The 144179-nt window shown below is 41.5% G+C and overlaps 1 protein-coding gene and 1 long non-coding RNA gene across 2 annotated transcripts; both read left to right on the forward strand.

Moving 5' to 3' along the window:
* Positions 1–1281: 1281 nt before the first annotated feature.
* On the forward strand, positions 1282–94037 carry LOC134586577 (uncharacterized). Its single transcript, XR_010086579.1, has 3 exons — positions 1282–1332; positions 74622–74844; positions 93936–94037. It is a non-coding gene; the product is annotated as an uncharacterized LOC134586577 (long non-coding RNA).
* A 7-nt stretch (positions 94038–94044) lies between these two features.
* On the forward strand, positions 94045–113129 carry CD80 (CD80 molecule). The gene is made up of 7 exons (XM_063442167.1): positions 94045–94088; positions 100495–100541; positions 102512–102859; positions 104299–104595; positions 110394–110555; positions 111890–111944; positions 112937–113129. Exons 1-7 carry the CDS (start codon positions 94075–94077, stop codon positions 112947–112949), a joined length of 936 nt encoding a protein of 311 aa, XP_063298237.1. The 5' UTR covers positions 94045–94074; the 3' UTR covers positions 112950–113129.
* Positions 113130–144179: the final 31050 nt, after the last annotated feature.

The raw sequence follows: 144179 nt of genomic DNA on the forward strand, positions 1-144179 counted from the left end.
TTTTGAAATCATACTGCATTGCTGCAGGAGTCCTTAACAATCAACTCAGTTTTAAACTCAGTTTAAACAAGTTGAAAAAATGCGGTAAAGTAAGGTGTTTGAAAAAATAAAAATGTTAATTGTTTTTTTGATTTTTTTTAATCAATGAAAAAATAGAAAGAGAGTAAACAGAAGAGCAATCCTAAATCAAATCAATAAGTGGTGTAACCACCCTCTGCCTTTAAAATAGTATAAATTCCTTGCAGTAGCTTTACACAATGTGAGAAGATGGTATCAGACTGTATCGACTAGCAGAGTCGGACTATGGCTCAGGGGTTGCTGTCAGCCCATCTGCAGAATTGTATCTAGGAAGAGAATTCATATTCACATGATTGAATATGCTTTATAGTTACTCCATAACTCGATCGTATCTATTGTGCTGGAAACTCCCCTCTGAGATTTGGGGTTTAACATTTCTTAACATTAACATAATATGACTTCAGTGCTGCGGATTGTAGAACATATGAAATAATGAGCTATGGCTGCCTCGCTGTAGATATAAAGCCGTATTGTTTTCTACAACTCCCACTCCTTGCCCATCTATTGCAGAAAAACTATTTTGGGAATTGTAGTCCATGAACATCTTTGGGGGGGGGGGGGGGTTTGACAATTTGACAGCTGTCATGCCCAGTGACGGCAATGCCTTGGATGTAGAGCATGCTACATTACTTTCTATGAACTAATGATGTTCGGGTGTAAGTCCCATCAATCTCAGGCAGGCTGGGACATGCACTGCAGTGTTTATTGCATGGTATTATATCACCGACTGCAGTACAAGATTAAAAGTAAAAAAAAATACACATAATTCTGATTTTGTTGAAGACCAGAGCAGACTGTATCCGCTGGCCACCATCGTGCAGTCTCAGTATAGAATGTGTCTAAGCTGGCTGTTGTTGTTGTACCACAATTAATCAGCAGTGTCATTCGGTTATGTCAGGGTATACTGTATCAAGACTGCGACATGGAGGGATATGTTTACCTAAGGCCTTCAAGTAGGTAAAAAAAAATACACAAAAAGCATTCAAGGAATTTGTGACATGTGACTGTGGGAAACTCCACGGGTGTCATGTGATACAAATAAAAGTATGTCACAGAGCTAGATGATGAAAGAAAATTGCAGAATTAATTAGCATAAGCCGAACAGAAAGCAGGAATCTCATTGGAAGTAAAAAAAAAAAAAAAAAAAAAAAAAAGTTGAGTTTATAAATGAGCAAGCAGGTTCCATGAAAGACAGACAGAGACTTTCTAAGTCATCACACGGGTTATTCCTACCTGACGGACAACTTGGTAAAGGTAATGTCATTTACCCTGTTTGCAGGTTTTTGTTTTTTTATCTGTTTTCTACAGGACTGTAGTTTGCAAAGTATTTATTGTTCGACCTCCAACCGACATTGCTACAGCAAACTTTACAAAATTCACTGGAATTTCCAGTTACTGATGATTGCACGGACTTACGAATAATCTTGAAATGTTTAGCTTGTGTGTATAATACATGTAAAGATTGCACCTTTTTGAATTTTCTTTCCTAATGTAACTACGTTCTCATAGTTTTCAAATTGGATGCTTTATTCAGTTGTGGTGAACGGCCAAAGGGCTGGCGACATTTGCATATTTACATGTTGACTCATTTGGGACTTTTCCGTCACACTGTCTATTTTTTACATTAGGTTTGCAGGCTGACTGCCAATCTACTATTGATGGAAGTAAAAAAAACTTTCCTGTGCTCATTCAACATCATCACAACATTGTAGAATAGCTATACTTGTTCAGGTTATAAGACTTGCAGAGTTATATACTAAAGTGAGAATTTAGGTTGAATTTCATATGTAAAGTATCTTTTAAATGTTTAATTTTGGAGATAAATATATTTTATTCTGTTTGGGGCCACCTTACTGGGCTGACTCGTATGTCAAATGGAATACTCTCTTCCTGGCTGGAGCTGTGAGTGTTGAGCAACTTTGCCTCTGTCGTCAGCACACACAGAATATTAACTTCAGACTCACTGAACAGGAGTTATGCAATCATTGGCAAAGCTCTTGCTGCCCAGCCCTCATGTAACTCATTAACTCCCTGATTAGTGGCGTCTAGTGACATTTCAAGTTGGTGAGGCGCCAGACTGGACACGTGGATTTAACTAAATTTGACTAAATGATTTTAATCATAAATAGGAATATGTCTATATGGCTCTATTACGGTCCCTATGTTGATGCCATATATCTAAATAATGTATTTAGACAGATTCCTATTAATTAGTTTAATAAGTTGGTTGTTTTGAGGCTAAATTCAAATTACAACGTAATAAAAAATTTAGCCACAAGATGTCGCCAAAGCATTATTTTTAAAATCATTATTAAAGTAAAATGCTAGATAGTATTTTAATTATACAATATTTCCCTGAGGTGATAACTCAGAAGAAAATGTTTTATAAAAAAAATAAAATGAGCAGTTTGTCCAGTGGCCGGGCTGCGTCAGTGAAAGTCTCCCGATGTTACAGTGGTGCCTGTCACTATGTGGCTGGGGGGCTTCTAACACTATAGGGTCAGAGAAGCAGATCAGTGCATGCCATGACAGGGGCTGGTGTCCCAAAATTAGTTTTAGATGCTGCCATGGTTAGCCTGTCTCCAAGGCAGAGGCTGGCAGTGGCAGGGTCCTAGGGGGGCTCGGTGGGGAGGAGCTGGAGCTGAGCTCGGGGAATGAAGGAGGCAGCATACACAGCCTGTTACCATTTAGGATATCATCCAACAATCTGATTAGGCTTTTTTTTTGTTACTCTGCCTATCGAGGCAGTCACCCTGCTAGAAACCCTGCCCATGCGAGCCATGTGATCATGATGACATTGCGATTACATGACTGGATCGGCAGTGAACATCATCGAGAAAGCTTCTTTAATGGCTGGCTGGGATACGGCCACTAGAGGCAATCGTAAATCTACAATGTAAATATTGCAGTTTCTATAATTGCAGGATTAATGGGGCAGGGACAGTTCTCCTAGTCCACTTCAAAGTGCACTCTAAGGGCCTAACTACCAATAGTGTCCCTTTAAATGCGTTTTTTTTTTTTGCAACAATTAATTATATGCATTAGAGATGTGCATCCTCTGTCCAGCTGCTATTGACATCTGAGGTATGGGATATTTAGAATCCTGGTTGTTCCAGGTGAAGAATCTGTGCCCACTAGAAGAATAGAACCCGCCTCGGTGGTGACTGACTGTCAGCTGCCTTCTTCAGAACTCTGACAAAAAAGTGATTTCATATTCTCTTGACCATGTTTTATGATTGCACCATAATGTGATCATTTCCTTTGCCCTGGGAAACTTCCCTCCACCCTTACCCTTCGGCTGTACACTATGCCACATGATGTCCAAAGACTTCATTGCTGTGGATATATAGAGCACGGGGTTGAGGTAGTTTGGCTGTCTCACTGTGGATGTAGAGTTTGTCATCTCATTGTCTATGGTGGATATAGCGCATGCCAAACTAGTGTTTCTAGGGGGTCTTTGTGGATCTGCATTGTACCAAATCATGTCCTATGATGCCTGTCAGGTCTGCGGATGATCTGTACTGTGTATAGAGCATGCAATTATGTCCAGTTCTGTTAACACTATGGGTGCAAATCATGCCAAATGTCCTGTGACATCATTACTGAGTGGTACCCAAACTAGTCCCCACGCCCCCTACCAGTTCTCACGCCCCCCTCCCAGTCTTCACGCCCCCCCCTCCCAGTCTAGGATTTAGGGATTACCCAGTTGGTTCTAAGGTGTTTTTAGAAAAAAACAAAAAACACCTTAGACACGACTGGGTAATCCCTAAATCCTGGACAGGTGGAAGGTGGGTGTGTGTGTGGGGGGAGACGGGTTTGGGAACTCTAGAGCTTGCTATCAGATTCCTGTGTTATCAGCACTCCAGACATAAGTTAGGTTTAATGGCATTAACCCACGGATGCAGTGTGTGACACCTTGATTGCAACTCCCTCGACTCTCAGGCAGGATGGGATATACAATCCTTTTTTTTGCACCGTGTGACATTACCCACAATGCAGTACAGGAATTTAAATTATTACACACACTCTCTGGTGACCAGCATTGCATAGTGTCTATATATAGCGAGGCTTGGTGTTGCAGCACCACAATTAATCATCAAACCTTTCTTCAGTCATGTGAGGATATATCTATTGCAAAGCAAGGAATCTGTGTAACACTGGCATTAAAGGGACTCTATAGATTAATGTAGTTGTTCTGGTGTTTAAAGCATGCCCCTGCAGGTTTTTTTAATGTAAACATTACCTTTTCAGAGAAAAGGCAACTTTTACATTATTGCTTAGGAACATCTCTAGTCGAAGTCACTCAGACAGGTGCTTCCTGGGTCTCACCTACGTTCAGTGCCTCCATGCTCTGCATGGAAACGCTGAGATGCAAGGGTTCATGATGCGTAGCCTCCCTATGCTATAATATGGGAAAGCATTGGATTGGCTGAGATCATCACGGGGGCTAAATAGTGTAATTGCAACTATAGATTCAGTAATACAGGTTTGTACACCTGGCACTATAGTGTTCCTTTAAAGCTGGCAAGGAATTGCTGACGTATGTCACTGTGGGGAAACTCCAAGTGCCTCGTGATACAAATAAAACGAAATGACAGAATGAACTGATCAGTGCACTGAGTGCAGAATTCATTGTCGTGCAAGTAAAAGAGAGCTAGAATCATGAACAGGTTTAAAGGCTAACCGTCTGACACATAAATTAGGGGAAAAAGAGGTTTTAATGAAAAGCGCGTCATATAACCTGTTTGCAGGTTATTATGTATCTGTTTTCTTATTACAGTCCTCCTGATCGATGCACTCTAGGTTGGTAAGCGTTTATAGTACAGCCATGAACGCACACAGGTAAAACAAACAATACAGGCATTGACAGTTGTTTCCATTTGCCGATCATGTCAATCAGCACACGTCACTGTTTAGTAAATAACCTATTTTGATTAACTCCAGAATCAAAGAAAAAGGTTTTTATTGCTATCATTCTTTGCAGAAAGAGATGCAGTCCAAAAAGCTTTACTCATCCTCATTCACACTCTAGGAATGATTACTGGTCTGTCGCTGACAAACACAGCCGGTGCAAAGATTTTTGACTATACAGGCAAAGATACATTTTGCTATCCCCCTTCCAAAAAATGAGTTTTCACAAGCACCCTTTTGAATTTCCTAACACTTTGAGCATTTTTTGTTTCTTTTCCCCTCTTTTGAATGGCTTACCCAATATAGTGCACCTTCTGTGTCTTTTACTTATCCCTCAGCCTCCTTGTTTGGTTCTCCACCCCAGCCCCTTTGTGTGTCCCTTTACTCTCTACAGCCCCTTTGTGCGTGCCTTCCCCTCTCCACCCAATTTGTGAGTCCCTTTCTGCCATCTCATCTCCTTTCTGTGTCCCTTTAGCTCTCACAGTCCCTTTTTGTGTCTCTTTCTCCCTCTCCAGCCTCTGTGTGTGTTGCTCTCACTGTGGATGTAGAGTTTGTCATCTCATTGTCTATGGTGGATATAGCGCATGCCAAACTAGTGTTTCTAGGGGGTCTTTGTGGATCTGCATTGTACCAAATCATGTCCTATGATGCCTGTCAGGTCTGCGGATGATCTGTACTGTGTATAGAGCATGCAATTATGTCCAGTTCTGTTAACACTATGGGTGTTAACTTTCCTCCCATACAAAAGCCGGAAAACCATACATGCACAAATACACAAACATACAAAACACACAAACAATCATACAGGAACACAGACATAGTTATTCAGGCATACAGTTACAAAGATATACAGACAGACAAACCGAAAAGGCACACAAACAAAAACAGTCATACAGACACACAGTCATACACTCTACACATGCAGGTACACTGGCATACAGACACAGGAATACAGTCATACATACAGTCACGATTACATACTCAGTCACAATTACATACCTACTCAGGCCTGAGCATGCATGTCTTGCTCTGTGGAGTCCCAATCCTGCAGCCCAGCCCCATTACTAGGGTGCCGACACACCAGCCACACTGTGCTTTACAACTGACGTGATTCATATTCCGTTTCCCCTCCACACAGCCTCCAGCAAGCCCCAGAGTGTTTGGCCGGAGGGGAGCGCTGTGTGCTCCCAGAGCCGGTCACCCGGTCTTTGCACGCAGGGGTCAGTGCACCCTAAGCACACAGCATATAGCAAATAGCACTATAGTGTATAGCAAATATGTTGTGATTGACCAGCGCTTCCTAACCAGACACCAGGTTAAAAAATAAATAAATAATAATAATAAATTAATTAAAACCCTATGGAGGTCAGTACGACGTGCATAATACCATAAGGGAGGTTTAAAGCCTTCCCATACAGCAGGTGAGGACATCTCTACTAAACTTTTAAAACCAGGAGATGGGGATGGTTAAATAACTGTGGGTGGGCATTAGGTGGGGGACTTTAAAATGAATAATGACAGTTATCTTTTCAAATAGTTTTTATTGAAAAAAAAAATTTTTTTTTGTAAGATTACAACAAATTATAAAAACATTGTAATAAGGGTTGGGAAGGGGAGGGAAACTTGGAAGAGGGAAGGGGAGATCCATCCAATGTGACGGTTAATTTAGTAATATATAAGGCATACAATTTGAGTGATACATTGCAACAATAGGACAAATTGTTACAGATTATAGGCTTTTTAAATTTCGTTTTCCCACATATCCCAATCATACTTCAATTGTGCAAAGAGGTGCGAGTTACTTCTATGTGATAGTTCGTGCGCTTTATTTTCCAGGAGTAGGTTCAGTACTTCTCTAAGTGATGGCAAATAATGACAGTGATCTGTCCGCCTTCCTTGTCTCCACCTCAGATAATGAGATTTCTAATGTACTGTCATTCTCCATTCATTACTTCTAATATCCCGGTATCAGGAATCGATGAACTATTTTACATTTTAGTAATACAAGTTACATTTTACTATAGAACCACATTTACTCTGGAATATTCACTACAACCTACCCTTCTTTTCTCAGTTTTGAATTATCTCCAATTCGGGGGTTTAGGGAATAAAAGCTGTGATTTAGATTCTAGCCTGAAACTTGCATCATATGATACTATCCGTGTGAAGATTCGAATCTGATATTTCACCAGGAAAAAGGCGAGTTTGTGACGACGAGTAACCCTGAAGCTTCTGCTCGACACTTCAGATTTGATGGATACAGGAATGATTTATCCACCAAATACTGTATTATTGCAAACAGAAATCAAAATATCGAAACATATAATCTGGTGTTTGTGAATAAACTTGAAATTCAGCTCAAGAAGACTCTACCATGCCCGCCCTTGCTGTGAATGTAGAACATGCTAAATATGTTCTATGACCCAGTGACAGTCTATGGCCAGGTTGTGCTAATTGATTTCTATGAAGTATGTCAGCACTGCTGATGGAGATGTGTCCTAATGTGTTCACCTGATAGCAGAGAATTTACCTGTAGGTGGGTTCTCCTGTCCTGCTATGCAATTTATTTGTTGGCAAACGGGTCTGTGCCATCGGCATTCTACCATATGAGAAAGGACCATAATTTAATTAGATATATTTATTCAATGTATTGTTTTGCAGGCAATTCTGTAAGCACTATGTAGAGATGAAGTTTAATGGTGTTTTAATATAACCTAGCACGCTTTAGCAGATATTAAGTTAGTCAGTGGTGTAGAACTACAACTCCCATGATGCTTTGCATGCCTTTAGAACATCTGGGATCTACCTCTTGGGCGCCCCTGTAGTAAATAGTTATTTTATTTGTTTAGCCAGCAGGTGGCACTGTATAATAATTGAGAGAACTGGTCAGTGCCATAAATCATTCTTACATTTTTGTTTGTTTTGGGATTATGGTGTGTTTGTCATGCAACAATGTGATTGCACTTTTACAGTTATTCCTTTCATTTGTTAAACTGTGTTTACAGCATCTATCAAATCTATTATTACAGTGTAATCTTTATGTAAACATTTCAGACTGTATGACTGTATGATCTCGGCCTAAATATACAAGGATATTGTATATTTCAAACCAAAATTGCTCTATTACCTGGAAATTATACTCTATTAATCAGTGTAAAGCAGGGGTAGTCAACCTTCTAATACCTACTGCCCACTTTTGTATCTTTGTTGATGGTAAAATTTCCTTACCGTCCACCAGTGCCGCAGTAACTTCACTTTTTTTTTTTAAAAAATGTACTACAATTTATCATTTTTTCCTCCTTTTTTTTCTATTTTCTATTCTACATTATTTTCTATGTGTGTTTGAGTGTGAGGGGGGCAGTCTGTGTCTGACAGGGGCAATCTGCGTGTGAGGGGATCAGCCTGTGTCTGAGAGGGGCAATCTGTGTGTGAGGGGATCAGTCTGTGTGTGAGGGGATCAGTCTGTGTGAGGGTGGCCGTCTGTGTGTGAGGGGATCAGTCTGTGTGAGGGTGGCAGTCTGTGTATGAGGGGATCAGTCTGTGTGTGAGGGTGGCAGTCTGTGTGTGAGGGGATCAGTCTGTGGAGGGTGGCAGTCTGTGTGAGGGGATCAGTCTGTGTGTGAGGGTGGCAGTCTGTGTGTGAGGGTGGCAGTCTGTGTGTGAGGGTGGCAGTCTGTGTGTGAGGGGATCAGTCTGTGTGTGAAGGGATCAGTCTGTGTGTGAGGGTGGCAGTCTGTGTGTGAGGGTGGCAGTCTGTGTGTGAGGGGATCAGTCTGTGTGTGAGGGTGGCAGTCTGTGTTTGAGGGTGGCAGTCTGTGTGTGAGGGGATCAGTCTGTGTGTGAGGGGATCAGTCTGTGTGTGAGGGGATCAGTCTGTGTGAGGGTGGCAGTCTGTGTGTGAGGGGATCAGTCTGTGTGTGAGGGTGGCAGTCTGTGTGTGAGGGTGGCAGTCTGTGTGTGAGGGGATCAGTCTGTGTGTGAGGGGATCAGTCTGTGTGTGAGGGGATCAGTCTGTGTGTGAGGGGATCAGTCTGTGTGTGAGGGGATCAGTCTGTGTGTGAGGGTGGCAGTCTGTGTGTGAGGGGATCAGTCTGTGTGTGAGGGGATCAGTCTGTGTGTGAGGGTGGCAGTCTGTGTGTGAGGGTGGCAGTCTGTGTGTGAGGGGATCAGTCTGTGTGTGAGGGTGGCAGTCTGTGTGTGAGGGGATCAGTCTGTGTGTGAGGGTGGCAGTCTGTGTGTGAGGGGATCAGTCTGTGTGTGAGGGTGGCAGTCTGTGTGTGAGGGGATCAGTCTGTGTGTGAGGGGATCAGTCTGTGTGTGAGGGGATCAGTCTGTGTGTGAGGGTGGCAGTCTGTGTGTGAGGGGATCAGTCTGTGTGTGAGGGTGGCAGTCTGTGTGTGAGGGGATCAGTCTGTGTGTGAGGGGATCAGTCTGTGTGTGAGGGTGGCAGTCTGTGTGTGAGGGGATCAGTCTGTGTGTGAGGGGATCAGCCTGTGTCTGAGAGGGGCAATCTGTGTGATAGGTCAGTGTTAATTTTGACAGTAAAGTTTAATTAAGCTTTTACTTAAAAAGCCATTTTAGTTTTAGTCGTATTTTAATCATCTAAATTGTTTTAGTTTTAGTCTAGTTTTAGTCGACTAAATCTCCAGTAGATTTTAGTCGACACAACTAAAATCTAATGGGTTTTTGGTTAAATCCTATCTGTCTTTTTTGCCCCTTCCCCAGCCTCTTTGTGTCCCCCAATCCACCAGCCCCCCCATGTGTCTCATTTCCTCTCCTCCCCCATTTGTGTTACCCGCCAGTGTTAATTTTTGCGGCAAAAATCTATTTAGTTTTTGTCATAGTCTTTTGACTAAAAAGACATTTTAATTTCAGTCGTATTTTAGTAATCTGAATTGTTTTAGTTTTAGTTGTATTTTAGTTTCCTAAATCTCTGAAATCTTGGTCGACTATATCTGATGAAAATTGTTAGTCGACGAAATTAACACTGAGATCTATGAGAGATTTATAGACGCTGACCTCATTTGGTGGATGTCAAGTAAATTAAATTACATTCAGCTCCTTTCTGGATTATGGTAACAAGACTGACATTGGTTTCTGTTTTACCCATGAATGTAAAACACGACCCAATGCATTCTTGGATTTAAAAATCTCTGTGGGCCAAAAGGACAGTTTACAAACTTGAAAATAATAAGAATTTTTATAGAAATGGCCTTTTTGGATGCAAGGATTGAACATCATAAAATGTGTATAAATAATATAGCAAAATGTCAGGGTATGAGGTTAAAAAGTAACTGTCTTCAGAATTGAGAATTTAGAATTAAAATTGAATCTACCAACAACTAGATTTTCAAGAAAAAAAACTGCTTAGTAAAATAAGGAAGGAAGTGTGGGAGATGGACAGAGGAAATATGATACACATTGTGATAAAAAGTCTGGTAAACTATATAAATTACCCAATATTTGTCACCACACATAATGCAGCATCTCCCCTCAATACGAAACAAATCATAAACAAACACTGGCCAATGCTCAAAATAGAACAATCAAAATCATACTTGAGGATACATACTTCCAGGCTCACAGATTTGTAAATATTAGTCAATCAAGTCACGTATTGTACTTTGTTTATTATTCTAGCCCCCTCTTTTATAAAGACTGTTTTATTTGGCAATATGTGCGGTCCTCTTTCAACCAAACCGCTAGTAAATTTCGCTTGCTTTGGGCTTGCTTGTTTTTGCTTTTTGCTAAAAGTAACAATTTGACTATTTGTATTCACTTTATTATATAAATTGTGAATTGAAACATTTACATTTTTTAAGTTTTGTTATATAGAATATTTGGAAAAGTGCTGTTTCTTTAACTGTTATCGTTAAGGAGTGGATTAAGATATATACAAATCACAAGCTGTCTGGAACAGTTACCTATGTAATAGGAAAAAAGTTAAAACAGTGGTTAATTGTATAAATAATGAGTCACGTGACGCGCATTAAGTCCGTCCACGTGGTGTATGGGGGCGTGATCGGGGAGGACAAACTGACTGATCGCGTCATGCGATCAGTCAGGTGCCGTCAGCCATATTGTGGCTGGCGGCAGGGGAGGATGGAGTCAACCACGTCCGCGTGGTTAATGGGGGCGTGGCGGGGGAGGTCAGAATGACTGATCGTGTCATGCAATCAGTCAGAGTGCCGCCGGCCATGATGCGGCTGGCGGCAGGGGAAAAGGGAAGGGGCCAACCACGTACTGGCCATGCGTGGTTGGCGGGAATTAATTAAATAAAGAATAAGTAAAGGATAAATAAAATATAAAAGATAAATAGAAGAGTATACAGAAATGCCGATGCTTAATATAAAGGATATCGGCATTTGGATATTTAAAGGGGAATAAACTATGGATGAGCTTTAATACATAAATACACAGAGATAAATATTTAAAGATACAGAAATAAGAGTACATAAAATACATAAATGAGATATGTATAGAGAGGTGGAGAGTAGGTAAATATAATCCCAGGCATAATTAATAAAAGCATGTTTGTAAGGGTTATATTATACCAAAGGTTAAGAGTCTATATATACAGGTTAGATAAAGTTAAACAGGTCAAAATCAACATTTAAGCCAGATGGGGTAAGAGTTTTTAAATTAAAAACCCATTCCATCTCAGCTTTACCAAGTATATTCTTAATGTTACCACCTCTCCATGGTATTATAAATTTTTTATACCGATACATTTGAGGAGTCTTGTGTCGTAGAAATATCAAAAAAGGCTACCTTAATCACTCAGTCTCCAAACACTTCTGCACACATAATAACGACACAAGACTCCTCAAATGTATCGGTATAAAAAAATGGATAATACCAATGGATAATACCATGGAGAGGTGGTAACATTAAGAATATACTTGGTAAAGCTGAGATGGAATGGGTTTTTAATTTAAAAACTCTTACCCCATCTGGCTTAAATGTTGATTTTGACCTGTTTAACTTTATCTAACCTGTATATATAGACTCTTAACCTTTGGTATAATATAACCCTTACAAACATGCTTTTATTAATTTTATTAATTATGCCTGGGATTATATTTACCTACTCTCCACCTCTCTATACATATCTCATTTATGTATTTTATGTACTCTTATTTCTGTATCTTTAAATATTTATCTCTGTGTATTTATGTACTAAAGCTTATCCATAGCTTATTCCCCTTCAAATATCCAAATGCCGATATCCTTTATATTAAGGATCGGCATTTCTATGTATACTCTTCTATTTATGTTTTATATTTTATTTATCCTTTACTTATTTTGTATTTAATTAATTCCCGCCAACCACGCATGCCCAGTACGTGGTTGGCCCCTTCCCTTTTCCCCTGCCGCCAGCCGCATCATGGCCGGCGGCACTCTGACGGATCACATGACGCGATCAGTCATTCTGACCTCCCCAGCCACGCCCCCATTAACCACGCGGACGTGGTTGGCTCCATCCTCCCCTGCCGCTAGCCGCAATATGGCCGACGGCACCTGACTGATCGCATGACGCGATCAGTCAGTTTGTCCTCCCCGATCACGCCCCCATACACCAAGTGGACGGACTTAATGCGCGTCACGTGACTCATTATTTATACAATTAACCACTGTTCTAACCTTCGTTTTAACATCTAAATAATTTATAAAGACTTATAATACTTATATTATCACCCACACATCTGAAAATTTACTTTTAATTGTTAATTCAATATGGTCATTTAATTTTGTATTTTACTGTGTATTTTAGAACAATAAACGTTTTTTGGCTACTTTACTGTACCAATCCTCTTTTTATTGCACTCTCTATGCACTTTAAACTTTTTTTACTTATTCCTGGCATTTTAACCTTTCCTGGTTACTTTTACTTCCACTGGCAATTTTACTGTTCCAGTACTCCAAGAAATCCCAGGTGGGGATAATACCACCAACGCCTATACATAGAGCAGTACATCTGCTCTCTTTGTGAGTATTATTTTATCTTCTATTTTACTCTCTTAACTTATCACAATTGAGAGCACTATCGTTGCTTTTTATCTTTCTATCTTGGAGCCTTGGATTACCAGACAGTGTTGACGGACGTATTGCTGCTACATATCCCATAAGCGGGGATTATACCGCTGTACGCTATCCACACCAGAGCTGGCCATAGCTCCCTCAAATGTGAGTTCTTTACCTTTCTTTACCTATTGCACACTGAACCACATCAAAATTGAGAGCACTATTGTTGCTTTCTACTTTCTTTTCCGAGTTTTGGACTACCAGACGGTGCTGACGGAGACCCCCTCCCTACATATCCCATAAGCGGGGATTATACCGCTGTACGCATTCCACACCAGAGCTGGCCATAGCTCTCGTAAATGTGAGTTCTCTACCTTTTATTATCTACTGCACCCTGAACGTTACTGTCACGTCTAAACATTTGTTATGAAGGAACACAACTGCAGATTTCGTATAGTTTGAATATTTATTAAAGAAAGTAAAAGGTAATGACTTTAATTCCAATTTACAGGTACTGTTGTTTTAAGTAATAAACGATAACAGAAGTCCACAATTATAAGCACTGTAGCTTTAAGTAGTAAATGATAACTGAAGTCCACAATTACAGGCACTGTAGCTTTAAGTAGTAAATGATAACTGAAGTCCACAGTTACAGGCACTGTAGCTTTAAGTAGTAAACGATAATAAATTGCAGACACTGAATCAATAAGGAGTCTCTTAGTAGAGTTAACGGTTTAGGTGATAAGTAATTACAATAGCTGTTCCATACTTTAACTGAAGCAAGACAGATGCAGATAACTGATATGAAGTATGAGTTGAAGTTAGCTGTAACGGGATTGTTTTTACCGAAGGACTTTTGGAGACAGGTAATAACAGCTTTTAGATGAAACTCTTATCACATTGGTTTTACTTAGCTTCCGGCACATAGAACACTGGTTTCCCGAGATCTCCTCAGAGGCGTATGAAGAGTGTTTAATCTTTAGTCGTGGATGAGGAGAGGTGAAGGGAACTTTGCAGAGTCTTTCAGTCCGGTCTGGTAGCAGAGGCTTTCACAACGAAGTTGTAGCCGGGTTGTGAGTAAGGAACGTAGTTCAATAATCCAGCCCTGATCAGCTGGTGCAGTCAGATTAAATAGGCAGACCGTGTCATACAGGGGTGTGGCTAGGCTCCGTGGAACCAGGAAGTAAGAGGATACCATAGTTAAGGCATTACAGTACCCCCTCTCTAATGAGCAACCTCTGGGTGCTATTGAGTTGGCTTAGAAGGGTTATGCTTGTGAAATTTGGAAATCAATTTATTAGCATGAACAACAGAGGAGTTTTCCCATGTATCTTCATCAACACCATATCCTTTCCATCTGATGAGATATTGTAAGGAGCCACGATGGATCCTTGAATCCAGTATACTTTGAATTTCGTATTCTTCTTCACCCTGGACCAATATGGGATCAGGAGAAGTAGTGACATTTCTTTGGAAAGGGTCAGGATGATAAGGCTTTAGCAATGACACATGTTTGGATCTTTGGCATACAGAACAGGAATTGACATAAGATTCAATAGTTTGGTCTTGACGAGGCCACCAATAGTATCTTTTAGACAATTCAAGGGTCTTTTTCATACCTGGATGACCTGCCAGAGGAGAATCATGAATAATTTCAAGTACTTTAATTCTGAAAGAGGGAGGTACATAAATCCGGTCTTTAAAATAGTAGAGACCGTTTTTCTTGGATAATTTACTTGATTTAGGAAGTTCAAGAGCGTCTTCACTGAGACCTTTAACGTCGTCGATAAGAGAAGATAGGATTCCAATGACTGTAGGAGGAGGAGACTCCAGTTCGGTGTCAGAACAACATGAGGTTTTAGCTGGTTCTTTCGTAGACTGGAGAATTGGAATACGTTGCAAGTATGTTTTCTTGCAATAATCAGAATCAAATGCAAGAGAGAAGGGAAACCATGAGATTTGAGGGTTGTGGTTCCTTAACCAGTTGATCCCTAATATAATAGGAAATAATGGTGATGAGATGACATCAAATATAAGACTTTCCGTATGAGTATGATTGATGGTTACTTTTAGAGGGATGGATTCATGAAGTATTGGTCCCGATGAGATGAGGGACCCGTCAATCACTTTAACAGGTACAGAAGTTCTTTTACGAACACAAGGAATTTTATTCTTTGTTACAAAGGCTGAGTCGATGAATACTCCATTTGCACCGGAATCGATAACAGCCTTGGTTATAATTCTTTTATTGTCCCACTGTAATACAAGAACGATAGGGGACATTTGAGTATTTGCTGTAGAGGGAAGTACACTTAGGATGGAAGAGGCGTGAGACTGCCTTCTGCCTTTTATCCGTTTCAATGAAGGACAATCAGAGACTAAATGAACTTGAGAGGCACAATACATGCATAGGTTTAATTGACGTCTTCGATTTTTCTCTTCAGGAGTGAGGGGACTTCTTATTATCCCTATTTCCATAGGTTCACTTGGTATGGAAGTCTTATCTGGAGCTTTTGAGGGAGTGAAAGGTTTGCGGTCTTTTGAATGTGAAAGGGCTTTTTCGGCATTTCTCTCTCTTAATCTTCTGTCAATGCTGATTGATAGGCGAATTAGAGCGTTCAAATTAGTAGGGAGTTCTGTTCTAGATAATTCATCTTTTACAGCTTCCGATAAACCAATTCGAAATTGGTTGCGCAATGTGATGTCATTCCATTGCGTTTCTATAGCCCATCTTTTGAATTCAGCAATGTAATCTTCAACGGGTCTATTTCTTTGCTGTAGTGTTCTGATTGTTAAATCAGCTGTAGCTTGTTTGTTAGGATCTTCATAGAGAAGAGACATGGCTTCAAAAAATTCATCCAGTGAATCTAAAATGGGGTCATCGTTTTCCAGAAAGGAATGAGCCCATGACATAGGTTCACCTCTTAGAAAGGAAATAACCGAACAAACTTTAGTTCTTTCTGTAGGATAGGATCTAGGTTTCAAAGCAATTAAAAGTTTGCAAGAGTTGAGGAACTCCCTGTATCTGGAACGATCTCCATAGAACTTTTCAGGGTTACACACAGCAGGATCACTAGCCGAGTGCAGAGTAGTATGAGGAGTATGAGTTTGTAAATCTCTGATATAAGTGAGAAGTCTTTCATTAGTAACTTGCAGGTCTTGCACACTTTGGGCTAGTGCATTAACTCTTTGATTCAGCGTAGCTATAGTAGAATCGAAATCTGCTGGATCCATTACAATGGCTGGATTATTCTGTCACGTCTAAACATTTGTTATGAAGGAACACAACTGCAGATTTCGTATAGTTTGAATATTTATTAAAGAAAGTAAAAGGTAATGACTTTAATTCCAATTTACAGGTACTGTTGTTTTAAGTAATAAACGATAACAGAAGTCCACAATTATAAGCACTGTAGCTTTAAGTAGTAAATGATAACTGAAGTCCACAATTACAGGCACTGTAGCTTTAAGTAGTAAATGATAACTGAAGTCCACAATTACAGGCACTGTAGCTTTAAGTAGTAAATGATAACTGAAGTCCACAGTTACAGGCACTGTAGCTTTAAGTAGTAAACGATAATAAATTGCAGACACTGAATCAATAAGGAGTCTCTTAGTAGAGTTAACGGTTTAGGTGATAAGTAATTACAATAGCTGTTCCATACTTTAACTGAAGCAAGACAGATGCAGATAACTGATATGAAGTATGAGTTGAAGTTAGCTGTAACGGAATTGTTTTTACCGAAGGACTTTTGGAGACAGGTAATAACAGCTTTTAGATGAAACTCTTATCACATTGGTTTTACTTAGCTTCCGGCATATAGAACACTGGTTCCCGAGATCTCCTCAGAGGCGTATGAAGAGTGTTTAATCTTTAGTCGTGGATGAGGAGAGGTGAAGGGAACTTTGCAGAGTCTTTCAGTCCGGTCTGGTAGCAGAGGCTTTCACAACGAAGTTGTAGCCGGGTTGTGAGTAAGGAACGTAGTTCAATAATCCAGCCCTGATCAGCTGGTGCAGTCAGATTAAATAGGCAGACCGTGTCATACAGGGGTGTGGCTAGGCTCCGTGGAACCAGGAAGTAAGAGGATACCATAGTTAAGGCATTACAGTTACATACTATACCATTGGTCGCCTCTACCTCTCTTGTATTTACATATACGGAACGGTCAACACCAGACGCATCCACCTTCACGAAGAAACTCTATCAAGTATCCCAGATCATCTAGTGATACCCTAGCAATACTTTTCTGGACTAATCTACCCTCTCTTGGCGCAGCCCTTTCATCTCTTTCTCTCCAACACAGAGAGAGGAGTCTGAAGAAGAGGAGTCAGAGGAGGAAGGTGGCTTTGAGGAGGTGGAAGACCAAACACAGCAGGCGTCCCAGGGGGCTTGTTGTCACCTTTCGGGGACCCTTGGTGTTGTACGTGGCTGGGTGGAGGAAGAGACCTTCAATGACATCAGTGAGGACAAGGAACGGGACCATAGGCGTGCGCAGCCTATTGCATTAGGGTGTGCACCCTCAAGCACAAGCACACGCGGCGTGTATATATATATATATATATATATATATATATATATGTATATATGTATATGTATGTATATATATATACACATATATACACACACACACAAAGCTGTGTGTGTGCTGTGTGAGGGTGCTGTTAGTGTGATGTGTGTGTGCTGGTAGTGTACTATGTGGGTGAGGGTGTTTGTGTGTGCGTGCTTGTGAGGGTGCTGTGAATGTACTGTGTGTCAGGGTGCTGTTTGTGTGTGTGTGTGTGTGTGCACTTGTGAGGGTGCTGTAAATGTACTGTGTGTCAGGGTGCTGTTTGTGTGTGAGGGTACTGGTAGTGTTTTGTGTGTGTGTGTTTGTTAGGGTCCTGTTTGTGTTTGTGAGGGTGCTGTGTGTGTGGGTGCTGTATGTGTGTGTGGGTGCTGTATGTGTGTGTGGGTGCTGTATGTGTGTGGGTGCTGTATGTGTGTAGGTGCTGTGTATGTCTGTGGGTGCTGTGTATGTCTGTGGGTGCTGTGTATGTCTGTGGGTGTGCTGTGTATGTGTGTGGGTGCTGTGTATGTGTGTGGGTGCTGTGTATGTGTGTGGGTGCTGTGTATGTGTGTGGGTGCTGTGTATGTCTGTGGGTGTGCTGTGTATGTCTGTGGGTGTGCTGTGTATGTCTGTGGGTGTGCTGTGTATGTCTGTGGGTGTGCTGTGTATGTGTATGTGTGTGGGTGCTGTGTATGTGTGTGGGTGCTGTGTATGTCTGTGGGTGCTGTGTATGTCTGTGGGTGCTGTGTGTGGGTGCTGTGGATGTCTGTGGGTGCTGTGGATGTCTGTGGGTGCTGTGTGTGCCTGCTGTGTATGTCTGTGGGTGCTGTGTATGTCTGTGGGTGCTGTGTATGTGTGTGTGGGTGCTGTGTATGTGTGTATGTGTGTGGGTGATTGTGGGGGTACATTACTAAATATCCCCCCTCCCTTCTTACTTTATGTGGGGAGGGGGGATTCTTGTTCCTTGTCCCTGGTGGTCCAGTGGAGGTGGAGGCAGATCAGTTATCCCCCCTCCCTTCTTACCTTATGCCTGGGAGGGGGGATCCTGCTGCTGCTGCCATCCCTGGTGGTCCAGAGGAGAGTGAACTCTAGCCCCGCAGGGCTAGAGTTCACTCACGCGAGATCTGAGCGTTGCCGCGGCAACGCTCAGATCTCGCGAGAGGAACCCGGCGGAGCTGCTGGCAATAGCTCCCCGGGTCCTCTCCTGCTTTCCTCACTGCCTGTGAGCCGGTGAGGGGAGGCTGAGAGCAGAGCCGGCGCTCGGATAGCGCCGGCTCTGCATGAGCCGACAGGGGAGATCCTGAGATCTCCCCTGCCGGTCTCAATGCATAGGCGTGCCGCGGGGATTAGGGTGTGCCCAGGCACACCCGGCACACCCCGTGCGCACGCCTATGAACGGGACATGGCTAGCTTGGTATCCAACCTTGTGCAAATGGACTGTTTGCGGTTGTTAAACAAGGAGTTTGGTCTGTCACTGTGAAGCGGGCGTAACCCTTACAGTACCTGATCGATACAACATAATACCTGATGTTTTAAAGCACGTTATTCCAAACAATTTAGGAATGTTAGGTGATTTATGCCCTTTATGGATTAAAACCAGACTCTGCATCAACTATGTAATTTTCCATGGGAGTTTTGCCATAGATCCCCCTCCGGCATGCCACAGTCCAGGTGTTAGTCCCCTTGAAACAACTTTTCCATCACTATTGTGGCCAGAAAGAGTCCCTGTGGGTTTTAAAATTCGCCTGCCTATTGAAGTCTATGGCGGTTCGCCCGGTTCACACGTTCGCGAACATTTGCGGAAATTCGCATTCGCCGTTCGTGAACGGAAAGTTTTATGTTCGCGACATCTCTATCTGTGTCATATTCACGCCAGTTCCTTAGAGATTAAGCAGGAAATAGTATATCAAATTTCAGAGACTTTTATTGGCAAAAATCTGAGAAAAACATGAGCGTCTTTTCTAAATCTGACAGTCTGAATCAGAACCTGCTTTTGACAACAGAAAGCAACATAGAAAGATTCATTAGCCAATTAGTAGCAGGAAAACAACATTCGTAGCAGATTGTTCACATGCAAGAAAGTAACAGAAAATTGGGATTTACCCAAATCTTGAGACAAGTCACTGATTCCTGCAGAAAGCAATTCCCATATGGAAAGAACAATTATAGAGGCTGCAAAACTGTCTGGCTCTAGCCGAGTGCAACAAAGAGAGTTCATTTAGCTTCCAGCAGCTGATTTCAAAATACTTGAATTCTAATGAAGAAATGCTGCAAACAAGGTGAGTATAATTTGTAGATTCTGCAGAAATCCCCAGAAATCGGTTCTGAGTTGACCTGTAGATTCTGAGACATAAAAAAATGGTTAGTAGAAACATGCAAGGCACAGAAGCATGATAGGCTGGTGTCAGCTCATTAAGAGTGCAGAGGTTCACAGACAAGGCAAGCCTTAAATAGGCTGTTATTGTCAGTGGACCTGTGGGGAAAGAATATAATTATTTAAAGAGACAATACCATAAAAATACATGTTCCTTACAATGTGTCAGTGTTTTAGGCTGAGGATTCCATCTAGGAATTTCATCATCATTTTCAAAACCTCAGTGATAGACACTGAAAAAAAAATAAAAATAAACATAAATAAAACTAAAGCTTCAGTGAATATGTGATTAGACAATTTCTAAAATGACACTTGATGCTGCATAGACATTTTTTGACGATAGAAAAGAAACAAAAACAAAAAGCAAATTAACTTAACAAGTGAAACTTTGACAGTCTACGGTTGTTGTGGAATAGATAACGTTCTTTTTATTTATAGTTCTCCTGTATGGTTTCAAGATACTGATTATTTAGATGCGGTTTTATGTTATTTGATCTCTTTCCAATTTCTTGGGAAAAAAAAAGGCAAAAAAATAAATACGTAGTCACATTTGAGAAACTACATCATGATGCCTGAATTGTTCTCTAAATTTCTATTTAATGCTGGTAAGTGTTCTGCTCAGTTCCTGCTTTCCATTTACAGTAAGGTGTTTGCCCTCTAGTAACCTTGGTTGTTGGTTTGTAGTTACCTCATTCTCGAAAACAGGTGTCACAGAAAAATGGGAGAGATGTCAATTCTAAAAAACTCTTCATTTCGCTGTAAATGGATATAATAATGGGATATGTAAATATAATTTTATTTACACCTATGAAAATTATTTTCTTTACATTTTTTTTTATTAAAAAAAACTTTCAAATGTTTAAAGCCCATTTGCTTGCTGAAGATTTTTCGAAATTAAGATCCTGCCTTATTTTATAAGAGTGATTTGAAGAGAAATCTGCACCCTTTGGTGCCACCTCTTGACTGTGAGTGCTTCTCATAGAAAGAATCGCTGGTGTATTAGAATGATTGCCGCACATGTGCCTTGTGCCACAATGTTTCTCTATGAAAAAGTGATGGGTTGAGAGATCATCACTAGTGACATTGTGGCGTTGGTAGGGGAGAGTGGAACTATGGCGAGAAAAAAAATCTTAGAAGTAAGTAACTTTCTCTGTGCTGACTTGTAAACTTTCTCTGTGCAGGGCTCATAACAGCCATTAACAAGGAACTAAGATGGGAGGCCCAGTTTACAGGATAGTGAGGTGCTGATTTTTACGTTTTATTTTACTTTTCGCACCTCACAAATGATGCCTTAAATACAATGAATAAGTAAGCATATGATTTCAAATACTGGGAAATTAAAATTCCCCTTTAATAATATGTAGCTCAATTTTATCCTAAGGAATCCAATCTATAACGACTTTTCATATGATGCACTATTGACACTTGCATCTTTCCAAACTGTAAACAGCATTAAGGGTTTTCTTGTTAATACAGCCATTCAAACATTACATCATGTTCCAACAGATTTCTACTTTCATTTAGCTTCTGCCGAGATGCTAGATTGGAGCTTGTCCTTGTGATTGCTGCCTTTTTAATATAACATAGACACACAGGATAATATATTTAAAGTAGTTCTGTCACCTTTTTGCAATGACCCACAATGGTGACATCGCTGATCAGTGTGCAGTGGCATAGGAATGCAGCAGTTTTCAGTAATAATTAAAGGGACAGTGTAGTCACTATAACCATTTCATCTCATTTAATTGGTTATAGTGCATGTAGTCCCCTGGCACTGTCCCTCCATTCAGTGTTAAACCATTTTAGAGCAGTTTACCACTAAATAAAGGCCCCTAGCCACCCACAATCCAGCCTCTTCTCGAGGTGTGGCTAAGGCAGAGATTACACACTTGTTTGTAGTCATACCCATTGATACGGTCAGTTGGAGCTCTGATAGGCTAAAAGCAATCAGCTGACACTCTCAGATCAGCTGACACTCTCAATCACAGATGCCCATTGCAGCTCGAGCCAAAACGTCCACAATAGCCAAAGCAGCACACAGGGAATGGACAGCCAGGGACTCTCATTTAGCATTAAAACATAAAGACATTAAAGATGACACCAGGGGACTCCAGACACTATAACCAGTTTAATGAGACGAAGTGGACACATTGCCTACAGTGTCCCTTTGAAAATAGAAGCACCTGCAGGGGGCAGCATCATTTAATCTTCAGCGCGTCATCCACCAAGAGCCCATGTCAGTGCTATATTCTTGCACATGTTTAAGAGTTTAACACTGATGTATATGGGAGGATCCAGCAACACTGCAGAAGCCTTCATAGACATTGTCTTTCAATGAGTGAGACAATACCTTATAACCTAGTGTTTGCTTGGGGGAATTGATAGAACTTTGTGATAGGTCCACCTTTTGAAATTTTGTGTAATGTAATACAATGTAGTCTCTACTTTTGTCTTTTGATATCTTTTGACTGCATTGGAATTTCAATTAGAACGCATGACTTTGAAATACCATTATCAAGGGGGTATAAAGATGTGTCTGTTTATGACTTTGGGGGCTATAGAATCGTTGAGTTGTTGCACTGGCATGTTGAACTGACGGCCAGATTACATCAACGCCAGCTGTCAGTCATCATATCCATGCATGTGTTTAACTGTGAAATGGGCCAAGTGTGGGAATCCTTGAGTATGGGATCAGCACAAGCTTCCCTTGAGATCCTATGCCGCTAAGGACTGGTTCATTTTATATCATGGCATGCTTGATAGATCATTCAGTTTTACATAAATTAAAGGGACACTGCAGGCACCCAGACCACTTCTGCCTATTGGAGTGGTCTGGGTGCCAACTCCCACTACTCCTAACCCTGCAAGTGTAATTATTGCAGTTTTTTATAAACTGCAATAATTACTGTAACGGATCACCTGGCACCCCGACTTGGTACCTCCGTTAATGGATGCTCCTAGTGCTTCCTGAGGACTCCAAGCACTCTGGCAGACACCACAATCACCGAATCCGAGAAACCTTTAAATTCTCCCAAGCATATGAATGCTGTAGACCATTGAATAGGAACCATACGAATAGGCTTGTACTCCTAGCAGTCAACTGGAACAGCATGCAATAAATCCTTCCCCCAATAATGAGACGACACATCACTTTGAGGGTAAAACAGGAACTCTGGACTGGCTCATCCAGCCTGGCTTTTATTTCCAACTCACACATACAGGCCACACCCAGGGGGAGGCATAAAAGAACCAATTACATAGATGTTACCTCCCACACATCCCCTCCCCTTAGTGTGACACATAATCCCATTATGCATACAGTGTAAAATATACTTTTACACAACTTTCATAACTTTAAAACCATACATCACATTCACATAAAAATACATATCCACAATCAATCCATTCAGGGGAACAACATATTAAAAAATGGCATGAATCCGACCAGGGGTTCAAAAGTTACTAAAAGTATCTTTTGTCCCTCCTGGCTAGCAGAAAAACATCCCCACAATGCACCCTGGTTTCCTCCCTTCTGCCCTGGAGTTAATTGGAGAAGTAATCCAATTATCCAGGACTAGAGGCAGACTCCATTAACCACATGGTTGCAAAACGACATAAAACACTTTAAAATACATAAAGTCACATTTACACATAACACACAGACATTTCACATATCCCCAGATAGCTGGGATCTGCGCGCACAAAACTACCGAATAGCGCGCAGATCCTACTCACACAGTTCACTCGCCACGGAGCCGAAGTCTTTAACTACACGAATGGGCTCCATGGCATAACTATCTGGGTTAACACATTCACATAAGGTCTGGTCCATAGTCCAAAGGCAAGAGGCGGGCAAGCTGCCCCCTCCAAGGACACGTGGCGAGTTCGGTTTCGCCACAATTACCTTGCAGGGTTAACTCCACCTATAGTGGCTGTCTACTAGACAGACACTAGAGGTCACTTCCTGCTCTATAGCACAGGAAACCTGTGCTAGAGCGTCGCTGGACGTCCTCACGCTGTGTGAGGACCTCCAGCGTCGCTCAAATACCCATATGAAAGCATTGAAATTATTTTTCAATGCTTTCCTATGGGGAGCGCTAATGCGCATGCGCATTAGGTCTCCTCGGTTGCCGCGCATGCGCATTAGGTCTCCTCGGCCGGTGGGCAGGATCAGTCTCACCCACCGGCCGACGCAATGGAGAGGAGGAGCGTCGCGGAGGAGGAGACAGCGACGCTGCCTCAGGTAAGTGATTGAAGGGGTTTTCACCCCTTCAGTACCTGGGGATTGGTGGGTGGGAGGGAGAGGGACCCTCCAGTGCCAGCAAAACGGATCGTTTTCCTGGCACTGGAGATTCCCTTTAAATCCTAATCTAAATCTTGATGATGTCATTTCAATAACATTTTTACAGATCATTTTCATTTTAGAAAGATGGATAAATAAATTATATTTCTTGTAATCTTTATACTTGTCATTAATAATAATGCACTATTTATGACCTTTCATGGCAGGAAGTGGTTATGTAAGAGTGACATGCTAATGTGGAGAAATTAATAGGGACACTATTTGCTTTCCATGATGAATGATAGACAATACTTTCCTCTCAATCGAACCACTTCCTGATTACGACACTCCCGCCACTTTATTTTCTCCTATTATTTATACATTTTAAAGGTAATTAAGGGTGGCATCGCCTGGGTTCAAAGATAACTGGTACCCATGTATCCTAAGAACATTGTCATTCATTTTATATTTATATATAAAAAGTATTTTCAGCTCTGCCCTCCTACTAATTTAGTGAATAAGTACCTGGTGCTCAGCAACACAAAATGTAATCAGACAGAAATACCAGCACTCTTAGGATTCCAATGATTCTTCTATACTTAAAATAATCCAAGCATGTCAACGCTTCAGTTCACTGTGTAAACTTTCATCAGGACAACATTGCTTCAGACCTGAGGAAGAGGGGAAAACTCTCAAAGCTTGTCTTTTAAATACTAAGTTAGTCCAATGAAAAAGATATCATTGCATACTGCAATACTCTGGCATTTTGGCATCTTGTCTACTGGACTAATACGGCTAATCCAATCTACACTATATATATATATGTAAAAAACAGATAAAATCTGTATCTTGTAATACAAGATATTGGACTAACAGAATTTTTCAATGTCAAGATTTCGGGAGAACCTCCCTTTCTCAAGTCTGAAGCATTTCTGAGCAAGACGACACATAGAATTCAAAGTTGAGTTGTGATACAGGGGTTCAAGCGACATGAGTGCAGATAAGACAGGTTTGATAGAACATAGACACCGTTTAATTACTAAACTGGGCATTCTAGGGAAATCAATAGGGAATTGTAAATTTATGTCAAAATAGCAGAATTTAAAGAAATAGAAAAAACAAACTTAATCTCACCTAGTTTCCAGCTCAGTTTCTGCGACCTAAATTTTGCAATTCCATTGTCATTTCCTTATAATATAATTAGGGAATAAACTCAACGTCATTTGCCAATCCAAAGCCACGTTACTGTGACTGGATAAATGTATTTTTAAGTAATTATTTGTCTGCCGGATTATCATTTGAGAAAAAAATAAGAGGGGCATAATCCTGCAATGGAAAAAAAAAATGAAACGTTAAAATAAACAAAAAAATTCTATTTAATAACCTTCAACGTTAGGTGGTCCCATGCCTATCTACACAGAGCGGGCTGGTTTGGTGTGAAAAGGGTTAGTTTCTTTCTCCCACCAGCGTTCTCATCTGTCTGTTGGGCCATGTTTATTGGCCCCAGACTTTTCGATGATCTGCTTGCAAGCAGCTCTTTAAATGGGCATTTAAATGACTATGAAAATATTGTCATGTGAGCAGGGTTAAATCCAGACATTCTACAATAATTTTTTTCTTTTAAATTTCCTTATAGGTCTCTCATCTAATTGTACCTTTACGTTCATATTTTACCATCATCGTATCAGAATGTGGTTTATATACGCCTTTTCAATAGATACATTTTTTAAAATGGTATTTGTCACTGTTGCTCTCTTCCTTTTAATTTTTCCTTTCTCTGCCCCTTATGCTATGTTACAGATTAAAGGACCACTATAGTGCCAGGAAAACATACTCGTTTTCCTGGCACTATAGTGCCCTGAGGGTGCCCCAACCCTCAGGGTCCCCCTCCCGCCCGGCTCTGGGGAGAAGAAAGGGTTAAAATTTACCTTTTTCCAGCGCCGGGCGGGGAGCTCTCCTCCTCCTCTCCGCCTCCGATACTCCCTTTCGGCTGAATGCGCATGCGCGGCAAGAGCTGCACGCGCATTCAGCCGGTCGCATAGGGAAGCATTAACAAAGCTTTCCTATGGACGCTTGCGTGCTCTCACTGTGATTTTCACAGTGAGAATCATGCAAGCGCCTCTAGCGGCTGTCAATGAGACAGCCACTAGAGGATTTGGAGGCTGGCTTAACCCTTATATAAACATAGCAGTTTCTCTGAAACTGCTATGTTTATATAAAAAAGGGTTAAACCTAGAGGGACCTGGCACCCAGACCACTTCATTAAGCTGAAGTGGTCTGGGTGCCTAGAGTGGTCCTTTAAATCAAAGATTACAAATAACAATAGAAAATAATAAAATGGTAAATGACACCAGATTCTGTAAGGTAACTGGCGTGTTTGCAGAACATTCTTTCTGAACTTGGTGTGAGAATATCAGTGCTCTAAGGTACTTACCAACTTTATTGGAATCCTTTAACCCTTGCAAAGAGTATGTTCCCTATAAATTTTAGTTTCTCCAACCGATGCTCATAAATCATACATATTTAGGGGGACTTACCAATGTAAGTGTAAGTGTAATCAGAATGTATTTCTGTTTAATTTCTCTTTTCTTTGCAGAGAACAAAAATAACTGTTACATTTTGCTGATTCTCTTAAAAAACCCACCACCAACAACAACAAAACCTGTTACCTTCCTTCCGCTTTACTGCATCCAATTAACCCCCTGCCTATTCCTTTTAAATACTTTCATATTGGCTGTTTGCAGTAAAATATAAATCTGTTTACAGATATTCCGGCTAAATCAATGCATTCTAATTTCACTACATTTCTAAGATTCTAAGATGAGCATACAAGAACTTGTGGAGCCAGGACATAAATGAGGCACGTGGGCGGCGGGACAGGATTGTGGTATGGCTGTGACACTGGTGACGTGGCCAACCGTAAAGGAGGTGTGTCATTCTGGTGGGCACGTGGCATGTGTTCTTGGATGGAACATGGATAAGAAGATAGGGCTTCAGAATGAGTGGAGTGGGCTATTTGTAGATACATGTTTTTTTGTTTTGTTTTTTGCTGTGGATAATAGTACAGACTTGCAAAGCCACAACAGCCACTGCAAACATTCATAAGACATAGAAAAACAATTTCAAGGCATTTCGACAATACTGTACTGTATTTTTTTTATAGTAAAACGGAGAGAAGCTAGATATACATATCTAGACACTAGCTGGGACTGTAGCTTTTACTCAGAGTAAGGCTTCTATATATGGAGAGTGGTGTATTGTTATTATTTTAATATTTATATAGCGCCATTACATTCCGTAGCGCTGTACAATAGGTGGACTAACAGACATGTAATTGTACCCAGACAACTGGACACACAGGAACAGAGAGGTGGAGGGCCCTGCTCAATGAGCTTACATTCTAGAGGGAGTGGCGTATAGTGACACAAAGGGTAAAAGTAGGGGTACGAAGTACGTTGTTAGAAAAGTATTCACTGAGAGCTTAGTAGGTCATTTTGACAGTTGCAGGAGAGGAATCATGGAGGGTGGGGGATGAAAACCTGCTAACAGTTTAGTATTTAGAATATTATATTAAAGTTAAGATTGCGAACACAGTGCTAGGCTTAGTGACTGAGGTAAAACGAAGCAGGCTCATATTGATGGTGTTAACAACCTAGAAATGTCAAAGTGGGTGGATAGACATCCCCACTTACTGTTTTACGTGATATATAATTGTTTACGCTCCATGAGAATAGGCCCGCACATCTTGTGGTCACACGCTCGAGATGTCACTACTAAAGCTCCAACTCCCCCCGCCCCCACACTCTAGCATCCACAATAGAGTTACAATCCGTCCAGAGATATTAGTTCCTGGAGGGGACGACACCCTGGTGCGCCTAAGCCTCGCCGCGCCAATATTTAACCACATTGAGATTTACTTTTGTGTGAGGGATTGCATCGCTGAACCGCATTTGTTAAAATATCTTGTTTTTAAAATACAAAATACTCTTCATGTTACCATGACCAAGCCAATGTCTATACTGTGTTCATTGTATGCCTACTTAGCACAGTGATAGCCCACTTATTATATTACTTGTGTGCAGAGTAAAAAAGTTAAGAATTTTAAAAAAATTATAAAAATGAAGCAGGCTAGTCGCAGGCCACCGAGTGACTAGTTTAAGCCAGATTAATTGAAGATAAGTGTTTTATGTCCTGTGATCAGATTTAAAATAAACAATCAAATAACTAAATAGTGGTTATCAAAGGTTATCTTAGGTTTGAGTTCAATAGACAATTGGACTGCAAATGGAAGTGCAACTTTGGTTGAAATAATCACATTTACCTTTTATGAATAGCCGAATATTTTAAGACCAATGGAAGCTTGTCCATAGGGACACCTAGGTCAGGGCCCAACCAGATGTGCAAATGCCATCCTCACATTTAAGGTAGCTATATCATTTTGTACGTTTTGTCTTTAAATGATCCCTTTTCTGTTTCTCTATTTCACATTGTTTTTATATTTTTTTTTTTTAAAAGTTCACTTTTTTTTAGCTATACATAAGTAAAACTAGAGACTACTCTCTTTTACGAGGCATGTGATCTTTGGCAGTTTTTGGAAACGGACGGAACTTAAGAAAAAGTTCAGTTTAATTTTCTAAACTCATTTACCTACAATCTATCAACAACAAATATTCTCACAGAACGGCCAACTGTAGACATCATGGACAGCGGAGAACACAATGGAGGCACCCATGTACTGAGATCCAGTGCAAGGAAGAAAATAGTATAAATATAAAGAGGCAATAGGGAATATAAACATTAAAGGGACACGCAAGGCCTCTGTTTTCAATGCAATATATAGGTCTAGGGTAGGCACCCTTTGGCACTCAAGGTGATGTGGACTGCATCTCTCCTAATGCCTTGCCAACATTCTGGCTGTGAGAGCATTATGGGACATGTAGTCACATAATCTTCAGTACTAAATGATGCCGAATAAAATATATTAAAATTTGTAAAAAGAAAAAACAAAAACAACATTAAAATATTGATAAAATAAATATAAATGTACCTTCTGACTGCCCATATTTTGCTGCAAATCATTAAATTTCTGTAGTGTCGTGTTCAAGCCTCAGTCAGCAATGATGTACCCATTGTTGATAATAGAAGCATTAAAAAAAACAAAAAAAAAAACGACTTGCACGGAGACAGGGACAGGGGCCCTTCTGGTCCCATAAACTGTGCAGAGAGCCCAGGCTAGTATGGTGCACCATTGGTGCTACACACGGGCATTGTTAGGTTACAAAATGACCAGGGGCTTCAGTCCAAGGGAACATTTTATGACACCTCCTGCTAACCCATATCATATATGGGTATAAGGTAATGTGTTCTATAAATCAAATTGTGATACTAACAGGGTTATTCTCTAAAGGGAGAAGTCATGGTGAATTCAAAGTTCATTTCAAATTTAAGCTCATAATAGCCAAACTTGGAAAAAAAAATGTATGCCTTCTATTCAAATTTAATCCCAATGTGTCCTAATAACTATGTAGATATCTGGGCCCCCACGTGAAGTAAAAGCAGATTTACTTACCTTTGAACCCTCGCCAATCTCCGTGGCTACAATGATCAAGATTGATGATTTCAGCCAATACAGTGGGAGGCTAGTGCTCATGCATTCAAAGTGCATCACTGAGCCAATCAAATGCTCTCTATGATAACTGAGTGTAACTCACAAGGAAAGCGCCTCTATTGGCTGTCAGGAAGACAGCAAAGTTTTAAATGCTTTTGTTTTAAATGACAATGTTTTACACTGCAGGGTTAAAAATTAGGTAGTCTAGGTGCCTTTAGTACCCCTTTAAATTGGAAATTGACTTTGACTCACTTCAGTAAATAGAAGTTAGTAGTAAACCTTTGATTGAATTCAGAGTATTAAATTAACTTATATCTATAAACTCCACAACTGCGGTATTAAAGGGACACTCCACTGTTCAAATACAAAATAAACAAAAATCAGTGTTTAGTAGATATACCGCAGATTAAAACATATATGCATTTAATTATGCATTTTTTTTTCATTGAGGGTATATCTAAAAACACTCTTGTTTGATGTATTTGCAAGCCCTCCCTTTCTAGACCCGCCCAGACTTTTTTGTGGCTGTCCAATCACAGACTTCCCAATGCAGCTCAATGAGAAGTCTTTGCAAGGCAGGTCCTCTGGGTAATTCCTGCCTCTTGAGTTTAGCTCCACTGATCTAAACAAACCAGGAGGAAACAGTACTGATGTCTGATTGACAGTCACGGGGTGTGACCAGATTAATTTATAAAAGTGCCAATTTTTAAATCTGCACTCTTTGTAAAATGAAAAAAAAAAAAGAGGATGCACTATTCACATAAAGCACTTTAGCTAGCTACTGGAGTGTCTCTTTAATCCCAAGCCATGTGGTTTAACCCGTCATCTGATCTATCCAGTCTTCATTGACATGTTGATGGAGCCAGCCGTGAAAGCCTGGCAAACTTTCTAATTTTTCAATCTATGACAATTCCACTGTAAAATATTTTAGCTTAATTATTATTATTATTATTATTGCCATTTATATAGCAGCGACAGATTCCGTAGCGCTTTACAATATTATGAGGGGGGGGGGGGGAGGGGGAAGGATTTAACTATAAATAGGACAATTACAAGAAAACTTACAGGAACGATAGGGTGAAGAGGACCCCGCTCAAACGAGCTTACAGTCTATTAATGAAGCAGTTTTTGTGTATAGATCATGCCTCTGAAATGTCACTGCTCAATTCACTGCTAATGACATTACCTTTGTTTCTGTCTATGTAGCCCTAGCCACATTTCCCCTGGCAGCCTGCATGAAAACAAAATGGTTTCACTTTCAATCAGATGTAACTTACTTCCGAAGTTTTTATCTCCTGATCTGTAAATGGAACTTTAATTACACCCAGGAAACATAGAAACATAGAATGTGACGGCAGATAAGAACCATTCAGTCCATCTAGTCTGCCCAACTTTCTAAATACTTTCATTAGTCCCTGGCCTTGTCTTATAGTTAGGATAGCCTTATGCCTATCCCACGCATGCTTAAACTCCTTTACTGTGTTAACCTCTACCACTTCAGCTGGAAGGCTATTCCATGCATCCACTACCCTCTCAGTAAAGTAATACTTCCTGATATTATTATTAAACCTTTGCCCCTCTAATTTAAGACTATGTCCTCTTGTTGTGGTAGTTTTTCTTCTTTTAAATATAGTTTCCTCCTTTACTGTGTTGATTCCCTTTATGTATTTAAATGTTTCTATCATATCCCCCCTGTCTCGTCTTTCCTCCAAGCTATACATGTTAAGATCCTTTAACCTTTCCTGGTAAGTTTTATCCTGCAATCCATGAACCAGTTTAGTAGCCCTTCTCTGAACTCTCTCCAAAGTATTAATATCCTTCTGAAGATATGGTCTCCAGTACTGCGTACAATACTCCAAGTGAGGTCTCACCAGTATTCTGTACAATGGCATGAGCACTTCCCTCTTTCTACTGCTAATACCTCTCCCTATGCAACCAAGCATTCTGCTAGCATTTCCTGCTGCTCTATTACATTGTCTGCCTACCTTTAAGTCATCAGAAATAATCAAATCCCAAATCCCTTTTCTCAGATGTTGAGGTTAGGACTCTATCAAATATTCTGTACTCTGCCCATGGGTTGTTAAGTCCAATATGCATTATCTTGCACTTATCCACATTAAATGTCAGTTGCCACAACTCTGACCATTTTTCTAGTTTACCTAAATCATTTGTAATTGGATTATCTCTCCTGGAACATCAACCCTGTTATATATCTTGGTATCATCAGCAAAAAGACATACCTTACCATCAAGACCTTCTGCAATATCACTAATAAAAATATTAAAGAGAAGGGGTCCAAGTACAGATCCCTGAGGTACCCCACTGGTGACAAGCCCAAGCTTCGAATATACTCCATTGACTACAACCCTCTGTTGCCTGTCACTCAGCCACTGCCTTACCCATTCAACAATATTGGAATCCAAACTTAAATACTGCAGTTTATTGATAAGCCTTCTATGTGCAACAGTGTCAAAAGCCATACTGAAATCTAGGTAAGCAATGTCTACTGCACCACCCTGATCTATTATTTTAGTTACCCAATCAAAAAAAATCAATAAGATTAGTTTGGCATGATCTCCCTGAAGTAAACCCATGTTGTCTCTGATCCTGCCTGGTCTAGCAGGCTATTAACAGAGCACGAGACAAGAAATTCTAATTTAAACATCTTGTGCAATAAAGCACGTTTAAAGGGACACTATAGGCACCCAGACAATTTCAGCTCATTGAAGTGGTTTGGGTGCTGTTTCCGTGTCAGTTTAAACCTGCAATTGTAATGATTGCAGTTATGGATAAACCTCAGGTGGATGTCTGCATGAGGACATCCTGCATCAGCTAAAACCAAGTAGAAAAGCATTGATTGAGTAGTTCAAATGCGATGTTTGTCCCTAATGTAGAACGTTTACAAACTTCCTCTATTGTGGTGATGGATGACGCAAAACATACATTTATTCCTTCCCAGCCATTAAACAATGTGCAAGGGACGCAATCTTCAGACTGAGTCACGTGCTTACTCTTTTAAACGTTAAGTTAAATCTATAAAAAATAAATAAATAAAATAAAGTGGCAGTTAAAAACTCCCCTGTAATTCCATAACATTAAAAAAAAAAAACTAAACAATTTCAGTAATTACTCAAATTACCCTTACTGAATATATATATATATATATATATATATATATATTAATTTACATTCCACTTTGCAATTCCATCACAGTATAAAAGGATTCAATCTTTATCAAGGAGTGCAGCTTGTCATTCTGGGACAATGTGGTGAACTAGGGGCAGGTAGTTACCATGGAAACCAAACAAATGTATTTCAAAATATAGCACTGAACACCATACCAGCACCTGCTTTGCTGCTTTGACACATTTGGCTCAAAAATAATGTGCTGTGAAAAAAGGCTTCAGGGACATGTGCGTTTCTTTGTATCAAAACCCTTCGGCCATCTGATTTTGTGGTTTTGTTTTCTTCGAGTGAACTTTTAATAACTTTATTGTAAGAGCATGTTCTGCTTTAGAGTTTGAGGAAGTCGTCCGAAAAAAATACCATTCTGTTTATGCCAGTGTTGTGTAGGAGGTTTGGACCTGGATGAATGGGGGGCTTGCCATTCCTGGAATATCCCTGAAATATACCCATTTAAGTTACATGTTACAAACGGTATTTAGGCAGACTTATTCACTAAAATGAGAATTCCAAGTGACTTTCCAATTTAAGACCTAAATAGCTGAAATGAAAAGATTCTCCAATTCAGCTGTGCTTTCAGCTACTCTGGCCTTTTTAGTTAAAATTCAGGTTAAATACTCACTTTCTTAAATACCCCATTCATTTATTTTTTTCCGTTAACTAGAAAATGTCTCCTAACATGCGTTTGATATTATGCAGACTTGGTTTTATATAGGCACATTATCAGGGGCGGACTGACCACTCGGGCAGATCGGTCATGGACCGAGGGCCCGAGGCAGTCAGGGGCCCGGCTGCCTTAACAGTCATACTCTCTCTGGCTGGGGAGTTCAGAGATCTCCGCAGCCAGAGAGGCACAATTTAACATGATGTGTGTTCCCCCTCACCTACTGAGACCTGGCAGCAATCCTGCTCTTGCCAGATCTCCTCCATCCTCTCTGCGCGGAGCTCCGTGTGAGGGGAAGAGGCGGAGCCCAGGAGAGGGGAAGTGACATCACTTCCTGCCTCCTCCTCTCCTCTCTTCCTGCAGAATATACTGAGTGAGCAGCCTGGCAGAGTCAGCAGGTATGTAAATCAACCATCTCCCCCTCCACCTCAGCACCCATCTCCCTCAGCCCCATGCCCCCTCCACCCACCTCAGCACCCACTTCATCTCCCATGCCCCCTCCACCCACCTCAGCACCCACTTCATCTCCCATGCCCCCTCCACCCACCTCAGCACCCACTTCATTTCCCATGCCCCCTCCACCCACCTCAGCACCCACTTCATCTCCCATGCCCCCTCCACCCACCTCAGCACCCACTTCATCTCCCATGCCCCCTCCACCTCAGCCCCATGCCCCCTCCACCCACCTCAGCACCCACTTCATCTCCCATGCCCCCTCCACCTCAGCCCCATGCCCCCTCCACCTCAGCACCCACTTCATCTCCCATGCCCCCTCCACCTCAGCCCCATGCCCCCTCCACCCACCTCAGCACCCACTTCATTTCCCATGCCCCCTCCACCCACCTCAGCACCCACTTCATCTCCCATGCCCCCTCCACCTCAGCCCCATGCCCCCTCCACCCACCTCAGCACCCACTTCATCTCCCATGCCCCCTCCACCTCAGCCCCATGCCCCCTCCACCTCAGCACCCACTTCATCTCCCATGCCCCCTCCACCTCAGCCCCATGCCCCCTCCACCCACCTCAGCACCCACTTCATTTCCCATGCCCCCTCCACCCACCTCAGCACCCACTTCATCTCCCATGCCCCCTCCACCTCAGCCCCATGCCCCCTCCACCCACCTCAGCACCCACTTCATTTCCCATGCCCCCTCCACCCACCTCAGCACCCACTTCATCTCCCATGCCCCCTCCACCCACCTCAGCACCCACTTCATCTCCCATGCCCCCTCCACCTCAGCCCCATGCCCCCTCCACCTCAGCACCCACTTCATCTCCCATGCCCCCTCCACCTCAGCCCCATGCCCCCTCCACCCACCTCAGCACCCACTTCATCTCCCATGCCCCCTCCACCTCAGCCCCATGCCCCCTCCACCTCAGCACCCACTTCAGCCCTATGCCCCTCTCCAACTCAGCACCCACCTTAGCCCCATGCCCCCTCCACCCACTTCAGCACCCATCTCCTGCTTCACTCACCTCATCTCATCTCCCATGCCCCCTCTACCTCAGCACCCATTCCCCTCCACCTTCACTCACCTCTGCCCCATCTACCCCAGCACCCACTTCATCTCCAATGCCCCCCTCCACCTCAGCACCCACCTCAGCCCCATGTCCCGCTCCACCTCAGCACCAATCTCCCTTAGGTCCCACCTGGGCCCCATGCCCACCTCAGCACCCATCTCCCCCATCACCCACCTCAGCCCTAATGCCCTGTTCACCCATCTCAACCCCTATCCATCCCTACACCCATCACAGCCCTCACTGGACCCACTACAGCCCCTATACCTTCCTGCACCCAGTATACCACCTATCACTCTTCCATTCTCTACAGTCACGATCTCCCCATGCACCTACTACGGTCCCTATGCCCCATTGCACCTACTAGAGCCCATATCCCCACACGCACACACTGCAGCTACTATCCACACACACAGCCTTAAACGGACACTCCAGGCACCCAGACCACTTCTGCCCATTGGAGTGGTCTGGTTGCCAACTCCCACTACCCTTAACCCTGCAAGTGTAATTATTGCAGTTTTCATAATCTGCAATATTTACCTTGAAGGGTTAAGTCCTCAGCCACTAGAGGACACTTCCGTGTTCATAGAACACGAAAAGTGTGCTATAACATAGCTGGACGTCCTCACGCTATGTGAGGACCTCCAGCGTTGCTGAAATCCCCATTTGAAAGCTTTCCTATGAGGAGGTCTAATGTGCGTGCGCGGCATTGCCGCGCATGCGCATTAGGTCTCCCTGGCCGTGCATGCTCAATAGGAGCGTGGGCAGATCCTGACCAGGAGCCGAGGGACATCGGCGCTGGATACAGGTAAGTCATTGAAGGGGTTTTAACCCCTTCAGCAACATGGGATGGGGGGTGGGAGGGAGAGGGGACCTGCAGTGCCAGGAAATCGGTTTGTTTTCTTGGCACTGGAGAGTCCCTTTAACCCCTTAAATCCGGAGGACGTACTATTACGCCCTGCAGGAACCGGCTCTAAACGCCGGCGGGCGTAATAGTACGTCCTCGCCATAATGGCCGCCCACGTGGCCGGCGCTAATCGCCCGCTGCAGATCGCGGTCGGGGGGGATGCCTGGCCCCCCAGGCAACCCCCCCTGTGGCCGGTGACCGCGATCTGCAGTCTCTGATCGCAGTGACAGGCTGTCACTGCGACCAGTATTAAGCATGTGTCAGCCGATTTCAAATCGGCTGACACATGCGGCCGGCGGCTTTCCCCTTCTGCAGATCGCGGTCGGGGGACTTACCTGGCCCCCCAGGCAGTCCCCCTGGGGTCAGTGACCGCGATCTGCTAGGTCTGAGATCGCAGTGACAGGCTGTCACTGCGATCTCAGAGCGCTCTGATCGCAGTGACAGCCTGTCACTGCGATCAGTGTTACATGTGTCAGCCTATTGGCTGACACATGTAACTGGCACAGTGATCCCCCTGCAGATTGGAAGGGGGGAGTGCTTGTACCACCCAGGCACTCCCCCCTGTGGTCAATTACCCAATCTGCAGGAGGTGATCACAGTGACAGGCAGTCACTGTGATCACTGATCCTGTGTGTCAGCCAGTGATGTGACATCACTGGCTGACACTGTCTCTGCCCCCTGTCCTGTAAAAAAAATAAAATATTAGTTAAAAAAATAAATAAAAAAAATGACAGTTACAAATAAAATATACTTAGATCATATATATTATATATATATGATCTAAGTATATATATATATATATATACACATACACACACATTTACACATACACGACGTGTATTTAAATATTAATATATATATATATATATATATATTAATATCAAATTACACGTAGACTGATACTGATTAAATATATATATAATTATTGTTATATATATATTTATAAATAATATAAAAAAAATAAATATGTAAATACGTAAAAAAATAAAATAAAATAAATAATTAAAAATAAAATATTAAAAAATATATAGATGTGTTTTATTTCGTTCTAACTGTATTGTGATATTAATATATATATATTTATATCAAAATACACGTAGAACGAAATAATATATATATCTATATACATAAATATATACGTATATATCACTATATATATACCTATATATAAATAAAAATATTAAAAAAAATATATATATATATATACGTATATATACACATATGTATATATATATACATATATTAATTCTACACATATATTTATGTAATAATTTTACATAATTAGGTATCCTAATTAATTACAATTAGCGGGACCTGCCTGACCACCCATGCCGAAAGTATAGGGAATTTAATTTGCTAGCACTATATTTAACCCTATAACTTTCCAAGACACCATAAAACCTGTACATGGGGGGTACTGTTTTACTCGGGAGACTTCGCTGAACACAAATATTAGTGTTTCAAAACAGTAAAATGTATTACAACCATGATATCGCCAGTAAAAGTGACGTTTTTTGCATTTTTCACGCACAAACAGCACTTACAGGGACGATATTATTGCTGCAATACTTTTTACTGTTTTGAAACACAAATATTTGTGTTCAGCGAAGTCTCCTGAGTACAACAGTACCCCTCATGTACAGGTTTTATGGTGTTTTCAAAAATTACAGCGTCAAATATAATGCTTGTGTTTAATTTTTTTCACATTAAAATTCGCCAGATTGCTTACGTTGCCTTTATGACCCTATGGTAGCCCAAGAATGAAAATTACCCCTATGATGGCATACCATTTGCAATAGTAGACAACCAAAGGTATTGCAAATGGGGTATGTCCAGTCTTTTTTAGTAGCCACTTAGTCACAAACACTGGCCAAAATTGGCGTTTTTTGCATTTTTCACACACAAACAAATACGAACGCTAACTTTGGCCAGTGTTTGTGACCAAATGGCTACTAAAAAAGACTGGACATCGCTTATTTGCAATACCTTGGGTCGTCTACTATTGCAAATGGTATGCCATTATGGGTGTAAATTTATTTCCTGGGCTACTATACAGTCTCAAAGGCAACGTAACCAATCTGGCGAATTTCAATTTCAAATGTAACACGCTATATTTGACCCTGTAACTTCCCAAAACACCATAAAACCTGTACATAGGGGGTACTGTTTTACACGTGAGACTTTGCTGAATACAAATATGTGTATTTTATTGCAGTAAAAGCAAACAGTATTATGACATTAACAGTTAAAATGTCATGTAGAACGAAAAAAATCAAAAAAAATCTTATTTTCTCCCATTTTTTTCATATTAAATTATGTTTCATAGCTAAATATTTGATATTAAATGAAAGCCCTGTTTCCCCTGAATAAAATGATATATAATAAGGGGGGGTGCATTTAATATGAAAGAGGTGAATTACGGTTGGACAGACATATAGCGCAAATGCCAGGTTTTGTTTACGTTTTGTTTCGTTCACAACTTGTACATTTGGCTGCGGTGTTAAGGGGTTAATATCTATTATCCATACAAACACACATTACAGCCCTAGTAAACCCCAGACGCCTACTACAGCCCCTACCACACACACTGCAACACAACCAGCTGTCTCAACTCACATACTGCACTGCAAACAGACTCATTCACACACTTAAAATCACCAAAAGCCTCACTGTATGCACACAATCCCACAAGCAGCATCCCCACACATGGAAAACAACATGCAGCCTCCCTACACAAAGCCTCCCTACAGTTATTACAAGCAGCATTCCTACTATTGCAATACTGCATACAGCCTCCTTACACACTCACACACACACACCATAATTACAACCATCTATATAGCACAAACATATTCTGCAGTGCAGTACAATAGGTAAAAGGCAAAACATTTTACACAACACGTTGACATACAGGAACACATCACAAGCAGCATCCCACACACTGAACCCCACAAGTCACCTACAAACGTTTGCAGGCTACTTGTATGGACTTGTATGACTGAAAACAAATGTGGGGGATGCTGCTTGTGATGTCACCAGCAAACACAGGGGGAAAAAACTTTGCACCAGAACAGGGCCCTTGGTCTCCTATTGCCCGAGGGCCCTGTGAGTTGTCAGTCCGCCCCTGCACATTATTCATTATTGTTATTATGCAGTTTTATATAGGCATTGAATACCTGCTTCAGTTGATTACATTTATTTTGAGGGCATGAGTGTCCATGCACCATCTTAACTTCAAGGGATAAACCATTTTCTAACCCCAACGTTTTTCTCCTGAGCCTGACGCATGTGACTCACGTGCATTTCTTTCATTGGACGTTGTGACAAAATGGCTTTTGTCTCTGGGTCTGCATGTGACAAACTGCCCTGCCCCCCTATCTCTTGGAGGAGCCGGATTGCTAGCCTCTTACCCTGGGATGCTGGCCCGTTAAGTCATGGGGTCTTAAGGCACTTGGGACAGAGCCCTCTGTCTCTGGATCACATAATTCGCCTTACTTGCTTGGATTGTACATTTCCCCTGTTACACTCGTATGTGGGTTTGTGCAGTTTAACTTCCATTACAGCTGGTGAACTTAAACTTTACTCGACGTTATTGAGAACTGTGTTCGTGGGATCTGAGCGCTATTCGCCTATAATATGCGCTCAGATCCAAGCTATCTGGGGGTGTGTGGAACATGGGCACTTCGTTCAGCGAAACATGAGTTATTGATTTTAATACAGTTTTGTTAAAAGGTAAAAAGCACATGTTTCTCTCTGCCCGGAGATAATTAGGTTCTCTGCAACCACTTAAGTTAATTATCTCCAGGATAGAGAGGAGGGATAAGTTAATTATCTCCAGGATACAGAGGAGGGGTTACACTCTTCCTGTGGGTGTGTATAAGAATTGTACTGTATACTGATTGGTTCTGCATATTTTGTTACAGTCTTCCACAAGGTCCCTTGCTGGGAGACCATCATAAAAGGGCTGATTTTGGCCATCAATAAACACATTCGTTTTACCCCTTCATGAAGTCTCGACTCATGTTTGGGGAATTGGGAGCTATAATCACTACTTCACTCTTTCCAGCTTGGATTTCGGGAGACGCTACAAGGATCAGCGCTGCACGGATAGCAGGATCCTTTACAGTGGTGGCAGCGGTGGGATGGCGTCCTAGTGCGAGGAGAAGCAGCTCGGACACACAGTTCGTTTGGAATTGCAATTTGAGGGCAACGCTAGTATTCGTACAGCGCCCCTATTCACAGCAAACATGACTTATCGCTTTGAGGGCGAGGCTTACAGGAAGGAGGTAGAGAGGCGGTTAACCAGGTATGGCCCGAATATTTCGGTAGAGACGCTCCTGGCCACCGTGCACAAGTTGGATGAGGAGAATCGAGCGGCATGGGAATTGGAGCTCCGATTTCGGAGATTGGGGCTGTGGCCAATCGGTCTCTCCTCCCTGCAGCAACCAGCATCCCAGGGAGAGGAGATTATCGGTCCCTCGTCCCTGCAGCAACCTGCGTCCCAGGGAGAGGAGATTGTTGGTCCCTCGTCCCTGCAGCAACCAGCATCACAGGGAGCCGAAGGTGCCGTCCTTCCTCCCCAGCGGCAGTGTGTACCCCAGAGAGCAGAAGGTGTCGTCCTTCCTCTCCAGCGGCAGTGTGAGTTCCATGGAGCTGACGGTGCCATCCTTCCTCCCCAGCGGCAGTGTGAGTCCCAGAGAGCAGAAGGTGTCGTCCTTCCTCTCCAGCGGCAGTGTGAGTTCCAGGGAGCTAAAGGTGTCGTCCTTCCTCCCCAGTGGCAGTGTGAGTCCCAGAGAGCAGAAGGTGTCGTCCTTCCTCTCCAGCGGCAGTGTGAGTCCCAGAGAACAGAAGGTGTCGTCCTTCCTCTCCAGCGGCAATGTGAGTTTCAGGGAGCCGAAGGTGCTGTCCTTCCTCCCCAGCGGCAGTGTGAGTTCCAGGGAGCCGAAGGTTCCATCCTTCCTCCCCAGCGGCAGTGTGTACCCCAGAGAGCAGAAGGTGTCGTCCTTCCTCTCCAGCGGCAGTGTGAGTTCCAAGGAGCCGAAGGTGCCGTCCTTCCTCCCCAGCGGCAGTGTGAGTCCCAGAGAGCAGAAGGTGTCGTCCTTCCTCTCCAGCGGCAGTGTGAGTTCAAGGGAGCTGAAGGTGTCATCCTTCCTCCCCAGCAGCAGTGTGAGTCCCAGAGAGCAGAAGGTGTAGTTCTTCCTCCCCAGCGGCAGTGTGGGTCCCAGAGAGCAGAGGGTGTCGTCCTTCCTCTCCAGCAGCAGAGCTGTATAGAAAAAGGGGAGACAGCCGGTCTCCAGCAGCAGAGCTGTGCAGCTAAAGGGGAGACAGTCGGTCTCCAGCAACCAGGCTTCAACCAGACTACTCCCGTAGTAGTGCTGGTACCAGGGCAGAGTACCGCTGGTCTCTGCCCACTCAGCCACCCACCCCGGCAGCCTACCAGTCCCACACACAGCCGTGGTGAGGCACCTGGACATGGACAAGTTTTTCCCTCACTCAGGTGTAGAAACCAGTTATTGTGGGGGGGCTGTACTGCTGTTTGTTTTGTGGGTGGGCTGCTGGACTAACAAGGGCACTGACCAGCAGGAGGTCAGATACCCTGTTAGTCCGTTTGGAAAAGGGGAGATGTGTGACAAAATGGCTTTTGTCACTGGGTCTGCATGTGACAAACTGCCCTGCCTCCCTATCTCTTGGAGGAGCCGGATTGCTAGCCTCTTACCCTGGGATGCTGGCCCGTTAAGTCATGGGGTCTTAAGGCACTTGGGACAGAGCCCTCTGTCTCTGGATCACATAATTCGCCTTACTTACTTGGATTGTACATTTCCCCTGTTACACTCGTATGTGGGTTTGTGCAGTTTAACTTCCATTACAGCTGGTGAACATAAACTTTACTCGACGTTATTGAGAACTGTGTTCGTGGGATCTCAGCGCTATTCGCCTATAATATGCGCTCAGATCCAAGCTATCTGGGGGTGTGTGGAACATGGGGACTTCGTTCAGCGAAACATGAGTTATTGATTTTAATACAGTTTTGTTAAAAGGTAAAAAGCACGTTTCTCTCTGCCCGGAGATAATTAGGTTCTCTGCAACCACTTAAGTTAATTATCTCCAGGATAGAGAGGAGGGATAAGTTAATTATCTCCAGGATACAGAGGAGGGGTTACACTCTTCCTGTGGGTGTGTATAAGAATTGTACTGTATACTGATTGGTTCTGCATATTTTGTTACAGTCTTCCACAAGGTCCCTTGCTGGGAGACTATCATAAAAGGGCTGATTTTGGCCATCAATAAACACATTCATTTTACCCCTTCATGAAGTCTCGACTCATGTTTGGGGGATTGGAGAACTACACTCTGGGGATTGCTATAATCACTATACTCCCCAGGGTATAATCGCTGAGCTCTACTAAGAGCTTGTTCCTGTTCCAGCTCTCTGGATTTCGGAGAGGTCCACCTACTGGAAGCTGGACCCTGGTCTTGGGTCCAGAGTGGGTGGAGTCGGCGAGACCCCAACCAAGCTGCGGCGGTTCGTGGGGTCTGCAGTGGTTATGGTGTCAGGCAGAGTGCTTGGAGACCTCGGAAAGCACTAGGAGCATCCGTCAGCGGAGGGTACCCGGTCGGGGTGCCAGGCGATCCGTTACAGACGTCCAGTAGTAGATTGAGAGTGTCCACTGATGATCTCAGCCTATCCCTGTCCGTTCTGAAAATGTTCCTCGTACTGCAGCACCCAACAAGAATGAAGTGAGGAAACAGAGGTGTCAGGGGCGGGGGGACAACATCAAGGTTCAAAAGTGTATTCCCTGAAGGTAAGATGGTGCCAGGAAATTCTGCCTCAATAAAATCACCAATGGCGAGGGAGGGCGGTATATTTTAATTCACTAAACCAAGAATTGTGGAGAATTTCAAATTGCAAGTCAAAATTAAACTATTTTCCACCTCTTATAGTTTGGCCTAAATTTTGCTGCCTCATATCCCTTATTCACTATATTACAAAGTAGCTAGTATTCATAATAAAGTTAGACATGATGCATTGATAGTCTATGACATGCATAGGCAGCCTTCGGCACCCCTGATGTTTTAGACTACACCTCCCATGATGCTTTGCCAGCATTATGTGGGATGTAGTCCACAACATCTGGAGTGCTGGAGGTTGCCTATCCCTGGTCTATGACATGCACCTTTATCTTGCTTTCACATTGCCAGAGTTGGTATATGTTGATATGTTGAGCAAAATGGGTGAGGAACTGGCCTCAATTAATAGATTCTACAAGTTGGGTTGAACCATACAGGCGGATAATATGTGCTACCTAGTTAATATTTGTATGTTCTCAATATTACTAATAGGATTAATTACTAAGGTGGGAATTCAGAGGGAATGCAAAGTGATTTTCAAATTACTCCAACCTTTTTGACGAGGGACCTTTAGCACAGAGCTAAGATCCATGCACATTACGGACACACTGACAGCATTGTTTCATGCACAGGAAGGACACACTGTCTTAGAATTAAAGAAATGATGATGTGACAACCCTTATGTTGGAGTACACTCCTTATTTGGTTGGTGGTAATATTGTTTTGGTGAATACTTATGAAGAATTCTGTTGGGTTTATGTAGAGTCCACATATTGACCTCAATAATTCTATGGAAATGTTTTCTGTTTTTAAATAAGGAACTATTAAAATGCTAGAGGGACAATCTTGAACTTAAGAACCCACAACTATTTGACGTGGTAGTAAATGTGCTTTACAGTACAAGTGGTACTTATTTTTAAGGTTTACATTGTTTTAACCCCTTCAGGACCGGCCTGTTTTTGCGATGTTTGTACGTTAAGGACCAGAGCAGTTTTAACACTTTTGTGGTGTTTGTGTTTAGCTGTAATTTTCCGCTCTCTCATTTACGGTTCCCATACAAGTTATATATTGTTTTTTTCAAGACAAGAAGGGCTTTCTTTACATACCAGTATTTATATTATGTCATATATTGTATTTAAAAAAAATAATGAAATATGGTGAAAAAAAAAAAAAAAAAACATGTTTTTGGACTTTTACTTGAAAAATCTTTTACTTATCTACAAAAGCTAATGAAAAAAAACTGCTAAATAGATTAAAAATTTTGTCCCGAGTTTAAAAACACCCAGTGTTTACATGCTTTATTGCTTTTTTTTGCAAGTTATAGGCCTATAAATACAAGTAGGAAATTGCTGTTTCAATATATATATATATTTTAAATGTATCAATAGTGACATTGTTACACCGTTATCTGTCATAAATCCCCGAAACACACCTAACATGTACATATTTTTTAAAGTAGACAACCCAGGGTATTTAAAATGGGGTATGTCCAGTCTTTTTTAGTAGCCACCTAGTCACAAACACTGGCCAAAGTTAGCATTTATATTTGTTTGTGTGTTAAAAATGCAAAAACCGCTAACTTTGGCCGGTGTTTGTGACTAAGTGGCTACTAAAAAAGGCTGAACATACCCCATTTGCAATACCTTGGGTTGTCTTCTTTTGTAAATGGTATGCCATCATGGGGCTAATTCTCATTCCTTGGCTACCATACGCTGTCAAAGGCAACCTAACCAATCTGACAAATTTCAATAAAAAAAATCAAGCCTTATATTTGACCCTGTAACTTTCACAAACACTATAAAACCTCTACATGTGGGGTACTGTTATACTCAGGAGACTTCGCTGAACACAAATATTAGTGTATCAGAACAGTAAAATATATCACAGCAATAATATCCTCAGTGAAAGAGCTGTTTGTGTGTGAAAAATGCAAAAAACTTCACTTTCACTGACAATATCATCGCTGTGATATGTTTTACTGTTTTGAAACACTAATATTTGTGTTCAGCGAAGTCTCCCGAGTAAAACAGTACCCCCATGTACAGGATTTAGGGTGTCATAGAAAGTTACAGGGTTAAGCACAGTGCTAGCAAATTAAATTATCTGGACTTTTGGCCTGGGTTGGCAGGCAGGTCCCTCAAATTGCAATCATTAAAATTACTTAATTAGGTAAAAATATTACATAAATATGCACGTAGAATTTTAATATATATACATATTTATATATTTGACGTCTACGTGTATATTTATGAAATTATTAATGTAATTTTGTATGTGGACATATGTATATTTCGTATTATTTTTATTTATTTATTTATACATAGATATATATATCATTACATTCTAAGTGTATTTTGATATAAATATATATATATCAATATCAAAATACTGTTAGAATAAAATTGAATATATATATATAATTTTTTTTTAATTATTAAAAATTATTTTTATTTTTTGTTATTTATTTTTATTAACATATTATTTGTATTTTATAATAATATATATATACCATATATATAGTTATTATATATATTGTATATATTCGTGTGTAATTTAAATATAAGTGTATTTTTATATTAATATACGTATATATAAATATAAAAATACACTTAGTGTGACATTATATATATGATACATATACATATATTATATATATAGATATAATACATGTATATATATCATATATATATATACACATATTATAATTTTTTTTACACTGATTGTTTTTTTTTTTAACTTTATTTTATGATTTTACACTTGCAGGGAGACTGCCTGTCAGCACAGACAGTCCCCCTGCAGGCAGATACAAAGACCCCTATTGCGGTCATGTGATCGAGTGATCACATGGCCGTGGGGTCCTGATCTGCCGAGGGGGGACTGCCCGGGCAGACAGGCAGTCCCCCTGGACCGGGAGGAGAGTTGATCGCCGCCGTGGGACCGACGGCGATCAGGTAAGTAGCCCAAAACCGTTATGACGGTTCAGGACCGTCAGCGGTCCAAACGCACGTTTTACCGCTGACGGTCCTGAACCGTCAGCGGTCCTGAAGGGGTTAAGTAATTAAAATACAATCAACACTGTGTTTATCACAATAATGGTCAGAAGAAAATCACTACAAACCATAAAATGAAATGAAATAAATGTTCTGACAATCCCATATTCCCCTTCACTCCCCTCACAGCCTGACAAGGACTATTTGTAGTTTTAAAATATATCACATGAAATAGAGCAAATAAACACAATTCATTTGATAAAAAAATGAGTATAATCCCTTAATCTGACTAGATCATAAAAATTAAAGTTGAAGCAATTAATACTCGAAGGGACAATATAGGCATCAAAACAGCTTTAGCTTAATGAAGCAGTTTTGGTGTATATAATATATCCCTGCAGTCTCACTGCTTAATTCTCTGCCATTTAGAACTTAAATTAATTTTGTTTCAGCAGCACCACCCACTCATCCATTGGCAATGACCTGCATAAAAATAATACAGTAGTTTCATTCCAATCAGATGTTAACTTGCTTAAACAAGTTTTTATCTCCTGCTCTGTAAATTGCACTTTAACCACACACAGGAGGCTCCTGCGGGGTCTAGCAGGCTATTACAAGAGCAGTAGGTAAGACATTCTAAATTAAACAGACTGTGTAATACAAGACGTTTAGAAACTAGATCTCTCTTTTACTCTATAAACAAAGCTATTTAGCTTCCAAATGGCAGGAAATGTAGCAGTGAGATTGCAGGTGCATGACCTATACAGCAAAACTGTTTAATTTAATTTCATATAATTTAAAAAATTATATTAAACAAATATCCCAGCAATGGGAAGGGAACTGTCACCAAACACTTTTTAACACTTTAATACATTTCATTAGATTCAACCTTTCCTCCAATTACAAATTATCAGCAAAAATGATGTAACATACAAATTATCTAGTAACTATTTTCAATGCAATGCTGTTGTGATCTAATAGTATTTAAAAATACATTTAAAAAATCTAAATAGAAAGAGGCAAGGGTAACCATAGACAAAACAAAAAAGCAGACAAAAAATGAATTGCAAATAGTGATGTCCCGAACTGTTCGCTGGCGAATAGATCCTGGCGAACATAGCTTGTTTGCGTTCGCCACGGATGGCGAACATATGCGATGTTCGGTCCGCCCCCTATGCGTCATCATTGAGTAAACTTTGACCCTGTACCTCACAATCAGCAGACACATTCCAGCCAATCAGCAGCAGATCCTCCCTCCCAGACCCTCCCACCTCCTAGACAGCATACAATTTAGATTAATTCTGAGGCTGCATTCTTTTTTTTTTTTTTATTCTTTTTTTTTTTTTTTTTTTAGACAGAAGTGTGTTACATTTGAGCCTGCTAGGCTGAACGTGCGTATATCATGGCTAGTTGAACTGAGGGTATGAGTATATAGTAGTACATTGTTGTGAAAGATGGCTGTCATGTTTAGGGTGTAGCTTGCACGTTATCAACTGTGTATTTATATCAGCAGCTCCACCACTAGTTATAAATCAAGTGTGATTCGCCCCATGAGATGAGACTAGTGAATAACATAATACATGAACGGTTAAGGTAAAGGCATGTAAGGAACTACGACAATAAACTCTTTAGGAGGTGAAATAATGACATGTTTAAACGCTTGCTACTTTACGATTAGTTAATGTGCAGAGAGCAGTTCATGTGATCAAAGGCATGGTGTGGAGGATCGGCTATAGTGGGACATGCTTGGCAGGCTGCTGTTTACTGCTTGTGTTCATCCGATCCCTTCTGGGTGCCAGGTGCAGACCCTGGGAGTCCCTGATACCTGGAACAACAAAGGCAAGTCTCTGGCTGAGTGCCGGGTTCGTGGCTTGAGGTGGTGGAAGCTTGTTTTGGTCGGATGTGTCCCGGTGGTGCTTCACGTACGGTAGGGGATTGTGGTGGCTTAAGGTGGAGGCGAGTGCTTGACGCGGGGCAGGCTCTGCATTTCTGTTTGTGCCTCCGGTCCCATCTTCGATGCCTTTTGCGTTGGTGGATTTTAATGGGGACTGCTTCGCTTAGCTGTGGTGGAGCTTGTTGAGACTTCCTGCTTGTTATTTGCTTCCAAAATTGATTAAAGAGTCTGTCCAGCTTAGACTCAATATCCTGCCATGCTTTGCTGGTACCAGGAGGACACGCGGCTGCCGCCATATTGGGAGAGTCGCAGATGAGTATGTCAGCCTGGGCGGCTGTGCTCTGTGCATCCATTAGCTCCAGACAGCCTCTCAGGGGTGGACCGGGATAACCCCCACCGGTCCAAGGGGAGGGGTAACGGAATTCCTGCCGGGAAGTAGCTGCTCCTGGGCATCCCAGGATCAGGAGATCGTCCGCCTCTCCCGCCCGGTGAGCACCAGGCCACACTTGCCACGCGGAGGTTAGTAAGACTCTGTCGAGTTGCTGACCGCTATTTAGCATGTCGGGTCGGTCAGGTAGGAGCAACATTGCTGGGTCATCCCCTTCTGGGGTGAAATTCGCTTGTTGATAGCTGCTTAAAGTGAGATATTGAGGGAGCTCACACGAAGTGCATCTTTCCTCCATGACAGCTAGGCCCCGCCCCCCGGAAGCTGCATTCTTAGTGAGATGAGGGACAGTGTAGCTGCTGCTGATTTAATAGGAAAATCGATACCTAGGCTAGTGTATTCAGTGTACACTACAGTCCTGAAGGACTCATCTGATCTCTGTTGTAAGGACAGCACCCCAAAAAGCCCTTTTTAGGGCTAGAACATCAGTCTGCTTTTTTTTTTTTCCCTGTGTAATCTTATTGCAGTTGCCTGCCTGCCAGCGTGTGTCAGGCTCACAGCATATACTGTGCCCACTTGCCCAGTGCCACCACTCATATCTGGTGTCACAATAGCTTGCATTTAAAAAAAAAATTAAAAATGTTTGACTGTAATATAATAGCAGTCAGTTTCCTTCACACGTGTTCGTTTCAGGGCCTGCCAGGGCACAGTGTCACACCAGTGCAACTCATATCTGGTGTAACAGTAGTGTACATTAAAAAAAAAAACTAGAAATTTGACTGTGAAATAATAGCAGTCAGTTTCCTTCACATGTGTGCGTTTCAGGGCCTGCCAGGGCACAGTGTCACACAAGTGCAACTCATATCTGGTGTAACAGTAGTGTACATTTAAAAAAAAAAATACAGGGGGCTTGTTGTCACCTTTCGGGGACCCTTGGTGTTGTACGTGGCTGGGTGGAGGAAGAGACCTTCAATGACATCAGCGAGGACAAGGAACGGGACATGGCTAGCTTGGTATCCAACCTTGTGCAAATGGGGAGTTTGCGGTTGTGCAAATGGACTGTTTGCGGTTGTTTGCGGTGCGTTAAACGGGGAGTTTGGTCTGTCACTGTGAAGCTTTCGTAACCCTTACACTACCTGATTGATACAACATCATAACTGATGTTTTAAAGCACGTTATTCCAAACAATTTAGGAATGTTAGGTGATTTATGCCCTTTATGGATTAAAACCAGACTCTGCATAAACTATGTAATTTTCCATGGGAGTTTTGCCATGGATCCCCCTCCGGCATGCCACAGTCCAGGTGTTAGTCCCCTTGAAACAACTTTTCCATCACTATTGTGGCCAGAAAATTTTATGTTCGCGACATCACTAATTGCAAAATACAGGTGCTGCTCTCCCACCTCACTGTGGCACCAAACAAAGTGTAAGGATAAGGAGGGAAGCACAACCAAAGACTTGTGTAACAAGTGCATTGAGAAAGGGTTATGCCCGAAATGTTTGCTCTTCAATAAATTGCTTGTTGCACAAGTCTTTGGTTTCATTTCCATCCTTGTTCTTCTACTTTGATTGCTATATTTAAATATATAGTAACAATCCTACAAACGATGCCTAACATCTAATCAAATAAATCCAAAAACAGAAATAAAAATGAATGAGGGCCGATTGTCTAAATGGGGCTTAACAATATTTCTATATAGATATACTAATCATCACCCTAATGCAAGAACCAGGTGTGACGGATCCATCTGTATAGACTAGTATTGCTGGTTCGTCTGTTTGCCTTTATTTTCGCTGGATTTCCTGTCCGTATGCCCCTGTTTGTGTGATTCTGGAATACTGATTGAAACTACCGAACACACGGCCACCCAGGAGAGGAGTGTGCTGCTGGTTAACCTCTTGGCCCCAATTAGAACGTTGTGGTTAACCGCAGACACCACTCCATTCCATTCGTAAGGGTGGTCGTCGTTCGTATGCCGACCATGAGGCGGCGGCCATTTTGGGACACGAGGAAGATCAGCGGTTTTCAGTGTGAATCCTATGGAACTAAAAACGGACACTTTATCTACCGAACACCGCTGGAAGCTGCCGCCCGCCTTCTATTTCGTCGAGGCGTACAAACACCGGTCAGTTCGGGAGTTTTATAACATTCGTATGGACTTTACCCAGATAGCCGTCCCATGGAGTCGTTCGTATACCGAAGGACTTGTGAAAGACTTTGACTCCATGGCGATTGAACTAGGTACATCGGATCTGAGCGCTATTCGGTGGAAATATGCACTCAGATTCAGGCTATCTGGGGATACGTTACACGAACCATATGTATTCGGTATTTCTTCATTTATGTATTTTACAGTATTTTTCTTACTGTATTTTAAAATGGCGATTGTCTATATCCTTGGAGATAATTAGGTTTCTTCTCAATTAACTCCGGGATAGAGAAGAAGGATTTATGGGTAAGATGGGAAGGGCTTATGTTGAAGCCACTGTGATTGGCTACTGTCCAATATGTTTTACAGTCTTCTACAAGGTCCCCTAGGGGAGTGTCCACCTTGTGGAAACCTGCATAAATACCGGGCAGGTAGCCCCCATTAAACACATTCCTGTTTGACCCTCAAGACGGAGCTTGGTCTCGTTTGTGGGGGAATTATTATTGGGACAGCGTTTTCGTTATTTCTAGCTGTGGAAGGAGTTCGACTGATTTGCTGATCGGGAGTTTCCCCGTTCGTATTCTCCGTTCGGGAGTTTGACGATCGGCTGGATGAAATCTGCATTTCTGGAGAAGGGGATTATTTACTAAACGGCGGCTTCACCTACCTGGCGGTGAGTGTCGTAACATCAGGTATAACATATGTATGTGTTCATACTGCTAAACCTTCAACTCGATAGGAAGAATACCAGAATACCGATGAAATGAAATAAACATGAGTGTGCGAAGGAAAATAAACATAAAGGATATAAAGCTAATGAAGTCAGCATACAATTATTAGTGAACAGCTAAACAGACAATATATTCTAATCACCTATTTAATACAACATATTATGCCTGAGTTTTGTATATAAATAGCAAAGAAATAGAGGTAGCAAGGATTATAGTTTGAAGCTAAGATTCAATTAAAGTAGCCAGCTATTCAAAGGTGATAGTGTTACTCCACAATTGTTGGAATTTATATTAACCCATAACTACTTTTTGTTTGATGGCAAGTTTTATTTGCAAACTTGTGGCACAACTATGGGAACATTCTGTGCCCCTAGTTAAGCTAATCTATTAGCCAAATTGTTTTTTTTTTTTTTTGTGATATATAAATACAATAATTTACTTCCCACATTTTAATGTGGATTTGATGAATCTTTAAGCTCTACCTGCCTGCCTTTGACTACCATTATTAATTATCATGATCTTTGACAACCTAAAAAATATTATTGAAGGAATTAACAGCATATCCACCATTTTATTTCAAAAAGTCATGGCAACGAATAGCTCATTAAATCCATCCTTATACGTTGAAAAAGAGGGTTCCCTTTAGCCAGTATCTGAGAGCGAGGCCCAATTGTTCTAAAGATTATGATTTTAAATTAGAGGCGGAAAACTTAAGATCCCACTTTAAACAACAAGGATATCCCGATAAACTTCTTAAGAAAGCATAGTAAAGGGCAGTGGGACTGAGTAAGGAGGAGAGGTTATAGAATACTTGTCCTAAAAGAAATGATTCTCAATAAAATGCATTGATATTTTTACTGATAGTTGTAATTGGGTCAGAGCATTAGGTCAGAGCAGATTTTCATATTTCTAGATACCCGCCAATCTTAAAACATGACCATATTTTGGATGCAGTTTTGACTGACTATCAATATGAGGGGAAGAAAGAGACAGTATATAGTGCACACCATTATTCAAAAACTGCCCAATTTATTGAACAGAATGCCCTTACAAAATATGTAAAAACATAAAGCACAGGAACACATCTTGCCAGTACCCCATGTCTTGATGATGATGCACCAAAGACTTCATCAGGAAACATCCAAATTCAGCATGCATAAAACAAAATAAATATCCAAACCCTCCCAAACAACAATATTTTGAATCCTTGTTCAAACCGACAGATATACTGTATTTTGTAAGTGCATTGTTTTCATTAAATTGTGTTGTTGTTTTTTAATGGTGTGCACTAAATACTGTCAATTTCATCTCCTCATATTGACCACTTTGAGGAATTTGGAAGGTAGATGAGGAAGATTCCTACCCATATCTGGGAGATAAGCCTTTTATTATGTACTTTTGTGAGTGCAATGCCTTACTCCTATCCGTCTATGTTTGTATGCTGACTTCTACATTATTTTATGTGTGCTGGGTGTAGTGGAGTGCAAGTCCTGACAATGACTTTTCTTCCGATCGATCCGTAAAGTCAGGAACAAGGCGCTGAAATGTGACTAGCTCCATTCCTCCACAGTAACTGGACGACACACAGTTCTGGGAGTACAACTGATTTATTCAACACAACCTTTTATGCACAGACACCCAGCATGGGGTCTCAATTCAAAAGTACACAAGCCCCTCCCAGGTGTCCTATTGTCTGAGAGAAAATTGAGTCAAAAACTGAGTAACTCAATTAGCCCTCAGTTACAGGAAAATACATGAACATACGTAAAACACTCCAAAAACATATTTTACAGGAACCCCACAACTCTTATATCCAATAATACAATAATTAGTACATCTATCATATATTTGGGATATTTTGTAATATAAGTGTTTTTTTTTATGTGAATTTAAAATATATATATTTTTTTTAATTCTTTATTTTTGTAGTGCGTACGATGGTAACAAATGCTTAAGAGGTACCCCAAAGGCATTCCTCTAGCGTAGTATACACAGTTAAAACATAAGGGTAAACAGTAGATCTTGCACATTTTTTGGTAAGAAAGTTGACAGGATAGGTTTACGTTGTTTAGGTTCAAGAAGCAGCATAGGTTCCCTTTATATAAGACAATAAGTAGTATCGAGATTTTCATTGCGAATTTTAGCAGTTTAAACAGTAACATTTTTGTTCAGCCCCTGGATAAAGACTGGTTATGAGACCTCGCTAGTTTGCTATAAACATGCTAGACTAGTTAGCTATATGGATACGTTATCTACATTTAAGTTTGTAGCTTGGTATTAAACAATTTAAGAAGTGCTGCACTTTTTTGTTTTAAATGAAATCAAGAGTAAACAGAGCCAGGCTTATCAAAATAAAGAAATCTGACATGCTATACATGGTGCTTAGGACTCTTTAGCATTGAGATAGTACTGCTGGGTTTGGTCTTGTAATGAAAGTGAACAAAAAACAGAAAGCATTACTCAACTTTTTTTTTTTTTTTTTTTAAAGTAAGACTAGCAGTATAATCAACCTGTCTCATGACTGTAGTATTTAAGGAGAAGCTTGTTTGGCAGGGCGATTAGTAGGTCGATATAGATAAGCTAGAGAAGTACAGTGCCAGTGGGTTAACCGTGTGAAGCATGAGGTGAATGCACAGATTTGAAAAGGAAAAGTAAAACCACCCAGCTACTTTAGCATCTTAGCTTAATATGCGGACCTCAATTTTGGCTATGGGTGATGGGATTGTGAAAATGAAAAACACTGAATTGGAGGTAGGCTGAACATGAGATGAGAAGTAAGAGCATAGTGTCAGCAGTTCAGGTAGGGTTTGCTGCATGTCAGTTAAACAAAATAAAATGCGTAAAATAAAGCAGTAACTGAAATACTGAAAAGTTCACCCTATCCCCAGTTTCGTCTTCCATCCTCCTTGGCTGGTGAATGTCCCAGTGATCCATAACTTGACACTCTGTATGCTCCAGGCTTCATTGGGAACCCGGTTCAAGCTTGGCAGGCTGCGTGTATCTCCGATACCGGTATGTCGATGCGGTTTGGTGTTTGCTGGGACTTGAGGTTTCTCCCTCCGTAGGTGTGCTATGTGCTTTGGGGAACACCCCCTTGATGCTCTCAGCTTCGTTGTGGTGCGGTGGGTGAGCAAGTGTGGTTGGGGTCGGTTGTTCGTGCCTCTGGGCCTGGCTTGAATCTCCCGTGAAGAGGTGGGTGTTTGCTTGAGGTTGGGGATCGTTTTCCGCGGTTTCCTCCTGCTCGCCGCTTTGCGCAAGAGGGGAGCGTGCTTACTTCGCCGTTGAGTGGTTTTAGGCCCCGTCTGAGCTGCAAGCTGGTGCTGAGGGCCGCGTGGCGTTTGTCTAGGTGGGTGGCGTACAGTGAGTGGTCGTGGGGCGCCTTGTTGCAGCCTGAGTTCGAGCTTGAGCCAGAAGTTTAGAAAAATCCTGTCAATGCTGGACAGGGAGCTTAGTGGTGTCTCATGGCTGTCTGCTGGCCACGTGGTCTCCGCCATTTTAGGTTGGCCGCTCACCTCTCCGGCCCATGTCTCGGTTGTTTCTCTCGTGTTGGAGGGGACCCTCATGGGTGGTCCGGGATCACCCCCACCGGACCAAAGGGGGGGGTTGCGGGGTGTCCGCTCGTGGCAGTTGGTCTCCGGTTGGTTCCAGGCTGGGAGATCGGCCGCCTCTCCCGCCTGGTGCTCGCCAGGTCACATGTCCTCGCGGGTGCATTCTGCCGTCAGTAGTCCGCTCACAGGCCGCATCACTGGTTTCCTGTAAGGGTAGAGGACTGGTAAGTTGCTTGGGGTCCTGTGGTGCGGTTTGTAGTGGGACAGGGGTGCCCTTTCAACCATTTTTCCAGGATTAGTGCGGAGCTCTAGTTAGGCACGTCTTCCCTCCATGACATTCAGGCCCCACCCCCCAATTTAAAATAAAAGTTAAGTATTACAAATTGTTTGGATTTCTAAAACCTTTATTCAAAGCCCCTTAACCTTCATTTTGCCAGGAGGAAGAAGTCCGTCATATGTGTTTCATAATACATTTAGAATACTGCCCCACTCGTATATTAAAGGGGAAGTGCTATTTCCCTGTATTTTTAATATTATATTAGTTATCTCTGCATGTACCTAAAATGTATATGTGAGGTATAAAAAATAAAATGAAATGCAAAAATATCCACCTCTTTTTAATGTACAACTGGGTGCCTCCGTCATAGTTACCTGCCAGTCATTGTTATTAGCTCTGTCCTTATGGTATTTGCTAAATCTTTAATATAAAAAAATCTTTCATATTAAAAAAAAGAGATTCCCAAGCAAAAAACAATTATAAAACAAATTGTAGGTGATTTAAAATGTTGTGTGCAATTGTATACATTCTAGAACAAAGAAGGCTATCTCAGTTAGGCCAACAACTTCCAATCACACTATAGCACTGCTGTAACTGGTTATCACAGCGGTCCTATGACTGTTTCTAGTAATATTTGTAATATTGAACCCCCGGCTGGCTGAGAATGATGGGTATGGCGGCTGCTGGTTACAGGTGACGTTCGATTGCCTGCCTTGAAGGTCCTTACTTTCTGTTATATTCAACTAGCGAGGCATTTAGAGTTTTAAATAACACATTATACTGCTGCTGCGGACGGCTCGGTTCATCAGCAGTTACAAAATATCACAGTCCCTCCAATGTGCCAGCCACAAAGGGATTAAGAATTAGGGATTTCGGTTCTCAGAATTCCCCTTTCACTTCTGCTTGTGTGTTCTAATTATAGAGCCATTGACGTCCATTGGGGTAAGTGAACAAACACACAGCTATAGTATATGCACATTCAAGTCCCATCTCTTCTTGGTCGAAAGAACATATCAGACCACAGGGATCTTCTAAGGCGTAAACATGCATATTATTTATAATAATTCACTATTATTATTATCGATTTATTTTGCTTGCAAAAGCTGCTAACATTTACCGTGATGTGTCATTTTTCCTTTTAAATGTAGTGTAATTGCATAATTAGTATAACACATCGAATGATACAATTCTGCTGTATTATTCTTCTGTACACTTAATTATCTAATATTTTGGAAACTACCTAATTCTCACCATCTGTGTTTCCAAATTCTACTTTTCTTCAATTATTCCCCTTCACTTACTTATTTACTTATACTTATTTATTCATGTATTTATTATATATTTTTGGATTTCTTTTTTGGCATGTGTCCCAAGAGGGTTTACATAGTTTTACATTTCATGTATAAAATTAAAATACACACACAAACACACCTCACAGTTCTGATAGATTTCAAGCAATAATAATTGTGAACAGAGATTTCTAAGTGGTATAGTTGGACGAAAGTCACCCCATGGTCACAATAGGGATAGTGGCCTTGACAAAGTGCTGTATCTCACATAATGCGTAGATAGCTGTGGCCCTGCACAGTTATGAGACAATTTCGCTGCATGTCAACGTAAAGTTTTTACGTTTATATGGACAATAAAGGATTTCTGCGATTTTAAAGATGCAACAGTGAGATTACTTAAAGGGACACTATAGTCACCAGAACAACTACAGCTTAATGTAGTTGTTCTGGTGAGTATAATCATTGCCTTCAGACATTTCCATGTAAACACTGCCTTTTCAAAGTGTTCCTCTAGGTGGCCACTCCTTAGATGGCTACTGGAGGGGCTTCCTGGCTCAGGGCTGCACAGTAAGCAGCCCTGCCGCTCAGCGTCCCCACGCTCTGCAAAGCGCCAACATATTTTGCAGCCCTGTACAATTGGGAAAAAGACAAACACAATAAGAACAGACAGATACAATAGTTAGAGAGCCCTACCTGTGAGCTTACAATCTAAAGGTTAAACTGGGGATAAGGTAGGTGGAAGAGGTAGCAGAGGAATTGTATGTCATGGCAGAGAGAGGTAATAGTATAACTGCAGAAGCTGATAACATGTGAAGGTAATAGGGAGGTGATTGGCTGTGGTTCCAAACAGCTGGAAGAGCATGCTATATAGATAGCAGGAACCAGGGTGGGCGAGTGGGTCGAGCCGAGAAAAATTAAAGGGCCTTGTTTCAGGGGTGGATGTGGGTTTGGGGCTTAAAGCTGCAGTGTTCAAAATTAAAATGCTTTCTTATTGCAGGGCTGATCACTGTAAATAAGCTCCTATGAATTACAAGTTACACCTGTGAAATTAATCTCAATTCGTTTAATTTCAAATTTGAATTCAATGGCAATTCAGAAAATTTTCAAAAAAAATTCAGATCCTTTACAAACCGAAGCAAACCAAAAAAACAAACATATTTGAAATGAATTGAAATGATTTCAGATCCCTTTGCTTTCATAATGATAGCAAATTAGGCACGTATCTACTAAGCAACTCAAAGAGCAACATTAGGAAAACATGACTTTTCTTCAGCTGTTTAGTAGATATCCGTATCCCTACATGGGATTGAAACAATGAAGTGCTTTTGGTGCCCAGAGTGTCCCTTTAATATATAATGTCTAGGAATACGAGGGCTAATTAATCAGCATTCTACTTTCCAACACACAGTGTTTCTCAGTATGTCATGTATACTAAGAGAAAATAGGGAATACAGCCAATAGTGTTTAACAGTGTCATATAGTATTGACACTAAATAAAACTCTATATTATACTCATGTGGCCTGGAGCAACATTCTGTTTAACCCCATAAGGACCAAACTTCTGGAATAAAAGGGAATCATGACATGTCACACATGTCATGTGTCCTTAAGGGAGAACAGTCCTATAGTGATAGAGTCCACTCCAAGTGATTGCTAACACACCGAGTACTGTGGGGAAAGGGTTGGCATTTACAGTATCTCTGCACTATGTAGGAGGGCAGAATGTAATCTTGGCTCAGAAATTAGTTTTTCTACCAGGTGAAGACCAGCTCCGGAGCAGCAAATATTTAGGCAATGAATAAAAGCATCTGGGAGGGAAACTATTAAATACAAAATAGTAAGAATTAGATGATTAGTTGGAATCAGAAACTTGGTTTATTTGGTAATTTCCTGTGTTAATAATATCAAACGAGCGATCATACACTGATTCAGAAGCCCTTGAACAATTATTCACTGAGCTCCAAGTGGGAACCTTTTGATTGTTGTTTACCATCCTAATACAATACAATACTAATACTATATATTAATATACAATTGCAACTTAATTTTACAAAATCCATTTTTATTAACATCCTTAATTTGGATATTCACTGGGGGCAATGCTGACGTGGAGTTGCTTTGGAGCTGTTTGGAAATGGCTAAAATATATCCCCCAGACTTGAAGTAGGGTGGTGCGCTGGCTCAACCACAGAGGGAGAGCCCACTACCGTCCTGGACCTCCTGGGGTTGGCAACAAGAGGTCTAGGACATGGGTGCTTTACACATGTCATCTCTTGATTGAGTCCTATTCTTTGATAAAGTATTATCTTGCTAAAGTTTACTATTATGCTTCTCACAACTTGTATATTATACCAGATGTTTATATAATTTCTGGGCTTTTTGCCTACCTTCTTGTTTATGAAGATAATTGTAGGAACCACACTCAATCCCATTAGCAGCCACCGGTGCACTGGAGCAGGACCAGCAATCCCAACACGTCAAGTACAAAAAAGAAATCTCCTTCTTGTTTATGACTAAAAAACAAATATTAAATAATTAAGTGTGTCAAAAAACTATAGCCCCCCGATATGTCTGATTTCTATACTTTGAATTCAAATTCCTGTCCAAGTAAGAAAGCTTTACTAGTGACCCTGAATTATAAAAATACATAGATAAATTACTTGTTCTGCTGTTTGCTTTTGTAACGTGTGGATTATGTATTTATGATTCCTATTTTTTTCATTGTCCGTCACCTTCACTTCATTATGAAAAACTACCTCAAAAACCCGTCTGTTTAGTATCTATATTTTTAAATATTATTTTAATGTTACATTCATTTCAATCCACAATTCAAACATACCAAAATAAAGTATTGAATACCTTTTTTTTTAATTAAACAAAACAAATTAGCAAACTTACTAGCAAGTGGACACTGAGTTAAAAGAAAAAGAGGAGAACAAAGTAATAAAGTCAAAATAGAGAAGTGAGGAGAGTAATGTAGAGATTCGGTCAATTGAATCAATGATAGAACATATACTTAGTCAATGTTCTAGCCATGGAATCCAGACAGAATTGTAGACCGTATTATAAGCTCTGGCAGTGAGTTTATCCTTTTGAATACTGTTAATCCCCTAGAAATGTCCAGTAGTTGATCTGTGTATCACATTTTAACAAGGGACAATCTAGCTACTAAAGATTGAACCTCTGGCAACACAAAAACACTCTATCTCTCACAAACTGCGCGGAGAGCGAAGCTTGAATTTTTTTGGGGGGGATGGGGGATCTCCGCATGAGTTTTTCTTTCTTTCTGTCCATGTCTTCTTTTCCATGTAGGAAGGGAAAGTACTGAGACCATGGCAATCTCTTACCTTTGTGGAGCAGAAAATTAATTAATTAAACAAATGAATAAATAAACCTGCTAAAAAATTGATTTTTATTGGCCAACCAATCATAGTGCTCTAAATGGGCACTCAAAGCGTGAGAAGACTCAATCTATTTTGGTGGTGGTGGTGAGGAAGATTAGGTAGGGACATATTTAAAGGGGCAGCTAGGGGATTGGCTAATCTTAATCTGCCAATGGTGTCAGCCACATGCAGTATTATATGACTGGGTTCAGGGGTTCTGAGCATTTCTTTGCCACTTTAATGGAAGATTGGAGGCACATATATTTTTATTTTAGGGACCAAGAGTCTTGGCATCTCCTGGGCTCTATTTTCTATACTGCATATCTTGTAGACTATGGGTGTAGAAAGAGGACGAGCCACTCGCCCGGCAACTCCTATTATTTTCAAGGGTCTCAGGCTCACTCACATTTACCAAAAACACCCTCAATGGCTTTTTCATAGGATTTCTCTGAGGAGATCTCACAGACCTTGCCAGGTCTATTTGTACTGGTTATCACTGCACGATGTGCCTCTGTTTTGCAGGTATAATTGACAGTTACACGCGGTGCTATTTTCCCAGCATTGTCCTTCCTTAGCACTTCCATTAAGGAAATCGATCCTTTGGCTCAGCTACTTAGAGTTCAAAACCAGCCTGAGAGAGTAAATATCAAAGTGTAAACGAATTCAGTAAGCAGCGCTGTTATCTACACCATCTAGTAAATTGACCTGATCGTTCCAAAATAAAGTGGCTAATAACATTTCAATTCAACTTCATTTCAGTATTTAAAGAGACTTTGTATTTTGAAAATGTTATAATAGTAGGTGTCACTTTATAGCAGACTGTGGGATGCTGTTACTGAATATTCCAGCTGAATTAGCTGAGGAAGCCAATCAGAATTTAACTAGTGTTTTTTTCCTCTGTTCACACAATTTTTGGTAAAACACTGTGCTTAATGCAGTAAAATACAAACAGGTATATTATATAATATTACCATTTATATTTGAAGGGGCGTTGCAAGTTTCAATTGAACATGTCTAATACATTTGACCAATCAAGTTTAAAAGTAATAATAAAAAAAAGAATATATATATATATATATATATATATATATATACATTTATTACTTTTCAAAATAATTTTCTTATCTACCTACATTAATCATTTTTCTCCTTAAAAATTGATATCTGCATTCATGCAATTTATGTTCAGCACAAACTTCCTTATTTTTGCTGGTCAGTGACCAATTAAATGCTTTTCATAGTGAGACATAGTGGAAACAGGGAGCATAATATAACATATTTTAAACATTTACTCAAATAACAGTTGAATGAACATGTAACTGACACAATTAGCAGCTAATCTAAGGATACATGGAAATAGATGTCAGAAAGCAGCATAATTAGATAAATATAGATTAATGAGCAAAGTACATTAATAGAATAACATACTCACAATAATGATGTGCTATAAAGGATTCCAAGTCTACAGGCTATGCTTTAGTCTTATGTAAGTGTTATCTCACACAGGAGTCTGCTGGTAGAGAGCAGTGGGAACATTCCTTCGTATCACCCTGCTGAAAGCTGTGAAGCTGTCAGCTAATCAAATATTGCTTTCTACCAGCAGACTCCTGTGTGAGAGTCTATGCTTTTTTGAAGTATGTATAGAGCTTGTTTTGGGGAGGTGTGGCTTGGTCTGCAGAAATGAAGTAATGTAACTCCTAAATAGCAGGTAATTGAGCAATGACATCACAGGGTCAGGATTTATGCACAAAATCCACTCCATTAAATTGGTTTTGGTGTTTAGACTGACCCTTTAAACTTGTATGATATTCTAATCTGAACACTGTTCTAAATATTAAAGTATGCCCAAGTATATTAAGGCACCTCTTTTATTCCAAAGTATCCAAAATGAATAAAATTCTATGCAATCTTTTTCTTCCACTAAATAAAGTCATCACATTGATTAAGTTATGAATTCCATTTCTGGCACTCATTGTAACATCAGTTGTCCAATCGTGTCATGTTGTGTGTGTGCGTTAACATAGAAGTGGCCAAGGAGGAAGAAAGAGGATGAACGAGTTAAGTGAAGGAGTTTAGCATACAATAGAAGGGGAAGGGAGTTGGCATAAGAAAGAGGAAGATGACATTGAACAAGGTTGGGGAGAAAGGAGCAGTATTGTCAAGCAAACTTGAAGAAAGTGGAGAGCATGACTAAAGTGGAAGAGTACATATGATCTGCAAAGAACACAGGAAATAAATTTGCAAAGCAGAGTCTGCAATATATATAGATGTATGAAAATAGACATACATAAGTCAACCCCTAATGTAAATAATCAAACTATTTGAGAACGGTTTGACTTCTTACTTCGGGTCCATGAGGCACCACTCCCAGCCTCCTCACAGTCAAAAGCCCTCTTCACTGAGCTAAGCCCGGCAGTGCAGGTAGTGGTGTATTCTGGATTTGTGCTGCCCTAGGTCTGACTAAATTTGGACCCCCCTAATCTAAATTTGCCCCACCACTTCGTATCAAAGACACATTTTTTGACTGACTGACGCACGCCCTTACTGACACATGCACTGACATACACTCACTGACAGATACAGTCTTTGGCACACACACGGTTTAAACAACCCACACTTTCACTGACAGACACCCACTGACGCACACACTCTCAGATACACATACACTGACATACACTCACTGACTCAAACATCCTCACTGATTTGACACACTCTGACAGACACAGACATTCACTCACTCATAGACACACACTGACAGCTACACACATACTCACTCACATACTCAATGTAGGGTAATAACTGCTTGATCCAAGGATAAATGTGACTGACATTCTGGGGTCAAGAAGGATTTTTTTTCCTAGCTTGTTGCAAAATTGGAAGTGCTTCAAACTGTTTGTTTTGCCTTCGTTTGGATCAACAGCAAAAAACATATGTGAGGAAGGCTGAACTTGATGGACACAAGTCTCTTTTCAGCTATGTAACTATGTAACTCACTGACACACTCACACTAACTGTTAGACACAGACACACACTCACTGATATACACGCACACACACTCTCTGACAGAGAGGGAACTGACCTCTTCCTGTTCTGCTCCATCGCGCACCGCCGGGCCGGAATGATGACGTCTGGCTTCGGGCATCATAGAAGGGCGTGCGAGGGAGCAGGAAAAACTCAGAGCACTGTTTTCCCTAGCCGCCCGACACACGCTGATTGTCTGAAGGCATTGGGGGACCCTAAGGTGGCCAGGCGGCCACCTCTTTGGCCCCCCAGAATGAGGCAAACACAGCATTTGCCTGGGCACTTATGGCAGCATTTTTTTGCCGCCCCCCAGGCATATGCCTTGTTTGCCTTGCAACAAATACAGCCCTGAGTGCAGGAGAGCAGGAGGCAGGGAGCGGCACCCTGTGGCCTTCCGGTATGGAAAGCTGAAGCATTCTAAGATGGTTTGAGTACTTGCAGGGGGTGCGGGTGTCAATGCCCTTCTAGGATAGAGGCCCATCTGTGTGGATTTTTGCATTTAATTCTATGATTAAGACCTCACAAACAAATAGTTGTTAAATATAGAGAATAAATGACTGTTATCTTAACCCCTTAAGGACCAAACTTCTGGAATAAAAGGGAATCATGACGTGTCAGACATGTCATGTGTCCTTAAGGGGTTAAAGTCTTGTGAAGCAATAGCTCCCATGTAATTATCATGCTACCTAGCATAATCCTGACTTAATTATACTAATCCCAACTCAAACGCTAAAAAAATATTTTTAACAACCCAATGTCAAATTTTCTGATTCAGTGAAACAATATTTCCATTTCTTCTCTTTAGTTCATGTTTGCTCTGACTTTGCTTGGGCCACATGCTCAATAGCGTAAATTCCAAGGTAGTGACAGTTCCCCTTTAAAATGTCCAAAGAGAGACCTCTGGTGTCTTTGTTTACAGCAAATGTACAGAGTTTGCAAGGTCTTACTTTCTTAACACTGCAATGTGAATGTGAAATCATTCTGTTAGTTCTGGCTCTCAGTTGTTCTGAGTATGAGCACTGAGAATATTTCATAAATCACTAGCCATTAAAGGGTCTCTCCAGACCCCTAAACAACTTTAGCTTCCCGAAAAGCTTTATGTATGAAGAGTGTGTCCTCTGTTTTTAATTTGGCATAAAGTGCAGATTTCAATTGACATTGACACTTTTATAAATTAACCTGGATACACACCCTTGGCCTTCAGGCAAACAGCAGGTTTTGTTAGCTCTATGCAGCTGACCTCAAAGGAAGCAATTGCCCAGAGCACATGTCTTGCACAGACTTCTGATTAAAGCTGTATTGTGAAGTCTGTGATTGGACAGCCATAGAAGGTCTGGGCGGGGTTAGAAGGGGAGGGCTTGCAAAGTCAGCAGACAAGAGATCTGAAGTTTTTGCAAGCTGTTTTTAGGTACATGCCCAATTAAAAAAAATGCCTAATTAAATGCATGCAAGTTTTCATTTGGAGTATATCTACTAAACAGTGATTTGTTGTTTTGTATTGTATTTGGGCAATGGAGTATCCCTTTAAGGATTCGTGTGACATGCTGCTTTGCACTGTAAGTTAAGATCTGAAAAGATATGTAATCACTGTGCAATCTCCAAAAACAAACTAATGAAAATACATAATGTGGGGATATTTATGGGATAATAATAGTAAACAGTTGAGAATTGCCCACTATTTCAATTCTCAGATCCCAAAGATTCGTTATCATGTAAGAGAAATGTATTCCATATAAATAAAATCACAATTTGTTATAAAAATAGATACAATTTATTGTGACAATTTAAATAATAATATGTAACATGCGTGATAATAATCAATGAATATTCAGTATAACATGAGTATGCAATACAAATTGCAATACATTCCAATGGTTAATACAGCCAATTGTCAAGACCATGATTTATGATGGGCTTCACAGAGAAACGAAAGGGAAACTTACACACACCATCCAATAAGAGTAATCTACTATGTTCTATAAGCAGAATCTTAACTTGCCTAAACAGATATTTTATCTTATTTTAGGGCAAATCAATACACCTGGATAAATATCACGATATGCTAACATGTGATGTCACATTAATATATATAATTATTCCTTTCTATCTGCAGAATAGAATGCTTAATTATATATTCTTTAGTAACTAAGATTTCTAAATATCAAAATCTGATTGTGAATTATCCAGTCATATATCATGCTATTAGAATTTTTTAATTAATTTAGATTAATTAAATGAAACCAGTATAATTACCAGTTGAGTAGATATTTTCATCAGATTAGTAGGTAGTCTCAGGAACTGAATGGATGTGTGATTGGTGTGTAAGAAATTCTGAGTGCCCTGGAGTGGATATCTGTCATGGATTTCTCTGCATTGCCCCCGACTTAGCCTCTTTGCTTCTTTGCTTCCTTTGCATACCTCTCTCTTCCCTTTGTCTTAACTTTTTAAAGGGAAAATTCACTAGGTGATAGACCAATAGAAAACTGGAGGTGTGGTTACCTTCCAGATAGCAATTTAAGTATTTGGTCTATAGAGGGCAGTCTCGTCCCACTAAACATACCTATCCAGGAAAGAGTTAACTTTTCCTGGTGGCTATTCTGACGTTATTTACCTTATCTTTATGATTGTCTATAACTTAAGTTTACTGTCAGTTAAAAGGGTTTCTTTGGGCTTTCTTCAGACTATGTGTCTGGCAAATTCTGCTATAATTTCTAATATGACAGTTATAACTAAGTATGACCTCTAAACTTACAATGGGATCTTATACAATATCGAAAGTAAAATTTAATTATTTAATCTTCTCTTTCACAAATGTCTGAGTTTAGAATTAATTTTATTCCATTAGCATTTAGACAGTCTGTCCATCCCCCGTTCTCATTTCTTATCAATTTGGTTTGTATATACTAAGCATTCCTTAGCTTCTGGCAGAGTGGTTAGTTTTACAAAAGGGATAGAAATCTTGTGTCTTTTGTTAACTTGAAAATAACAAAATGGAGTCTGCTCTGTTCAGAGTGACTCTGACAATATACATTTTAATTTCTATCATAGCACAAAATGTCTGCCGATATAAATACCCTGACAATAAGATAAACTGGCTGCAGGGAGAGAATCTTTATCTATTCTATCTACCCTTATTATTTATTACTAATGTTTTGTCGATATATGTATAATTGTACATTATTTGCAGCCTATATACCTGGTGACTTACCTTCATAATTTTAAGGGTAACCCAAGGGTATCTCCTACCTGGAATATTTAAACATATATATGATATGGGTATATAGTGATGTACCAAACTGTTCGCTGGCGAATAGTTCCTGGCGAACATAGCGTGTTCGCGTTCGCCACGGCAGGCGAACACATGTGCGGTTTGATACGCCCCCTATTCATCATCATTGAGTAAACTTTGACCCTGTGCCTCACAGTCAGCAGACACATTACAGCCAATCAGCAGCAGACCCTCCCTTCCAGACCCTCCCACCTCCTGTACAGCATCCATTTTAGATTAATTCTGAAGCTGCATTCGTAGATAGAGGAGGGAAAGTGTAGCTGCTGCTCATTTGATAGGGAAATGTATAGCTAGGCTAGTGTATTCAGTGTCCACTACAGTCCTGAATGACTCATCTGATCTCTGCTGTAAAGACAGCACCCCAAAAAGCCCTTTTTAGGGCTAGAACACCAGTCTGCTTTTTTTCCTGTGTAATCTTCTTGCAGTTGCCTGCCTGCCAGCTTCTGTGTCAGGCTCACAGTGGATACTGTGCCCACTTGCCCAGTGCCACCACTCATATCTGGTGTCACAATAGTGTGCATTTAAAAACAAAAAAATGTTTTTCACTGTAATAGATTCAATAGCAGTTAGTTGTCTGCAAGCGGGTGTCAGGCCTACAGCGTGTACTCTGCCAACCTCTGCCAGTGCACATTGCCACTCATATCTGGTGTCACAATAGCGTGCATTTAAAAACAAAAAACTGTTTTCACTGTTATAGATTGAATAGCAGTTAGTTGTCTTCAAGCGGGTGTCAGGCCTACAACGTGTACTCTGCCAACCTCTGCCAGTGCACATTGCCACTCATATCTGGTGTCACAATAGCGTGCATTTAAAACCGAAAAACTTTTTTCACTGTTATAGATTGAATAGCAGTTAGTTGTCTTCAAGCGGGTGTCAGGCCTACAGCGTGTACTCTGCCAACCTCTGCCAGTGCACAGTGCCACTCATATCTGATGATACAATAGCGTGCATTTAAAAACAAAAAATGTTTTTTCACTGTTATAGATTGAATAGCAGTTAGTTGTCTGCAAGCGGGTGTCAGGCCTACAGCGTGTACTCTGCCTACCTTATGCCAGTGCACATTGGCACTCATATCTGGTGTCACAATAGCGTGCATTTAAAACAAAAAAACTGTTTTCACTGTTATAGATTGAATAGCAGTTTAAGCGGGTGTCAGGCCTACAGCGTGTACTCTGCCAACCTCTGCCAGTGCACATTGCCACTCATATCTGGTGTCACAATAGCGTGCATTTAAAACCCAAAAACTTTTTTCACTGTTAAAGATTGAATAGCAGTTAGTTGTCTTCAAGCGGGTGTCAGGCCTACAGCGTGTACTCTGCCAACCTCTGCCAGTACACATTGCCACTCATATCTGGTGTCACAATAGCGTGCATTTAAAACCGGAAAACTTTTTTCACTGTTATAGATTGAATAGCAGTTAGTTGTCTTCAAGCGGGTGTGTCAGGCCTACAGCGTGTACTCTGCCAACCTCTGCCAGTGCACATTGCCACTCATATCTGGTGTCACAATAGCGTGCATTTAAAACCAAAAAACCTTTTTCACTGTTATAGATTGAATAGCAGTTAGTTGTCTTCAAGCGGGTGTGTCAGGCCTCCAGCGTGTACTCTGCCAACCTCTGCCAGTGCACATTGCCACTCATATCTGGTGTCACAATAGCGTGCATTTAAAACCAAAAAACTTTTTTCACGGTTATAGATTGAATAGCAGTTAGTTGTCTGCAAGCGGGTGTCAGGCCTACAGCGTGTACTCTGCCAACCTCTGCCAGTGCACATTGCCACTCATATCCGGTGTCACAATAGCATGCATTTAAAAACAAAAAAACTTTTTTCACTGTTATAGATTGAATAGCAGTTAGTTGTCTTCAAGCGGGTGTCAGGCCTACAGCGTGTACTCTGCCTACCTTATGCCAGTGCACATTGGCACTCATATCTGGTGTCACAATAGCGTGCATTTAAAACCAAAAAACTGTTTTCACTGTTATAGATTGAATAGCAGTTTAAGCGGGTGTCAGGCCTACAGCGTGTACTCTGCCAACCTCTGCCAGTGCACATTGCCACTCATATCTGGTGTCACAATAGCGTGCATTTAAAACCCAAAAACTTTTTTCACTGTTAAAGATTGAATAGCAGTTAGTTGTCTTCAAGCGGGTGTCAGGCCTACAGCGTGTACTCTGCCAACCTCTGCCAGTGCACATTGCCACTCATATCTGGTGTCACAATAGCGTGCATTTAAAACCCAAAAACTTTTTTCACTGTTAAAGATTGAATAGCAGTTAGTTGTCTTCAAGCGGGTGTCAGGCCTACAGCGTGTACTCTGCCAACCTCTGCCAGTACACATTGCCACTCATATCTGGTGTCACAATAGCGTGCATTTAAAACCGGAAAACTTTTTTCACTGTTATAGATTGAATAGCAGTTAGTTGTCTTCAAGCGGGTGTGTCAGGCCTACAGCGTGTACTCTGCCAACCTCTGCCAGTGCACATTGCCACTCATATCTGGTGTCACAATAGCGTGCATTTAAAACCAAAAAACCTTTTTCACTGTTATAGATTGAATAGCAGTTAGTTGTCTTCAAGCGGGTGTGTCAGGCCTCCAGCGTGTACTCTGCCAACCTCTGCCAGTGCACATTGCCACTCATATCTGGTGTCACAATAGCGTGCATTTAAAACCAAAAAACTTTTTTCACGGTTATAGATTGAATAGCAGTTAGTTGTCTGCAAGCGGGTGTCAGGCCTACAGCGTGTACTCTGCCAACCTCTGCCAGTGCACATTGCCACTCATATCCGGTGTCACAATAGCATGCATTTAAAAACAAAAAAACTTTTTTCACTGTTATAGATTGAATAGCAGTTAGTTGTCTTCAAGCGGGTGTCAGGCCTACAGCGTGTACTCTGCCTACCTTATGCCAGTGCACATTGGCACTCATATCTGGTGTCACAATAGCGTGCATTTAAAACCAAAAAACTGTTTTCACTGTTATAGATTGAATAGCAGTTTAAGCGGGTGTCAGGCCTACAGCGTGTACTCTGCCAACCTCTGCCAGTGCACATTGCCACTCATATCTGGTGTCACAATAGCGTGCATTTAAAACCCAAAAACTTTTTTCACTGTTAAAGATTGAATAGCAGTTAGTTGTCTTCAAGCGGGTGTCAGGCCTACAGCGTGTACTCTGCCAACCTCTGCCAGTGCACATTGCCACTCATATCTGGTGTCACAATAGCGTGCATTTAAAACCCAAAAACTTTTTTCACTGTTAAAGATTGAATAGCAGTTAGTTGTCTTCAAGCGGGTGTCAGGCCTACAGCATGTACTCTGCCAACCTCTGCCAGTACACATTGCCACTCATATCTGGTGTCACAATAGCGTGCATTTAAAACCAAAAAACCTTTTTCACTGTTATAGATTGAATAGCAGTTAGTTGTCTGCAAGCGGGTGTCAGGCCTACAGCGTGTACTCTGCCAACCTCTGCCAGTGCACATTGCCACTCATATCTGGTGTCACAATAGCATGCATTTAAAAACAAAAAAACTTTTTTCACTGTTATAGATTGAATAGCAGTTAGTTGTCTTCAAGCGGGTGTCAGGCCTACAGCATGTACTCTGCCAACCTCTGACAATACACATTGCCCCTCATATCTGGTGTCACAATAGCGTGCATTTAAAAACTAAAAAAAATGTTTTCACTGTTATAGATTGAATAGCAGTTAGTTGTCTTCAAGCGGGTGTGTCAGGCCTACAGCGTGTACTCTGCCAACCTCTGCCACTACACATATCTGGTCTCACAGTAGCTTGCACGCATAGTACCACTAATCCAAAAAAAATGACAGGCAGAGTCAGGCCACCCCACAGGGGCCGTCGTGGTCGTGGTGCTGTGATTCCCTTTTGCCCTAGAATAATGCCCAATTTTCAGAGGCCACGTACCCTGAACTTGAAAAGTTCTGAGGACATAGTTGACTGGCTAACACAGGACACCCAATCTTCTACAGCTTCCGCTCGGAACCTTCCTCCTCCAGCTTAGCTTCGGGCACCTCTCAAGATACCACTCACCCGCCTGCCGCCACCACCAACACTTGCACCACAGCCGCTTCACTTTATCTGTCAGAGGAGTTATTTACACATCTGTTTGAAGAAATGAGTGATGCACAACCATTATTGTCAGAGGATGTAGATAACAGGGATATGTCTCAGTCAGGCAGCATTACACACATGGACGTACGGTGTGATGATGATGATGATGTTGTAACCACTGCTGCTTCCTTTGCTGAGTTGTCAGATACAAGTGAAGCGGTTGATGATGACAATGCGTCCATGGATGTCACGTAGGTGCCCACTCGGCAAGAAGAAGAACAGGGCGAAAGTTCAGATGGGGAGACAGAGAGGAGGAGGAGACGAGTTGGAAGCAGGGGGGGGTCGTCGCAAGGAGCTAGTGGCACAGTCAGACAGCATGCATCGGCACCTGGGGTCAGCCCGACAGCACGCCAATCAACGCATGCTGTGTCCACCACCAGAATGCCGTCATTGCAGAGGTCAGCAGTGTGGAATTTTATTTTGTGTGTCTGCCTCTGACAACAGCGATGCCATTTGCAACCTGTGCCAAAAGAAACTGAGTCGTGGGAAGTCCAACACCCACCTAGGTACAACTGCTTTGCGTAGGCACATGATCGCACATCACAAACGCCTATGGGATCAACACATGAGTACAAGCAGCACGCCTACTCTAAGCCGCCATCCTCCTCCTGGTCCAGCATCTTCAGCCACGTCAACCACTGCTGTCCTTCTTGCCCCCTCTCAACCATCCGTCACTCCGTCTCTCGCCTTGAGCAGTTCCCGCTCATCTGCCCACAGTCCGGTGTCTGTCAAGGACATGTTTGAGCGTAAGAAGCCAATGTCAGAAAGTCACCCCTTTGCCCAGCGTCTGACAGCTGGCTTGTCAGAACTATTAGCCCGCCAGCTTTTACCATACAAGCTGGTGGAGTCTGAGGCGTTCAAAAAATTTGTAGCTATTGGGACACCGCAGTGGAAGGTACCCGGCCGAAATTTCTTTTCACAAAAGGCAATCCCCAACCTGTACTCGATTGTGCAAAAGGAAGTAATGGCATGTCTGGCACACAGTGTTGGGGCAAGGGTCCATCTGACTACTGATACCTGGTCTGCAAAGCATGGTCAGGGCAGGTATATCACCTACACTGCGCATTGGGTAAACCTGCTGACGTCTGCCAAGCATGGAATGCGTGGCTCTGCAGAGGAGTTGGTGACACCGCCACAACTTGCAGGCAGGCCTGCTGCCACCTCCTCCACTCCTCCTACTCCATCCTTTCCATAACCTCCTCGGCTGAGTCCTCTTCTGCTGCTGGTCCACATCAACGGCACCCCCCCCAGCTCCCCAGGTACTATTCCACATCCCGGATACGGCAGTATCACGCCGTCTTGGGTTTGACTTGCTTGAAAGAAGAGAGTCACACCGGACAAGCACTCCTGTCCGCCCTGAACACACAGGTTGAAAAGTGGCTGACTCCGCAGCAACTGGATATCAGCAAAGTGGTTTGTGACAACGGAACAAATTTGTTGGCGGCATTGAAGTTGGGCAAGTTGACACATGTGCCGTGCATGGCACATGTGTGCAATCTGATCGTACAACGCTTTGTGCATAAGTACACAGGCTTACAGGACGTCCTGAAGCAGGCCAGGAAGGTGTGTGGCCATTTCAGGCGTTCCTACACGGCCATGGCGCACTTTGCAGATATCCAGCGGCGAAACAACATGCCAGGGAGGCGCTTGATTTGCGACAGCCCGACACGTTGGAATTTAACACTCCTAATGTTCGACCGCCTGCTCCAACAAGAAAAAGCCGTTAATGAATATTTGTATGACCGGGGTGCTAGGAGAGCCTCTGGGGAGCTGGGAAGTTTTTTGCCACGTTACTGGACACTCATGCGCAATGCCTGTAGGCTCATGCGTCCTTTTGAGGAGGTGACAAACCTAGTCAGTCGCACCGAAGGCACCATCAGCGACATCATACCATTTGTTTTCTTCCTAGAGCATGCCCTGCGAATAGTGCTGGATCAGGCCGTAGATGGGCGTGAAGGGGAAGTGGAAGAGTTGTGGTCACCATCACCACCAGAAACAGCCTTATCACCATCGCTTGCTGGACCTGCGGCAACACTGGAAGAGGATTGTGAGGAAGAGGAGTCAGAGGAGGAATGTGGCTTTGAGGAGGAAGACCAACCACAACAGGCATCCCAGGGTGCTCGTTGTTACCTATCTGGTACCTGTGGTGGTGTACGTGGTTGGGGGGAAGAGCATACCTTCATTGAGATCACTGAGGAGGAGAAACGGGAAATGAGTAGCTCGGCATCCAACCTTGTGCAAATGGGGTCTTTCCTGCTGTCGTGCCTGTTGAGGGACCCTCGTATAAAAAGGCTGAAGGAGAATGACCTGTACTGGGTGTCCACGCTACTAGACCCCCGGTATAAGCAGAAAATGGCTGAAATGTTACCAAATTACAACAAGTCGGAAAGGATGCAGCATCTAACAGGGGAAGAGGTGAAAGTAATCCTCCCACGACCACGCCAGCAAGGACAGGACACTTTAAAGACGTGTTGTTGATGGAGGACATGCAGAGCTTTTTAAGTCCTACGCATCGCCACAGCCCTTCGGGATCCACCCTCAGAGAACGACTCGACCGACAGGTAGCAGACTCCTCACCTTAACTTCAGATATCGACACTCTGAGGTGCGATGAACCCCTTGACTACTGGGTGTGCAGGCTTTACCTTTGGCCTGAGCTATCCCAATTTGCGATAGAACTTCTGGCCTGCCCCGCTTCAAGTGTCCTGTCAGAAAGGACCTTCAGTGCAGCAGGAGGTATTGTCACTGAGAAGAGAAGTCGCCTAGGTCAAAAAAGTCTAGATTACCTCACCTTTATTAAGACGAATGAGGGATGGATCCTGAAGGGACTGACAGTGGGCGATACATTCGACTAAAAAAGGCCTGATGAGATGAGCTGCCTTGGGCTAAAAATGGTGACCCTATGTAGGAGGAACAGTCCCTATTCTGCTCTGTTTCTGTGTGTATCAGGGTCCCTGAGGACAGGTGTCAATCCATATCTGCCAAGTGACCCTATGTAGGGGGAACAGTCCCTATTCTGCTCTGTGTCAGTGTGTATCAGGGTCTCTGAGGACAGGTGTCAATCCATATGTCAAGGTGTCAATATGTCATATGTCAGGTGTCAATCCATATGCATTGTGATTTAGGAATGTTAGGTGATTTATGCCCTTTATGGATTAAAACCAGACTCTGCATCAACTGTGTAATTTTCCATGGGAGTTTTGCCATGGATCCCCCTCCGGCATGCCACAGTCCAGGTGTTAGTCCCCTTGAAACAACTTTTCCATCACTTTTGTGGCCAGAAAGAGTCCCTGTGGGTTTTAAAATTCGCTTGCCCATTGAAGTCTATGGCGGTTCGCCCGGTTCGCCGGTTTGCGAACGTTTGCGGAAGTTCGCGTTCGCCGTTCGCGAACCGGAAATTTTATGTTCGCGACATCACTATGGGTATACATTGGTACTAATTGATTTGGGACCTACACCCTGTTAAAGACAGCATTCTCCTCCAAGGCTCAGGGATCCTAAACAAGGCATTTGAGTACTATACACATATATATATTTTATTACACACCCTTTGGCTACATCATCCACTTTGGCCACACTTAATAAAGCCAATCTAGTGCATGATGTTTTAATCCATTGGACCTATTTTTTGATGATATTATAGCAATAGGTATAGGGTTAGCCTTCCAAGGCTAATGTTTACTTTGTATTTAATTATTTTTTACCTACTTTCCCCTTTTGTACAGTGTTTTGTTACATTAATACTTTACGGATACAATATCATTTCCAGGTGACATTATATCTCACAATTTGTGAGATTAATTGTCATTTTGTTTTGTATAATTTGAATCATGGAATTAAAAAATGTGACATAAATGGACAACTGCATCGTAATAATTTACCTGGCGTAGAGCCTTTGGAGTAGCGACAAAATTAGATATGCCAGACCGGCCCTATGAAAGAGATTCTGAGATCCCCTATTGAAACTTTACTGACAGCGAGATTATCAATTAGTTACTTTAGCGGTTAATGGGAGCCATTAAGAGTAGTGATAGGGTTGGAACCAGTCACTACGTTCCTACCAGAGAGAATTATGAGAGTTGTTAAAGACTGGCTTTTTAGTAGCGGCTGGCGGTAGCTCCGTAAGAGCTGCTAAAAGTAACACAGGTCAAAGCGGAAACAGGAATGGAGATCAGCCAGTCCTACACCCGTCTAGGGTAGGTGTAAATGTATGGGATTTCCGGTGTAAATGTATCTAATTTCTAGTAAATACAAATCCTTATTGCCATCTCTATGTTCCTCTGTGCACGTTTTTTCAACTTACTTGAAGAGTTTTTTTTACCCATGTGTAACTTATTATACGGACACTAGTAAATGATATTTTGATGTAACTTCTACCCAATGCTAAAAATGTAAAAATTCTGGACTTTATATTTCCCCAGCGTGTTTTGATTTTAAGGTAATTTATGGAATGTTTTTTTTTTCTGGTAAAAGTGGTGTCTAACAGGGTAAACGGTGACCTTTACTTACATATCTGGGAGTATTTATTTTTCCAAGTGATTACTGGATGTTAAGATTCACGTTTGCTTGTTTGCTATTCGCATTCTTTTAAGGTGGACAAAGGAGAATATACGTATCCAAGAGGGGAATTCAGCTTGATAAAGAGGAACTATCTCCCACGTAGAACATATCTCATATGAAAAGCATAGAGAAGCAAACTGAACAGTGTCTGGAATTTCCATAACAGTCTAACTGTGCTCCACGTAGGACTTTATCGGTTCGACAGGATTCTAGTCTCCTTTGTGATACTAACAGAAGAAGACAAGAACACAAAAAGTGAGTGATTTTATTTGATACAATGGGCTATAAAACCCTATATTGTAACTATATGTCTGTCTGTCTATCTGTCTGTCTCTACCTCTCTATCTATCAAAGTATGTTCAGAGATAACTATAACTTGGATGTTTATTCAAATGTATATTCATTGGGTTAAATTCTAAAGGATCTATTAAGCATCTCACTTTACTGACCAAATCAACAGCTTAGTAAAGAGATGGCAGAATTCTCAAACACGTACTTGGCTACGGGAAAAGATACAAGTTACTTAGTACAAAGAATACAATTTCTAAACAATGCCAGAAAGCAAACAGCTATCATAAACTTTAACTATTATCTCTATACCCCTTTCTTACGGCATCTGTATAAGCACAGTGTAGATTTAAATGAGAGCTTCCACTTCCCAGGATTTTCATATTTGTGTCATGTTTACTTATCCCCATATTTTAAACATGTGTATTTGTGAGGTGAGATAAATAAAATGTTTTTTAAGAAAAGTTTCTATTTCACCTCCTCATTTGCAATATGTGCCTTTGCTGTGCCTTGACGGCACTGGATTGTGATGTCATTGGTTGCATCTGACTCAAATATATAGGTGATTTCCATTGTTTTATCCAATGGTGTAAATTCCACAGAATTGAGAGCTTCGCTTTATAATATCCATCTGAAATATCTAAAATACGTATGAACAGTTTTACCGATGGTTATGGTATCTAAGTTTGGCTAATATTTCTGAATTATAATAAGCTGACAAAAAATATAATTGTAAAAGAATATGGACAGGTACATTGGCAACTTTGTTATCATTTCACTACAACTTACTCTTCAGTTAGACCCATGTAATTATATATTTGTTAATAGGACTATTATTAAATAATACAATATATTTTCATTATCAAATTAAACTTTACTGCATTTTCTTTATAGAAAGGTTGTTCGCTTTGCAATTAAAACATTTCCCATAGTGCTTTCACATGACTTAACATCCTGCAAGTTAAAAATATAGCATGTAAAATGGGGAATTAACATTAGAAAAAAGTACACAAATCTAAACTTCCTGTTGCTTTAAAGTCAAACAGAAATTTTAACGTGAAATCTCAGATTATTTCATAATAATAGAACAATAAACAAAAAAATATATGTTTATAGTCTTTTGTATTTGCTGTGAATTTATGTTAATGTAAACATTATAGACTGTTTGTTCGTTCAGCTTAATAAAGTATTTAACTATTAAAATATTATCATGTTTAACCCCTTAAGGACACATGACGTGTGTGACATGTCATGATTCCATTTTATTCCAGAAGTTTGGTCCTTAAGGGGTTAAAAGTCCAAACAAGTCTGTGTAATAGAAATTTAAAGGAAGACTAGCATCGAACCCTGTGTTTTGTTTTCGTGATGCAAGATGCATGTGTTTTTCTAAAACGCAACAAATCCTTGCACTTGACCTCCACCATTTTATTTTCCTCCATTAACCCCGTAAGGCTGGAGGCAATGGTACAAGTTCTGACCAAAACAAAACCAAGAATTTGCGCTAAATGTCTTTTCATACGTAATACAGCTCTTTCATATTACGTGCACCCACAATTATTATATATCATTTTATTCAGGAGAAACAGCCCTTTCATTACATATGTATGAAACATAATTTAATATGAATGAATTCTAAATAAGTATGATAAATTAATACATTTTGTTATTTTCCTAGTTCTGCATGGCATTTTAACTGTGAATGTCGCAATACTATTAGCTTTTACTGCAATTAAATACACATATTTGTATGCTGTGATGCCACATGAGTACAACAGTATACCCCATGTCTAGCTTTTATGGTGTTTTGGAAAGTTACAGGGTAAATAAAGAACTTGCCCATTATAGTATTTACACATTGAAATTTTCCAGTTGGTTTGCTGGGCATATGTTGCCTTTGAGACTGTATGGAACCCTAGGAATGAGAACTGGCTGCAGTTTTGCTCCACTGGTCTGGTGTAGAACCGGATCTCTGGAGGCTGTTTGTAACTGCGGTCACAAAATTTAATGTTCTGGGAGAACAGGAAGCAGCTCAAGGTCTGGGCCCCAGGGCCTGATGGTGAGTATTCCCATAAGGCCCACCCATAAGTCCACCTATATGTTCCACCCATTAAATTCGCTCACATGGAGTGTAGTGTGTAGGGGATGTGTTATGTGTTATTGTAGAGGATCTAATGTGTGTGCTTATGGAATGTAGTGTATAGGCATACCAGTTTGTGTAGGTGAAGCAGTGTGTGTGTGTGTGTACTGGAAGCAGTGTGTGTTTGTGGTTGTGTGCAAGGGATCCATTGTGTGAATCTGTGTTTGTATGCATAAGGGATGCAAGGTGTGTGTCTGTAAGTGTGTGCATTGAGTGTGTGTAAGAAATGCATTGTTTCTGTGTGTATGTAAGAGAAGCAGTGTGTGTGTCTGTGTTTGCATGTGTGTGTAAGGGATGCATTGTGTGTTTCTGTGTATGTATAGGGATGCATTGTGTGTGTGTGCGTGTAGTGTGAAAGTGCTCTCCATTCTGTCCCTTAGAGCTCTCCCCTGCCCCTTAGTGGTCTCTCCTCTCCCCCACCCTTCCCTGGGGGTCTCTTCTCACACCCACCCACCCTCCCTGTGTTTTCCTCACCTCCCCTTCTCCTCATCTCCACTTCTCCTCACCCCCTCTCCTGTGTTCTTCTCACCTCCCCCGTGTCTTCTCACCTCCCCCCGTGTTCTCCTCACCTCCCCTTCTCCTCACCCCCCCTCCCTGTGTTCTTCTCACTCCCCCCTCCCTGTGTTCTTCTCGCCTCCCCCTCTCCTCACCCCTTCCCTGTGTTCTTCTTACTCCCCCCTCCCTGCAGGGCCGGCGCTACCTGTTAGGCGGACTAGGCAGCCGCCTAGGGCGCCCCTTGGGAAGGGGCGACGCCAGGAGTGCCGGCCCCCCTAATGCTGCAGCCGCCCGAGCACTCTGCAGAGAACCTCAGGCGGCTGCAGCTTTGCCCGGGCTGGTGCATCCATGAGGGCGCACCTCCCGGGCGCAGCATGAGCAGAGGGGCTGACAGGAGGGAAGCGCTCAGCGCTCCCTCCTGTCACTCCCTCACTGTAGTGTGGCCGAGCGCTGTATGGTCCGCGGGTACAGAGAGCATCTGTCTCCTGTACCCGGCCGGACTAACAGGAAGTGCACACTGAGTGTTCACTTCCTTTTAGTCCGGCCGGGTACAGGAAACAAAAACTCCCTGTACCCGCGGACCATACAGCGCTCGGCCACGCTACAAAAGAGGTAGGGGGAAGAAAGAAACAGGGAGGGAGGGGGGTGGGAGAAAGAAACAGGGAGGGAGGTGGAAGAAACAGGGAGGGAGGTGGAAGAAACAGGGAGCGAGGGAGGGGGAAGAAACAGGGAGGGAGGTGGAAGAAACAGGGAGCGAGGGAGGGGGAAGAAACAGGGAGGGAGGGGGAAGAAACAGGGAGCGAGGGAGGGGGAAAAAACAGGGAGGGAGGGGGAAGAAACAGGGAGCGAGGGAGGGGGAAGAAACAGGGAGCGAGGGGGGGGGAAGAAACAGTGAGGGGGGGGGGGAAGAAACAGAGAGGGAGGGGGGTGGGAGAAACAGAGAAGGGGGGAGAAAGAAACAGGGAGGGAGGGGGGAGGAGAAAGAAACAGGGAGGGAGGGGGGAGAAAGAAACAGGGAGGGAGGGGGGAAGAAAGAAACTGACAGGGAGGCGGGTGGAGAAAGAAACTGACGGGGGAGAAAGAAACTGACAGGGGGGGAGAAAGAAACTGCCAGGGGGAGAAAGAAACTGACAGGGGGGGAAGAAAGAAACTGACGGGGGGGAGAAAGAAACTGACGGGGGGGAGAAAGAAACTGACGGGGGGAGAAAGAAACTGACGGGGGGAGAAAGAAACTGACAGGGAGGGGGGGAGAAAGAAACTGACAGGGAGGGGGGGAGAAAGAAACTGACAGGGAGGGGGGGAGAAAGAAACTGACAGGGAGGGGGGGAGAAAGAAACGGACAGGGAGGGGGGGAGAAAGAAACGGACAGGGAGGGGGGGAGAAAGAAACGGACAGGGAGGGGGGGAGAAAGAAACTGACAGGGAGGGGGGGGGAAAGAAACTGACAGGGGGGGAAGACATTGACGGGGAGGGGGAGTGACAGGGGAGGGAGGGAGAATGAGAGTAACAAGGGAGGGGGGAGAAGAGAGTGACAAGGGAGGGGGGAGAGATTGACATTCATCACACACACAATCACACACAATGAACTCTTACACACAAAGACAATGCACCCCTTGCACACAGAAAAACACACAATGCATTACACACACACACGCAATGCAACCCTTACACACAATGCATCCCTTACACACACAGAAACACACAATGCATTCCTTACACACACTCAATGCACCCCTTACACACACTCAAAGCACCCCTTACAGACTCACACACTTCATCCCTTACACACACAGAAGCACACCTTGCAGCCCTTACACATACAAACACAAATTCACACAATGCATTCCTTACACACAAATCAGGACATCCCCTACACACTCCACCCCCTGTGAACAAACTCATTGGTGGACCCTGGGACCCAGACCTTGAGCTGTGTAAAGGGCCCCAAAAAATGGAGCTGCTTCCCGTTCTCCCAGAACATTGATTTTTGTGATCACAGTTACAAACAGCCTCCAGAGAGCCTGTTCTACACCAGACCAGTGGATCCAGACTGCAGCTAGAGCCCATCATCATCCTCATATGGTTGTAAGTAGGCAATCTAGTATATTATTTGTGGCACTAATCTCTAATTTACCTCACAATAAAGAAACTCTACAGTCCCCAGAACCACTGCAGCTTAATGTAGTGGTTCTGGTGTCTATAGCCTGTCCCTGCAGGCCTTTTAATGTAAACACAGCGGCACTGCAGCACTAGCGTTAGTTAACATGGCAGGTCATATGGGTGGGGCATTGTGATGTCACAGGGGGGGCAGCAAACTTTACTTTTGCCTAGGGCGGCAAAAATCCTTGCACCGGCCCTGTCTCCCTGTGTTCTTCTTACTTCCCCCCTCCCCTCTTCTTATTACCCCCCTCCCCTCTTCTTCTTACCCCCCCTACCCTCTTCTTCTTACTCCTCCCCTCCACTTGTCTTCTTATTATTCCCCTTCCCCCCCTTTCTTCTTACTCCCCCTCCCCCCTTTCTTCTTACTCCCTCCTCACCTCTTCTTCGTATTCCCCCCTCCCCTCTTCTTCTTACTCCCCCCTCTACTTGTCTTCTTCTTACTCCCCCCTTTCTTCTTACTCCCCCACCCCTCTTCATAATCCCCCTCCCCCCTTCTTAGCCCCCTCCACTTGTCTTCTTCTTCCTCCCCCCTCCCTTGTATTCTTCTTACTCCCCCTCCCTTGTTTTCTTCTTACTTCCCCCTCCCTTGTATTTTTCTTACTCCCCCTCCCTTGTTTTCTTCTTACTCCCCCCTCCCTTGTTTCCTTCTTACTCCCCCACCTTCCCTCTTCTTTTTACCCCCTCCCCTCGTTCTTCTTACCCCCCCCAGTTCTTCTTATCTCCCTCCCCTCCCCCAGTTATTCTAACCCCCGCCCTTCCCCCAGTTCTCCTCCTAACCTCACCTCCCCTTCCTGTAGCGTGGCCGAGCTCCTCTCCGGTCCGCAGTACAGGAGTTTCTGTTTCCTGTACCTGGCCGGACTGATAGAAAGTGCACACTAAGTGTGCACTTCCTGTCAGTCCAGCCTGGTCGCGGAACGGAGAGGAGCTCGGCCACACTACAGGAAGGGGAGGTGAGGCAGGAAGGGGAGGTGAGGCTCTCTATAGAGCGCTCAGGCGGCTGCAACATTTAAAGGGCCTGCGATGGGGGCGCAGGGCGCCCCCTCCTATATGGGGCCCTAGGAGGCTGCCTAGTTCGCCTTATAGGAAGCGCCGGCCCTGTGTAAAACGAATCCAGGGGATCCTCAAAGGTACTCAAGGCCACCTGGGAAGCACAATATGCATCTGGAGCACCCATACTCCTACCCCCCTTTTAGGGGCTCTTGGAACAAGACACATAGTCCTTGGGCAGGAGACTGGCATTTAAGCCTCTCCAAAAGTCTGTGGCACAGGGGCTTCCATCACACGGCGTTATCCTTATATATCCTTGAAGAATTCTCCATGTGATCAGAGTGATTAAAATATATTGTTGGCAATATCTATATCTCTTGGTGGATTCTTTATGAAATATAAAAATGGGCCCCATTAATGCAGTTTTCACCTATGCTTAAGGTTCTCCACTTAGCTAAGAAAATGTCTTGGTCATTGGTGACTTTGCAGAGACTAGAAAAACAGCTCTCGTACGTTCCCCTTGCTCAATGCGTCTCTGAGTATCACTGCATAGGTTTACTAGAGCACTTACGGCAGAATGGTTTAAGCGAAAGCCAGACTGAAATAAAATGAGGAAGCTAGACATTGAGTAACTCAAGAGTTGCACATTTGTCCAAGATTTTAAATAGCACAGGAAATACGTATATAGGTCTGTAGTTTTTTTTTTTTTAAATTGTTTTCCTTGTGGATCTGTACAAATCTTGCCAAATCTGCGTCCTAACTATATGACCAGACTAAAGAGGAGTGTAGGATTAAGGAGACTTTGTAGGGGGTAGTAACTTGTGTACTGAGCAATAGTAGAACGAGGTTTGGCCAAGTGGACATGACTGAGATGTTAGTCTAAGAAACTGGAAATTTTTATGTTATTTGCTGGTACTTCTTGAAAATCATATTCTCTATTATTGAGGGGTTGTGGAGAGACTGATGAAATATACCTCCTCAGTTTATGTATTTTGCAATCAGCAAGATGACAAACCCAAACTAATAATTGCTATAAGCAGTCACTATGGCTATAGACCATCTTATGTTTTAGCTTACTATACTTTCCATAAATTGTCCAGATTATATGTACAATTGTTCAATTCATCTGTTAATTTTTAAGCTTACAACCTTTAGTTTACTTTGGTCATCTTATTTTGCTTTATGCAATTTTTTTGTGATTTAAAAGATACATTGCTTTGCCAATAATGAGCACCAAAACAACCACGTCATAATTGAGTAGACTTTGGTACATAGATGCTGACCCTTTTCTCTTACAACGTAAAATATTGCCTTTTGTGAAAAAAAAAAAACAACGTTTACATATGGCTATTAGGCAAGACCTTCAGTTTTAAAAGATCTTCACGTTTGTCGTGATGAGCAATACCATAAACCAAAAGAAACATGAACGTAAAAAATAAAAAAATAAAACATTTTAAATATATGTAGAAGTTCTTAAAAAAAACCTTTTTTTCAATTATAAAATAGATTATATATGATATACTTTTTGCTTTTGCAGTTTGCAGTTGCTTTGTCACTTGAATGTTTTTGTTTTTTCAACTCTGATCTGCTTTGCTGTCTCGGGTAAGATTCTAACTAGTTAAGCCATGTCCCACGATTTTTCGTGAATACATATCACTTATAACTGGTTGTGGGCAGCGCACTGCATTCATTTAAGCCGTGCATCTGTTCAAATTAAAAATGAAAAGACTGAATGCAAGAAAAAACAATAAATCTGCATTATATAATTATACGTAAACAAATATTATATGTATGCGATAGTCAGGTGGGTCTGGTGGAGAGTTGGATGACGTCAGGTAGACTCGGTCTCACCCATCTTCAGCGAGTTGTACTACCAGAGTAAAAAGCTACATGTAAATTAAAAACTTTATAAATAAACTAAATAAAAAATTAAGGGAGTCTTATGGGGCACGAGACACAGAGAGCATTTTGTTTTGTTTTAGATTTTTACTGTTTATTTCTTTTACACGTTTTGTTTATCCCACTTATTATGGTAAGTGGTTCCTATGAAAATTAAATAAACAAATTATGAGTTTTAGGCATAGAGTTTAGTTTTTTGCAATTCTCTTGATATATTATATTGCGTAAGTTATGACACTTATTATCTATCTTTATCCTGTTAAATGTGCTCGATCGAGGGCATTCCTTGTGTAACTGCTATTGTTATTTTCTATAAATAAAGAATAAAGAAAATGAGGCAATGTATTCCACCTTACTCATTTTGAGAAGAAAGTCAAAGGTGGATATGACTTTTATGTGATTATTTGCTGCTTGCAATACCTTAATGATACATTCGTCTAGAGAACACAGAAATTATTAGACCTCTTTCGTCAGAAATATGACCTCACCATAGCACAACTGCAGCTTGAGTTCCAGCCCAGAAAAAAATATACCTTGAAAATTAAACTAACAGACCTGCTGACAATTGGTTGTTTTGCGTCTAAAATTTTTAATTTCCTTATTAATTCTCCCCACAGTGTTCATGATTAACAAACTATTTCCTTTTATTAAAAACAGAACTGACATATTTTTCTGTTTTCAGTGTCTCTCGTAGTACTGAATAAGAGGAGGCTTTGATATGATTTACGTCATTTCCTTGTGCTCTTTTTGCTTACATTGAGTATCCGTGTGCAAGATTAAACCTGAATAGTCGGAATTTCGAGTACTGTATGTTGTCATTCTTGCAATAGATGATTACAAATTATATAGAAAGAAATTTAAATTAAAAAAAGAACACATTTAATTTTAGTAACTGTCAGTGACCTAATGACAGTTTACTGCTAATTACTGCTCAGGGTGCATTGGATTATTTATTAAACAAAATCCTGTAAACTTGTCTTGTGACCTGCCTGGGCTTTTTTCTGGTCCCAACTCATTGTAATAATTGCCGTATGTTTATAGGAAAACAAAGGGTCTGCTTTGCTACCAGTAGAGGTGAATTAGATCATGGGAAAATAAAGAGGTATATCCAGAGATATGTATATTTCTCTTTATTTAGTATTTAAGAGCACGTTTTAATTTATTCATGTTTTGACTACTTTTCACATGCCCTTGTTTGTGCAGCTAGAATCAGGAATGGGAATTTAAAAGGGTTTCAGGGGAACAAAACTTGTGTGGACTGGCTGGCAATGAAACTAGTTAAGGTAAAGCTGACTTTGTGCATGAATATTGCTCCTGATGCTTAGCTCTCTCTAACACTGTGGCATGTCCCCTTTCTTCAACACTCACTACATTCCAGGGCCGGATCCAGAACTGAGTATTGGGAGAGTATTACAGGGACAATCCAGGCACAATAACCACTACGGCTCTATGTAGTGATTATGGTTCCAGGGGTACTGGTACCATTTAAGAACAGTTTGACAACTTACCTGGGTTCTACCAGGATAGGGGATGTAGTGTGTGTGAGGGGTGCAGTGTGTGTGGTAAAGTGTGTATGAGCGGTGAAGTTTGCGTGTGAGCAATGCAGTTTGTGTAAGGAGTGCAGTGTGTGAGGAATGGTATCTGTGTGTGAGGAGTGCAGTGTCTGTGTGTGGGGTGAAGTGTCTGTGTGTGGGGTGAAGTGTCTGTGAGTGAGAGGTGCAGTGTCTGTGTGAGAGAGGGGTGCAGTGTCTGTGTGAGTGAGAGGTGCAGTGTCTGTGTGAGTGAGAGGTGCAGTGTCTGTGTGAGAGAGGGGTGCAGTGTCTGTGTGAGAGAGGGGTGCAGTGTCTGTGTGAGTGAGACGTGCAGTGTCTGTGTGAGAGAGGGGTGCAGTGTCTGTGTGAGTGAGAGGTGCAGTGTCTGTGTGAGAGAGGGGTGCAGTGTCTGTGTGAGTGAGAGGTGCAGTGTCTGTGTGAGAGAGGGGTGCAGTGTCTGTGTGAGAGAGGGGTGCAGTGTCTGTGTGAGAGAGGGGTGCAGTTTCTGTGTGAGAGAGGGGTGCAGTGTCTGTGTGAGAGAGGGGTGTAGTGTGTGTGAGAGAGGGGTGCAGTGTCTGTGTGAGTGAGAGGTGCAGTGTCTGTGTGAGTGAGAGGTGCAGTGTCTGTGTGAGTGAGAGGCGCAGTGTCTGTGTGAGTGAGAGGCGCAGTGTCTGTGTGTGGGATGAAGTGTCTGTTAGGGGTACATTGTGTGTGTGAGGGGTGCAGTATGTGTGTATGGGGAGCAGTGAGTGTGTAGAGGGGCAACTTGTGTGAATGTATACAAATTTATTAAGTGTGTAGGTAGCCTAAAGCAAATATATGTTTTTGTTTTTTTTAAATTAAAATCATATACTTTATGTACTCCCTCCCTTCTTACCTTTGCTCAGGGAGGGGGAACATTTCTCAATCCCTGGTGGTCCCAGTGGTGAGTGACATATAGCCTGCAGATCCTGTGGCTAGAGTTCACTCTTGCGAGATCCAGAGCGTTGCCATGGTAACCGTGGCAACGCTCCGAACTCGTGAAAGGAGGACCCGGAGGAGCTGCAGGCTGAGCTCACAGGTCCTCTCTCCCTCCCCAGTCTGCTGCCAGCAAAGTGCATGTGGACTGGTGAGGGAGATCTCAGATCCGTGAAGACACACTGCAGAGCCGGTGCTTGGATAGCATTGGCCCTGCCAGGGAGAGCATGTGACAGACCCTCTCCCCCCTCCAGACCTAGCAGGCAGAAGCTCCTTGCAGACTATATACCAGAAGCTTCTGCCTGCTAGTAAGAAGATAAGGAGAGGAGTAGACAAGTGAATGCTGGGAGACTGTTCCCAGAAAGCTTAGAGCGAGCTCCTTATTAGATGCATTTGTGCTAAGTTCGGGTGCTGTGTACATAGCTCACACTTAGTTGGCCAGTCTGCATGATTCCAGGCCAGCTTGTCATGCATTCACGCCAGGCTGACCTTCCAGTTCTTCTGGTAGATCCATCCCCTTCTGGCGATACTGGTTAGGTAATTTGCAACAGTGGTCCACCCTTTTACCACACCCACTTATCTCCCACTTCAAAGAATGCCGATGTTGGTGGACATGGGTTTGGTTGAGAGATGACCTTAAGGATAATATTTTCAAATTTATTCAAATCTGTTAGAAAAACATTTAAAATTATTTACCTTTAAAAGTCACCATTTAAGTTTTTGGGGAACGTTTGTAAGTAGATTATTGGAAAAGTTTTTTGTTTTTTTTCCTAACAGTTTTGAATAATTTAAAAAGCTTATCTAAAAATATTAAATTTAGTTTTTAGTCAGTTATTTATAAAGGACAAGTGTAGACTGAAGGCTCATAGTTGAAGGCATCACATACGTGGGGCAAAGTTCTAAAAGTAGAGTAGCTTATACACCCCCGAGAATCATGTTCATTACACGCATGGATGGACCATGCTCAAAGGAACATTAATTTATGTTTCCCGTTTACATAAAAGAGAACCTTTAGAGAAGATCAAGCATATATAATCTGTAAACAAATATATCATCTTACATTTGTTAACAGATCTGTAACTTCCATTATATTACCTATCTGAGTTCTGATTGGCTAAAAGGACAATGCGAACAAACAGAACACTATATTTATTTCAAACAAATTGATTATTTCCCATTTCCCCACGTTTCTTCATGTAGATCTGTAAAACAAAGAGAGTCTTGCTTCAAGCAAATTTCATAAGAATTACTTACCCATTTGAATTGATCTCATCTGTATAAGGAAATATTCGTTAATTTCATCTGTAAGCAGCAGTCAGTAGTTAGGAAGGACTTGGAGGAGCTAAAAAAGCTTGGAGGTTGGTGACTCATGGTATGGTGAGTCATTGGTATTTTGTTACAAACCCGAGAGGGGTGGCGAGTGGAGGTGTGTCCAGAATGAACTTGCTTCTTAATGGAATGTACCTTGCTTCTAGTCAAAGTAGAGAGTGGGATTATTAGCATTCACATTATCCAGCACTGACTGACTGCTTTTATCTCAGTACCTTGGATGAAAACTGTAAGTAGAATGCTTTGCGTTTTTTATATAAATCACTATTGATAGATATATAGGTAGACAGACAGACAGACCGATGGATGGGTAGGAGAGAGAGTGTCAAAGAGAGAGAGAGATATATATCTGTACCTATTCGAGCTTACATTGATTGGACTGCAGTCAGAAATGATGGGTTTAAGAAGGCACTGGATTGAATGATGTGCAAGATATTACTTTTTTTTTTAAGATTATAAATCTAGGAACACCTAATGAACTAAATTAGAGATTAATAGAAAATAAAACCATTGCTATTACCCAGCAGTAAGAGATGTTCAAACAATTAGCTCTTGACCTCATAATGCACATATTCTAGTCTAATGGCTTAATAAAAACCATAGTCGTTATAACACATCTCTGGATGTGGGTAAGGGCTATTTTATTTATTCAAAATTATCAAAGCTGGCCAAGTGTAAACATTCTAATGATCACAACCTTGACCACTTGTTGTACACAGTGTCCCACAAGCAATTCTCATGTTAAATAAATGATCCAGGCACCTTAAGCACTACAATGCACTGTAGTGGTTATAGTTCTAGGACTGTTCCTTTAATGGTACCAAAAGGTTTAGTGCCTTGCTTTATCTTTGTCATTTGGAAAATATGACTCACCAACCTTAAAAAATGTGACACACGAGTACACCCAATATCCAGTGAGATATTGTCCTCCTCAAGACAGTCTGTAGCAAACACCTCTTTAAGGATCATTTATTTTGAACTGCTTACATGACAAGAAAAAAAGAGAACACAACAAAACCTTATGTTAAAGAACAGAAATTAGAGCCCACTTAACCAGTCTGCTCTTGGTGGGTTTCTTATGGCTGTGTTATGAAATAATCTGTAATTATTATAGGATTTACTCAATGGATTGTATAAAAACTGATCAGGGGACAGAAAATATCAAAACAATCAACCTTAAAACATATTTGAGATGGATATTATTGGAGATCATTATTATTTTCATTTATTTTTTACTTTAGCTACTTAGCTTAGATTTTGTGGATAAGTTGTGACAGCAGTGTGGTGATACATATCTATAAATATACAAAAAAAAATGAAAAAAATAAAACATGGAAACCACTGACACAGGGTAAATGATTAACATTGATTATATTGTCACAAAGGCACTTATAAAGGGATGGGATATATTAGGCAGTAAGTAAACAGTCAGTTATTGAATTCCATGTTTTAGAAGCTGGAAAAAGGGAAAGTGAAAAGATCTGAGTGACTTTGACAAGGGCCAAATAGTGAGGGCTAGATGACTAGGTCAGAGCATCTCCAAATTGGCAAGTCTTGTGGGTTGTTCCCAGTATGCAGTGGTTAGTACCATGCTGGACATGATAAAAGGGTGTCAGAACACACAGTGTATCACAGTTTGCTGTGTATGGGGCTGTGTAACCTGTCCCATGATGACCCCTGCCCTGCCTTCAATGAGAACATTAGCTTCAGAAATGGATCATTGAGGAATGGAAGACGGCTGCCTGATCTGATGAATTCCGTTTTCTTTTAGATCAGGTGGATGGATGACTGGGTGGGTGTGCATCATTTACCTGGGGAGGAGATAGCAGCAGGATACATTATAGAAAGAAGCCAGGCCGGTGGAGGCAGCATTATGCTCTGGGCAATATTCTGCTAGGAAACCTTGGGTCCTGCCATTCATGTGGATGTTACTTTGACACGTACCACCTACCTAAAGATTGTTGCAGACCATGCTGCACCCCTTCATGGCAATGATGTTCCCTGATGGCGGTTGCATCTTTCAACAGGATAATTTTTCCGGAATGGTTTATGGAGCAAGACAAAGAGTTCAAGGTATTGCCTTGTCCTTCAAATTGAACAGATCTCAATCTGATTGAGCCTTGGGGGTTGTGCTGGAACAACATATCCAATCCATGGAGGCCCCACCTTGCAACTTGCAGGATTTAAAGGATTTGTTACTAATGTCTTGGTGCCAGATACCACAGGACATGTTCAGTCCATGTGGAGTCCATGCCTCGATGCATCAGAGCTGTTTTAGCAGCATGAGGGAGATCTACACAGTATTAGGCAGATGGTTTTAATGTTGTGGCTGATCAGTATGTATATTATCACCAAGTATCTGTAACATTAGTTAAGCTGTAAATTTATTATAATTATCTAAAACTGTAAACAATTATTTTTGTTATTTGTTTGTCAAAACAAAGTTAATTGGGAAAAAAAGGTTACATTATTTTTTATTAGTGTGATGCTCTCAACAGCATTGCAGGAGTGGCATATCTTCATGTGGGGTCTGTTCCCAGGGCTTACTAATGTTGCTACACTGTTCTTGTCCCTTTATTTAGTTATAATCTCACAGTCACAATCCAAGAGTGGCTGCTTGTTCTCACTTCCTCAGAGCAACTCCTTTCTAATCATTTCCATCATCAAGTTTCATTAGTAAGTTTCGTCATGTGCTGTGGGTTTCCCTTGGAAACTTGACACACCAGGAAAAGGAGATTTAAACAAAAAAAAATCATATTAATACACATTTCGGTATGTTTTTGGTTGTTTATTTTCTGTTAGAGCTCAACACGTATAATGCTCTCTTCTGTTATAAGTATAACAATAAGACGTGGAGTCCTTTTCAACCTGTTTTTACGTTCATTGAGACAGTAGAACTTTAGTACGTTTTGTTTGGCTTTCGACATGGCTTCTCATTGTGTTAAATCCAGCAGTAGTACACACATCGAGTGCGTGTTAAATCAAGTTTAAGGACAAAAAAAGTAAACACTATTCCTGCAGGGAAGAAAACAAAAGATAGAACGTTTGAGAACAGAAATGAGATTAGAAAGATTTGGGGCATGTCAGAAATTTTCCTGCACATCCGTACTATCTAGTCCCACTCATGAGTTAAATATCAAACTTCTTGCTCTTCTCTTGTGTCCTCCGTTAGTGAACAAATATCAGCGAAATATATTTTAGTAGAAGAATAAATAAATCAGATGAAGGACACTGAAGCCCCCTGAAGAAGGTGTGGGAGGTTTAGAGGCTAGGTTTTAAAGGAAGTGGTGTAGTGTAGAATGACCAGATTCAATAAGAAAGAAGAGAGAAAAGAAATTGGAAAAACAGTCGTGGAAGGAGGGGGTTGTGGAAAGTACAGGGAATTTGGGGAAGCACTAAGACAGTAGAAGAATAACCGAGGTTGAGAACATACACTGTATCAGAGGAATATGTATATATGTATATAATTGTATATCTCGCTAAACATTTAATGCTGTCTATGGCTCTTTTCTATTTTAACTGAAAGATAATTGAGGACCCATATAGATGTAGGGACTACATTTTTTTTCAAAGTTAGAATTAAGATGTTATATCTGTTGTGGCCAATTATCCCTATTCTATGATTATAAAGCACTGCGGTATAATTAATAATACTAATAAAGCCTATTAGTTTCAAATATATTCGGTTTTATCCCTTGCCTCTTTTGTTGATGGTGAAATAAATTCAGTAATCACAATGCATATCAGGCTGCCGACAGTCATCAAAACAGATAGACAACCTGTTACCGAATACTTAGGGAATTCATCAGCTCCCACTGCAGGAATTGAAATTAATCAGAACTACAACCCAAATATAATTTAAAGGATCACTATAGTGTCAGGAAAACAAAGCGGTTTTCCTGACACTAGAGTGCCATGAGGGTGCCCCCACCCTCAGGGTCACCCTCCCATGGCGCTGAGGGGGTTAAAACCCCTTCAGCCACTTACCTTTATCCAGCGCCGGGCTCCCTCGGCGCTGGTGACCTCTCCTGCCCCGCCGACGTAAACTCCCTCTGCCGACGTCAGCGGAGCCGAATGCGCATGCTCGGCAAGTGCCGCGCGCGCATTCAAAGTGTCCATAGGAAAGCATTTCTCAATGCTTTCCTATAGACACTTTGCACGATGGAGGCATAATATGCCTCCAGTGTCGCAGATGCGCCTCTAGTGGCTGTCCGGAAGACAGCCACTAGAGGCTGGCTTAATCCCAAATGTAAACATAGCAGTTTCTCTTAAACTGCTATGTTTGCATCTGAAGGGTTAAAACCTGAGGGACCTGGCACCCAGACCACTTCATTGAGCTGAAGTGGTCTGGGTGACTATAGTGTCCATTTAAACTAGGGTCATTGCAACTTTGTAAAGCAGTGTATGTTACTGTATGCTACAATATATAAAAAAAATAAATACCTTTCTCATAATAGTTTTGCTTTAATGTCTTGAACCCTTGACACTGATGTTAATGATATTTGAAAAAAAAAGTAAATAAAGTAGGAATTAATAAACTATTTAAGTAGGGCATTATGCATGCAGGATCCTTAAATGCAAAATAAAAATCTTTATCTCTGCAACAACAAAAAAATTCAAAAAAATGGGTCCTGTAAGACATAAAATTAAAATAAATGAAATTAAAACATTTTGTAGCTTCCAGTATAGCACAACATACCATAACATACCATAGTGGCGAAACTGCAGAGTTGAAAAACAGATTGGCTGTTGTAGCCTAAATGTGTCCCTTATAAATGAATTGTGATTTGTTTGAATCCTGGGTGATAGACAATTCGACCAAAATAAAAACCGAAAGGTAAAAGTGGTAAAAATTGTTATATTTGTTTTGTGATATTTAATTTATGGCGTCTGTGATTCCATAACAAAGATATTTGATTGATGGCTAGGGGACAGCCACTAAATGTTAATGTTATTCACAAACCAAGTGAGAAGTGACTAACAGATGTAAAAAATGAGAAGCAGTAAAAATCAATTATCTTATATATTTTATATATTCAATTATTCTATAAATATTCCAGTGATTCCTTGAACTCGAGCTGAATGATGTAAAGTGCCGGGTGCATACAGCCTGGGCCAAAGAGTATAGAGATGTCAATTATTATATAATCTATAAATATAAAAATACAGGTTGTTTTATTTTTACTTCTCCTCTTAGTTTTACCACTGTTGGCTAGTTCTCACTTAATTTGTGACGCAGTTGGTGCAAATATGCACGTAGTATTTATATTTACACTAATACACTAATTAGCCGATATTCAAGCCCTTTTCATGAATCGGAATAGTTTTTCCTCTAAAGAATTAAATGGATGAAATTCATCCAGCTCGAAATGCCACATGGACGAACACGTATTGTCCAAATGATATTTTTGTTACCGATTAATTGATTAAGACTGAACAGTTTTTTTCAATGTGCACAGGCCTAGGTCATGCATATTAAAGTTAACCTGCTTAATATGCATGCAACTATTATATATAAAAGAAAATATATTGCCAGTTCTAGACTCCATCTAACCCTAGACTGAGCATCAGCTGTGAGGTCCCCTGCCTGAGGCTGGAGACGGAGCTTGATTGGGGAGTTTGAGTGTGGGGACGGATCAGAAGTGATTCGGAAAAGCTGCCGAGAATTGGGAATGGAGACTTAGAGTGCCGCCCAAAGCCTTAATGTGGCTGCACCAGCCCACAGCATCTCCCGCCTTAATTCCCTCGGACTGTCAGAAAATAATTTAAATGGCATTAGAGATGTACATCGGGTTAGGTAACACTCCAGATGTTGTGGACTAAATATCCTCAGATGCTTTCCCAGCGTTATGCCTCTTGGAGCATTATGGGAGATGTATTCCGTAACAACATGGAGTGCTGAAAGTTGCCTACCCATGATCAATATCATGAAACCTGGCAAGATCGTTTATTTTATAGGTACATATTTTTCTGGATTAATTAACTTCCTATCTTTTAGCTTACAGATATCATTTTATGTGAGAATCAGAAAATCTGTGCAAGCACATGTATAACGTAACAGACCGGAAAATGCATAGATACAGTATCACACTAGCACATGTAAAGGTATCACACTATCACATGTAAAGGTATCACGCATACACATGGAGTTTCTCATCTAGATCCTTATTGCTTTTAGTACTCACGTTTTGAATTCCTGCTATTCATTATGTACTTTGTAAAACATGATATATTTATGCCAAAAGTAATTAAGTGACTAATCAGTAACAGTGAGGAGGTGTTAGAGGTGTTAACATTCCCAGGTACACAATCTTGTATTTAATATTAGTTTATTATTTCTATTTGTGCCAACATTCTAAAGATAGAAAATACAAGATAGTTGGATATTACAGACTGCCTTGCGTTTTGTTGCAGTGTCGTAATAGGGAAGTGGTTATGGTAATTTTTAAAAGATGATGAGTTGCATAAAATCATGTGTTAGTAAATGGAACTATTTTCGTTTCATCAGATTTAGCTTCTTCCTGTCACACAGTTAGGCTCAGTGTGCCAAACATTTCATCACTCGCGAAACTTTCATCCCTCGTGAATCAAGGATACAATGAATATTCTTCATGGAGCCTACTTAGGTCAGGGGTAGGCCACTTTTGGCACTCCGGATGTTGTGGACTACAGCTACCATAATGATCATACAGCCATAATGCCGGCACAGCATCAGGGGAGATGTAGTTGACAACATCAGGAGTGGCGAAGGTTGCATACCCCTGCCTTAGGTTGTCCAGGGTCTCAGTATTCCAGCGTAATGCTTTCTTTGGTGGTTAAGAATGAAATGTGTGACTGCTCACACACTGTGAATCATGGGCCTAACACTTGGAAGGTTCTGTGCAAAGCTTCAGATCAAAGTTTGGAGCAATCACTTGGAACAATTAATTGATTTCTATGGTGACTGCTCCACTTTTAAAATAGCTTTGAGCTATACCTTGACTGCACTTGTCAATCAGATGTGACCATTGACCTGTATTTAGGCATGGTTCGTGTCTCCAAAGTTTTGGGGACAATCCACCCATATGCAAGCGGTTATTATTAGTTACATAAACTGTTTAGTCAAGAAATGTATTACCTGATTATTTAGTAATAAAAAGGTCAGTGCGGATTATATTTGGGATTTATTTGGAATTTGTCATAGGGTTGTGTAACACAGTGCCTTGTGTTTTACACAGCAGATGTAAAGGTCAGTAAGATTGAATGAAAGACACTGGATGAGTTTAACAATTTTGAGTTAAGATTTAAAAGAATTAAGAAAAACATTACGTGGAGAAAAAGGAGCATGTGTTTATAGTTTGATTTGCAATTCCTATGCAGACTGCCAGACTTGGTTAATATAATAATAAAAAAAAAAATAGAATGCTATGACTGCCCATCTGTGCACCAGAGACCACTGTGTGTGTGTTTGTGTGTGTGTGTATGTGTAGAGTGTATATCACTGTTTATGTGTTTTGTAGTATCTTTTACTTGAATCTTTTTTTTGTTTTGGTACGAACTAATAAAAAATGTTTCTCATTTAAGGTGAACACCTGCAAATACAGAACAATTGTCACGTAGACATCAGCCGGCAGAGACACTGAAGAACGATCTACACAGTGACTCTAGCAAGACCTAAAGTGTGATTTGAACATCTATTGCAAACGGCTGTAAAAGGTTCAAGATGCTACAAATGGGGTAAAAACAAAGGAGACAATGTGGGGTGAAAATATACTTGAAGAGAAATGCGAGAGTTTAAAAGTCCTGTGTGGGAGTAGAGAATTGAGAAGCAAATGCAGAAAATGTTAGGGACTGAGATCCTAGGTGTAGGTAGCAGACATAAATAGAGGAATTTCTCTACCCCCATACTATTTTTTTGATGGGGTGGGGAAGAGGATGGATCCCCTTTGTCATAATGGTCTCTGGTGCATTAGTTAAGGTTGTAACGGATCGCCTGGCACCCCGACTTGGTACCTCCGTTAATGGATGCTCCTAGTGCTTCCTGAGGACTCCAAGCACTCTGGCAGACACCACAATCACCGAATCGATGCAGCATATGAACCTTCTCAAGTATAGGAATGCTGTAGACCGTTGAATAGGAGCCATACGAATAGGCTTGCACTCCTAGCAGTCAACTGGAACAGCATGCAATAAATCCCCCCCCCCAATAATGAGACGACACATCACTTTGAGGGTAAAACAGGAACTCTGGACTGGCACATCCAGCCTGGCTTTTATTTCCATCTTACACATTTAAGCCTGCCCACAGGGGAGGTGTAAAATATCCAATAGCATAGATGTTACCTCCCACACATCTCCTCCCCTTAGATTAACACTTAACCCAATTACACATACAGTTAAAACATACTTTCTACCCAACTTTCATAACTCTAAAACCATACATCACATTCACATAAAAATACATATCCACAATCAATCCATTCAGGGGAACAACATATTAAAAAATGGCATGAAACAGACCAGGGGTTCAAAAGTTAGTAATAGTATCTTTTAACCCCTTAAGGACCAAACTTCTGGAATAAAAGGGAATCATGACGTGTCACACACGTCATGTGTCCTTAAGGGGTTAAAACCCCTGTCAGCATGACTTTCCAGCTCAGACCGGTTACCTCCCACAATGCCTCACAATCCCTCCCCTCTGGCCTGGAGATAATTGAGGAAGGAATCTAATTATCTCCAAGGACTGAGGCAAAACTCCATTACCCACATGGCAGACAAAAAGACAGTAAAAGACATAAAATACTTTAAAATACAGAAAGTTACTTTTTATCCATAACACACAGACATTTCACATATCCCCAGATAGCTGGGATCTGCGCGCACAAAACTACCGAATAGCGCGCAGATCCTACTCACACAGTTCACTCGCCACGGAGCCGAAGTCTTTAACTACACGAATGGGCTCCATGGCATAACTATCTGGGTTAACACATTCACATAAGGACTGGTCCATAGTCCAAAGGCAAGAGGCGGGCAAGCAGCCCCCTCCAAGGACACGTGGCGAGGTCGGTTTCGCCACAAAGGTGTTTTCACAACGCTTGGGTGTAAGTTAAATGTTTAGGTACTTTTGCTTGATTTTATAAATCGTGACTTGATGGTAAGTTAATGTGAATTGAAAACATGTTTCTCGTATGTAATATTAATGGTCGATATAAACAAGCTAAAATAGCCAAACTGAAAACTCAGCTGAGAATATTGCAATTTTGACTTAAAATTATAAATTCACTTTGAAATTCCTTTGAATTCTTGACAAGTCACTCCTTAGTGAACAACCATGTGTATAGTTTCATTTTTAACCCCTTATTGACGGATAACGGACCCGGTCCGTCATGCTGGGGAAGCACTTAACGACAGATAATGGATGCGGTCCGTCATGCGCCAAAATTAACCCCAGATTGCCGCAATCGCGGCGATTGCGGGGTTAACACTCCTCCGGCCTGCCTCGGTGTTCAAGGCAGACCGGGAGCACACGATCGCTCTGTCCCTGGATTGAAGTTAAATCCCACCCTCTTTCCCCTGCTTTAATAAAATTAACCCCATTCACTGCCATTTTATCACTGATTACAGTGCTCAAAATACAGATCAGGGTATTTTAATATGATCTGATTTTCTTTTTTAACCCCTGAGGGTTAACTTTTATTTTTTTTAACCCTCAGTTGTTAAAGTTATTTAATTGATTTAAATATTGCAAAATTATATATTTTGCTAGCTGGGGTGGGTGGAAGTTATGGGAAATTGGGGAATTTACTGTTGGTGCTGCTTACTGCTAGTTAGGGATTAACGGTAACGGTATTCTTTAATTAATAGTATGTGTTTGTGGGGAAGTTTGAATAACCAACCAGCTAAACTACTCCTTAATGAAGCATGGACACTGCGTAAAGCTTCAAAGTTAGAAAAAAACTGATTGGCTGCGTCTCAATTGTGCCGCTTCAACATCCACATATACCTGGCAAAGGTGCATACGGGGGTTTTGTTGTACTCAGACGACATAGATGAGCAACATATGAAGTATTATACAGTCGCAGCACACATAAGGTTTTCAAAATAGCAGAAAAATGGTTCCACGCTAAGGTTCAAAATATGCCTTTTGAAATACCCTGGGATGTCTCCTTTAAGAAATGGTATGCATTTATGGGATAGTTGGAATATATAACCTGCTAAAATACTCCAAAATAGGACCTGGACACAGCATAAAAATTCAGTTTGGAAAAAACTGGAATGACTGTGTCTCAAATGTGCCCCTTCAATATCCACATATACCTGGCAAAGGTACATACGAGGGTATTGCTGTACTCAGATGACATAGCTGAGCAACATATGAAGTATTATACAGTGGTAGTACACATAAGGTTTGCAAAATATATTGTGCAAACTCACTTTGTGTGTAAAAAAGGCAGAAAAAACGCTTATTACCACTACACTTGGTACAAGCTAGCGGAAAAATGAACCCATGCTAAGGTTAAAAAAAATGCCTTTAAAAATACCCTGGGATGTCTTCTTTAAGAAATGGTATGGCTTTATGGGGTATTTGGAATATGTCGCTTGCTGAAGTGCTCCAGAATGGAACACAGAGCCATCAAAACCATATTTTTTAACCCCTGAGGGCTAACTTTTATAATTTTTTTTATTCCTCAGGGGTTCGATTTATTTAAATTAAAACTGCTTAATTGAGCTGAAGTTTTTTTGGTGCCTATAGTGTCCCTTTAATGATATATAGCTGGAACAGAATAACAAAATAACATAAGAGGCACAGTAAAGAACATTTTGATGCGAATAAGAGAATAAAAAGAAGCAAATGGCAAAAGTGCAAGAAAACCAAACACAACAATAAGGGTTGAAAAGAACAAAGCTTAACTGATTAGTGCTGACAAGTCGATAAAGTGAAATGGGGGTTAAATAGGAAAATGGAGACTTAAAAAAGGGCAGAAAAGCCAAATAGGAGGAGTAAAATATGTAATTGAGGAAAGTAGGAAGAAAACCTAATATGGTTGGGATTAAAATGTTTGGGCATACGGGGCTCCAAAATGAATAGAATGTTGCTAGATGGCTGCTTTAAACACTAAAATATTATTTCATGTAATTTGGGGGATTTTTTTTTTTTTTGTGGGTGAGCACATATTTACTTCACTTGCTGAAACGTCTTGGTGAAAATGTGCTAATTTAGTATAGATTTATTTTCAAAGGACTTGCCCTTAAATTTCCAAATCAAATAAATAACCAACAATTTAGAAATACGATATCCATTTAACCAAACTATGTAAATATATGCTGTTAATATTGCAAAAACGTTTGGTCATTTTGTAAATAGAATATATAAAAAAAACTAAAAACTTATTTTTTTAAAAGATAATTTTACATGTAAAATTATTTTATTGTTTAATTTCTTTTTATTATTTTCCCCCCAATTTTTGTTTTAAAATGTTTTTTTTTATTATTATTATTTAATGTATTTATTTATTTTTATTTTCATTATATTGTTGGTAATTTTGTAGACTCATTGTTGTTAAAACTCATGTATTTTCAATGTGTATTGTAGATATGTCTATTGTTATTACATTATATGTATATATATATATATTTGAAAAACTCAATAGAAATATTTGAAACCAATAAATAACCAAATAAAACTAATTTTTTTGTAGAACATTGGTTATCTAAACTAGCCATCAAGGACAGTGGACTGTTAGATTTTGCACAATTCAATTCCAATGGGGAGTGTAATACAACATTTAGCATATTGCATAGTTCGTGGTCTTTGATGACTGGCATGATTACAACTGTTGTAGAGTCTCATGCATACTGCATATTTTTTGTGGATTAAAATATGGAAGTTTTAGAATCAAATATGATTACATTTTGTCATATATTAATTTTTTTTTTAATTATTACTTTTGGAGTCTTGCCCCTTGCTTGTCCTTTTTAGACCATTTTGTCTGATTTGACATCCTCATACAGACAAGCACTCAGTGGTACGCAACTTTCAAAGCACATCATCATAGTTTGCTTTTACTTTGTCTAGACTGGGCCGAGGTTCTGTAATCTATGTAGATTCTGCAAACCACCAGACCCACTTTGCTGTGTTTCGTTTTGCATGGAAGTTCCCATGAGTGACCAGTGTCACTTGTGGAATCCCAACTTCCTTCTTCAATCATGCAAGTTAAATACCTAAACGTAATAATCGTCATCAAGCAAATTCATTGATATTAAAGAGGAACCAAAAGATGTTTACCTTATAACAAGTAAAAAAAAAATCCACAAATGTATTCATATTTTTTTCTGTACAACCTAAAAATAACTAGTGTTTAAAGGGACACTATAGTCACCCAGACCACCTAAGCTCATTGAAGTGGTCTGGGTGCCAGGTCCCTCAGGTTTTAACCCTTCAGATGTCAACATAGCAGTTTCAGGGAAACTGCTATGTTTACATTGCAGGGTAATCCAACCTCTAGTGGCTGTCTTCCTGACAGCCGCTAGAGGTGCTTCTGCAACGTTGGATGCGAAATTCGCATCCAACGTGCAGAACGTCCATAGAAAAGCATTGAGAAATGCTTTCCTATGGACTGTTTGAATGCGCGCACGGCTCTTGCCGCGCATGCGCATTCAGCTCCACTCGGGAGCTGACGTCGGAGGGGGATGTCACCAGTGCCGAGGGAGCCCGGCGCTGGATTACGTTAAGTGGCTGAAGGAGTTTTAACCCCTTCAGCCCAGCGGGAGGGGGACCCTGAGGGTGAGGGTCCCCCAAAGATGACATAGTGTCAGGAAAATGAGTTTGTTTCCCTGACACTATAGTGATCCTTTAAGTATATTCGTATGTATCTCCTACAACAATAATGTTCTACTCTTAAGTGAGCTTCATAATCATGTATACACACCAATAAATAAATGTCCACGCTAAATTGTATTAGTTGAATTAGTCAGCATCTAAAATAAACAATAAATTCTTTAAGCAGGTGGTAGTGTACTCTTCTTAGTCCATTATTCACAAGGCTTCTCTGCAGGCTGAGCCTTTTTATACGAAAAATGATAAAATTGTGTATGTTCATACAGTTGTTCAGTACAGTTGTTAGTGCATCCTCGATAGAACGGTTAGCGAAGACAGTGAAAACAATTATTGAAAAGACAAAGTAGCATAGTGCACCTAAAGGATGAATGCAATATGTTTAAAACATTGTTCACTTCTCAAGAAAAAGGCACTTAAGACATAATATAACAAACATATATACAAATAATTAAAGACAAGTCAAGCAACAAAAGGGAATGAAATTATGAATGTGAATATTATATACCCTTTGGTAAAATTTTCTTAAAAACGCAGAAAGGGAAAAAAAATAATAATATATAAATATATGTAAATACCAGCACTCTGATTCTTATTTTATTACATAAAAAAAAAAATCCAATGGTCAATAAGCTTTGATCAGGACAAGCATACTTATACATAACGGTATACCAGCACTGATATGTCGACCATTGGATTTTTTCCTTGGTTGTCATTGTCTGTAGTCACCGTGATCGTTCATGGAGCCGGTACACTTGACCAAAAGGAATCTCTAAACTGGTACATTTGAATGAGGTCATATATATATATATATATATATATATATATATATATATTTGTGTTTAGCAATGTATTAACTATATATATATATATAATATTCCAATTGCTGGTTTAGTAAAGTAAAATATACAATCAGGAATGCAGCAAGTCATACAGTGAAATCAATAGATAGATTATGTTGGATATTTCTAATCCCGTACAGTATAGGGTTGGCCATGCTTAAAATAGGTTGTTGCACCAGGTCGAGGGTAGTACTGCTTTAGAAGTTGGGTAACCCATAAAGTGGAGCTCACTGGAGGAGAATAGGCAAAGTTAAGCCCACTCACCCTTGCACCCAGATAAAAGTAGCATGCCCATAGATATGCTTTTTACCCAATGGGAAGCTTGGGAATTTTTAAAATATACAATTATGGACTACATGGCAGAGTATGGCATTTCACAATTTAATTAGCTGTACAATTAAATGATATTAATCAGAGAGTTTACTGAATGTACTAATGATTTCTTATTGTTTTTTATTTCCAGGATGTTCTCAATTATACTATCAATCCTTGTAATCTTGACCCAATTTGGTAAGTGAGCTGTGTCTGGAATTAACACATATACAATTGTAAACTTCTTTATTGTTTTGTTTATGAACCAGTTTCACTCTGTTAAATGTTTTATCTGTTTTGTGTCATTACATTGTGGAGTAGATAGCAGCCGCCAAAGGAGATAGTGAGTCAGCTGATGAATAGACAGGGGCTGGAACCAACAGCCAGTCAGGATTTAGAATGAGGGTCCATAAGCTAAATAGTTGACGTGGGTAAATGTGAAGTAAAAACACGTTGTGACTTCAATGTGAGAGTTCTGAGTGTTATTTTTAGCCTCTTCCCCACTTCTAGTTGGAACTGCCCCATATCTGGTGGGAATGTACCTTCTAGCATCATTAATAACATAAACTGTGCTGATGGCATTCCCCTGTTGGCTTGCCCCATCCCTGCTCTTTATTTATAACTCCTAATATTGGGAATGTATATAAGAGTACAATTCCATTCTTTAGAGTTGGGTAGACTTTAAGTCGAGAGTGGTGGCTTCACATGATGTTACACATGTTAGACTGCAGCCACAAGTAAAATTCTACACAACAGGAACCCATACATAGGACTTATGGGTACAGAGAGCTACTTCCTTCCTAAAGTGACATTACCAGAAGTTACACTGCAGGTAATGTCAATGAAAAAGTATTTTTGTTCCCTATGTGTAATTAAAACTGTGATTGGATTGGTCTCAAAATTCAATGTTTGGTATTTGTTGCATCAACAGTTTTCTGATTACTAATCAATTGCCATATATACATTATCTATCATAAACAAATAGCACTAAACTTAATAACGTAAGTGAAAAGTAAGAATCCTAACTCACCCCATCTCCCTACATGTCCTGTAACATCTGGCTCATTTCCAGAACTCAACTCCCTTTACAACAAGAAGGCAGAATGAGCATTACATAGCTGGCAATACATAGCTGGCATTACATAGCTGGCATTACATAGCTGGCAATACATAGCTGGCAATACATAGCTGGCATTACATAGCTGGCAACTATAGAATAAACTTCCAGAAACACAACATCAACTGTTACACCTGTTCAGGCCTCTTGCACCCTACCATTAACTTGAGCGGACCTGCCCTCATTCTCAGCGGGTCTTCACTTTGGGGGAGAATCCAGTGACACGAATACCTCACTGCCCCACCCAATTTACCTCCTACCTACCAGTGTCCTGATTTGCTGTTAGCCATCTAGCTAAATCCTGCACTGCCTGGCTTAGCTCAGACAGGTAGCGTCCGAATCTCTGTTATAAGTAGTGGAGTTAGGGAGCATCACCCAGCTGACCTCAGGTAGAAAGTTAAATCATTTTAAAATGGTTTGGCTACTTAAAATGGATTGGCACCAGGGAACTTGTGGAACCATAACTACTACCAAGAAATATGAATTGCAATTGGTAAGACTTACGCTACGTGTGTTCTCTTAGTGACACCCATTATTTATAATCATTCCTGAAAGCACTCCCCTGAAGGTTTATTGGTGCCTGGACACTCCTGCCTCCATAACAATGGTTTTCTAGTAGTTTAGCTCTGAAGTTGGACCCTAGGGCTCTCAGCCTGTCACCGGTCTCCTGCCAGTTGGGCATTTTGGGACCAACTATGAGGGTAAACCATTGAAAAACAGTTTAACCTCTTAAGACAAGACAATGGCCAGGCACTCTTGCTACTATAACAATGTCAATGAGCGTGAATTGTTTTGTGGTAGGAGTGTTTGTTTAAAGAGACACAACCACTTGTAGCGTCTTTTTTTTTTTTTTTTGTAAATATCCCCCTCAGATTACATTTCCCCTTGTATGATGATGTTTGGGATTGTAGGGAGGTACATTTACCTTCTCAGTGCTACCATCTTTATTGCCATCATGTCTCTTTAATTATGTACTATGGAACATGCACAAAAGTATAAAACTGGACTTTAACTGACTCAATATGGGTTTCTCTTATTTTTCTGTTTCTAGAGGTGGCAAGGACAACGAATGAAGGGACTGCATACATGCCAGGAATTGCAGTTTTAAGGTGCAACCCATTAAAACCGGAAAGCCTCAAGGAATTAGAGACAGTTTTCTTGTGGCAAATGAAGGACATTCATGAAGAGAAAGTTATATTTGAAAAACATAAGGGTGAGGTGAAAAAAGATCATCTTCATCCAAACTATGTAAATCGCACAGTAGAACTTCAACCAAACTTGGATTTGCACTTACACGATGTCACACCAGCTGACGAAGGAAAGTACACATGTGTCATCATGAATAAAACAGGATGGTCTCAAGTATATCACAGATCAGAATACAATTTAAAAGTGATCGGTAAGTGAGCATTATTGTGTGAAACAGAATATTCCGACTGATAATAGAATTATCTTTTAATCTGTCTTTTCAAAATAGTGCTAAATGTAGCCACGTCCCCACATTTTCTAAATGGTTTACAATTACCGTCCATGTGTCTGTCTGTAGGGAATTAGAACACAATGTGAGTGAGATGATTAACATTAAAATTGTCTTAAACAACATCACTCTGTCCAAATACGATGTCACTCTCAGTTCCACTCAATAATAAGTGGATCTGTCCTTGATGGATAAACTACTTATCTTATTAACCCATGCTGGACAGCATTTACGGGATAAGCAGAGACCACACCGAAAAAAAGAGACACTTCTGTTGGAGAGCCTCTTCCAAACGAAGAAAGGCTCTGCTTTTAGATGCAGGTAATCTCACTAAATAGTACACACACAAGGAATTTAAAAGGTATGTATCTTTTATTTTATTTCATGTTGTATTGTAACGCATAACAAAACCAGGGGGTCATTTAACCTCTATTTTTTGCTATTAATTTCTGGTAGCACAATGTGAAGTGGGTTACAAGTCATAGAACAGCGGTGGGCAACCTTCAGCACTCCAGATGTTACTGACCGCATCTCATATATAGCTCTTACAGCCATAATGCTAGCAAAATATTATGGGAGATGTAGTCCATCACATCAGGAGTGTCAGAGATTGCCTACTCCTAGAGGAAGCATCATTTTATAACATTTATTGGGTCCCGATGTTAATAACAGTAGAGGCTTGTTAAAGTGGGTTCCATCACAGTCAATGCATTGAAAATGTTGTACTAGGTTGCAGGTTAAGAAAGGATATTACACTTTACAGTGTATGTCGTTCTATGCATTTAAAGCTCCATCTTACAGGCATCCCAAATGCCCTTATTTCAGGGATACAGTCTGTATTTCACGTTCCTGTCCTGCTTTTGGAGACACCAAAAAGCATAGTGTGTGCGTGTCATTAGATGTACTTGTGCTACACTCAGGGTGTTAGGCGCGTGCAGAGAGCTGAAACATTACTGTTTGCATGGTCCACCCTTAGTGGGCCTGTGTGTTTGGAAGTCAAAGTGGCATGCGATTTTGGGTAGATCCATCCTCTCTGGGTGGCACAAGTGACGCAATTTGCATCACTGGCCCATTCTCTTTTACTTTGTCCACTGGTGTCCGGCTTTATGAGACACGAATGTTGGGGGGTACCGGTACGATCTTAGCTTACTGTCAGTTATTGCTGAAATCTCTATTCTTTGAACCTTGCAGTCAGCATAGAAAAAGCATACAGCGAAGAGGAGAAATAAAACAGCTCGTGGGGTCTGCTTAAAAGCTGAATTTGCTTTTTGAATGAGTTTAAACTCAAATTACCATTCTAAAGCTTTTTCTCAGTTATTTGTTTTGTTTAGTTATATATTTGTTTATTTATTTGATTCTAGTTAATGAAAGCTCTCCAGATATCGTCCTTATTTCAAATGATACATACCATTCTGGAAGTAATCTCAAGCTGGAATGTTCGTCTAAGCTGAATTTTCCCAACCCTGAAGGAATACTGTGGCACATCTTCAACAGCTCTGGCAACTATACCATTAACGGCAACTCCACCATTCACAAGAACAATGTGACTACAGTGTACAATATAACCAGCTACTTGCACTGGCACGTGGCGGAAAATACAAGCGTCAGCTGTGAGATTCAGTCAAATCGAAATTTAAAATCTGACAACTTGCTAATAGGTGAGTGAGGTCATTTACAAATTACCTGAACTGAAGTTGTGAATTGTGGAGAATTCAAATAGAATTTTATATATTGGGCAAAAAAATTGCCAAACTGGAAACATAACTGATTGGAGACTCTTCTGTTTTTGATGCAGTATTTTCAGTCGGGACTTTTTGAAAGAATCCATTCAGATTGGTATCTGAGCGGAAAAGAACGTTTTTAAAGGTTTCTAACACTCCTACACTATATGCAAAAGGAAGTTGTTTGTACATATATACTGTAGATAAGAGCGCTGACCCATAATTTTGAATGTTGCTGGATATGTGATTTTGTGAGAGAATCTGAGGATAGCCGCACATTTTCATATAGAAATATTTGGGGTTTTAGTATTTTTTAAGAGCTTGTTAAAGGGAAAGCGACGCGGATTGTACTATACACCTAGGTCATACCTGATGGACCTGGTTCATGAACCTGTGATTAAAGAAAAATTGTCCACAGCATTTCTTACTGAAATGTTACCTGGCAGAGCCTAAAGGACTTACTTTTATCACTGGACATGATGTGTCTTTCATTATTAAATAATTTACTCTTTAAAGCAGCAAAGGAAAATGTTTTCACAAAAAAAATAATAATAAATAAATAAATAAAATGTACAAAGGTTAAGGGATATAAAGGTTCAGGTATAGATATGACATCACGCCTACCCACCAATCAAATGTCAGCACAGGTGATAGAAATATGAGCATTTGCTCCTTACAGGTAAGGATTACCAATTTTACTGTTTGTTATTTCTTTTGGTGTGTTTATTCAGTGCTTTTTTATTTATTTATTTAAATAACAAATGTTTTTAATTTTAGTGTGATTACTTATATTTCCCCTTGATTTTGATTCCCTATATTTGTTATAACTGCTGATTTGTTCCAGCATTGCATTATGCCTCTTTATTTTAGCTATGTTTCTATTAGTTATTTTTTTCCTCTCTTACATCACCCTATTTCTGTTTTATTTCCCTGAACTTCGGTGTCCTTTTTTTTTTATTTCTGGCTTTTTTTGATGTACTTTTTTGTTATTTCAGGATGCATGAGTATTGACTCTCAAGCCAAGTTATTCTTTTGTTTTTAACGTTATCTCGGTGCCCATTTTAATGGTTGAGTGTCCCGTAGAGGGCTTGGTGGCCATCTTTATTGTTCTGGGCAAACTTTTCATCCGTTTTACATTGTTGTTGTTTTGCGATAGCAGAAGTGGCGTTATAAAATATTGCCTGAAATGATGACTTGGTGAGAGTGTTTGTCATAACGCCCCATGGCAGTAATTATAGAGCTACAGTTATAGAGGACACGTAGCGCCAACAAATGCTGCATCACTGTACAATCTAGGGAATACGGACAATTTATAAACGTGTACAGATACAAAACACACAGATATCCAATGAATAACTTACAATCTAGCAAATACAATACATTCATACAAAGTGCTTAGCAAGATAAGTTGTGGGTTTACAATTTAAAGTTAATAATGGGGAGTTGACACAAAAAGTTGCAGGGGGTATTTGAAGAAATGTCCAGAGATCAGGGGATATATGCAAATACAGTGTTCCTTGTGAGGTGATTTAATAGTTAAGATTAGAGACAGCTGAAGGATCATACTATAGTGAAAGGTGGAACAATCCTTGGTTAGGGGTAGCAGGCGTTTTTTGTTTGATTACCGAGGGAAAAAGGATGCTAAATCCAGAGACAAAAGATAATTAAAACAATTGGCTATTCTGTAGAGAGGTAGGAAGGAGCCATAGGTGGGAGTGGAGAGGGGCATGTGTAGCATTTTAATAAAAGGAGTAAAACACTATCTCAAACAAATTCTATGTCCTTAAAAACCAATAATGCATATTTATCTTAAATTTAAGGTCAAAATAGCTGAATCAGAAAAACTATCTAAGTCAATGTTTCCAGTTTAGCTTCTCTTGACCTTAAGTTTGAAAGTTACTTTGAATTCTCACTTTAGCGAATAATCCTGATATTATGATTATCTTAGAAAAATAAAGATGCAATAAACACCGTGGAGAATCAGAATGGTGAATCAGAATGGCACCCGTACAGGGTTACTCCAACCATCATGACCTCTTCAGTAATTTGAAGTGATCATGGTGGTAGGAGTCTTTATGTGCAGTGTTTCTGCCTGAAACACAGCACACACACAGTTATTTTTTAATTGTGCGCACACGTGACTTAGGCGACTTGGAACTTTGTCCTGAGCTGCCTAATGTTAATTTTGTGCATATTTGTCGCCTGTCGTCACTGCGCACAGTACTCTGCAACAGACGGAAAGAATGTCCCCCTTGCAGACAGAGCATCTGAAAGGGGAAGATAGCTTTCTTACCACTCCCTCCCTCTCCCTCCCACCTCCCTCTGTAACTTTTAAAAAATTTAAATATTCCTCCCAGCCTCCCTCCCCTTCTCATTCCTCCTTCCCCTCTCTGCCTCAGATTGCATGCATTGCGGGATGATGTCAGAGCAGGTTGTGGAAGATTAGGGATGAGAACTGCACCTGGTGCTGTATTCCAGGCAAGTTTTAAAACCTCTTTAAAGGTTTTAAGAGGGGGACCTAATAGTTATGTCCCATATGACATCAAATATCAAACCATATAATTAGAATAAGGGTTGGAATATTCATTTAACTTAGAAAAAAAAAAAGAATAAAAAAAAGATCTATATATTGCGAAAGAAGACTGGGGATGAACCATAGGACTACTAATCGAACAAATCAGAAGATTCCCAACACTGGATGTTGAAAGTAAAAGTAGAACGTAACCTTTTTTTATACAATAAGATAAACATGTCTGTTTTGGTACAAATCAAACAAAAAGATCTAGATCAGAGTCATACATTCAAAACATATATCAGCCAAAAGTTTAATTATTGGATTTCAAATCGTGCTAGCAAACAAGTTATAAAGTATCAAAACATATGGAGAGCAATGATGTGTAACAATATATCCTCAGGTACTACGTGATTGGTAATAAAGTTCAGTAACACAAAGTTGCTACCACAATAGACACCATATAAAGCACAAAAATAACAGCTCAAAAACAAAAACAATTACTGTGATGCTCCTGAGATCTAATTTATGCTTCAGCAGCTGCTAATATATTTACTTATAAATATATTTATATATCTAGGGGGGTGTACTTTCTAGAAACATATACTTTTGTGGAGCTGTTTTAGTTCTGTGACTACTACAACAGTTGTACTCTCAGTATCCTAGCGGTAGGCACTTTTTTCTTTGATCACGGGGTCAAAATTACACCTTTTTTAAATTTCCTCAAAGCTCCTGGACATTTTCTCAAGTAAGAATTCAAAAGACATTGTTGGTAATAAAAACAACTTTTTTTTTTTAACAAACATTGTTCTGTCACCTTCTGGAGATGACAACTAAACTAAATTCACCATTAGTGTAGGTCCCACCGATACTGGGTTACTGTGACCAGGGCCGGATTAAGAGCCCATTGGGCCTAGTGCTGACAATTATGATGGGCCTAATTACAGAGTCTTATCGACAGAAAACACTAAAGTGGTTGTACCTCCCAAGCATCATGCATCTGGTGGAGGTGGAGCTGGAGGGAAACTCACAGGATATATCTATCAGAAAATGCATACTCTATGCTAATCTCTCACTTTCATCTCTCAAGTAAATCCACACTCTTGAACAGCAGTGTCCAGTGAAGCAGGATTTGGTGGCCGGGGTAAAAGGGTGGGCCACTGATGTGAATCACATAACCAGAACCGCTAAAAAGAGACAAACATGTCCAAAAAGGGGGCGTGTCTGCACAACTAATTAGATGGTCAGCCTGGCATGAATGCACGCAGGCTGGCCAACTAAGGGCATACTGTGCAGACAGCACCCTGAGCTTGGCATAAATGCGTCTAATGATGTGCTAGCTCTACACTTTCCCAGCACTCGCTGATCCACTCCTCTCCTAACCTTCTTCTAGCAGGCAGAAGCTCCCCTTATACAGTTTGCGACAAAGAAAAAGTGTATGTAGTGAGTGTAGAAGAAAGGGAACATGCTACAGTGTTAGAGAGACCAAAGCAGCAGGAGCATTTGCATAGGGCACACAGTCAGCTTTACACTAAATAATTGCATTATTTTGCTCCCATACATCCGTCTTAAGTTTCCATACTTAAGCAAGAGCATGTGAAAAGTAGTAAAAAATAAAACATTTGATAAAAAATAGAAATATATATATATATATATTGTTTTTTTAACTCAATGTGCTTATTCCATAGGCATGGGCCTGGAGCTGCAGCTCCATCAGCCCCTATGTTAATCTGGCTCTGACTGTGACATAATGGTGGGCTTAACACAGTATGGCTATACGGTGGAACTGAATCCTTATTTTTGTGTGCTAAGATAGGTGATCTTGCGTACATTGTAACATGTAAAACTGTACTGTTTTGTGTGTGTGTGTGTGCTGTTCGCTCCTCTGTATTTTACATTGCACACAAGGTAGAAATGTATTTTGATACACCTTACCACTTCCTTAAATATAGAACTTTTTTGTATCTTGCTACACACCCCTCAGCCCCCTCTGTTAGGGAAATCACACACATTTATCTTCATATACACACAGATATACAGATTCACACTCACACAGTGTATGAGTCTCACTTGGGGACTTGGCTTTCAAAGCACTCTGAATGGTTGGCTTACAAACCAACCAATCAGAACACTCTTACTGATATTGCATGGTAATAGTTGACATATCATGACAAAGTCGAAATGAGAGCTCAGTATGTGGCGAACCCTCGCTGGGTAAAGATGGATTTTGTTTTTTAATTATCAGTAGTTATATCAGGTTTAATGGATTTTAATTTGACCTTTTTTGTGGCTGAAGAAAAGAAGAGTATCATTTTTTAACAGGCATTCGTTTTATTGGTCCTCTTAACTATTATTAGGGTGTTGGGGGTATGTAGGCTTTGTTATTTTTGAAAGAGGTGGCTAAAGGATTGAGTAAAGGGGGGCATGCCGCTATTTGGGGCAGTGAACAATAGGTTGTCCAACCCAGTGGCTAGTTTTACAAGTTTAGCAAATATGCCCCCATCAGCCACATGGCAGGTTAATATCATTATTTTATTGACTCGTTAGGGTCTTCATTTATATGTTTTTATTAATTTGTTTAAACTATTTAATGTGGCAGCTGACTAGCAAGTCCTGGCCAGCCACACATAGTTAACCCTCGCACTGCTAAGGGTTATTTAACTATTTCCCTGCTGGCGGCAAAAATGCAAATAGTTCAGGTTTGTTAAAAGTCTGGGCCTGGTTTGAAGCATTCGGTCTGGGTTTTAGCTGTCTGGCAGCATTTGGGTCAGTTGAAATCTGGACTAAATTCAGGACCATTCATTACCTGAATTGAAAAATAGAAGTCCCACACAATGTCTGAATTTTGCAGTCTGAATGGCCCCAAATACAGCTGGATGGTTTTGCCCCTTTCGAACTTTAGTGCACTTACTCTCGATGTCTTGCTTGATATCTCCCTCTGTCTTTCAATCTATGTTATCCCTGTCTCTTTATCTGTCTATCTCACTGTCGCCTTCTTCCAAATGTCTACATACATCAATGTAATTATACAAATGCACTTTTGTACAACTGCACTGATAGAGTAATACAAAAAAAAAAAAAAAAAAGGAAGAAAGTAATAAAACGATTCTTCCATCTAGCTTTGTATCTATTTATTTCAAACATTTCATGGAAATTTCTCATGAATAAGATGTAAACGGTGACATTTTGGTTTTACTAACTTTTCAATCTTTTTATTTCACAGTGATAAAATCTCACCCTCCTACCCCTGCAGAAGAAAATAATATAAGCCTTATCATTATCACTGCCATTGCATTGATCATCTTGTTTTCAACACTCTTTTTCGCATTGTTCTGTTTTTGTCGGAAAAAGAAATCAAAATCAGCTCCACGTACAAGAAATCAAGGTAAAGTGCTTTATGTGTCTGTACGCGTTCCTTAAAACATAAAATATATATTTATTATAAGGATGTCAAACAAATGGGCTTTGGACTGTGATTTATAACATTCGATTAGTGACTATGGAATTTATTAAAACATACATGGCACTTAATTTCGATATAATATATACCATTATTAAATAATTAAATACTGGATCTTTTACAAATCATATGTAAAAAAAAAATAGAATACTCACACTAATGTTGGGCTATTAGAGGTTACAATCTGCAAGCTTTGAAGAATTCTTCTTTCTTCCAGAGATGCTTTGTTTGAGATATTTATATTAACTCACACAGGAGGCTGCTGGCATAGGGCATTGCTTTATGGGGACAAGCCCTTTGCAACAAAACCACTTCATAAAGCTGAAGTAGTTATAGTGTTTAGACTGACACTTTAAAATTTCCCTTCTTGATTGTTGTAATAATAGCTATGGTCTATTTTTGTTTTTACATTTTTTCTTCTCTTTAAAAAATACAAGAAACATTAAAGAGGTGTATAAGAATATACTTTCAAATTTGGTGAAATGTTATATTTCCTTCTGAGTCATTCTTTCCATAATTGATATTATGTTATTCATAGTTACATCTGTAAATTACAGGACTGTAGGGGTTCCCTGATTATTTTCTAAATAAATCCAATTTATGGCCTTTATCTCGGAGTAAAGACCGGTTAGGATATTGTGTAATCTACGGATTACACTTTCAGTAGTACAATGTATTCATTCAATGTACAGTGTTTGAAGGCGACCTTGCCATCCACATATTGTGTGGATCATAGATTGACTTTAAAAATAAAGCTAAGCATTTTTTATTTTCTCTTTATTTGAAAAACGTAGTATTTTTTAGTTATGTACCAAGGAAAGTACAGGGGAATTCCATAGCTGTTAAATTGTCAGAGTCCTTGCTCAAGGAAAGTGGAAGATACGTTCTACAGAGCAGCGCTAGTAACAAATTTGTGACTGGAGTTTTAACAATTTCATAATCAAAGACTCTCAGTTTAATATTGCACAATCATGGTTCTGAATACAATGTATTATTTCAAGTACTCTATTTGTAAGATTACAAAACCTTAGAAAGACAAATAAACGTTTTGAAATTTGATAGCTTGCTGATACCTTGATACCTAATCCCTGAATCAATTGTTAGGGATTTTTACATTTTTTTTTTCAGAATCATTAAGGATAGACAGTAGAATAGATGATGCATATTTGGAATTCAAGTTATATTTATGTTACTATAATATAATTATTTTGCTTTTGCCAGTGAATGTTTAAAAAATATAAATTGTCTTCTTCACACAGATGTTGAATTAGCTGAGCGATTAAGACAGAATGGGTCTCCTACTGCGGATGAACCGTAAGTTCTCTCAAAACCGGTGGGGGGTTGGAATGAGATGAATGGATCAGCTGGGGTGGAGGAATGAGACACATGGAGGGGCTAGGGGGAGGAATGAGACACGTGGAGGGGCTAGGGGGAGGAATGAGACATATGCAGGGACTGGTGAGTAGGAATGAGACACATGGAGCGGCTGGTGGTGCAAAATGAGGGTCTGGGGGAGAAATGAGACACATGGAGGTTTTGGGGTGGGGGAATGAGACACATGGGGTACCCCAGAGCAATTTTCGCACTGGAGCCCCTGTGGCTTCTAGTTACGCCTCTAAGTGGGACAGTCCTACATTTACTGGGAACACCAGAGAAACGTCCACAATAAGCACAGTATGTGTCTCATTAGACACACTCATTCAGTGCAAACTAAGCTCAGGGTATTTATCTTACAGCAGCGCTTTGTGCATGGTCTACCATGATAGAGGCAGGCAAGTGTGGCTGCTATACACCTGAATTATGTGTGCCACATTAACATCCACCTTTTTTTTTTTAACAGGGTGCCCCTTTTGCTAGTGCCCTGCCTCTTGTCAAATTACCAGTCACTTGCATACCAATGCTAATATATCCCTTTTTTTGGCCGACCCACTTTTATCCTGCATTCTAGCCTCCCACTGTTACATAGTAGGTGGTTGAGTAAGGTCTATCATTTTTAAAATCACCACATTATTTTGGGGTTGCATGTGACTGCTAAGCCATATATTCCTAACCTGTGTGCTAGTCCCATGCTCATCCCTATCACAGTGCCAACGTTTATAGGGCAAAATAACACGATATAGGGGAGAAGATTATTTTTGTAATAAGAGTAATGCTACCTAAATATTCTAAACAGAGAGGCTAATTTATGGGTGTAAGCCAGAAAAGCAATAACACATTAAAATTGTGACTGATGCTGTTTATTGAATTTACCGCATTAAAATTGTAATGTTTTTAAATGTAATTTAAATTTTTTTTATTTTCTTCAGAGATGGGCGTTAATGTTGGAACTAGACCACAACACACTTGTACATCGAGGAATGAAGTGGTTTTTTGTTTAAACCTATCGTCTTTTCCTCTGCCTCAGAACAATATCCCTCGGCCTATGGACAATATTTCATGAAACTGAAAAGGGAAAACTGGCTGAAGAAAATGTGACAATTGCCTTCTTAGTATAATTAAATGTGTGTGTAAATATATATATTATTGAAGTTGGGTTTGTACTAGGAAGGCCAAACAGTTAAGAGTTTTGTTGGAATATTTACTTATCCTAAATAATTTGGCCTAATGTTCCAAATTAACGAATACGGATGCTTATTGATAAGATAAACATCTGTTTGTAGACGTCAATGAAGAACGTGAGGATAAAACAAAAAAAAAAATAGAATGAAGTTTGCTATGAAACAATATGTCAGCCATTGCTAACCCACTTCCTGTTCAGCCTGCTGTGGTGGGCAGCCATCTTACATCACCTGTGCAATAATTGGTAAACTTGGAGTTCTTGCACCACAGGAACCCTCAATTAGTCTTTTTCTTAAGGAGACAGCACTGCCTATTTTAATTTAATGCATTCTGCACTTTGTATGTTCATACCCAGCTAGATGGCCAAATATGGACACTCCTACTCTAGAGAGATCTATTTGTTTTTAATATGTGATTATTTTTGCCTTTTCTACCAGATTCCCCCAGCAACACTGTAAAACACTGTAACTCTGTTCTTAGCGTGTATTCATGTCTCCTGCGTTTTCCAAGAATCCTCTAAAGCACTGACAAAAATTAGACATTTCAGTTTCACAACTGAATACACAATAACTGACCGACTATTGGCAAACTGATTAGGGTTGTTCTTTAACCCCTTAAGGACCAAACTTGTGGAATAAAAGGGATTCATGACATGTCACACATGTCGTGTGTCCTTAAGGGGTTAAACTCGTGGAGAACTCGCAAAAACATTGAATAGTTTACACCATAACAGCTGAATTGGAAAAGAAAAAAAATCTAATTATACATTATAGGCCAAAAGATTCAAGCTGCAAAAAATATCTTTATTTTTTTCCAATTTTCAACAGTTCTGGGTTCAGTGACTGTACCCCGTTGACTCGGCTGACTTTTCTAGAGAGAAATGCAAGCTACACAATGTGTATACTGCAATGGGATATTATTAGAGGTTTATATGGGTTCTGTGCCAACTGTAACAAATTAACTGTAGACTTTTGCAATGTAAACTGAAATTTTTTTATTTTTTTTTTAAAATGCATGTTTCCTTTTTCTTCTCATTTATAGAGAAAAGCTGTTATTTATGGAATTTCTTTGCTTTATTCCCCCTTTTTCATTTCTATGCACACTTTTATATACGTATATACTGTAAATATTCTAAACGTATGACTGTTTTGTGTTTGACATTGTTTAGAACGCTCGTATCTTGCACTATGATAAAATGGAACTTATTCATTAAGCTTTTGGAAATCCTAAACTGTTGTTATGGTCATTGGAGTGAGGAATAGAGTAAACGTTATAGAGTATAATCCTAGGTAATTTTAGCAAGATTATTCACTACAGTGAGATCTCAATGTGGATTTCAAATATAAGGTAAAAATATCCAAACGGAAACATTCTCAGGTTAGTTGCCATATCAGCTTTTACCTTAACATTCAAATTCACTTTGAATTCTCACTATAGTAAATCATTTTGTAGAGAATACCCAAGGTCATCTCTTTGGCGTCTGTGAAAGCACTCCGACAAATATTTTCATTTAAATTAAGTAGAAATTGTATGTACTTAAACCTTCTAATGTTTTAAGTACTATAATTATAGATGGATAGGTATTTATTAAAAAAGGGAAATCAAAAATATCCATGGTTCATAAATAATATAAACAGTATATTCCATAAGTTTAGATGTAAAAAGATGTGAATAGGCAGGCACACAGGGAGCTGGATACACCGATGTAACATTACCATCTAGAATGTACTTAAAGTTCAAACTTACAATATACATATTTTTAGTTTATTGACAACTAGGTGTATACAGAAATATTCTTTATTTTTTCTTAATCTTAAAATCTGACCAAATCTCATGTAGAAGTGACCACAGAAAGCTAAACAGTGGGCAGTGAGTGCGAATGATAAAAAAAAGACAGGAGCCTCACACACCCAGGGAACCACTCAAGGTGCTGCAGGACTGGGTTGGCACCACCTCCATACACAACAGAAATCCCCAAAAAGGTCCAGATACACAAGGGCTTAATAACAGGCAGCTTTATTGGATCTTCATATATATATAAAGAGCAGCAAAGTTTTGACCTCACGCTGAGTTAAAGCTTTAGAACGACCCTAGTGTGAGATTACAACATCGCTGCTCTCTTTTTTTTTTTTTACATGTGAAGACCAAATAAAGCTGCCTGTTATAGAACGCATGTGTGCCCGGACCTCGTTTGGGATTTCTAGATTGTGTGTCTTGAGGACGTGGTTGTCTCCCACTAGAATAGGAGATAAAAGCGTACCCTTGAAATCCATTACCGTGTCATAACGATGTTGTGTACCATTAAACCATTTCCCATTTTTGTACCCATGCGGTTGCTGACTGTTATGCGTTCTGGTTCTGTAAACTTCCAGCTGACCCTGTGGAGGAAATTGTATTCGTTCTGAAAAAAGGGCATTTACTGAATGTGCACGAGTCTAAACAATTATTGGCACTATGTATATAAACAATTTGTCCATTATTATTTCTATTATTTTTTTTACCTAATTTTATTAAAATATTTATTGCTTTATGTATGTGTGTTTTTTTTCTTTAGTAACTCATATAAATTATACCGCTTTAAAATACACATTTGTATAGATCTGTTTCTTGTAATACGTAACATTTATTATCAGCACACATCATACCTCCACTTAATGGAATCCTTTAATCAACTCTATCACCTCACATAAAAAAATTAAGAATTTCAAAATCATTGACCTCTGATGAGAGGAGTAATGCTGGGGTCTTGGATTAGAGGACTAATGCTGGGGGTTAGATGAGTAATGCTGGGATGGGGCCTGGGATTAGAGGAATAATGCTAGGGTAGGGCCTGGGATTACAAATACAGAAAGATAAGTCCTGCACTCACTCCCATCACTGGGCGGCTGCAAATGACTACAGTACACATCAGCCCCAATATATAGTAAAAACCAAAGAAAAACAAGTTACCTGCGCTCTCTGTAGTCATTTACAGCCGCCCCCTGTGTACTTCCTCTTCAGCTCCCTCGCGTATTTTCTATATACACCCCTATACATTATTAACCCTTAATAGGGAACACATGGGATGGGCGGCTGCATTGTAACAAGGCTGAGTGATACAAAAAATGGATACAAATGCAGAAAGATAAGTCCTGCGCTCACTCCCATCACTGGGCGGCTGCAAATGACTACAGTACACATCAGCTCCAATATATAGTAAAAACCAAAGAAAAACAAGTTACCTGCGCTCTCTCCTTTATCCCTATGTATTTTAAAACAAAAGGAGGTTTTTTAGTTACCTCCAATGGCCATGAGAGGATGAGCCCACCTGCCAACGTCAAGGCAGACCCTCCTAGGTGGGTCCTAACTCTAACCATTCACCTTGCTTCCTTGAGCCTCTGGCAAAAATCTCTACTGAGACAGAAAAGGGTATTTTCTATATACACCCCTATACATTATTAACCCTTAATAGGGAACACATGGGATGGGCGGCTGCATTGTAACAAGGCTGAGTGATACAAAAAATGGATACAAATGCAGAAAGATAAGTCCTGCGCTCACTCCCATCACTGGGCGGCTGCAAATGACTACAGTACACATCAGCCCCAATATATAGTAAAAACCAAAGAAAAACAAGTTACCTGCGCTCTCTGTAGTCATTTGCAGCCCCCCCCCCGTGCGCTTCCTCTTCAGCTCTCTCGCGCACCGCACTGATACCGGAGCCGGAAGATGACGTCATATTCCGGCTCCAGCATCAGTATGCTGCGTGCGAGGGAGCTGAAGAGGGAGCACACAGGGGAGAGTGCTCCCTCGCGCGCCCGCCAGCCAGCCAGCCGGGTGACAGCAGGGCCAGCCTCGGGGGCCCTGAGGTGGCCGGCTCCTGGGCCCCCCTAGGAGAAGAGGCTGACCCAGTGGGTACATATCTGGGTCACAGGGCGGCCGTGCCCCCTGGTGGGCAGGGCCCGATCTCAGCCGCGACCCCTGCGACCCAGGTATGTACACCACTGCGAGCAGCTCTGGGAGATACACGTAAATCGATGTTTCCCGTTCCCTTCCTCTCCTCACTGTCACACTCACACTCAGTGAACAGAAGGGAGTGCTGCTTTGCTTCTAAATAAGAAGCAAGGTCTCTCTGCTTAGAGGGAGGGAGGGAGAGGACAGACGTGCTCAGCAATGAAGATGGTGACACATACGGACATAAAAAATAAATCTAAACATACAGCAACATTTATTTCTATTCCTATCTGATATACTGAACAAGTGCTAACGTACCAAATCTATTAACCTTTCACTAATGGTAACCCCTTAGAAGGGTTGAGAAGAATGCCAGTAGGGATTTTAGGGAAAGAGTGGAAGTAATTATTAGACAATGTATACACACAATAACACATACCGTATATACTCGAGTATAAGCCGACCCGAATATAAGCCGAGGCCCCTAATTTTACCCCCAAAAACTGGGAAAACTTATTGACTCGAGTATAAGACTAGGGTGGGAAATGCAGCAGCTACTGGTAACTTTCTAAATAAAATTAGATCCTAAAAAAATTATATTAATTTCATATTTATTTACAGTGTGTGTATATAATGAATGCAGTGTGTGTTTGAGTGCAGTGTGTGTGTATGAGTGCAGTGTGTGTATGAATGCAGTGTGTGTGTATGTATGCAGTGTGTGTATGAATGCAGTGTGTATGAATGCAATGTGTGTATGTGTATGAATGCAGTGTGTGTATGTGCAGTGTGTGTGTGTGTATGAATGCAGTGTGTGTATGTGCAGTGTGTGTGTGTGTATGAATGCAGTGTGTGTATGAGTGCAGTGTGTGTGTGTGATGCAGAGTGTGATGCAGAGCCTTGGTGGGGGGTGGGCATTTTTATTATTATTTTAATATTATTATTTTTTTATAATTAGTAAAAAAAAATATAACTTTTTTTATTATTAATATTTTATTATTACATTTTATTTATTTATTTATTACATTTATTTATTACATTATTTATTATTATTCGTTCCCTCTCCCTGCTTGTTAGCTGGCCAGGGAGGGGGGCTCTCACTCACTGGTGGTCCAGTGGCATTGGCAGTTCAGTGGAGGGGGGCTGGCAGGAAGCAATTACCTTTCCTGCAGCTCCTGTCAGCTCCCTTCTCCTCCGCGCTGGTCCGGTCAGCTCACCTGTCAGCTCACAGTGTAAGTCTCGTGGCCGCGCTCTGACCCCGCGGCTCTCGCGAGACTTACACTGGGACTTGCAGAGGGAGCCGACCAGACCGGCGCGGAGGAGAAGGGAGCTGACAGGAGCTGCAGGAGAGGTAAGTTACAGCTTCCTGCCAGCCCCCTCCTACACAGCCCCTTGTCTGTATTATGGCAATGTAAATTGCCATAATACAGACATTGACTCGAGTATAAGTCGAGTTGGGGTTTTTCGGCACAAAAAATGTGCTGAAAAACTCGACTTATACTCGAGTATATGCGGTACTTAAAATATACAAGCACTACACACTCATTCAGACAGTATGCCTATATACAGTATGTACACAAGACACAATATTACACCCAGGGTCAATGCTACCATAAGGCGGCACAGGCTGTTACCTTAGGGAGTACTGGCCCGGAGGGGTGCAATGTCCAGTTGACCGGTAGGAGGGAAGGGCCGGTCACTTCATGCAGTGTGGCCAAGCTCCACCAGCACTTCCGTGCAGCCCAGCCCTGCCTTCAGCTTTAGTTCATTTTGCATGCTGTATGAATCCTGTCATATCCCTGCACCCTGTTTACCACACTGCCTGGTTGGCACGGTGGCACCTTAGTGATGGGCCAGGTTGCTGGATTAGGACTCCACAGAGCTGGACTGCATGCTCCCCCGGCACCAGATTGCACATGGCTGAGAACAGTGGCGTACATACCAGGGTCGCAGGGGTCGCGGCTGCGACCGGGCCCGGCCCACCAGGGGGCCCGGCCGCCCCTGCGACCCGGTATGTATGTCACTGGCCCAGCCTCTTCTCCTGGGGGGCCCAGGAGCCGGCCACCTCCGGGCCCCCCGAGGCTGGCCCTGCTGTCACCCGGCTGGCTGGTCCTGCGCGCGCGCGAGGGAGCACTCTCCCCTGAGTGCTTCCTCTTCAGCTCCCTCGCGCACCGCAATGATACCGGAGCCAGAAGATGACGTCATCTTCCGGCGCCAGCATCCCTACGCGGTGCGCGAGGGAGCTGAAGAGGAAGCACTCAGGGGAGAGTGCTCCCTCGCGCGCCCACAGGACCAGCCAGCCGGGTGACAGCAGGGCCCCCCAGGAGCCCAGCAGCACCACTGGACCCCAGGGAATCCCCTCAGCACTCCAAAAGGTAAGGAGGCTGGGGGGATTAAATTACAAAAAAAAAATGTGTTAGTGTGTGTGTTAGTGTTACTGTGAGTGTTAGTGTGTGTGTTACTGTGAGTGTTAGTGTGTGTGTTACTGTGAGTGTTAGTGTGAGTGTTAGTGTGTGTGTTAGTGTTAGTGTGTGTGTTAGTGTGTGTGTTAGTGTTAGTGTGTGTGTGTGTGTTAGTGTTACTGTGAGTGTTAGTGTGTGTGTTACTGTGAGTGTTAGTGTGTGTGTTAGTGTTACTGTGAGTGTGAGTGTGAGTGTTAGTTTGTGTGTTAGTGTTACTGTGAGTGTTAGTGTGTGTGTTAGTGTTACTGTGTGTGTTACTGTGTGTTTTACTGTGAGTGTTAGTGTGTGTGTTAATGTTACTGTGAGTGTCAGTGTGTGTGTTAGTGTTACTGTGAGTGTTACTGTGAGTGTTAGTGTGTGTGTTAGTGTTACTGTGAGTGTTAGTGTTAATGTGAGTGTTAGTGTGTGTGTTAGTGTTACTGTGAGTGTTAGTGTTACTGTGAGTGTTAGTGTGTGTGTTAGTGTTACTGTGTGTGTTAGTGTGTGTTTTACTGTGAGTGTTAGTGTGTGTGTTAGTGTTACTGTGTGTTAGTGTGTGTGTTACTGTGAGTGTTAGCGTGTGTGTTAGTGTTACTGCGAGTGTTACTGGGAGTGTTACTGGGAGTGTTAGTGTGTGTGTTAGTGTTACTATGTGTGTTAGTGTTACTGTGAGTGTTAGTGTGTGTGTTACTGTGTGTGTTAGTGTTACTGTGAGTGTTAGTGTGTGTGTTAGTGTTACTGTGAGTGTTAGTGTGTGTGTTAGTGTTACTGTGTGTGTTACATAGTTACATAATTACATAGCTGAAAAGAGACTTGCGTCCATCAAGTTCAGCCTTCCTCACATATGTTTTTTGCTGTTGATCCAAAAGAAGGCATAAAAAAAAACAGTTTAAAGCACTTCCAATTTTGCAACAAGCTAGGAAAAAAAATCCTTCTTGACCCCAGAATGGCAGTCAGATTTATCCTTGGATCAAGCAGTTATTACCCTACATTGAAAGATTATATCCTTGAATATTCTGTTTTTGCAAGTATGCATCTAGTAGCTGTTTGAACATCTGTATGGACTCTGATAAAACCACTTCTTCAGGCAGAGAATTCCACATCCTGATTGTTCTTACAGTAAAAAAACCTTTCCTTTGCCTTAGACAAAATCTTCTTTCTTCTAGTCTAAACGCATGACCTCGTGTCCTATGTAAAGTCCTGTTTGTGAATAGATTTCCACACAATGGTTTGTATTGGCCTCGAATATATTTGTATAATGTTATCATATCCCCTCTCAGGCGACGTTTTTCTAAACTAAATAGGTTTAAATTTGTTAACCTTTCTTCATAGCTGATATGTTCCATTCCTTTTATTAATTTTGTAGCCTGCCTCTGCACTTTTTCTAGTGCCATAATATCCTTCTTTAGAACAGATGCCCAAAATTGCACAGCATATTCAATGTGTGGTCTTACCAGTGATTTATAAAGAGGAAAAATGATATTCTCGTCCCGAGAAAGAATGCCCTTTTTCATGCATGACAATACCCTACTGGCCTTGGCCACTGCTGATTGGCATTGCACATTGTTGCATAGTTTGTTGTCTATAACAATTCCCAAGTCCTTTTCGTGTGTTGTTATCCCTAATTCGCTTCCATTAAGGGTATACGTTGCTTGTGTATTCTTTATGCCGAAGTGCATAACTTTGCATTTTTCAACATTAAATTTCGTCTGCCATTTGAGTGCCCAGTCCTCCAGTCTATCTAAATCCCTCTGCAGCAAAGTAATATCTTGCTCACATTGTATTATTTTACAAATTTTTGTGTCATCTGCAAACACTGAAACATGACTTTCAATGCTGTCTTCAAGATCATTTATAAACATGTTAAATAGAAGGGGTCCCAGAACAGACCCCTGAGGGACACCACTTGCCACCTCTGTCCAGCTTGAAAATTTACCATTAACGACAACTCTTTGTACTCTGTTTTTAAGCCAATGTTCTACCCAAGAACAAGCATTTTCATCTAGACCGATTTCCTTGAGTTTGAACACTAATCTTCTGTGTGGAACTGTATCAAATGCCTTGGCAAAGTCCAAATAGATCACATCCACTGCAACACCCTGATCTATACTTCTACTTACTTCTTCGTAGAATGCAATCAAGTTAGTTTGACACGACCTGAAACCATGCTGATTTTTGCTTATAACCATGTTCTTCTCAAGGAATTCTTGAATATTATCCCTTAACAACCTTTCAAATATTTTACCAGCCACAGAAGTTAAGCTCACAGGTCTATAATTTCCAGGCAAGGATTTTGAACCCTTTTTGAATATAGGAACCCCATCTGCCTTCCTGCAATCCTCCGGAACACTTCCTGAAAGAAAATAATCTTGAAAGATTAAAAACAGAGGTTCACTTATTTCTACACTTAGTTCCTTAAGTACACATGGATGGATACCGTCAGGCCCTGGAGCTTTGTTTATATTAACTTTCTTTAGTTGCTGCAGCACCTTGTCTTGAGTTAACCAATTACAATTATTCTGCAAGTTTTTAGTAGCAATCATTTGCACATCTATTGCCATGGGTTCTTCCTTAATATATACAGAGGAGAAATAGTTATTTAAAATTCCTGCCTTTTCCTGGTCTTCATTGACTAACACCCCCGTTTCAGTTTTTAGTGTAGCTACACTTTCATTTTGGGTTTTTTTAGAATTTATGTACTTAAAAAATGCTTTAGGGTTGGTTTTGCTCTCTTTAGCTATCATTTTTTCATTTTGAAGTTTAGCAAGTCTAATTGCCTTTCTGCACGTATTATTTGCTTCCTTATATCTTTTATAAGATGCATCTGATTTGTCCGATTTAAATGCTTTAAATGCCCTTTTCTTATTTTTAATCTCTTGTTTTACTTTTCTAGTAAGCCACATTGGTTTTAATTAGTTTCTTTTATATTTATTTCCCAATGGTACATACTGAGAAATTTACCTTTCTAATATTTGTTGGAAGATGATCCATTTATCCTCAGTGTTCTTTTCACTAAAGAGTTCATGCCAGTCAATATATTGTAAAGCTTCCCTTAACTTATTGAAATTGGCCTTTTTAAAATTATATGTTTTAGTATACCCCATGTGCTTTTGTTTTTTTGAGTTTATTTCAAAGGACACTATATTGTGATCACTATTTCCCAAGTGCTCACCTACTTGAATGTTGGTCAAAAGATCAACGTTGTTTGTTAAAACCAGGTCCAGACAAGCGTCCATTCTAGTTGGTGGTTGTACTAGTTGTGACATGAAGGTGTCATTTAACAAGTTTAAAAACCTAATTCCCTTTGCTGAGCTACTAGTCCCTCTGTCCCAATTTATGTCCGGGTAATTAAAATCTCCAATAATTAAAGTGTTACCCAGATTTGCAGATTTCTCAATTTGCTCAAACAGCTGTTGTTCCTCGTCAATATTAACATTAGGTGGTTTATAACATATCCCAAACAATAGTTGGTTTCCCTTATTTTCCCCCAAGCAGATATTTACCCATAAAGCCTCCACATTTTCCTCATCGCATTCCATTTGCTTAAGATTTGGCTTTAAATCATGGTTGACATACAAACATACCCCACCACCCTTCTTGTTTTGCCTATCCTTCCTAAATAACATGTACCCATTTAAGTTAACTGCCCAGTCATGTGTCTCATCCCACCATGTTTCAGTTATGCCTATTATATCATATTGTTTAGTGTATGCTAATGCCTCTAGTTCCCCAATTTTGTTATTTAGGCTCCTTGCATTAGTAAGCATACATTTAATATCATACATCACTTGTATATTTTGTGAATTATCAACATTACATAGCTTCTCTGTTCTGAGCTTGCCCCTCCCCCCGTCTCCACCCTCCTTGTACTGTGCTAAAGCCCATTTCCTTTCTGTCCTATCTCCATTTTGTAAATTGCTATGAACCTCCCCCCCTACTACTAGTTTAAAATCTCCTCCAACCTTCTAGCCATCCTATCCCCCAGCACTGCAGACCCTCTCCCGTTTAGGTGCAATCCATCACTACTATAAAGGTTGTACCCAATCGCAAAGTCGGCCCAGTGCTCTAAAAACCCAAAACCCTCCTTCCTGCACCAAGACTTCAGCCACGCATTAACCTCTCTAATCTCCCGCTGCCTTTCCACTATAGCGCGTGGCACAGGTAATATCTCAGAGAATACCACCTTGGAGGTCCTTTTCTTCAGTTTGCTACCTAATTCCCTGAAATCATTCTTTAGGACCTTCCATCTTCCTCTTACTTTGTCATTGGTACCAACATGGACCATGACCGCTGGGTCATCCCCAGCCCCTCCCAATAATCCATCCACTCTATCAGCAACATGCCGGACCCGAGCACCCGGGAGACAGCAAACTGTCCGGTTGAGCCGATCAGAGCGGCAGATTGCCCTATCTGCTCTCCTAATGATAGAGTCCCCTACCACCAAAACCTGTCTTGCCTTCCTTACATTTTGATTCCCACCCATAGTAGGGGGGCTGTCATACACAGTCATACAGAGACATACAAACACTGTCATGCACAGACATACAGATACACTCATACAGACACAATCATACAGACACTGTCATACACAGATCAGACTCTGGCATACAGTCATACATACATGCACTCACATATTACTACTTACTTCTCAGCCAGTGGCGTACACATGACCTATGGGGCCCCGGTGCGAAAATTGATCCGTGTGTGTTAGTGTGTGTTTTACTGTGAGTGTTAGTGTGTGTGTTAGTGTTACTGTGTGTGTTAGTGTTACTGTGAGTGTTAGTGTGTGTGTTACTGTGTTTGTTAGTGTTACTGTGACTGTTAGTGTGAGTGTCAGTGAGTGTGTCTGTTGAGTGTCTGCTAGTGAGTGTCAGTGAGTGTGTTACTGTGTGTGTCTGTTACTGAGTGTGTTTGTATTAGTGAGTCTGTTTGATGTCTGTTAGTGAGTGTGTGTTTGTCAGTGAGAGTGTATGTTTTGTAAGTGAGTGTGTATGTATGTGTGTCTCTGTCAGTAAATGTGTGTGTCTGTTAGCTAGTGTGTATGCGTCTGTTCGTGAGAGTGTGTATGTGTGTGTCTTCAGCACTTACCTTTCTCCAGCGCCGGACTCCCTTGGCGCTGGGGATCCCTCCGCCTCTCAGCTCCGAATGCGCATGCACAGCAAGAGCCATGCGCGCATTCAAACCGCCCATAGGAAAGCATTACTCAATGCTTTTCTATGGACGTTCAGTGAGACAGCCACTAGAGGCTGGATTAACCCTGTCAGGGTACCTGTGGTCTCTACCTCCGAAAGAGGTAGAGACTTAGCTGTTCCTCCATCCAGACGGTCTGATGGCTCCCTTCCCCGCGGTCGATCCGGTCATGCTAGGCAGGAAGTAGTCATCAGGACACTCCCCCGGAACAACCTGTCAGTCAATGGCTGCAGGACCAATCAGGACGCCTTGGAGGCGTGGTTACTGCTCTGAACAGGGTATTTAACAGAGCTTCTTTCATTAGCTCATTGCCCTGTCGTGGTTCTAGCTTGTTCTAGTCACTCAGTGCTTGTGTATTCTATTATCCCTTTTGGTTTTGACCCGGCTTGTTTACCTTACTCTGCTTATCTCTGTTACCCTTGATTCGGCTTGTCTCTCGCTTACCTGTCTTCTGTTACCCTCGACCTCGGCTTGTCTTTGACCATTCTATACTGTACTACTTACGTTAGTCCGGCCATTCTAAGGTCCGGTACACGTATCTGGCTACTGTTTGTACTCTGCGTGTTGGATCCCTGTCCCGATCCTGACAAACCCTCAGTGAAACATAGCAGTTTCTCTGAAACTGCTATGCTTTCAGCTGCAGGGTTAAAACTAGAGGGACCTGACACCCAGACCACTTCATTGAGCTGATGTGATCTGGGTGTCTGTAGTGGTCCTTTAAGTGTGTGTGCATCTGCATGCACTGGTGTACATACCGCGGTCGCAGGGGTAGCAGCCCTGCAACCCCTGCGACCAGGTGCCTGCCGCCATGTGTTGCGGCCCCGACCCGCGCAGAGTAAGCGTGCGCGGGGGGCCCACGGATCAATTTTCGCACCGGGGACCCATAGGTCATGTGTACGCCACTGGCTGAGAAGTAAGTAGTAATATGTGAGTGCATGTATGTATGACTGTATGCCAGAGTCTGATCTGTGTATGACAGTGTCTGTATGATTGTGTCTGTATGAGTGTATCTGTATGTCTGTGCATGACAGTGTTTGTATGTCTCTGTATGACTGTGTATGACAGTGTCTGCATGTCTCTGTCAGACTGTTTTATCTCTCTGTATGACTGTGTCTGTATGTCTGTGCATAGCAGTGTCTTTATGTCTTTGTATGTCTCTGTATGCCTTTTTTATATCTATGTATGTCTGTGCATAGCAGTGTCTGTATGTCTGTGCAGTGGTGGAACTACCGTGGTCGCAGAGGGGTCGCAGCTGTGACCGGGCCAATCACTCCAGGGGGCCCTGCCGTCCCATGCAACCGGGTGCCCACCGCCATGTGTTGCGGCCCCGGCCCGCATAGTAGAGCCGCTGGGGCTGCATTGAAGGGATCCATTGGGTGGCCCCTTGCTGTTAGGGCCACCTGATGGCAAAGTATTACCAGGGGGCCTGGTCAGCGCTGCGGCACTTTAACAGTGCGACCGGGGCCCCTGTGATGAGATCAGACACTGGGAGGAAGAGACTGCCCCGGTAACTTCCTCACAGCAACCACCAGGAGCCACGTGGGAGGAAGAGAGGAGGGAGTCAGAGTGGAAACTTCCATCAACCTGAGCCACCAGGGAAAGTCAGCCTCCTGCAACTAAAAACAGGGCTGGACTGGTACAAAAATTCAGTCCGGGCATTTAAAGGCAGAGCAGCCCTAGGAGGGAAGCAGCTTGAGAGGGTGCATGTTGAGTCCTCACAAGTTTCATGCATGCCTCTCCAAAGTGGGTATATCTGTTCAGTGCCCCCAGGACAGCCAATGTGTAGAATAGGGGATGTTGTATGAGAGGGGGGATAGGAGATCTAGAGTGTGGAAGGGAGACATTGGACTGCAGAGTGTGAGAAGGGGACATGGGGCTACAGGGTGTGAGAGGGGCTGCAGGATGTGAGAGGGAGGACATGGGGCTGCAGGGTGTGAGATGGGGTCCTGGAGCTGCTTGGTGTGAGAGGGGGACATAGGGCTGCAGGGTGTGAGAGAGGGGCATGGGGCTGCAGGGTGTGAGAGGGGGGCATGGGGCTGCTGGGTGTGAGAGAGGCTCATGAGGCTGCTGGGTGAGAAAAGGGGAGACAGGTGCTGCTGGGTGAAGGTGCAGGAGCAACTGTGGGGAAGGTGGGGCGGAGTTAGGAGGAGAGTTGGGCTGCTAGGTGTAGATGGGGAGACGGGGCTACTGGGTGTGAGGGGGGCTGGTTGAGAGGGGGCTACCGGGCTGCTGGATAAGAGGGGGGCAAGGGATGCTGGATAAGAGGGGGCAGGGGCTGCTGGGTAAGAGAGAGGGCATGGGTTTCTGGGTGAGAGGGGCTGCTGGGTGAGGTGGGCAGGGGCTGCTGGATAAGGGGAGCAGGCTGCTGGGTGAGATGGGGTGGGGGCTACTGGGTGAGATGGCGGCAGGGGCTACTGGGTGAGAAGAGACTGCTTGGTGTGGATGGGCAGGGGCTTCTGAGTGAGCAGGGGATGCTGGGTGAGGGGGACAGGGACTGCTGAGTGAGAGGTTGAGAGGGGGCTGCAGGGTGCAGGCAGGGGCTGCAGGGTGGGAGGGGGCAGGCGTTGCTGGGTAAGAGGGGGCTACTGGGTGAAAGAGGGCTGCTGGGTGAGAAGGGGCTACTCAGTGAAGATGGGCAGGGCTGCTGGGTGAGGATGGACAGGGGCTGCTGGGTGAGTAGAGGCTGTTGTGTGAGGGGGCAGGGGCTGCTGGGTAAGAGGGGGCTGCAGGGTGGGGGGACAGGGGATGAGGTGAGAGGGGGTAGGGGCTATTGAGTGAGGGGGGCTACTGGGTTAGAGTGGGTAGGGGCTGCTAGATGAGGGGGGGGGGCAGGGGCTGCTGGGTCTACTCCCCCACCCCCCTTCCTTACCTTGAGCTTTCGTAGGAGGAAGAGGAGCCGGGGAGGAATCATATTCCCTGGTGGTCCAATGGTTGAGGTATCTGGTCTACACCCCCTTTTTTTATCTGAATCACTGCACCCCTTTTTAAAATATCTGAATCATGACTGGAACATTCCCCCCTTTTTTTGCAATTTTAATTTTTTGTAATTTTTTTTATTATTTTACTCGGAGATGCGGCAACCCTTGTGAATGGGATGACATATCACATTCACTAATTTATTTTACAAACCTAATCAGTCAGTCTAAAATCTTTGTGTAAATTGTAGTCTATTAGAAAAAATTTAATACCGCTGGTAGTGGACCAAAATACAACAGGAATTCACAAGTAAACAATTGTTCTTTCAGAAGGTGACGACCCAGTATCTTAATGGAATCCATTTGGATATGTAAAATATAACACACATGGGATCCAATGGTGCTGTAAATCAAATAGAGGAAGAATTAATAAAATTAATTTAAATGGTTTACTCACATTCAATTGAGTTGTGACCAGCTCTAGTATGTGCAGTGTCCAGTGATATAGAATCCCACTTGCAGGATATAATGTAGGTTTGCACAACTGGAGACAGTTAAAATGGTAAAACAGAAGTGCTCGCAGAATAAAATACTCACAATAAAAAGAGCAGACATACTGCTCTATGTACTAACCGCCAGTGGTATGATCCCCACCAAGGATTCTTTGGGCTCTGTGTACAGGTACTCCTAACTTACCAACCGGGTTCCGTTCTTACGACCCGGTCGTAGAACGAATTGGTCGGTAAGTGAGGAGTTGAGGGATTCCCTGCTCAGGTGAATTTGTCTATGTTCGGGGAAATTTCCCCGAACATAGACGAATGCAGCAGAGCAGGGAATCCCTCTAATCCCCACGACGGCTCGCACTTACACTCACGCTAGAAAGCTGGTCGTAAGTGTGAGCCTTCGTATAACAGGTAGGTCGTAAATATAGGATAACTAGGATGCCAGGGAACAATAATAATGAAATAATAAAATAAAATATATAACAGAGGAAATTAAACAGTACAATAAGTAGAGTAACCAAGAAACTTTTAAAGTTAAAATACAGAAATATAAATATCCATTGTGGATAAGGGAGGCACAATCTTGCCTGCTACTTCTGTACCACCTATTACAACTGGTGACTTATCTCTATGAGCCAATCCAGCAGAGGAGAACAGTAGCAATGAACTTGCACAGCTCCTGTCTGCTGCCTCACTGCTGGAGTACGTCCACAGAAAGAACGTACCTGGATTGAGAAGGAAGGGAAGATGTGAATGCTGCCCAGGTTAAGGGGGCTGGGAATAAGGGGATACAATGTTGCAAGTTGGGGTGGAATGAAAAGGGGATGAAAGGACTTTCCAGTCAAAGAAAGGGGAATGTAGGGACTCCAGTTCTTTCCTGGCCACCCTTCCGGCATTAGGAGGTTTTATTGATTTTGTGTGTTTGCTTTGTCTTCTTCTGTTTTTTGTCACAGTTAGCTGTGTTCATGGCCAAAGTTGAAGATAAATGCCAAGCCGCAGCTTGCTAAGGGCTTAAGGTGGTAGGCAGGCTCATCCAGACTGAAAATTGAGGAGAGATCTGTCTTTTGGATAAGTCACCAAAACAGCTGACAGGTTATAATATATTGTTAGAGTGTTAATTTTTAAAGGAACACTATAGTAACCTAAATAACTTTAGCTAAATAAAGCAGTTTTAGTGTATAGATCATTCCCCTGCAATTTCACTGCTCAATTCACTGTCATTTAGGAGTTAAATCACTTTGTTTCTGTTTATGCAGCCCTAGCCACACCTCCCCTGGCTATGATTGACAGAGCATGCATGAAAAAAAAAATGGTTTCACTTTCAAACAGATGTAATTTCCCTTAAATAATTGTATCTCAATCTCTAAATTGAACTTTAATCACATACAGGAGGCTCTAGCAAGCTATTAACATAGCAAGGGATAATAAAATCTTAATTAAACAGAACTTACAATAAAGAAAGCCTAAATAGGGCTCTCTTTACAGGAAGTGTTTATGGAAGGCTGTGCAAGTCACATGCAGGGAGGTGTGACTAGGGTTCATAAACAAAGGGATTTAACGCCTAAATGGCAGAGGATTGATCACTGAGGCTGCAGGGGCATGTTCTATACACCAAAACTGCTTCATTAACCTAAAGTTGTTCAGGTGACTATAGTGTCCCTTTAATAAATCTGAGCCCTTTGCCCTTATCCACATAGTCAGGTCTCCGGTGGATATTGGGCAACATGGTGGGGGCTGGGGGGATGTATTTGGTCAGCAGTCAGAATGATGTGAGGGTGCAGCCACAACCTATGGCTCTTTGTCAGCCTTACTTTGAGTGAGGGCCTGTGGTAGAGAGGCGACTAGCCACAACTTGAAAAATATTTTTCTCGCGGCCACATCTTGCGAAACAAAAACTATTTGGGGTTTCTTCAGGAAGTGGTACTAAGTTTCAACGTGCACAATTTATGCTAAAATAGTAGATAATAAAATATCTCTCTCTAAATCAGCCAAACTGATTTTTGTTACACAGCGGTTTACATATCGATAGTTCTTTACCATCGTTTTACATCGTGCAGGGGTATATTAACTAAACTCTGTAGCTAACTGAAAACCATATTGCAAGATTAACTCAATAACTAATTTGGAAAAAATCTCAAAGTCCGCTGCAATCACTGCTTTACTGTTTTACACACTGCAGTTTTTATAAAGTGTCATCAAATTCCTCAGCACTGTGCAATAGGTGGACTTACAGACAAGTATGTGCAACAAGACAAGTCTGCGCACAGGAACAGAGGGTGTTGCTGATCCTGCTCCAACAAGCTTACATTCTGTTGGTATTTGTTATTAATTCACTAAAGGAAATCATTACCACTATATTTTGTGACAGGTCACATTACATGGTTGCACCATTTAACACCTGATTTTGCTTCTGTCTTTCCAATCATCTGACAGAGGCTCTTTCACCCTGTATCAGGAGGAAAGTGAAGCGCTTGTGCACGTTTATCTGCGCTTGTGCTACACTTTCATTTAAGTCCATTAATAAATGCATATGAAGCGCTCTGCACTTTGATTGTGTACCTGGCTGGCAAGCCTGTTTTCCTTTAATATGTGTGCAAGAATCATTGTCGGATGCTCTAATTGCGTCATGGACACACTCACCCACTCCTGATATCAGAAATGCCAATACTGTCGTGTAGTTAGTGGTTATGGTGCTAAGCATTATTTCATTACATTACCTCTAATTTATTTTTTTGTCACATAGTTTTTAAAGAGTTTTAAAAAACAAACACAAATGCATGTTTCTCCTTGGCACCCGCAGTCTGACATTTTAATTATAGATGGATTGAAATATAATTTCCAATCCCTGCCCGTGGTTTTCTGAATTTGGAGTAAATTGCTCACCCTGGGTCCTTCATCAGAGGCAAACCTGGCATCCTCGTAGCATTGTTCATCTAATGCAAAAAAATCCCATCAAAGTTTACAATGCACATGGTATCACTAATCTAGTGAGTTCCCAGAACTGGGCAGTAAAGCATGCTAACCCTCATGAGACATTATTTTAGTGTTACTGTTTACACTTTCTATGTGCTTAACAATAGAATTCTGAGAAATGCTGTAATTCCTACAAACGGCTATCTCTGGAAGCTGAGGCAAGAACCCGTGCTGCTATGGAAATACTGTTATAATCAGGGGATTCCCGCATGCAGTATAGAGCTTAGAAAATAATATTTTTATTAATAGATTTAATGTGTTTTTTTCCCCTTCTCTGTAACTCCTTAAAGGGAAAATCTAAGCACCAGTAGCCATGTTAATGTACTGCTTTTGGTGCACGGACCGTATCCCGCAGTCTGACAAATATCAGCACTTTATTAATAAATATAAAGAAATAAAAAGTGAAAAATGCATATTAAATGCTTGCATGTTTGGATTGAGGGTATATTTCTTTTTTTGTATTTGGACAGTGGAGTGTCCCTTTATGGAGCAAAGCTATATGTTGCTGCAGTATGTGACTGACTAGAGCAGGGATAGGCAACCTTCGGCACTCCCGATGTTGTGGACTACATCCCCCATTATACTGTTACTCCCATAATGCTGGCAAAGCATCATGGGAGGTGTAGTCCAACACATCTGGAGTGCCGAAGGTTGCCTATGGCTGGACTAGAGCCCATCACCCTTAACCCTGTAGTGGTAATTATTGCAGTTATTGCCGTGCAAACACTTTAGGTCTCCCCCGTCAGAGGGGGAGGAGCATGGGCGGAGCTGAGCCAGCGCCAAGGGACATCGGATCCATGTAAGTGACTGAAGGGGTATAAACCTCTTCAGCGCCGCTGATGAGGGCCTAGATAGAGAGGGAAGATATAGTGCCAGGAGAACAGATACAAAAATGAGACAAAGCAGTGTTAACAATGTAGCAAATTGGTATATAAACATAGCAGTCAGTGTACAGTGCTCTACAGATAAATCCATAAAGTTCACAGGATTAATTCCTCAAGGTAAACAAGAAATATAGGGACTTCCAATCTACCTATACATAACATATAGCTAGCTATCAAATAGCAGTCTCTGGGTAAAAAGGTAGGTCCTGACCAATCCCTCGGAACAGCTCCTCCGGCTACAGTTCACTCTCGCGAGATCCAGTCTGTTGGAGCGTTGCCATGGTAACCACAGCAACGCTTCAAGTCCAACCTCACGAGAGGGAACTTTGGCACCCGGCGGAGATGCAGGCTAGAGCTCCCATGTCCCCCCTCTCTCTCTCTCTCTCTCTCTCTCTCGATTTCAGGTGCTGACAGGTCTGTGGCTATGCAGCCCCATATGTACAAAGGCAACTCTGCCACCCACCCAGCAAACTGTGATGCACTGTATGTTCTGACACCTTTCTATTATGGCCAGCATTATAGGACACTATAGTCACCAGAACAACTACAGCTTATTGAATTTGTTCTGGTGAGTTTAATCAGTTCCTTCAGGCTTTTTGCTGTAAACACGGTCTTTTCAGAGAATATGCAGTGTTTACATTACTAGTGAAAACGCCACAGGCAACTCCTGGGGCAGTGCTGCACACTGTGCCCGTTCACTGGTTGTCCTTCCTTGCATCACTTTTTGGTAGGTACTAACTACTGCACTGGAAACAGCCTACAAGACTTGGCGTTTGGAGATGCTCTGACCCAGTCCTCTACCCATCACTATTTGGCCGTTGTCAAAGTCACTCAGATCTTTTTGGTTGACCATTTTTCCTGCTTCCAACACATGAACTTCAAGTACTGACTATTCACTGTTCCGTGAAACAACCCTGCAGTGCCAATGAAAACCCCATAGGAAAGCATTGGTCCAATGCTTTCCTATGGGGAAGGTCTAATGAGCGCAGTGCTCACCAGGCATTAGGTTCCCACTTGGTGCTCATGTCAGAGCAGGTGGGAGAGAGAGCCAGTGCCAAGGGACCTCGTGCAGGAATAAGGAGACTGCAAAAGGGAGGAGGGGGCAGAGAAACACATTAATGTTAGGAATACAGCTTTGTGTCACAATAAAGTTAACCTGGAAATCACATTATTAATTATTAATCGTGATTACAAATTACCCCTTGCAAAGTGTATGGAGAACATGTGTCTGTCTTGGTTAAACAAACATTATGAGTTCATTGATTCCCATTGTTCGGGAAACTCCTTGTGTTACTGCGTGATGTAGTACTGGGCCTTTGGTTATGACATTACATAGCAGGTCGATGTCTCACTTAAATAAAAGGATTTATTTTGAAACGTGAAATATGAACTGAAAAATAAAAGCAACAGATGTAATCAAATTTGAGAGAGAGCAGCAAAAGTCTAAAACTGTTCAATAAAAAATAAATAAAAACTGGATTCAGTTGTGTTGTGTTTTCTTTTTCAGAAGCTTTATTCAGTAATGTAAGGAAGGATTTATCAATAAAGCAATGTGTATATATAAAACAGTTTATGAGCTATTTCCAGTACAGAGGAGTCTTAGCTGATAAAGCCATCAGGGCAGGAATGCTAAATATCTTTACACATTGTTTAGCACACCCACATCCATCAGGGAGCGATGGGGGTCAGGCTGCACCTTTTATACCATGATCTAGGGTTATGCCCTATAGGGGCCAGGAGATTGGTTATCACTTGACTTCATTCAGGATTTAAGGGGTTAATCATCATGGGGGTCCTATAAGCAGTATGGTAGCCCTGTAAGGGACATTAGTCTGGTTCCATTAATCCCTGAAGTGGTTTTCCCATGTTCTATGCTGTCTATTGACATTAAAGTTACATTTATCCTCCGTATATATTAAGGAAGAACCCATGGCAATAGATATGCAAATGATTGCTTCTTAAAACTTGCAGACAAATTGTAATTGGTTAACTCAAGACAAGGTGCTGCAGCAACTAAAGAAAGTTAATATAAGCAAAGCTCCAGGGCCTGACGGTATTCATCCATGAGTACTTAAGGAACTAAGTGTAGAAATAAGTGAATCTCTGTTTTTAATCTTTCAAGATTCTTTTCTTTCAGGAAGATTTCCAGTCCCAGAAGATTGGAGGAAGATGTGGTTCCTATATTCAAAAATGGTTCAAAATCCTTGCCTGGAAATTTTAGACCTATGAGCTTAACGTCTGTGGCTGGAAAAGTATTTGAAAGGTAATTAAGGGATAATATTCAAGAATTCCTTGAGAAGAACATGTTTATCAGCAAAAATTGGCATGGTTTTATGAAGCACAGGTCATGTCAAACTAACTTGATTGCATTCTACAAAGAAGTAAGTAAAAGTATAGATCAGGACCCCATGTTGTTGCAGTGGATGTGATCTATTTGGATTTTGCCAAGGCAGTTCTACACAATAGATTAGTGTTCAAACTCAAAGAAATCAGTCTAGATGAATATTCTTGTTCTTGGGTAGAACATTGGCTTAAAAATAGAGTACAAAGAGTTATCATTAATGGTACATTTTCAAGATGGACAGAGGTGGCAAGTGGTGTCCCTCAAGGTTCTGTTCTGGAACCCCTTCGCTTTAACATGTTTATAAATGATCTTTAAAAAAGCATTGAAAGTCATGTTTCAGTGTTTGCAGATGACACAAAACTCTGTAAAGTAATACAATGTGAGCAAGATATTACTTTGCTGCAGAAGGAAATAGATAGACTGGGGGACTGGCACTCAAATGGAAGATAAAATTCAATGTTGAAAAATGCACTTCGGCGTCAAGAATGCACAAGCAACGTATACCCTTAATGGAAGCGTATTAGGATTAACAACAACACACAAAAAGGATTTGGGGATTGTTATAGACAACAAAACATGCAACAATGTGCAATGTCAATCAGCAGTGGCTAGGGCCAGTAAGGTATTGTCATTAATGAAAAGGGCATTCATTCTCGGGATGAGAATATTATTTTGATTCTTTATAAATCATTGGTAAGACCACATCTTTAATATGCTGTGCAATTTTGAGCACCTGTTCTAAAGAAGAATACTATGGCACTAGAAAAAGTGCAGAGGTGGGCTACAAAATTAATGAAAGGAATGAAACATATCAGCTATGAAGAAAGGTTAACAAATGTAAACCTCTTTAGTTTTTTTTAAAACATTGCCTCAGAGGGGATATGATAACTTAAGAACAATAAGGATTTGGAATTCACAGCCTGAAGAAGTGGTTTTATCAGAGTCCATACAGATATTCAATCATCAACTAGATGCATACTTGCAAAAACAGAATATTCAAGGATATAATTTTTCAATGTAGGGTAATAGTTTCTTGATCCATATTTAGATATAGTGGCCAGTTGCAATATGTTAGCAGGAACAGGAGACACAACCAAGTTGCTGGGACTGTGTACGGAAACATCTGCTCAGAGTGAAGGCAGTAGTAGTCCCAGTTGTGATAGGAGCACTCTGGATTCTGACTAGTAAGTTGGGGACATCTGAGATCGATGTCCAGAAGAGTGCAGTTCTAGTAACAGCTGAGATACTGAGCATAACCTGCAGATGCCCAGGACTCCGGTAGAAGACCCTAGAACAGTGATGGGGAACATATGGCATGTGTGCCACAGTTGGCACGTCAAGCCCTCTTAGTTGGCACGCGGCCATCGGTTGCCGGTAGGGTGCCCAGCGGTGTATTCACTGCGAGGCTAGCAAGGCATTGCCTTGGGCGGCACTGCCTTGTTAGCCTCGTGTCCTGGGGGGCCCAAGAGCTGGCCGACTGGCCACCTTTGGGCCCCCACGAGGCGGACAGCAGCTTCAATTTTGGGCTTGCAGCGAGGGAGTGCTGTAGCCTGAGCTCTTACTGCTCAGCTTCCTTGCCTGCTGCTTAGTGATGCCGGGAGCCGGAATATGTTATCAGACCAACTTCCGGCATCACTAAGCGGCACGCGAGGGAGCTCCCCCATCCCCTACTCTGCCAGCTCGCCCCCTGCTTGCCTGTCTAGCAGCCCCTGCAGCCCCTCTGGACCCTAGGTAAGGAATCCACTCCAGTTCTCCCACGGAGGCTGGGTGGAGTTAAATTAAAATTTAAAAAAATAATAATAATAATAGAAATTTGTGAGTGTTGGGGAAATGTGTATGAGTGTGTGTCTGTCAGTTAATGTGTTTGTGTGTTTGTATGTCAGTGTGTGTCTGTGAGTGTGTGTGTCTGTCAGTCACTCTATGTATGTCTGTGAGTGTGTGTGTATGTGTCTGTCAGTCACTGTGTGTGTCTGTCAGTGTCAGTGTATATATGTGAGTGTATGTGTATCTGTGAGTGTCAGTGTGTGTGTATCTGTGAGTGTCTGTGTATCTGTGAGTGTCAGTGTGTATAATTGTCGTGTTTCATTGCTGTGTTGGCACATTGAGGAAAAAAAGTTGGTTTGTATTGCGGCTTGGGCACTCAGGTTTAATAATGTTCACCATCACTGTGCTAAAATGAGGAACAAACATACCACCCAGGAGGGGTGAAAAAAAAATCTACTTAAATTATTCTCTCTCACCTCTCACACATTGCAACTTCTTCTAAAATACTGCTTCTAGTCAAGTGTAACGGCACCCCCAGGTATAAAAGGGTTAAACCGCCGTTTAGTAGATCTTCCCCTTCCAGAGACACAGGCACAGCTAATGCAGAACCCCAAAACTCCCGAACTGGATACAAAATAGCACTCCAACTCCCGAACTGGAACCTTACGAATAGCTGCTAGCAGACGAACAGGAAAAGCATACAATCAGCTTACACTCCTGGCAATCAGTCTTTAACAGCATACAGTAAATCCCCCCAAAGACGAGACAGAGCTCCGTGTTGAGGGTCAAGCAGTGGTCTCTTTATTGGCACCAAAAGAACCTTCTTTTATGACGGTTTCCTAAGATAGGACCACCCACAGGGTGTTACAAAACAACCAATCATACACGTTCATTACCGAAAACACTCCCAGCAATTACACACAAAATCCTCCCCTCTGCCTGTGATATAATTATGTTACACAATGGCTGCATCCGAAGTGCCATATAAAAAGTACCAATCCTTCCCCAAAGTATTTAAAGGGCCAGAATGAGTGACATACACTCTGGTATGGCCGAATACTGTTTTTAAAGGGCCCAATCTCACAGGGCCATAGTCCAGAGGCAACAGGCGGGCAACCAGGCTCCTCCAATGAAATGTGGCGAGATTGGTCTCGTCACATCAAGCAACAATGAACAAATTGTGGTTAGCAGGAGAATTATCAAACCTCCAAAGAAATCAACAGATGTTCACTCCAGACAGACCCAGTTCTCCTTAATATATTGGAACTCATTGACTGACATGCCTCCCAACAGTCCCGCTTTTGGCAGGACAGTCCCAATTTCAGGATCCTGTCCCACTGCCCAGCTTTCGTTCCTTGGTGTCCCACATATGGGGACAACAGGGAACTATCCCCAGGCAGCAAAGAGTATCTGTGCAGCTGACACAAGAACCATGTAGAGAGGGCTTTAGAAGAGCTGGACAAAACGTTGTCACAGGGTGGACCCGGCCATTATGAGTGTCACTGCAATGCCTCCTGTCAACATTGGGAGGTATGGGAAGGGTTCCCTTTGGACAAACTGGATATTAAAGGGGCTTACCTTTCACTTTTATCTTGTGAGTGCAATAAATAAAGCGTTGTTAAATTTATTCACAATACTGCACTATGTTCCTTTCTATTGTATCTTCCTGTATGTATACCTGGAACAAAAGAAGATAGAAAAACTCCATCAAAACTATATGTGTTGCCTATTTATCATCTACCTTTGTGAATGCAACTTATGGTTCCACTTTACTTGGTGTCCCCACCTACTTCACTATTGTAGTTTTTTGTATTTTATATTGCAGATTATTTATGATGTATATTATGGGATGAGAAGATCAGCTGACAGACCTCAGATATCAAGTCAAAATGTTAGCAAATGCTTTGATTACTTACACTGGAGGGGATTCTAGGATAACCATGGCACCATAATGACCACAGCATGGTGTTTGCAGTGTTCCTGTAATATGTATTCACTATTTCCCAAGGAAGAATGTTATTTCAGGCTGCTAAAACAAAACTGTGGTTCAATCTTCCAGACAACATCAAATTGTCTATCACTTTCAAAATTAAAGTGGAAAAACACACTACAGGCTGATCCAACTTTGATGTAATGTCCTTAAAACAAGTGAAAATGAGGTCTGGTCTCAGATTCAGGTCTGGGGAACGGATGGGCCAGTCCATAGCATCAATGCCTTCGTCTTGCAGGAACTGCTGACACACTCCAGCCACATGAGGTCTAGCATTGTCTTGCATTAGGAGGAACCCAGGGCCAACCGCACCAGGGGTCTGAGGATCACAAGGGGTCTGAGGATCTCATCTCAGTACCTAATGGCAGTCAGGCAACCTCTGGCGAGTACATGGAGGGCTGTGCGGCCCCCCAAAGTAATGCCACCCCACACCATTACTGACCCACTGCCAAACTGGTCATGCTGGAGGATGTTGCAGTCAGCAGAACATTCTCCACGGCGTCTCCAGACTCTGTCACGTCTGTCACATGTGCTCAGTGTGAACGTGCTTTCATCTGTGAAGAGCATAGGGCGCCAGTGGCGAATTTGCCAATCTTGGTGTTCTCTGGCAAATGCCAAACTTCCTGCACGGTGTTGGGCTGTAAGCACAACCCCCACCTGTGGACGTCAGGACCTCATACCACCGTCATGGAATATGTTTCTGACCGTTTGAGCAGACACATGCACATTTGTGGCCTGCTGGAGGTCATTTTGCAGGGCTCTGGCAGTGCTCCTCCTGTTCCTCCTTGCACAAAGGTGGAGGTAGCGGTCCTGCTGCTGGGTTGTTGCACTCCTACGGCCTCCTCCACGTCTCCTGATGTACTGGCCTGTCTCCTGGTAGCGCCTCCATGCTCTTACACACGCTGACATACACAGCAAACCTTCTTGCCACAGCTCGCATTGATGTGCCATCCTGAGTGAGCTGCACTACCTGAGCCAATTGTGTGGCTTGTAGACTCCGTCTCATGCTACCACTAAAGCAGGGCCGGACTGGGAAAAAAATTCGTCCCGGGCATTTTTTTACCACAGAGGCCCACTAAGAAGGGGGCGGGGCAGAGAGGGTGTGTTTTGTCATCACTAATGACAAACACGCCCCCTCTCAAAGTGAGCATGTTGGTTCAATGCTCTTCCAGGGCAGACCATGCGCAGAGCTCTGCTGAAGAGCTCTAGCATGAGAAAAAAGCCCTGTATGTGTTCTGCACAGCGCAAGCAGATTTAATAACATGCTTGCACTGTGTTTCCTTGCAACTTGTCTCTGGTGTCTCTATAAATGGATACCAGGAGACAAAAATGCCAGGAAAGAGTAGTGTGCATGTGTTTGGAGCCTGCTTGTGGTATTGTGTGTGTGCAGAGTGAGCTGATTGTGGTGTGGTATTGTGTTATAAGGTCGGTTTTAGGCGTGTTGTGTTTGTGGTGTAATGTAATGCATATGTGGCTAGGGTCTGTAGAGAATGTGTGTATAGGGGATGTAGCAAGAGTGTGCATGCAGGCTATAGTGTGTGTGTGTGTGTATAAGTGATGTAGTATTTGTAGAGAGTGTGTGTTTAGGATTGTGGTATGTGTTTGCTTACAAGGAATCTAGAGTGTGTGTGTGTATATATATATATATATATATATATATATATATATAAGGAGATAAACTTGGCACTCACCCTTTTTAAACAAATATTTTCTCAATGTTCTTGCCTGGGTGCTGACCTCAGCGTCCGTGTAAATATTCCAATGTAATAAGGTGCACTCACAGGACTTTTTTCAAAGACTTACTTTATTTTTAAGAAGTGAATTCCATGTGAAAATATCAAATCGACGTTTCGACCCCTATAGGGTCTTTTTCAAGATCAATCTTACAGTGTACAACCATGCATATATATAGGTATTTACTAATAATAATCACTTACCTAAACGGTGTGTGTGATCAAAGCTCCCGCTCGAAAATCTGAAACCCGGAAGTGATTCAGTGCCACCACGTGACTGCGTGTGATGACGTGTGTGCGTCGTTGCCAAGCAACGAATCTAAACAAAACATAGCCTCCAATGGAATGTCTATTCCGCGGGCTGCGAGCAGCTCTAGGGGGGCTCGATCGTGTTCCTAAGTGCCAGTGACTGAGTGGTACCTGCCAATAATAATTGGCAAGGTCCATCCCTGCTTCCCCATGGAGGATTATTATAATGCATTATCTGAACTGTCCGAGAATTGGGGTGGGCTATAAAAAAGTGACATCACACGTGAGACATAGTGAAAGTGCTTGTGCTAGAACATGCAAAATTACAAATAACAACATCCTACCCAATCCTCCTCGGACAGTCCTGCTAAACATAGTTCTAAACATAATAAAGTTTAATATAAAATACTAGGGACAAGACTAATATAATTAGAGCCCATGTGTATTGTATCATACTATATAAGTGGAGCATATAATACGTGCTACTCTATAATATAACAACTTAATGTATTTTTTCAAATAATCTATATTTATAACATATAATCGTGTCCATCCAACCTTATGGACAAAATATGCACATATCATACTGCAGAAAGTTTACTAATAACTAGTATAAGGCCATGATGCCTTGCTATTCTGAACCTGTTACAGGTGAAAACCTAAACCCAATCAATCTGTACTGGACACTATAAAGTGTCTGATGAATGGATTACCTATAGTTTAATTTTAGTACTTAAAATAACCAGACAATTATTTGAAAAAAGTCCTGTGAGTGCACCTTATTACATTGGAATATATATATATATATATATATAAATATGTTTGGAAGTATTGTGTATGTGTGTGGTGCAGTGTGTCGTGTGTCGGGGGGTTCTGTGTGGATGTGAGGGGTGCAGTATGTGTGTGTGAGGTGTGATGGTGCTGTGTGTTTGGGTGCTGTGTGTGATTGATTTGTGTTAGGGTGCTGTGTGATGTGTGTGTGGGTGCTGTGTGTGAGGGTGCTGTGGGTGATTTGTGTGTGTGGGTGCTGTGGATGATGTGTGTTTGAGAGTGCTGTGTGTGATGTGTGAGAGAGTGCTGTGTGTGTGTGAGTGCTGAGTGTGATGTGTGTGAGTGTGATGTGTGTGAGTGTGATGTGTGTGAGAGTGCTGAGTGTGAGAGTGCTGTGGATGATGTGTGTGAGTGTGATGTGTGAGTGCTGAGTGTGATGTGTGTGAGAGTGCTGAGTGTAATGTGTGTGAGTGTGATGTGTGTGAGAGTGCTGAGTGTGATGTGTGTGAGAGTGCAGATGTGAGAGTGCTGTGGATGATGTGTGTGAGAGTGCTGATTGTGAGTGGGATGTGTGTGAGTGTGATAGTGTGATGTGTGTGAGAGTGCTGAGTGTGAGAGTGCTGTGGATAATGTGTGTGAGAGCTGAGTGTGTGAGAGTGCTGAGTGTGATGTGTGTGAGAGTGCTGAGTGTGATGTGTGTGAGAGTTCTGTGGATGATGTGTGTGAGAATGCTGAGTGTGATGTGTGTGAGAGTGCTGAGTGTGATGTGTGTGAGAGTGCTGTGGATGATGTGTGTGAGAGTGCTGAGTGTGATGTGTGTGAGAGTGCTGAGTGTGATGTGTGTAAGAGTGCTGAGTGTGAGAGTGCTGTGGATGATGTGTGAGTGTGTGATGTGTGTGAGTGTGATGTGTGTGAGTGTGCTGGGAATGATGGGTGTGAGAGTGCTGAGTGTGAGAGTGCTGTGGGTGATGTGTGTGAGTGCTGAGTGTGATGTGTGTGAGAGTGCTCTGTATACATGTTAGAAAGGATTGTGTGTGTTTGGGGGGTAAATAAATAATAAAAAAAAAAAGTGTGTGGCTGACCCGGGTGGTGAGGCTCTTGTGTGGTTTAGATCGGTAGGTGGCTTGCTGTACTGAGTGGACTTCTATTTTGGTATAGGTTTTCTGTTGGGATCCAGTTTCTCATAGTTGGGGATTAGTTTTTTTCAACAAAAATTGGGTGAGTTTGTTTGCGGATGTTAGTAGGTGTTTGCAAAGTGAAATTTTGAAAGAGGTCATAGATGGGATGGCAAGGAGAATATTTATTTCTGGCTGTAAAGGGAGGTTTGCCCCTGTGATGGAGTGTATGAATCCAGATATCCATGTTCAGTATGTTTTTATTATCGGGCATTGTCACCAGATGTGAAGCCACTGTTTATTGGCACTGCCAGCAGGTGTCTGAGTAAGCATTATGTCCCCCCCTCCCTTCTTACCTTTTAGCCTGGGAGGGGGGGACCGGCACGCTGGTGAGTGGGAGGGGGGGGACCGGTGCACCTTCCCTGGTGGTCCAGTGGTAAGTGAACTCTAGCCTGCGGGCTAGAGTTCACTCTCGCGAGATCCGGTCGTTGCCATGGCAACGCTCCAGATCTCGCGAGAGGAACCCGGCGGAGCTGCAAGATAGAGCTCCGCCGGGTTCCTCTGCTGGCAGGCTGGCTCCCTCCCTCTCTCCCCGCCGGCGGCCGCCCTTTGACAGCATGTGGGCCGGTGAGGGAGATCTTTGATCTCCCCACCGGCCCTCCATGGAATACAGCGGGGCCGGCTCTAGGATAGTGCCGGCCCTGCAAAGACCGGCAGGGGAGATCCTGGGACCTTCCCCTGCCGGCCTCGGCCCACGGCCACCGCGGCCCACCGGGCATTTGCCCGGTGTGCCCGATGGCCAGTCCGGGCCTGCACTAAAGTGAAAGCACCGCCAGCATTCAAAAGTGACCAAAACATCAGCCAGGAAGCATAGGAACTGAGAAGTGGTCTGTGGTCACCACCTGCAGAACCACTCCTTTATTGGGGGTGTCTTGCTAATTGCCTATAATTTCCACCTGTTATCTATCCCATTTGCACAACAGCATGTGGAATTATTTTTCACTCAGTGTTGCTTCCTAAGTGGACAGTTTTATTTCACAGTGTGATTGACTTGGAGTTACATTATGTTGTTTAAGTGTTCCCATTATTTTTTTGAGCAGTGTATATACACTCTATTACTATATGCATTTTGCATGTAACATGAGATAGACAATATACTTCAATGTTAGAAATATCTCAATGTTTTTTTTCTTGGGAAATCACTTTTTTAATAATCACATGAATAACCCGTCCTTTCCATATAGTATAGCTCTCTGATTCACTGGCACACCCTTTATATTCTAAAATTGATGGAATAGAAGAGAAGAATAACTGCTGAAGAACCAACGCTTTCTGAAGCGGGGAAATTTTAAGTATTCCGTGGGACTTTTCCAGTGTTGTTGGGACTTTTCTTGCCAAAAATATTGATTCAGAATTAAAGGGACATCGAGATAGAGCACCTGCCTTGTAAAGACTTCTCATTGAACTGCATTGGGAAGTCTGTGATGGGTTAGAGGAGGAGGGCTTGCAAAGGCAGCAGACAAGAAATCTGCAGGTTTTGCAAGCTGTTTTTAGATATAAACCCAATGACAAAAATCACAACTAAATGCATGTATGTATTTATTTGAGGGTATAACTACTAAACAGTGATTTTACTTATTTTGTGTTTGGGCAGTGAAGTATCCCTTTAAGCCTTTTTCCACCCTAATGTTACTGAGCTTACTGAGAAGTCACTGTATATCTCTTAGTGATGCTGATAGGGAAGTGAGGTAACATTCTAAAATTTAAGTTATAGCTATGGGAACCGGTGCAACGTTTACGTTGAGATCATTGGTTTCCATAGTGATAGCTGGGCTTTTAGATCATTGCCTTTTCTGTTATAAAAACTTTTCTAACATTCCCTAAATGTATGCACGACTTTAGTTGTGAGGTGCAATAAATGGGCCCTTTAAGCATACTATGCTTATCGTATAGATATACAAATATATCCACAATATGCACATTGATCTATGAAAATGTGTGCAGTTTGCCATTCAGGTTCAGTCTATCTTGTATGCATTGGGATTTTCTGATGGGTAAGGCCAAGCCTCCCCTTGCATTGCAATGACAAACTCAGAAATGGCATCACCCAAGAGTATATAATATATAGTTAGAAGGCATTTAAACGAATGACTTCATTTAGAATAGAATGACAATCCCCATTTCTTAA

The sequence above is a fragment of the Pelobates fuscus genome, chromosome 1 (assembly GCF_036172605.1).
Source record: "Pelobates fuscus isolate aPelFus1 chromosome 1, aPelFus1.pri, whole genome shotgun sequence".
NCBI classification, from domain to species: Eukaryota; Metazoa; Chordata; class Amphibia; order Anura; family Pelobatidae; genus Pelobates; species Pelobates fuscus.

What these genes read in the sequence shown, in the direction of transcription:
- CD80 (XM_063442167.1), top strand. An exon ending in ATCTGACAACTTGCTAATAG is followed by an intron (nt 104,596 to 110,393) that starts GTGAGTGAGGTC and finishes TTTATTTCACAG; the next exon opens with TGATAAAATCTCACCCTCCT. An exon ending in TCCACGTACAAGAAATCAAG is followed by an intron (nt 110,556 to 111,889) that starts GTAAAGTGCTTT and finishes TTCTTCACACAG; the next exon opens with ATGTTGAATTAGCTGAGCGA.